General features: G+C 32.2%; 10 protein-coding genes, 1 non-coding gene and 1 pseudogene across 18 annotated transcripts in view; 6 read left to right on the top strand and 6 right to left on the bottom strand.

The window, feature by feature from the left end:
- LOC115720160 (metallothionein-like protein type 2) overlaps nucleotides 1-612 on the top strand; it is a 951-nt gene extending 339 nt beyond the window's left edge. Inside the window, exons 2-3 of the mRNA XM_030649318.2 lie at nucleotides 147-227; nucleotides 312-612. Of these exons, the coding sequence (XP_030505178.1) occupies nucleotides 147-227; nucleotides 312-411 (181 nt within the window). The 3' untranslated portion in view covers nucleotides 412-612. The remainder of the gene's footprint in view (nucleotides 1-146; nucleotides 228-311) is intronic.
- A 45,968-nt stretch (nucleotides 613-46,580) lies between these two features.
- On the top strand, nucleotides 46,581-49,976 carry LOC115720576 (pentatricopeptide repeat-containing protein At1g07590, mitochondrial). 7 transcript variants are annotated; one of them, XM_061110746.1, is made up of 4 exons: nucleotides 46,628-46,755; nucleotides 46,867-47,282; nucleotides 47,432-48,165; nucleotides 48,573-49,976. In XM_061110746.1, the coding sequence occupies exons 3-4, from the start codon at nucleotides 47,833-47,835 to the stop codon at nucleotides 49,821-49,823; spliced, it is 1,584 nt and encodes a 527-aa protein (XP_060966729.1). In that variant the 5' UTR covers nucleotides 46,628-46,755; nucleotides 46,867-47,282; nucleotides 47,432-47,832; the 3' UTR covers nucleotides 49,824-49,976. The 7 variants fall into 7 exon arrangements, with proteins under 7 accessions (XP_030505576.2, XP_060966729.1, XP_060966728.1 ...); XM_061110745.1 differs by having other exon boundaries at nucleotides 46,867-48,165; XM_061110748.1 differs by lacking the exon at nucleotides 46,867-47,282 and having other exon boundaries at nucleotides 46,654-46,866; nucleotides 47,995-48,165.
- Nucleotides 49,977-53,756: 3,780 nt separating this feature from the next.
- LOC115719014 (outer envelope pore protein 16, chloroplastic) lies at nucleotides 53,757-55,651 on the bottom strand. Its single transcript, XM_030647872.2, has 6 exons — nucleotides 55,386-55,651; nucleotides 55,230-55,281; nucleotides 54,981-55,012; nucleotides 54,536-54,569; nucleotides 54,366-54,433; nucleotides 53,757-54,074 (listed from the first exon to the last, which is right to left on the bottom strand). The coding sequence occupies exons 1-6, from the start codon at nucleotides 55,497-55,499 to the stop codon at nucleotides 53,934-53,936; spliced, it is 441 nt and encodes a 146-aa protein (XP_030503732.1). The 5' UTR covers nucleotides 55,500-55,651; the 3' UTR covers nucleotides 53,757-53,933.
- Nucleotides 55,652-55,839: 188 nt separating this feature from the next.
- On the top strand, nucleotides 55,840-61,484 carry LOC115720383 (TATA box-binding protein-associated factor RNA polymerase I subunit B-like). Its single transcript, XM_061110752.1, has 6 exons — nucleotides 55,840-56,015; nucleotides 56,722-56,811; nucleotides 58,594-59,279; nucleotides 59,628-60,455; nucleotides 60,535-60,668; nucleotides 60,741-61,484. Exons 3-6 carry the CDS (start codon nucleotides 58,631-58,633, stop codon nucleotides 61,353-61,355), a joined length of 2,226 nt encoding a protein of 741 aa, XP_060966735.1. The 5' UTR covers nucleotides 55,840-56,015; nucleotides 56,722-56,811; nucleotides 58,594-58,630; the 3' UTR covers nucleotides 61,356-61,484.
- Nucleotides 61,485-64,332: 2,848 nt separating this feature from the next.
- On the bottom strand, nucleotides 64,333-65,107 carry LOC133034017 (protein neprosin-like). Its single transcript, XM_061109047.1, has 3 exons — nucleotides 65,096-65,107; nucleotides 64,873-65,010; nucleotides 64,333-64,730 (listed from the first exon to the last, which is right to left on the bottom strand). The coding sequence occupies exons 2-3, from the start codon at nucleotides 64,945-64,947 to the stop codon at nucleotides 64,365-64,367; spliced, it is 441 nt and encodes a 146-aa protein (XP_060965030.1). The 5' UTR covers nucleotides 64,948-65,010; nucleotides 65,096-65,107; the 3' UTR covers nucleotides 64,333-64,364.
- A 13-nt stretch (nucleotides 65,108-65,120) lies between these two features.
- LOC133034016 (protein neprosin-like) lies at nucleotides 65,121-66,424 on the bottom strand. Of its 2 annotated transcripts, XM_061109045.1 has the most exons (6): nucleotides 66,285-66,424; nucleotides 65,998-66,177; nucleotides 65,830-65,922; nucleotides 65,522-65,731; nucleotides 65,272-65,427; nucleotides 65,121-65,149 (listed from the first exon to the last, which is right to left on the bottom strand). In XM_061109045.1, the coding sequence occupies exons 2-6, from the start codon at nucleotides 66,154-66,156 to the stop codon at nucleotides 65,132-65,134; spliced, it is 636 nt and encodes a 211-aa protein (XP_060965028.1). In that variant the 5' UTR covers nucleotides 66,157-66,177; nucleotides 66,285-66,424; the 3' UTR covers nucleotides 65,121-65,131. The 2 variants fall into 2 exon arrangements, with proteins under 2 accessions (XP_060965028.1, XP_060965029.1); XM_061109046.1 differs by having other exon boundaries at nucleotides 65,998-66,413.
- An 11,416-nt stretch (nucleotides 66,425-77,840) lies between these two features.
- LOC115719482 (outer envelope pore protein 16, chloroplastic-like) lies at nucleotides 77,841-79,750 on the bottom strand. Its single transcript, XM_061110749.1, has 6 exons — nucleotides 79,493-79,750; nucleotides 79,335-79,386; nucleotides 79,089-79,120; nucleotides 78,621-78,654; nucleotides 78,451-78,518; nucleotides 77,841-78,159 (listed from the first exon to the last, which is right to left on the bottom strand). The coding sequence occupies exons 1-6, from the start codon at nucleotides 79,604-79,606 to the stop codon at nucleotides 78,019-78,021; spliced, it is 441 nt and encodes a 146-aa protein (XP_060966732.1). The 5' UTR covers nucleotides 79,607-79,750; the 3' UTR covers nucleotides 77,841-78,018.
- A 192-nt stretch (nucleotides 79,751-79,942) lies between these two features.
- LOC115719483 (mitochondrial import inner membrane translocase subunit Tim9) lies at nucleotides 79,943-81,419 on the top strand. Its single transcript, XM_030648548.2, has 2 exons — nucleotides 79,943-80,119; nucleotides 80,934-81,419. Exons 1-2 carry the CDS (start codon nucleotides 80,022-80,024, stop codon nucleotides 81,118-81,120), a joined length of 285 nt encoding a protein of 94 aa, XP_030504408.1. The 5' UTR covers nucleotides 79,943-80,021; the 3' UTR covers nucleotides 81,121-81,419.
- Nucleotides 81,420-81,450: 31 nt separating this feature from the next.
- On the top strand, nucleotides 81,451-83,015 carry LOC115713285 (multifunctional methyltransferase subunit TRM112 homolog A-like; annotated as a pseudogene).
- A 1,554-nt stretch (nucleotides 83,016-84,569) lies between these two features.
- Nucleotides 84,570-85,085, bottom strand: LOC133034439 (uncharacterized). The gene has a single exon (XM_061109527.1). The coding sequence runs from the start codon at nucleotides 85,083-85,085 to the stop codon at nucleotides 84,570-84,572; it is 516 nt and encodes a 171-aa protein (XP_060965510.1).
- An 11,107-nt stretch (nucleotides 85,086-96,192) lies between these two features.
- LOC115720385 (E3 ubiquitin-protein ligase ATL23) lies at nucleotides 96,193-97,145 on the top strand. The gene has a single exon (XM_030649537.2). The coding sequence runs from the start codon at nucleotides 96,380-96,382 to the stop codon at nucleotides 96,929-96,931; it is 552 nt and encodes a 183-aa protein (XP_030505397.2). The 5' UTR covers nucleotides 96,193-96,379; the 3' UTR covers nucleotides 96,932-97,145.
- Nucleotides 97,146-134,659: 37,514 nt separating this feature from the next.
- On the bottom strand, nucleotides 134,660-134,766 carry LOC115721641 (small nucleolar RNA R71). The gene has a single exon (XR_004012648.1). It is a non-coding gene; the product is annotated as a small nucleolar RNA R71 (small nucleolar RNA).
- Between the last annotated feature and the right edge of the window lie 9,413 nt (nucleotides 134,767-144,179).

Genomic DNA, 144,179 nt, shown 5'->3' with positions numbered 1-144,179 from the left:
TTCTAGCTAGTTCATTAGAATAATTTATCCTCGTCATGATACTCAAAGTTGTCATCATGATATTATATCATAGTAATATATACAAATATATATATTTATATATTAAATGGTTTTGGTAGCTTATTGATGTTAACATGTGTATTCAGATGTGGCAAGTACCCTGATCTTGGAATCTTAGAGACTACCACCTCTGTGTCTCTCATTACTGGAATAGCCCCAGCCAAGGCGTACGTACACACATAAATATTAGATACAAAAGATTAATATAGAAAAGAAAATATAAATTTAATTATATTTGTGTTTAATTGCAGTTACTATGTGGACTCAGAGATGAGCTATGGAGCTGAGAATGATGGCTGCAACTGTGGTTCTAGCTGCAAATGTGGCTCAGACTGCAAGTGCGGTAAATGATCTATCAGTGGATAAAGAGCCCAAACCCCCGGAAAAAAGGCCATATAATTATATATATGAAATAAGAGAATAATAATATAATTAAATATTATATCATAATGATTGGAAAAGTGTGTAGTGAAAATCAAATGTTTGGGTAATGAATGTTTTAGAGTGCTGTACTCCAGAAGTACTGAATAATATTTGAATGGTTTTAATTAATGTGAGTAAAGGCATGTGTCATGCAAAGTTGTACAAGCTTCATTTCCTAGTAAGTTAGGATTTGTGGGTTTGTAAATATATGTATGTATATCATGGCCACTCATTGTTAAACCTTTGATTCATAGCTAACTGATGACATAAACCAGAAAGAGAGAGTTGCAGAATAAAAGCTAAAGAAAGAAAACGAAGAACAGAGAAAAGCCAGAGAAAGAATGGAGAAGAAAAGAAGATCTCATTCAACTGAAAACAGATTACATGTTTATATACAATGCTGAGTAAAAAGCATGAACACTCAGCTGTAACCGAAAGTGTAACAACCAACCAAAACAGAATAACTAACTGTAACAAACAGTAACAGTAGCTAACAACTTGTATAACAGAATTAACTGTCAAAGGCTAACTGTCATGAGCCTTAACACCGCCCCTCAAACTCAGAATTGGATGATCAGTAATTCTGAGGTTGTCCCTGAAAGAAGAGAACCTTTGACTAGAAATAGCTTTAGTGAGACCATCGGCAATCTGATCAAAGGTTGCTACATGTTTGATTTGAACCATCTTGTTCAAAACCTTCTCTCTCACAAAGTAGAGATCCAATTCTATGTGCTTAGTCCGAGCATGTAAAACTGGATTCTGTGTGAGCATGATGGTACTGAGGTTGTCACACCATATTGTAGGAGGTTGAGACATGTGAATGTGAAGCTCCGAGAACAAGTAATGTAACCAGGTCAATTCAGCAGTCACATTTGCAACACTCCTATATTCTGCTTCAGTACTAGAACGTGAAATGGTTTGTTGCTTTTTGCTTTTCCAAGCAATGAGATTCGAACCAAAAAAGATAGCATAACCCGAAGTGGATTTCCTGTCATCAGGATCCGAAGCCCAATCGGCATCACAAAACGCAACTAGATCATGAGATTCAGGCTTGGAAAAGGTGAGACCAAAGTGCATTGTGCCACTGATGTACCTCAATATGCGCTTGACAGCTTGCCAATGAGTCGACAAAGGACGTTGCATAAATTGGCACACTTTGTTGACACTAAAGGATAACTCCGGTCGTGTAATGGTGAGATATTGCAATGCACCAACAATGGATCTATATTGTTGAACATCAGCAAGAGGTTCCCCTTCATGAGCAGACAAACGAAGGCCACTTGTCATTGGAGTTGGTGAAGACTTGGAACCAAACATTTGAGCTCGAACAAGTAAATCCTGAGCATATTTCTTTTGACAAAGATGAATACCCGAATCACTGTACTCAACTTCAAAACCAAGAAAATATCGAAGGCAGCCAAGATCCTTGAGAGAGAATTGTTTGTTGAGATCAGCAACAAGAGTATCAACAACAGTTTGGTCACTTCCTGTTATTAAAATATCATCAACATACACAAGAACAAGTGTTGTTGATGTAGAGGAGTGATTAATAAACAAGGAGTGATCAGACTTTGAGGAAATAAATCCAAATGATGTCAAACTCTGTTGTAACTTGTCAAACCAAGCTCTAGGAGCTTGCTTAAGACCATATATTGCCTTATTAAGTTTGCATACAAGATGTTCTTGGCCAGGGATTTCAAAACCAGGTGGCTGAGTCATGTAAACCTCCTCTTGTAATTCACCATTAAGAAACGCATTGTTGACATCTAGTTGTCTGATTTGCCAACCATTAGACAAGGCTAGAGTCAAAACCACCCGAATAGTGACAGGTTTAACCACAGGACTAAAAGTCTCTGTGAAATCAAAGCCTGCTTGTTGGTGAAAACCTTTAGCAACCAGCCTAGCCTTGTTCTTCAGCACACTCCCATCAGGATTTTCCTTGATTTTATAGACCCATTTACAGCCGATTGCTTGTCGTCCTTCAGGAAGTCGAACAAGAATCCAAGTTTTGTTTCTGGCTAAGGCAAGAATCTCATCACTCATTGCACTGTTCCATTGTTCGTGTTTGAGAGCTTCTTTATAAGAAGTCGGTTCTCGAGAAGCTAAGAACACCTTGGGTTTAAAAATACCCATCTTTGACCTGGTTTGCATTCTGTGCAGATTGTGTTTTCCAGGAGCATTAACACAGCCTGCAATTAAGGGTAAGGCTGCAGGAGATGAGCAAGCAGGTGGTGTCCTGGAATCGGGTGTGAGCTGAAGTCGAGGAGATGTTGCAGATCCTGGTGAAGTTCCTGAAGAGCCACCTGTATCAAGCAATGGAAACTGATCTGGACAAGTAATATCAGTATTAATCTGCTCAACAGAATCATGAGAAGTAGAAGCATTGTCATATAAAGCAAGTTGGTCATTGTGGAGAGTAGAATGGACAATATTTAACTCATCAGCAGCAGCAGGATTAGAAAATGCAGATGCAGAAGCAATTTGGTCTAATGGTTCAGCAGAAGGAGATGCAATGTTAGGTGCTGGTGTGGGAATTGGGACAGTAACAGGTTGGTCAAATAGATCAGTGGCAGAATAGGGAGTTTTTGAATGAGTACACACTGGTATTAATGCTGACACAGATGAGGGAATGATATTCACATCTGTAGGTGCTTGCTGGTTGTGAACTTGCTCATAAGGGAAAGAAAATTCATCAAAAATGACATCTCGAGAGATGTATAACCTTCCCTTAGAGTCAAGACATTTATAGCCTTTGTGATTCAAACTATAACCCAAAAAGGTGCACGGGGCAGACCTGAACTCTATCTTGTGTTTGTTGTAGGGTCTAATATTGGGATAACATTTGCATCCAAAAGTTCTAAAAGTAGTGTAATCAGGTTTTGTGTGAAACAAAGTTTCCAAGGGAGAACATTGGTGCAACAAGGGTGTGGGAAGTCTATTATGTAAATAGACAGCTGTCCTAAAGGCTTCATCCCAAAATTTGAGAGGTAAAGAGGCTTGTGCAAGAAGAGCAAGGCCATTTTCAACAATGTGCCTATGCTTTCTTTCAGCAAGACCATTTTGTTGATGAGTTGTAGGACATGGATGTCTATGATGTATACCACAGTCAGCAAGAAAGGAAGTAAATGACCTGTACTCACCTCCCCAATCAGTTTGGAGAGTTTTAATGGATTTGCCAAGTTGTAACTCAGCTTCAGCTTTGAAGTGTTGGAAAGTTTTAATGGCATCTGACTTATTTTTAAGAAGATAAAGCCATGTAAACCTAGAATAAGCATCTACAAAGTGAATATAATACTTGTAGCCATTAAAGGATGGAACAAATGATGGTCCCCAAAGGTCTGAGACCACAAGCTGAAGTGGTTCAGAAATGATAGTTTGAGATGCTCTAGGAAAAGGGAATTTATGAATTTTACCAAGACAACAAGCTGAGCAAATTGAAAATTCAGAATCTTTATTAACATTGGAAATGTTACAAGATTTGAGTACAGTTTGGACCACTTTTTCAGAGGGATGACCAAGCCTATTATGCCACAAAGTAAAATGGTTTTGTACATTTGTATTACACCTATAACAACTAGACACTGTAACAGTAGAGTCATTGAGTGTGGCAACAAAAGTACACTTAGAATCGGGCTGAAATAGATTGTTGTTTTTGACAGAGGGGCTGCTGGTGTGAGAAAGACTTGGCTGCTGCAATGATTTGAAATTGATTTTGGAGGAGGGGGCTGAGTGTACAGGTCCAAGATGAGTCTTATCAAAAGTATATAGGCCATTCTTGTGGATTCCCATCAGCAAGATAGTATTGCTCACTTTGTCCTTAACATAGCAAAAATCATCATGAAATTCAAAAAACACATTATTGTCTTTAGCAAACTTAGAAACACTAATGAGATTTTTTGTAATTTCAGGGACATGAAGCAAGTTATTAAGAACAAGAGAATGAGATGCATGCTGTGGAGTAAAGAAAGAATGACCAATATGCTTTATAGACAAACCTGTACCATCTCACACATACATTTGATCTTGTCCTTCATAGTCATAGCAAACAGCCAAGTTTTGAGCTTGAGGAGTGCAATGGTTTGTAGCTCCCGAATCTGGATACCAGTTGGAGTCATTGGAGCTGTTATTGGTGGTCAAATTTGCTTGTGGTTTCTGCAATCCATTACTCTGAGCACTTGATCCTGGTTGTGTTGCTGAGAAAGATTTATCAAATCTGTAAAAACAGTCATGTGCCGTGTGTCCAAAGCGCAGGCACAATTGACATTGCACCTTAGTACTCAGATTTGCACCAGATCTGTTTGTTTGGTTGGGAGAGAAATTAGTTTTGACTCCAGAATTATCTCCACGATTGAAACTCCTGAACACAGGTTGATTGAATTGACTTGAATTGTTGTGAAATTGAGGATTTCCTCTCCCGTACTGCTGTCTAAACCTTCTCCAAGCAAGGTTAGCTTCCATTAAAGCATCTGGTTGTAGATCTTGATCACCAGACACCAGATTTGCACTAAAATCAATTTCTTTCCTGCATTTCTCACCGGATTCCGGCGTTAAGCAATGCCTCGATTTCTCCGACAGTATATTGTTCAGTTCTGGTGTTTGTAGAAATGACAAACGTATCGTATTCACTTGGAAGACCTTTGAAGATCGCAGCCACATGGTCACGATCACTCAAAATTTCTCCCACAGATGCAAGGAGATCAACTGTTTGTTTAACTTTCAAGAGATAGTCATTGAGACTTAGAGTTCCTTTCTTCAAATTCTGCAATTTAGTACGAAACTCAAGGATTTTCGAGGAGACTTGTAATGTGAAATGCTTCTCCAGAGTGGACCAAATCTGCTGAGCTGAATCGCATCCCACCATTCGAGTCAAGAGGCTCTCGGTCATCGAAGACAGCAACCATGAGACAAGGAGTTGATCTTGGATCTCCTGGCCGATGTAAGCTTGATTTACTCGTTTTGCACCCGATCCTCTGGAGTTAAGAATTCAGATGGAGGAGGATCTTTGATGAACTTTAGAAGGCGATTTCCTTTGATTGCCGCGTAACCCGTTGCTTCCACAAGAGAAAATTATGATCATTCAACCTAATCGAAATGCTGTGATTAAAGTAAACAGGTTCTTGATGAGTTTGAGTTCGAGGCTGTGTAGCTGGACCACCATTAAAACCAGAAGTGTTGTTCGAATTACCACCACCAGATCCAAGAGTGGCCATGTTAGCATTGAGCGGAGGCCAGCGCTCTGATACCATGTTAAACCTTTGATTCATAGCTAACTGATGACATAAACCAGAAAGAGAGAGTTGCAGAATAAAAGCTAAAGAAAGAAAACGAAGAACAGAGAAAAGCCAGAGAAAGAATGGAGAAGAAAAGAAGATCTCATTCAACTGAAAACAGATTACATGTTTATATACAATGCTGAGTAAAAAGCATGAACACTCAGCTGTAACCGAAAGTGTAACAACCAACCAAAACAGAATAACTAACTGTAACAAACAGTAACAGTAGCTAACAACTTGTATAACAGAATTAACTGTCAAAGGCTAACTGTCATGAGCCTTAACACTCATGTATACCGTGTTACTCTTTTCAAATCTTTATACATGGTTTATGTTCCTTCTATGCTTTATGATATATATATTATTATAAGATAAGTGTCATACGCTACTACTATAAAATTGAAAATAAAAAATTACTTTTTAAAATTTTAAAGTCTTTTACAAAAAGAAAAATTATAGTTGATGGTCTTTACAATTAATTAAAAAAATATATGAATAATAATCATAAGCATAGTTTAATAATTTCACATTTTTTTCTCTCAAATTCCAATCTTTCCTCTCCAATATGAAAATATAGATATGAATAGTCTATAACATTTTTCATTATTATTATTTAGTTTATAAATATTGTTTACAAAATTATAACCCTATGGTTATAAATGTGTAAACTTTTATTAATTAATGAACTCAGTAATTAAAATGGGGTAAGTTGATAATATACATTTTTTTTCATCAATAAACCAAAAATAACCTTATTTTAAAGGAAAATTTTATTTACTGGGATCTCATTTTAATAATTTTAATTTAATATAAAATTTATATCTTTAATTGTACTAAATTTTTTCAACTTTTTTCTTCCAATTCATATTCTTACAAAATATATCTATCAAACAAAATTAAATTATATTTTAAATATTATGACCCAAAAATTAAAATAAAAAATTTTATCAAATTTTCCTAAAAAAAAAATAAAAAATATATATACATGAGTTAGAAAAAATTATGAAAATGAAATCAAAATAAGTATTGAAATTAACATAAAATAATGTGAGGAAAAAATTTAAAAAAAATATCAAGAGTAATTTTTAAAAATTATTTAAGTTTATAATTTTTTTCAATAATGGGATGTATTTATAATTTTATGGGGTGCAAATAAAAGTCACTTATTTTAAATTCAATTTAAATGTACCCGTCCATTACCTGATTATACCCTCACATAAAAGTACTATTAAGGGAAAAGTTTTTTTTCATTCGGGATATAACAAATAAAAGAGGGTATAAATTAAACATATAGAAAAGAAAAGTAAAAATGAAATGGGTTAACAAGAAAAGAGTATAGAGTGCAATTTCCACAATTAAAATTAGGAATAATTACATAAGGCACCATTTTTTTGTAAAATATTTACATTTTTACGTTCAAAGAATGTTTTTTTTACATTTTTACGGTTTTTCAAAAAATAACACAAAAACAACATAAAATTAACGAGAAAACTACATAAAAAGTAATATCAAAATAACAACAAAAAATAACATACAGATAACAAAAAATCAATAACAAATTAACAAGATTACAACATAAAAAGACCGTATTTTCTGTAAATAAAATCAAAAAATCGTAAAAATGTTTAAAATTCCGTGAAACCGTATTTTTATAATTTTTTTGTTGTTTTTAAATTTTTGTGAAATAATCCCTTAAAATTATATCTCCATCCCTATGTATTCTTCTATTTTCTTTTAATGAGATTCTTGATTTTGAGTTTTTGTTTTTTTTTTGTTAAGTATGTTTTATAATTAGGGTTATTTTCAAAAATATGGGAAAAATTATTAAGGTTATGATAAATATGGCATAAAAAGTAAATTCCACTAAATATGGTATTATCTAACCAATCAAACTAAAAATATGGTTTTTTTACCATATAAAACATTAAAAAAAATCTGAATTTCAAATTCATAAAAAATAAAAACTTAATTAAATTACCATAAAAAATATAAAAATTCCTTTCATATTTATTTTTTTAAAAAAATAAAACAAATAAAACAAATAAAACTATAGTGATCGCCGAAGTTGTCACTCGTGCCGGAAAAGTCACCGGAGTTTACTGTCGGCACCGAAAAAGTCGTCGGAGTAGCCGCCGGTGCTGGAAAAGTCGCCGGAGTTTCTGCCGGCGCCGAAAAAGTCGTCAGAATTAGCATCGTCCCTGGAAAAATCACCAAGAAACTGGTTTCTTGATGAAGAAACTGGTTTCTTGGTGATTTTCCTGGTAATTTTACCGGTGACAATGCCAAGTCCGACGACTATTCTAGAATTTGATGTCGGTACCGGAAAAGTAACCGAAGTAGTTGTCGGTGTCGAAAAAATTGCCGGAGTCAAAAAAGTCATCTGAATTGGTATTGTCGCCAGCAAAATCACTAAAAAAATCACCAAATAAGTGGTTTTTTATCAAGAAACCGGTTTCTTCACCAAAAAAAATGGTTTCTTCATCAAGGAACTAATTTTGTTAAACAACAATAATAAAGATTATGAAAACAAAATAAAAATGATATACACTGAAAATAATTGAAACTAGTTTCATCAATCAACCAAATAGAGAAAAAAAAATTACCAAGAAACTGGTTTTTTCATCAAGAAATTGGTTTCTTGATGAAGAAAAAAAACCAGTTTCTTGGTGATTTTTCCAGCGACAATGCCAATTCCGACGAATTTTCCAAAGTTTGTTGTTGGTACTGAAAAATTCACCGGAGTAGCTGTCGGTGTATTAGTCGTCAGAGTTGCTACCAACGCGAGAAAAGTCGTCAGAATTGTCATTGTCGTCAGAGAAATCACTAGAAAAATCACCAAAAAACTGGTTTCTTCATCAAGAAACCAGAAACCGGTTTCTTGGTAATTTTTCTGGCTACTATGCCAATTCTGATGACTTTTCCGAAGTTTGCTGTCGTTGTCGGAAAAGTTGTCGGAGTAGTTGCTAGCGTCAAAAAAGTAGTCAGAATTGGCATTGTCAACGGGAAAATCGCCAAGAAACTGGTTTCTTGGTGATTTTTTCAGTGATTTTTCCGGCGATAATGCCAATTCCGACGAATTTTCCGGCACCGGCAGCAACTCCGGTGACTTTTCTGGCACCGACCGCTACTCCGTCGACTTTTTCGGCACCGGAATATAATGACTCCTTCCGTTCAGATATCTAGCCCTTGATTCCTTTCTGTAGCAGAGCATTATCCATATCTGAACCTGGATCTCTTTCTCTGCTTCCTTTGATGCGGATTCTCCTTCTTGTTGGATGGCTTTCCACAGTCTTACACACTATGATTGAGATACCACTTGATGTGTGTGGGCGTTCACTAATTCACTCAAGGAATTCGAAATTTAGAGAAGAAAAGAGAAGAGGGAAGTGGCGCCTAGAAAAATTTCTGTGAAGGAATGAGATATATCATCTTTTCCTGAAGCCATCACTACCTATTTATAGGTAACCACCTAGGTTTAAGTTAGAATTATTTGGCATTAAAATAATGAAAAAATAAATGATAAAACCCTATAAGTGTGGCCGGCCATGGGCCTTGGATAATGGGCCTCACTTATGCAATTTTGCTGTTTTATCATTTCTGCATCTCATTTTCTCAAAAACGCAAATTTTCAAATTCGGCCATTTAAATGCCAATTCTAATTATTTAATAACTAAAAATTAATTATTAAATAATATTATCATTTAACATATTTATTAATTAGACATATAAAGTCTCTTAATTAATAAATAAACCTAGAATCTCTTTTCTTTACAATTCCGCCCTTGCTTAGTGAAAATTCATAAACTAGACATAGTCTAACTTTAGAATTATAATTGATTAATCAAAATCAATTAAATGAGTCTTACAAGCAGTATGGTCTCAACTAGTATGGAGACCATGGGTCTATATATCCGAGCTTCCAATAAGTAGATCAAGAATTTATATCTTAAATTCACTGACTTATTAATTCTTCGTTGAATCCACGCATAGAACTTAAAATTGCACTCTCAGTATATTCCCTAACTTATTAATTCCTTATTGAATCCACTCTTAGAACTTGGAATTGCACTCTCAGTCATACAGAACGCTCTATATGTTTCACGATATAGATACGTCATTAGTTATCCATTGTTATAATCCTAATTTGATCAAGATCCTCTATATAGATGATTTACACGGTAAAGGGATTAAATTACCGTAACACCCTACAATGTATTTTATCCTTAAAATATTTAGCCCTGTATAAATGATATTTCAGCTAAGTGAAATGAGATCTCCACCATTTATTTTCGTTTGGTTAAGCTCGAAGGAAATCATCCTTTACTTTCTATTCGCCAGATAGAAGCTATAGATTCGATATTTATGTTAGCGCTCCCACTCAATTGCACTACCGTGTTCCCAAAATGTACGTATCACCCTGACCCAAAAGTAGGCTTAACTAACAAATCAAAGAGCACGAATAACACTCTTGAGATTGAACCTAATCATATCAGGATTAAGATCATTTGATCTAGGATCAACAGGTGATATTGAATTGAATAGATATTACGGTAAATTCTAATATATCTAATCAAAGTTCAATATCGGTCCCTCCCGATGTATACTCCATACATCCGATGCTGGTAAACTTTGCCAATGTCCTGGAAATGACATAACACTTATCGAAGGTGTAAGAATACCTATCGCTGATTATACCATGTCAGTCTAAATCCAGTGTTCTGACAAATCATGGAATAAACTTTCGAACATATAATTAAGATTACATTCCAATGTGTTGACAACACTATAATCATTAACAAATTGATATGTTCTGGACTTAAATAGAATTCATACATTATATACATATAATCATAAAATAAATCATGTGAACAATGCAACATTAAATGTTATTTCTGATCTATATTAATAAGTAAATCTGATTATATTGAAATGAGTTTTATTTAGGGCATAAAACCCAACACATATAGGTTTGTTGAAAACTTGACCTTTTCAGCTCAATGTGTGACGATGGCCAGTTTCTTCGAGAACTATATTATAATTAAGGGCTATTTTCAAAAATATGAGAAAAATTATTAAGGTTATGATAAATATGGCATAAAAAGTAAATGTCACTAAATATGACATTATCTTAACAATCAAACTAAAAATATAGTAAAATATTAAAAAGAAATCTGAATTTAAGATTCATAAAAAATAAAAACTTAATTAAATTACCATAAAAATTATTAAAATTCCCTTCATATTTATTTTTTTAGAAAAATAAAACAAATAAAACTATAGTGATCGCGGGAGTTGTACCTCGTGCGGGGAAAGTCACTGGAGTTTGCTGTCGGCACCGGGAAAGTCGTCGGAGTAGCTGTCGGTGCCGGAAAAGTCGCCGGAGTTGCTTCCGGCACCAAAAAAGTCGTCAGAATTAGCATTGTCGCTGGAAAAATCACTAAGAAACCAGTTTCTTGGTGATCTTTCCGGTAATTTTACCGGTGACAATGCCAATTCCGACGACTATTCTGGAGTTTGATGTTGGTGCTGGAAAAGTTGCCGGAGTAGTTGTCGGTGTCAGAAAAATTGTCGGAGACAAAAAAATCGTCAGAATTGGCATTGTCGCCAGCAAAATCACTAGAAAAATCACCAAGAAAGTTGTTTTTTTTATCAAGAAACCGGTTTCTTCACCAAGAAAGTGGTTTCTTCATCAAGGAACTAGTTTTGTTACACAACAATAATAAAGATTATGAAAACAAAACAAAAATGATATACACTGAAAATAATTGAAACCAGTTTCATCAATCAAACAAATAGAGAAAAAAAACACAAAAAAAAAAAATTACCAAGAAATTGGTTTCTTGATGAAGAAAAAAAACCACTTTCTTGGTGATTTTTCCGGTAACTTTTTCGGCGACAATGCCAATTCCGACGAATTTTCCAGAGTTTACTGTCGCTACTGAAAAAGTCACCGGAGTAGCTGTTGGTGTATTAGTCGTCAGAGTTGCTACCAACGCCAGAAAAGTCATCACAATTGTCATTGTCGTCAGAAAAATCACCGAAAAAATCATTAAGAAACTGGTCTCTTTATCAAGAAACTGGTTTCTTCATCAAGAAAACTAGTTTCTACGTAATTTTTCCGGCGACTATGTCAATTCTGATGACTTTTCCGAAGTTTGTTGTCGGTGCCAGAAAAGTCGCCGGAGTAGCTGCTAGCTTCAGAAAAGTCGTCCGAATTGGCATTGTCAATGGAAAAATCACGAAGAAAATGGTTTATTCATCATGAAACCCGTTACTAAGAAACCGGTTTCTTCTTCAAGAAATTGGTTTCTTGGTGATTTTTTCATTGATTTTTCCGGAGACAATGCCAATTCCGACGAATTTTCCGGCGCCGGCAGCAACTCCGACGACTTTTCTGCCACCGACCGCTACTCCGGTGACTTTTCCGACATCAATGACAAATAAAACTTCCTAAACAAATAAAAACATTAAATATGGGATTTGAAAGCCTAATTACATATATATGACATATTAAATACCATAAAAGACCTAAAAATAAAAAAATACCATATAAATTTGTCAAACTTAAATATGTCATATTTATCATAAGAACTTTTAAAATCCCATAGTAAATGTAATTTTCTCTTTAATTATCGTTTTGTCAAAAAAAGAAGAAAAAAATATAGTTTAATATAAATTTATCATACTTTAAATGTTCGGAAATTTTCAAAATTACTTTATTTTCATGTTTTATTTATAATTTTACTAATTAAATTTTTATTTATAAAAATATAGTTTTAAAATTTTAAAATTATAAAATTAACAAAAAAAACTAAAAAATAACCAGAAAATCAACCTTACAATAACTATAAATCAATTACAAATAAATTGTAAAACAAAAAAAAAAAATAACCTTATAACGACTATAATATAACAAAATAAACTAAAAAACAAATAAAAAACGGCTTATTATTTTTACTGAAGAGGTATTTTTGTAAATAAAGAAATTTTAAGTGTAAAAATGAAAATTTTTCTATTTTAAATTATTTTTATAATTTTTTCAAAAGTTAATTTTTATTAAATGTGGTGTTTGATTTAAAATTTGAATTTTGTAATTATATATTTTTTTTAATTATATTTGTATACAAGAAGTTGAACTGTAAACTTAAAATTATATTGATATTTTATTTTTATTTAAAAATTGAATGTTTATATAATAGTTTCATATTAAATTAATTAATTAGTGTTTGTCTTATTTTTAAATTTTAGTATTATTTAGATTATGATACTTTTAAATTTGAAATATATATCTCTTCTTAAAAAAAATTAATACTGAACACTAAAAATTAACTACAATAATATATATATGGATAAATATATCTTAGAACATCTTTAATACTAATAGAGTGCCAAAGAAGTACTATATATATTGCTATATATTAATAATTTTTGTAAACAAAATCAAATGATGTGCTAAAATTTGTAATATATTATTTTAATTACAATATTAACAATATATTTAATTTATCAACTATTATTAATGATAATTACATTTTATGTTAATTTGTATCTTAATTTATTATTATATATTAGAGCATAATTATAAAAGTATGCCAAATATAATATTTACTTATTTCTTGTGAAATTTAACACAATTTTATATGCATTGAAGATGGTGTTACTATTAAAAAAAAACGTAACATAATGGTGTAATATTCTATGACTATTTTACCCTCAATTAAAAATTAAGTTTCCAAATTTATCCTATATTGGCTTATGATGTAAAGGTGGGCCATAAAATTTCTCATTTATACAAGGAAAATTTACAAAAATACTGGAATTTGGGTTAACTTTTACAAAAATACTGTTACATGAATTTTTTTTCAAAAATACTGTGTTTTTATAAAACACCAGTAAAACACAAAGCAGAACAACTCAAAAACAACAGTAGAACACTAGTAAAACACCAGTAGAACACCAGTGAAAACTTGACACAGTTACTGCAGTATGAAACTTATAAAAAAATACAGTAAAAAAGTAAAAAATGGCAAAAGTTAGTATATAATGTAAATTTTCCTTATACAATGCTCTAAACCCTAAACTATAAGGAATTATTTCACAAATACACAAAAACAACAAAAAAGTTACAAAAATACAGTTTCATAAAATTTTAAATATTTTTACAATTTTTTTATTTTATTTACAGAAAATACGGTCTTTTTATGTTGTACTCTTATTAATTTGTTGTTGATTTTTTGTTATTTGTATGTTATTTTTTGTTGTTGTTTTGATGTTATTTAAATGTTACTTTCCTGTTACTTTTATCTAGTTTTCTTGTTGTTTTCGTGTTGTTTCTGTAAGAAACCGTAAAAATGTAAAAAAAATCTTAAAATGTAAAAATATAATTTTTTTTTAAAAAAAATGTATTTTATGTAATTATCCCAAACTATAGAATCAATGAAAACTAAAAAGCAAAGGGAATGTTACAAAATTATCCAATTTTTTTGGTTAATTTTATATTTTCATTATGATACTCTTTTTTTTTTACATTTTTACTTTACTGAGTTTTCAAAAATATTGTGTTAAAGTTTTAAAATTATAAAAATACTGTGTTTCAATGAAAAAAAATATTAAAAATACAACTTCACAAACAATATGAAAATAACTATAAAATAACGAAAAAATAACTACAAAGTGGCGAAAAATAACAAAATAATGACCTAGTTGCAATATGCAAAACAATATCAACTCCTTAACATATTTTTGTATTATAACTTTTTTTACTTAGCTTTGACAACTTGATTTATCTTTTTGTACTACTATATTATTTTTTTCATAAAATTTATTGTTGCAACTTCATACTTTCAACTTTTTTTCTCTTTTCCTTTTTTACTACATTAATAATAGAAATAATAAAATCTTATGATTTTCAAAATGTAATAAATAATATAATGAGTAATATATAATTAATATATCAATATCTACTACTGCACATTGTGTCAATTAAAAAAAAATAAAAAATCGTATCATTGTATTTTAATAAAATGTGTCAAAAATATAAACTAAATATATATATATCTAAACTACAAAACAACACACATACAACCAAAAAAATTATCATGAAGAAACTAAAAATATACACTATAAAAAATACACATGAACAAAAAAATAACTAAAAAATAATTGTTGGACAAAAAAAATATTCTGAAAACCACTAAAAAATAACTGTTGACCTTGCTTTTAGCCAACGACAGTGAGTCAAATTAAAGCGATTGAGAATAATTAAATAATAGAAAGTAAAGCTTATAAGTAAAGAAAACACCAGATTTATAGAGGTTCGGCCCCTTATAGTTGGTAATAATGTACTCCCCTTTTTGCTGTATTAACTTGTGAGCAAGAATAAATTATTCTCTCTCGAAAGGTTTTACAATGATCTCTGAGCAATTCATTCTTAGATCAAGGTTTCACTCTTGAGTATTTTCTCTCTGAATAATTTCCTATAATAGTGAGATGAGATCACTATGTATAGGGATTATGTTATAGGCATTAATTTACCCTCCCCGCGAGAAAGACTTGTCTATAGAGAACTCGTTGTATTGAAGGTGACTCGCAATATTATAGTACTCGCAGTACCGAAAGAAAGGATCTCGCAATATTAACTAAAAGAGATCTCGCTTTATTAAGAAAGGCACACCTCGCATATTTGATGAAGTCGCAGTATCAATAGGGAAAGACGCAAATACATACACCAATCAATGAAAGTCTACAGTCAAACATTCAAGGAGCATTCATGACAAACGTTACACATATTTTATAACCGTTGTAATTAATTTGATTAATAAGCCAATTATTATCATTATCATTATTATTTTGTAACGGTCTCATTATGACCATTATTTGTAACCGATGCCTACTACCTATAAGTAGAGGCTTCCCCCTCCATTCAAAGGGGGCTGATCTGAATAAAGTAACAGAGTCAGAGTACTCTTTTCAACAGTGGATTAGGCAGGCCGAGCCCGAAGCTCCTGCTGAACCACAATACTTTTTTGTGTCTATTTTATACTATTTACAATACTCTCATACATTATACACTATACTGTTCGAGTACTCGCTATTCTAAGTGAGTACTCGCATATCTATTTTTTGGTATTCAAGCAGTCCTTGAATACTGGCACAAAATTGGTGTTGTCAAAATTCCTGTGCCAACATTTGGCGCCGTCTGTGGGAAACGTATTTTATAATATTTTTATGATTTTGGAGGAGAGTCATGACGTGACAAGCCGAGTATACCAAGAAATCAACTCCTGCGTACTCAGAAGATAGCCAAAATCAACCCAAATCTCCGTTAGAGATTGTCAACAACCTTGCCCAGAAGTACACAGTTTTTTCTCAACCCCAACTTGAGATAAATCAGACAAAAGAAGTTACCGAAACTCCAAACAAGTGATTACATATTGCTTTGAGTTGCATAAGATGATCACGTTGAAGAAGAACACCGAGGTTGGAGCGCACGAACTCAGAATATGACAGCAACCGATAAAGGAAAGACCAATCTCCATAGAGCCATAGAGAAGAAAACCCAATAAATTGTCACAAAGGTTCCAACAATCTCAAAACGAATTCCATACTTCACATTCCAGAGCTCAATCACAAATTTGGCCATTGAAAGTGACCACGAAGCTCTAAATAAATGGATTGCAGATCCAGCCACACGAATACAGAAATGCCAATAAGAGGAAAACGAATAATCTGGTACCACCATATATGATAAGTGAGGAGTAAAAAGGAAAAGGAACACAAACCGTTGCTACCCATTTGGCTTTCGCACTCATCACTGGAGGAGAAGACGATCAGAGAATCCATAACGGGCCACCTCTATCTTTTGAATCGAAAAGGTAGCAATGGGGTGCCAACCGTAGAAACAAATTACTCTCGCACTAAAGGAGAACCCAAAAGGTATCCGCTATTCCCGTCATTTAAGGAAAACGCTTATAACAATCTATTGAATAGCTCATCTCATGATTCTTGTCGGTGCTTGTAAATCCGGAGCACACAATTAAAAAGCCTAAGGCCCTACAAGAGAGAATTAAGTTGGGCCCATTATACTAAATAGTCAGAGAAAAAGACAAATCTTATATATCATATATAAAATTTCCTCTATATTATCAAGCGGTCTCCAGAGAAAATACGTAGGCCCAAAAACTTGTGGTCAAGAGGAGAAGACCATACAATTAGAAGTCTTCTCTAGAGTGCGCCAGGTACAAATTTTCTTACATATATATTTGATATATTTTCAATTTATAGTTTATTAAAGTGAATAATTTATGTGGGCATGCAATTAATGCTACCACATATCAAAGTTAAGTTTTATTATAATTGTGAAACTGGCGAGCCCGATCTGTGCTCATTCTCGCATAATTGCTCAACAAAATTATTATTGCGCTTATACATAATTGCAAATAGGCGAGCCTAATATAGTACTCACTTTTGCGTTATTTAGCAAATTCACTATTATATTTTTATTTGCAAATTGGCGAGCCTTACATGTGCTCATTTTTTGCAAAATTATTTAACAAGTTCACAATTATGCTCATGTACTCTCAAAGAGACAAGTTAAAACACTCATTTTTGTATACTAAAATACCAAGTACATGGCAAACTCGCGATAGTGCTTAATTATTTTTACCCATTAACACATCGCAAATATGGCCAATGCCTCGCTTAGGCACCACTCCGATTCAATCGGACAACACAAACCCAAAAGGTTTGCTGGCTAACGTCTCAAAAAAATGAAAGAATCGAACCCTACTGAAAAGGTTCAGGCCATGAATTAATTACCAAAGCCAAAAGACTTTTTTGTCTCATTTTAGGGCCCGATGGCCCACTTGGTAAATACCACCCTCTTATATATCGAATATATAAAAATAAAGAGGCACGAGACATTAGAAAGAGCGGAAAGGAATTAATCAATGCATGGACACGATGTATGCGGATAGCCCAACACCTGCAGACTACCAGGTGTACTTTCCCCTCTATTTTAATCAAGTCCAATACTTTGGTCAAATAATCATTTTATATTTGATAAATTATTGTCCATTAACTTCTAAGGAGAATAGAAATTCATTTGAATGGATGATAAAGCTATATTTTTACATGTGCTCATTTTATTTGCAAAGTAGAGTGAAACATGACATTTATTTCTTGCATAATTATTTATGAGCGTATTGCAATACCCATTTTTTCATAATCGCAAATTGGCGAGCCCAACGTGTGCTCATTTTTGCATGATACTTAGAGCCAACTATAATGCTCATTTTTGCATACGCTCACAAATAATTGGCAAGTCGAAAATAGTGTTCATTTTTGCCCACGATTATGCTTATCTAATCGCAAATTGGCGAGCACTGTCTGTGCTCATTTTTGCATAATTATTTGGGCCAACTATGCTCATTCTTAAGTAATCGCAAATTGGCGAGCTATGTGCGCTCATTTTTTCTTAATTATTTAGTGAGTCTATTGCAATAATTATTTTAATAATCATAAATAGGCGAGTCCAAAGACTCATTTTTGCATGATAAAATAACAAGTTTATTGCAAACCCCTGATGGTGCTCGGTACTTTTAATACTAGCACATCGTATATATGGACAAATCTATGCCTTATTTGGACGATTCATAAAAAAATTGCCTCTCCGTCCTAACGGACAGTACAGACTCCAAAGAGTTCTGCTGACAGGGCATCTTGAAAATATAAATGATGAATATCGATAGTCATTATGAAAACCTCGATAAGGTAAAACTAAAGATCACCTGCAATGTGACAGATCAAATGTCCCTCAAGAAAAGTTCAATGATTAGACAGCAACATGTCATCGCAAGAACTAGGGGCATGATAAGGGAGCAATTCCCACAGTATTTCCTTTCATGATCAAAACTTGCGAGACCGTGCGACCGAGATATGGTATAGTCGCACACTATGCATCGCATAGTAAAAATAATAAAAGCGGGACGTAGAGAGAAGTTAGCACAGTCGCGACATATATCGAGTATATGCGATGACCCGATGTTTCTCCCTCAAGCTTATGTAAAGACTGCATCTTTACCAGCATTTGGTCCGAATGACCAATGTGCACGACAACTTGACCGGAACCCGCGAGTTCTATGTTGTCAGTACATGAATGCCCGATACGCGACCCGTTTAGTCGCAGGCATTCCATGAGTTAAGAACTCCGAGAGGTTCCTACATGTATGCCCGATACGCGACCCGTTTAGTCGCAGGCATTCCATGACTTAAGAACCCCGAGAGGTTCATACATGAATGCCCGATACGCGACCCGTTTAGTCGCAGGCATTCCATGGGTTAAGAACCCCGAGAGGTTCCTACACGAATGCCCAATACGCGACCCGTTTTAGTCGCAGGCATTCCATGAAATAAGAACCCCGAGAGGTTCATACATGAATGCCCGATACGCGACCCGTTTAGTCGCAGGCATTCCATGACTTAAGAACCCCGAGAGGTTCATACATGTATGCCCGATACGCGACCTGTTTAGTCGCAAGCATTCCATGAGTTAAGAACCCTGAGAGGTTCACACAACAAAACAAACCCCGAGAGGTTTGTGCATTCATAAGAACCCCGATAGGTTCATACACCGATGAAAACCCCGCGAGGTCCATGCATCAATATGAACCACGAGCGGTTCACACATCCAAAAGAATCCCGGGAGATTCACATTTTTATTGTGCGATGGTCTTATAAGAAACCTGCGAGTTTAGATAACCAATCGAAAATGTGACGCACAACATGAATAAGGCATCATGATCATCGACAAACGCGGGCTTGGACTATTTTATGTTCTCCAGCACAGAGCAAGCTATACTGAAGAACTAGGGGCATGTGTTATAGGCATAAATTTACCCTCCCCGCGAGAAAGACTTGTCTATAGAGAACTCGTTGTATTGAAGGTGACTCGCAATATTATAGTACTCGCAGTACCGAAAGAAAGGATCTCACAATATTAACTAAAAGAGATCTCGCTATATTAAGAAAGGCACACCTCGCATATTTGATGAAGTCGCAGTATCAATAGGGAAAGACGCAAATACATACACCAATCAACGAAAGTCTACAGACAAACATTCAAGGAGCATTCATGACAAACGTTACACATATTTTATAACCGTTGTAATTAATTTGATTAATAATCGAATTATTATCATTATCATTATTATTTTGTAACGGTCTCATTATGACCATTATTTGCAACCGATGCCTACTACCTATAAGTAGAGGCTTCCCCCTCCATTCAAAGGGGGCTGATCTGAATAAAGTAACAGAGTTAGAGTACTCTTTTCAACAGTGGATTAGGCAGGCCGAGCCCGAAGCTCCTGCTGAACCACAATACTTTTCTGTGTCTATTTTATACTATTTACAATACTCGCATACATTATACACTATACTGTTCGAGTACTCGCTATTCTAAGGGAGTACTCGCATATCTATTTTTTGGTATTCAAGCAGTCCTTGAATACTGGCACAAAATTGGTGTTGTCAAAATTCCTGTGACAACAGATTAAATATATGAAAATAGTTTCCCTTAATCAATAACAAATAAAATATGAGACTACTTTATTTCCATAATTATAATGAAGAAAATGGAAAATTTAGGTTGATTGTCTTTATTCCCTAAAGATACGAATTAATCCGATAAATGTAGGAATTGTATCGTGACTTGCAAGCTTAAAGATATACAAGATATATCTCAGAATTTGCTAACTCACACCCCCTGGTCGGTGCATGCAAGCTACCTGCTTAGTGGAGCTGGTCGGATGTCTATTCATGATCTGTTGGAACATCTTATCATTTATGTGTGACTTTGAGCATCATAACAATCTGTACAGCCTACTAGGAGTAGAATCATCCACCAAGGTTATGAGATATGTTACACGTGTCACCTAGATGGATGCCACGTCATACTGTAGAAATTTAGATAACATTTTCTCTCCAAGTCTGCGCGGGATCTTCTTAGTCGCACGTGGACTTATTAGGAAGTTGTTCGGATGGGAGACACGTCTTTGGTTATCATCCATGATCGACATGACTTGATTGAATGTGTCTTCAGTGTCTGCGACATTCAATACCTCTTGAAAGATGTACCTCGAATGACGCACTGACGGTTGAGTGACACTTCATGTATGACGTCTGTACCATTTGTAATGAGTGTTAACATTCAATTTAGGGGGAAACCCAAAATATTCGAATTTCAAATCAACTAATTACCCCTTTAAGATACCTATAAAAGGGGTTAAAGCTTTTAGGGGATTCTTTTAGCTATTTTTACTCTCAGAGAGCCAAAGTGAAAAAAATTCTTTTTTATTCTCAAATCTTCGAACAAAACTTTGTTGGAAACTCCATTGCTATTATCCTCCGAGCAGATTCATATTGCTTCGAACAGTGAGTAAGTTGTTTTTCCCTTTTCTTTATGCAATATCTGTTAAGTACATGCATTACTCTCTGATTTTTTTGTTGTAAAATTCTTCATTTTTGAATTTTTCTTCTGATCATAGAATAGAAGACATTAGGGCTTTTAACTTTGACTAACATATGATTATACCTCTTGATTCTCTTATTTCATATAACTTTTGGCTTGAAATTGTTCATATTCACCCATTCATGGGTTTCAAAAAATTTCTAAATATTTCTTTGAGGTTTTGAACTTTTGAGTTTAAGAATTCCATTTTAGGATGAAATCCTTTCTTTTTATCTTTAATCGGCCTGGTCGGCATATTACACACGTTTTTCTCCTTTCTTCTATCCAAATCTCATCTCTTGTCTCCCATCTTCTTGTAGATGAACCTTGTGAATTCTGGAAAGGAAACCACCATATTGACTAGGATCTACTTTAGCTCTTATACAAAAGACCATCCTCAGCTCGGGTCAAGTTCATCTTCATCCAGTGACAATCTTTCAAATTCCAGTTTTGAAGATTAGGAAGTGAGTAGTGAGCACACAGAGTCCCTAGAGCCCGTGGTGCAGCACCTTCAATACCCGAACCAGATACGTGGTGAGGGGTACAACCATTTTATTTGGGAGCTAAAGAAAGGCTGGAGGGATTATCTTCTCTCTTCCTGGACGTATAGAGTCCAAACTAGTGTTGTTGATACACTACCTGATGGTCGACCAGTCCTATCTGTTAAGGAAGTTGTTGTAGCTAACCTTGTCGTGACTATTGCAAGGCATACCACTGAATCAAAGCCACCACTCAAACGTAGAATGATAGCACAAACTAAGCAAACCATGAGGAAGGCTTCAATAACTGATCCTTACCTTGCTCGGTTTTTCGCAGCAGCTGGGGTAGAGCAAGCCAGGCCTCCAAGCGAGGAATAAGTAGTTGTTGATGGGGACATTAAAGTTAAAGAGGTTGATGACCAGGGCGAGGTCTGTCCTGCTAGTCCCCCCGAGGCCAAAGGAGAAGAGGAAGGAGAAGAAGAAGAAGAAGAAGAAGAAGAAGAAGAAGAAGAAGAAGATGAGGAAGTATGGGTACTTCCTTTTGGTGGCTACAATGAGGTCGGAGAACTTGTCTCCAAGGAAGGAGATGTCTTGATGGTAGGCGGGGGTTGTGTCGAGGAAGATTATACAGAGGCCTAACCTTTAAACAATCAAGGTCTGAAGGGTGCCCGGTGGGTCTCGCCACCATCCGTGCTAACCTTCAAGAGATTGACTAATCTCCATGAAGAAGGCCTCCTTAGGAAGGTGGAAGTGTTCCTTCCTAGTCCTGGACAACTGGAAACAAATCCTGCAGGTGGATTTTGTGTGGTCGGGGCCACATGTCAAGCAGATGCAATGCTGCCTTTGCATCCTTATTTCAAAGAAATAGCCAACTACTATCACATATGTTTGACCCAACTTACACCCAGACATAAAGTATCTATTCGTACTGTTCGTGTTGTATGCTTCCTGAAAATGGGGTCAGCCATCTGCCCATGACACTAACTGGTTGTTTGACTTGAAGTGCAGCCCCAAGTATAATAGCTCTGGGTATTTTTACTTTTCTCAAAATGAGCGTAAGTGGCTAATCGGTACTACGGACACAGATGTGTCCAAAATTGGCGAATTTGTGTAGGATTACTATTTTGTCAAGGACATCATCAATTTCCATCACATTCCCTCTTATTGTCGTCCTCCTTTTACCCTAGAACTTAGGACAAGAGCCTAGAAAATACTTCAACTCCAGAAGCGAGCTAAAAATATTTCACTATTGGCCATTAAGGCTAATTTCATTAAGTACGGGCTCTACCCATCTAATGAAGTCCAAGAACCCGACCAAGTGATTGAGGAGGTTACAACCGAGCAAGAGGCTCTGAAGAAGAAGAAGAAGAAGAAGAAGCAAGCTCCCTAGGGTGACCAAGTACCAATAGAGCGATCCATAAGGATTAGGGACGATCTTGAGGAGATTGCTCGTCCTTTCGTCCAGGTGGTAGGAAAGGGAAAGGCTATTGTGCTTGAGGAAGAAGAGGAGGAATCTTCTAATGAGGATACCCCTTCACTTCTTGTTTGGGAGGGTGCTCCTTTTCATGTGTAGGGTAGTTTATTTTTCACTTTTAACCCTGTTTGCTCTTGTTTGATTATGTTTTTTAACAAGTATTCTTTCTTTCTATGCATTCATGTCCAAGAGAGTGTTACGTGCCCAAAAGAAGAGATTGGGCAATGTATCTAGTCAGAAATCTCTGACCAAATGTCCAAAGGTTGATGATACTCTCTATTTTAAAGTATTGCTTCGAGCAAAAAGACTCCTCAAGTTAACACTGAGAGGAACTTGGTTGTTAATCCTTCAAATGTCCCTGAGGTTATGGTTTCTAATGCCATCCCTTCGGCCATGAAGAACACCAAGTCTCAAGCTTCCACTACCTCAGTCGAAAATTCTAAGGGGGCCAGCACTGAAGGGCCCAAACTGCCAAGGTCATTGGCTACTCCGCCTGTGCTCTAGCCAGAAATAAAGAAGGGCAAAGAAATGCTCAGTTTTTATCAAGACTGCATGGTGCCCGAGGTAAATGAGCAACTCACGAGGGCAGAGGAGATGCCAATGGAACTGTTGGTCGGCATGTTGGGTTTTATGCCCTAAATAAAACTCCATTTCAATGAAATCCATTTTATTCAACATCAATAAAGAAACAGAAGTATTTTTCATTCATTTGTGTATGTTTTGGTTCATCTTATCAATTGCTTGTCAATTTGATTTATAAATTCATCTGAAACCCTTTTCACATACTTGATCCTGTTTATTGTGCTGTCAACACTTTGGAAAGTAAACATGACTATGTGAATAAAGTTTCCTAGATTTATCAAACACAGGGTTTTACTGATATGATAATCTACATTAGAGTTTACTTGCATTTGGAGAAATGCTATGTTCTTTCCAGAGTATTGGTTATAGTAAAGCTCAGGTTGGATGCATGGAGTATGCATCGGAAGGGACCGATATTGAACCTTGACTTAGATTTATTAAACTTACCGTAATATCTATTCAAGTCAATATCGCCTAGTTGATCCTAGATCAAATGATCTTAATCCTGTTATGATTAGGCTCAATCTCAAGAGGCTATTCGTGTTCTTTGATTTGTTAGTTAAGCCTACTTTTGGGTCAGGGTGATACGTACATTTTAGGAACACGGTAGTGCAATTGAGTGGGAGCGCTAACATAAACATGGAATCTATAGCTTCTATCTGGCGAATAGTAAGTAAAGGATGATCTCCTTTGAGCTTGAGCAAACGAAAATAAATGGTGGAGTACTCATTTCACATAAGCTGAAATATCATTTATACGGGGTTAAGTGTTTTAAGGATAAAATGCATTGTAGGGTGTAACGGTAATCTAATCCCTTTACAGTGTAGATCATTCATATGGAGGATCATTGATCAAATTAGGATTATAACAATGGATAACTAATGATGTGTCTATATGGTGGAACATATAGAGCATTCTATATACTGAGAGTGCAATTCTAAGTTCTATGCGTGGATTCAACGAAGAATTAATAAGTCAGTGAATTTAGGTTATAAATTCTTGACCTGCTTATTGGAAGCTCGGTTATATAGACCCATGGTCCCCCCACTAGTTGAGATAATATTGCTTGTAAGACTCACATAATTGGTTTTGATTAATCAATTATAATTCTCAATTTAGACTATGTCTATTTGTGAATTTTTCACTAAGTAAGGGCGAAATTGTAAAGAAAGAGTTTTAGGGGCATATTTGTTAATTATGATACTTTGTATGGTTCAATCAATAAATATGATAAATGACAATATTATTTAATAATTATTTATAGTTATTAAATAGTTAGAATTGGCATTTAAATGGTTGAATTTGAAAATTGGCGTTTTTGAGAAAATGAGATGCAGAAATGATAAAATTGCAAAATTGCGAAAAGTGAGGCCCAAATCCATATTGTATAGGGCCAGCCACTTTTATAAGGTTTTTCATCTGATCTTTTCATTATTTTAATGCCAAATAATTCAAACTTAACCCTAGTGGAATGCTATAATAGATAGTGAAGGCTTCAGGAAAAATAACACTTTTCATTTCAGAAAAACCTGAGCCTTCTCTCTCTTCTTCCTTAAGATTTCGAAACACTTAGTGATTAGAGTAGTGCCCACACACAGCAAGTGAAACCTCAATCATAGTGAGGAAGATCGTGAAGAAAGACTTTCAGCAAGAAGGAGTTTCAGCACTAAAGAATCAGAGAAAGAGATCCAGGTTCAGATCTTGATAATACTCTGCGACAGAAAGGATACAAGGGTTAGAGATCTAAATGGAAGGAGTCATATTATTCCGCTGCACCCAATGTAAGGTTTACTAAACTTTATATGTGTTTATTTCATCGTTTTAGAAAGTTCATATTTAGGGTGTTAATCAACATACTTGTGAGTAGATCTAGATCCTGGTAAAATATATCCAACAACTGGCCTCAGAGCTATGGTAATTGATTTGCTTGCAAGAAATTTGGACTTAAAACGATTGTTTGATGTTTTGGATGGTATCATGTTGTATTGAGTGTTATTTGATAATTGATTGATGTTTGTAAATTTTCGTGAAAAATAATTGAATTTCTGTTTCTGGAATTATTTTTATTGGATAGTATGGAAAAAATTAAGCAATTTACTTTTTTACAGAACTCAATTTCGATTTAATTTGAATTAGTTATGATTTTTTGAAGTTTCGAAAAATTTCGGAGTCGTGCAACTACACACGCGCGCGCGCACGAGGCTTGTCCCTCGGACAACACGCGCGCAGACAAAGATTTTGTCTGAATTCCTAGCGTCCGCGCGCGGAATAGGCTGCATGCAGCCTCCTGCACCGGCGTCCCTCGCCCATGCACTCTCTAATGCGCTCGCATTTTTTTTCGCTTTTCTTCGATTTTTCATGCTATTTCATGGATTTAAGTTCCGATTTTTTGTGTAGTTTTGTATTTAGATATTTACTATTCCTATTTCAATTCTAAATATCATAATTAAATTAATTAATATTTTTTAATTTAATTCATGATATTAGTGTAATTTGAATTTGAAAATAGTAAATATCTATCTTTTTGCTTAATTATCTATCTTATTTTTAAATTTGATTATATCTTATCTTATTTTTAAATTTAAGGTCAGATTTTAAATTTTTAAATTAAATATTTTTTTAAATAATTTGACCTTATTTAAATTTAAAATAAGATAACTATAATCATGTAATTTTAAATAGAAGTAAGATATTTTGCTAACTTTTAAAATTTTGTTATTTTATTTATTTAAATTAAATCATAAATTCTCAAAAAGATATTTATTTATCTTTTTTATTTTTTATTGAATATTTAATTTATAAAATAACATTAAATTTTTAAAAGTAGTTAGCAAATTTTGAAATGATATTTAGGTTGGTTGAAACCTAATTTTTCAAAATTGTAGGTTTAATTTTAAATAAGTTCGAAATATATATATTTTAATTTTTTTTTCGAAAATTAAATATTTTATTATTTAATTATTTTTTCGAAATTTAATTATTTAAAATTAAATAAATCCTACATCCAACTATCGAGCTAACCTTGTTGCAAGAGTATGTGTTTTAGCTTGTTTGTAAGTTTTTAAAACCTATTATTGCTTGATTGCAAATAGCCATGGTTAACTTGTTGACAGATCCAATGATTTGATTTTAACTCATGGCTCCCTTGGTCAAGTAAATAATTTGTAACAGGTATATTTTCACAATCTTGTTTCATCTGTGTATGACCTAGCAACATAATAGGATCCATCCAAATTGTGTGCCTGTGTGAGCCTATGTGTTTAATTTTATTATAGATGCATATAGGTTGTTGTTGCTAAATAAAATATCATAGTTTTTTGATAGATTTTATTTAGGCCAATTTAGTTTAAGGGCCTATTCAATTAATAACAGTTGTTCATTTTAAGGTTAAATTCCTCTCTTTTGGGCCTTGTGTGAGAGTTGGGAGCCATGGTAGTGGGTACGACATAATGAACTCAGCACCCCCTCACATGAACCACCCCAATTGTGAAGGCCTATTTGCCTGATTTGAATAACTGTACTAGGTTAATTAAATTAGTTTAACCTAATAAAATTGATTAGTAACATAATTAATTTCATTTATTTTGAAATTAATTTAAGAAAACCATAGTTTAAAGAATTTTATTCTAAGCTAAACTATATGTATTTTCTTGTATTTAATTAAATATAGAATTATAACCATCTAGATTCTTTCTGAAGCTTAATTTGAATTTTTCATTAAATATTCCTATTTAAGTTGAAAATTAATTATCACTAACTAATCAACTTAAATTTGAATATCTTTTGAATTTTAAATTTCAAAATTAAGTTGAGGATTTTTAGGAATTGGTTATTTAGATTCTTTAGATATTTTTTAAGTTGATATTTTTTCAAATATTAACTTAAAATGGAATATTTTCAAATTAAGTGGTTACAACTTAATTTTTGATATTTAATTAAATTTAAATTTGAAAAATATTTAAGTTCTAGATTTTTTCTAATACAACTTAAATTAGATATTTTTTCAAATTTTGAGGAAAAGATACTTAGTCAAATAAGATATTTTCTAGATAGTTATTTCTAGACTACTCATTATTTCTAATATTCAATAGGAAAATATTATACATTGTGAAATTAATTATTTAAATAATTAATTTTGGTACAATTTATTTTAAGTATATTTTCCTAGTATTAAACTAGAGATTAATAATTAAGCTTTCTCTACACTTAATTATTTATTTCTTGAATTTAATACATTTAATTAAATTGAAAATTAAATATCTAAGTTGATTTTCATCATGATACTTAAATATTTCTTTTTCATGACACTTAATTAAATAGAAAATTATTTTTAGTTGAAATTTATTTTTTCAACTAAATTTAAATAATTTTCAAAATATATTTTTTTTATTTTATTAATCAATTTTCGAAATTGCATTTCATAATGCAAGATGATTTTGAATTTATCTTGAAAAATAGATTAAGTTGTAAATTAATTATTTATTTTAATTAATTCTTGGACCAACTTAAATCAATGATTTTTGAATTTATTGATTAATTTAAAATAAATGAATTAAAGTATATTATTAGAAATTGAATTAATTAGTCAAAGGAAAATCTAGATAGGTGATATTTTTGCTTGAAGTATTTTTCTAGGTAATTATTATTTAAGTATTTCGAAAAATATAAAGTTTTTATACTTTCTTTTTCAAAATACAATAAATATATTCTCATGAAAATTTATTTTGAGTTGCAAATTAATTTAAATTAATACAACTTAAATAATTTTCTTAATATATATATATCAAAATTACTACTGAGATGGAAATAATTCAACTTATTTCAATCACCATCTAAGTATAATTTTATAAATATTAAATTTAATTCTAATTTAGAATTTTAATTCTAATTTAGAATTTTAATTCTAAATTCGATATTTAATGAATATATTTTATTATAAATAATAATGAAAATACATTTAAAAGAATGAGCTTTATTATAAGATATTCGATCTCCATTGTTGGTTTTACATAGCGTTTGTTTTAGTGAGTAATCCTCCCTAATGGAGGAACGTTCATTAGCAATTTCGCACCGTTTAATCTCGAAAGATAAGTATTTTGTAAGTGTTTTATAAGGTATGGATCACCCTAATGGTGGCGACCATATTTGACTTGCAAAATATGAAACAATGGTAAAAGCTCATAAGATAGAATTGCCTTGACTCTCGCCTAAACGGGACAACGCTGAATTCCAATCTTGATCGAATAAAAGGTTGCTAGAATGATTAACATTTTAGATGAGCTGACAACTCTATTCAATGGATGGTAGCTTTGACTCTCGCCTAAACGGGACACTGATATCAGTTTGTTGAAAACCTTGGAAATTATTTAGGATTGTATGTTTTAGTATTTTCACTTGTCATTCCTACTTGCTATATGTTTAATAATTTCTGAATTGTGTATGAATTTATATTGAACCATGTTATTTTCTGTTATTAAATTGTAGTTTAATTTCAAATCTTCATTGTTGGTCTAACTTGGTTTGTTTATCTTATGAGATAAATCCCTAATAGATTTTTACCATTAGACATACATAATAGTGTTAGATCTCGAAAGATAAATATTGTATATGCAACGTCTAGCTGTTCATCAATTGATGACACCTTAGACTAGTATTTTTACAATATGAAACAAGAAGATTGTATAAATAAGATTACTTTGACTCTCGCTAATCGAAGCATCGTTGGATTCTTATTTATAAACGAAATTATCCTAATTCCTCTTAGCTCATTCATTTCGAATTAGCTCAATAACATATCATTGGATGAATGGTCTATATATCATTTCATGTCATTATATTTTTTTCTCTTCAGAAATTAATGACGCATATGATTATAATCCCAAAATTCTATTCCAAAATGATATAAATCCTTAATCTTAGAAATCTCCTACTTGTATGGGCAAATCTGACTTAGAGTTTAAATTAGTAGTGGTGGTCCAAGAAAGAATTACTCATTATATTTGGTATAAATTTAAGTCTTTGACTTTAATTTTAGAATCCAAACAGAAATTTCTTATATTTCTAATTCCAGAATACAATACAGTTACACTTTCACAAGTGTTTCATAACCATTTTCTATCCATGGATTCAAATTGTATGGAATATGAGTTTAGTATTCTGTGACCAGGATCCACTTGCAATATTCTAAGAACTCTTTGATGTAACTAAATCTAAGTCATCAAAAAGACACAACACATTTTTTTAATCTATGGCATTTGTATCTTGTTCATAGTGGTTTTGACAAGATCAATCTCTGCAAAGAGTTAATATGTCTATATCCACTTAAAGTTGTTCATCTCATTAGTAGATGGATGTACATTCAGGGGTGGATATGAGTTTTTTGTTGTATTCTTAAAACGATAACTCTAGATTATACCTTATGCAAAGAAATTTGAAATGTGTGAAAAATTTCTGAATTTCTAGCAATGGTGATAAACCATTAAGGTAAGTGGTTAAAGATCTTGCGAACTGATAGGGGTGGAGAAATAGTTAGTAGATATGCAGTTCAAAGATCATTAAATTAATTTTTGAATTATATCCAAACTTACCTCCCCAGAAATTTCGATTTGCATATTGATGATTAGTTACTAGTCATTGCCTAAATCCTTCTATGGTAATACAATTTCAGAATGATGCAATGGTTGTATACTTAATGTAAATCATTACTAGATTCATGGATGACCTAATCAAAATCTTAAGAAAAGATAGAACTGTTAACCATGGTTTGTTAGCTATTCTAAGTGATTAGGGGTGGACCATCCCATAGTCAATAGATAAGAAAGTGTTTGTTTAAACAAATACTACTTTTCTAAGAAAATGACTAAGTCTGAAAATCAAGTAGCAAATAAAGGAGATATTTATTTCTTGATTCCAAAAGTGTTCTATCATCTTATTTGACATATGATGATCCCACTGCCTCTGTTGTCTTGTCACAACCGAAGAGGTCAATACCATTTAGTTTTCTTAGACATAATTCACGGTACCTTGTCGTAGTGGGAGAGTTTCTAGGAACTCACCTTCTTATGACTTGGAATACACTAGTGATTAAAATCCATTGTGATTTTAAACAAGTAATGGATTGTCAAGATAAGAAACTAAGAAGAAAAGCCAATAGAACTATGGTTTAATCCATTCACATGGAGTAACCTAAACTTTCTATTACAAAGACATAAAAGGAAATTTCGTGTATAAGTCTATTCAATGGACTTAACAAGACATCCTGTCCCTAGTATTATAGGTTTGAGTTTATCTAAACCTATGGCTTATGGTATACCTGGTAATTACTTACTCTAATGCAAGCAACTTACTTTAGTAAGATGCTGAAGCATTTTCTATCTAATGGCAATCTATAGAAGCTTCTCGACTTCTAGGCATAGATTTTATTTATCTAAGGAAAAGTCTCAACTATTCCAGAAAAGATAAAGCCATGAAAGAATTTCTTATATCAACAGTGAGAGGTCTCAGATATCCTTTAGTATGCCTTAGACCAGACACCTGCTGTTGAGTGGGAGTAGTGAGTAGGTATGAGATTAATCCAGGAGAAGAACATTGGAAGACAATCAAGTAAACCTTAAGATTAAGAAGATGAACTATATGTTAGTCAATAAGGGTGTATTTAAAACTCTTAGACTACACCACATCAGATTTCGAAATTTGCCTTTGTGCTAGAAAATCTTCTGATAAGATGGTGATTACTCTGCGGGTGGAATAGTGATTTTGGAGAAGTGTAAAAACCTATCTGAAGTCTCTAGGTCTACCAGGAAGGGACTGAATGTTAAAGTTGCAGGAAAGGTACTTATTCAGTCTAAGGAAAGTTCTATACATCTTTGGCACCATTCCAAATTGGCTTAACTACTAGTGTTATTTCCTGATTAACCAAAAGTAGTTGCCAAAGGTATAGAATCCAGTATCCCAAAAAGAGTAGACATATAGAGAGGAATTTCACATTATCAATGATTTTGTGATTAAGGAAGAGTAATGGTGGAGAAAAGGTTGTGTTTAATTCAACCTTTCAGATCCTATTACGAGGAGTTTACTACTACTACACTTGATTTGTATATCAAGGTGTTGAGATTATTTGAAATGCACCTTTTGTTTTATATTAGTGCAAGTGGGAGTTTGTTGGGTTTTATGCCCTAAATAAAACTCCATTTCAATGTAATCCATTTTATTCAACATCAATAAAGAAACAGAAGTATTTTTCATTCATTTGTGTATGTTTTGGTTCATCTTATCAATTGCTTGTCAATTTGATTTATAAATTCATCTGAAACCTTTTTCACATACTTGATCCTGTTTATTGTGCTGTCAACACTTTGGAAAGTAAACATGACTATGTGAATAAAGTTTCCTAGATTTATCAGACACAGGGTTTTACTGATATGATAATCTACAACAGAGTTTACTTGCATTTGGAGAAATGCTATGTTCTTTCCAGAGTATTGGTTATAGTAAAGCTCAGGTTGGATGCATGGAGTATGCATCGGAAGGGACCGATATTGAACTTTGACTTAGATTTATTAAACTTACCGTAATATCTATTCAAGTCAATATCGCCTAGTTGATCCGAGATCAAATGATCTTAATCCTGTTATGATTAGGCTAAATCTCAAGAGGCTATTTGTGTTCTTTGATTTGTTAGTTAAGCCTACTTTTGGGTCAGGGTGATACGTACATTTTGGGAACACTGTAGTGCAATTGAGTGGGAGCGCTAACATAAACATTGAATCTATAGCTTCTATCTGGCGAATAGTTTGTAAAGGATGATCTCCTTCGAGCTTGACCAAACGAAAATAAATGGTGGAGTACTCATTTCACATAAGCTGAAATATCATTTATACAGGGTTAAGTATTTTAAGGATAAAATGCATTGTAGGGTGTAACGGTAATCTAATCCCTTTACAGTGTAGATCATTCATATGGAGGATCATTGATCAAATTAGGTTTATAACAATGGATAACTAATGATGTGTCTATATGTTGGAACATATAGAGCATTCTATATACTGAGAGTGCAATTCTAAGTTCTATGCGTGGATTCAACGAAGAATTAATAAGTCAGTGAATTTAGGTTATAAATTCTTGACCTGCTTATTGGAAGCTCGGTTATATAGACCCATGGTCCCCCCACTAGTTGAGATAATATTGCTTGTAAGACTCACATAATTGGTTTTGATTAATCAATTATAATTCTCAATTTAGACTATGTCTATTTGTGAATTTTTCACTAAGTAAGGGCGAAATTGTAAAGAAAGAGTTTTAGGGGCATATTTGTTAATTATGATACTTTGTATGGTTCAATCAATAAATATGATAAATGACAATATTATTTAATAATTATTTATAGTTATTAAATAGTTAGAATTGACATTTAAATGGTTGAATTTAAAAATTGGCGTTTTTGAGAAAATGAGATGTAAAAATGATAAAATTGTAAAATTGCAAAAAGTGAGGCCCAAATCCATATTGTATAAGGCCGGCCACTTTTATAGGGTTTTTCATCTGATATTTTCATTATTTTAATGTCAAATAATTCAAACCTAACCCTAGTGGAATGCTATAAATAGATAGTGAAGGCTTCAGGAAAATAACACTTTTCATTTCAGAAAAACCTGAGCCTTCTCTCTCTACTTGGCCGCCCACTCTCTTTCTCTCTTCATCCTTAAGATTTCGAAACACTTAGTGATTAGAGTAGTGCCCACACACAGCAAGTGATACCTCAATCATAGTGAGGAAGATCGTGAAGAAAGACTTTCAGCAAGAAGGAGTTTCAGCACTAAAGAATCAGAGAAAGAGATCCAGGTTTAGATCTTTATAATACTCTGCGACAGAAAGGATACAAGGGTTAGAGATCTGAACGGAAGGAGTCATATTATTCCGCTGCACCCAATGTAAGGTTTACTAAACTTTATATGTGTTTATTTTATCGTTTTAGATAGTTCATATTTAGGGTGTTAATCAACATACTTGTGAGTAGATCTAGATCCTGGTAAAATATATCCAACACGGCAGAGTTGTGAAAGAGGTCACCTGAGTAAGTGTTTTTCTTTGAGATTATCTTTATACAGACTTTACTCCGTACAGGCTTTAACTCTGTTTAACCATGCAGGCCAATCTGAAGCTGGCATACACCTATTCTTAAGTAAAATCTATTTCTTTGAAGGTCACAACAGCTACCTGTAAACTGAAGAAGGCACTGGAAGATGCCGAAAAGGCGGCCGAGTAAAAGACTTTTAGTTGGGAAAAGTGAATAAGCAGATTGCTACTACAAACAAGCTCATTTGAGACTTAAGAAAAGAGATTAAGGATATGTCATCCACGACCAAGCTTGAGGAGGACATCGATGCACTGTCTAAGGAGGTGAATGCTTTGAAGGATGAAAGGGACAATCTCCATACTCTCCTTAAAAACCAAGAAGCCAAGATCACTAAGCTGATCGGAGAGAAAAACACTTTATAGGAGACCCTTGATGTTGAGTGGGTAACTGTTGGTGTTGAACGGGAAGCACTTCGAAAAGAAGTTGAGAATCTTGAAACAGCTGCCCTGGATGTCTTATATGAGCTTTGGAAGACTAATCCAGAGGCCAATTTTGACTATCTCAAGGAAAACAAGGCTAGCTTTCTTGGCTTTTGTGAGGCACAAGAGAAGCAAAGATGGCTGATAAAGACTCCACTACCGCCCAAGAGCATGAGACGCCTACTGTTGAGGATTCAACTATTGTCGTTGAAGACTCATCCGATCAATACAAAGAGCCTGGGACTCATGTGGTGTAATATTTTTAAACTTTTTCCACCTGTTCATTTTGCTTAAGACAACTGGCTGGCCAGGATGTTTTTAATCCTAGACATGTCTTGCTTTGTTATCTTAATGAATATTTTCCTCGTCTGAAATATATATTTTATTATAGTTTCTCTAAGTGACTGAGAAGACTTTTGATTCTTGGTCACTTGCATTTCATAAGTTTTATTTTGTCTGTCTAATTTTTAGGTTTAGGCAAACCCTTTGTATGCATTTTAGATAATTAAATAACTTGCTATAATTTGTAAAAAAAAATATAAAATTGACACAATTTGAATGATAATTAATATCTTTATTCATTTACTAGTCAGTATGTATTGTTACCGTGGTAACATACATTTATTGAATTATAAAAGCTATTACATGATCTAACTGATCTTTAGCTAATTAAAATATAAAAATATTGAACGATATATTTGTTTGAGGATGAATTTTATACTGACCATTCCCCTTGAGTAATGTCCTAGCAAAACATGCTCGTCTATCGTATGGCCTACATTTGATCATGTGACCTCAGATTGGACAACCCATTACCTTGGGTTCGCTGAGTATTACTGGTCGGACGTTCTTCTAGCCCGTATTGGGATTCTTTAGGGATATATATGTCTATCATATTTGGATCCTAAATAATTAGAGTACATCCCACTGATTATTGTACGATTAGCTGATAAGCTTACCTAATCAGCAAGATTGCCTGCCTAGAGCGATTATTGATTGCTGACTGTTGGGCCCTCATAATCTCAATTTGTTGGTTCATCCACTCCTGGAATTAGAGCTTTTACTGCTCGAATGCAAAATTAATAGTTGCTCGGGTATCTTGCTGATCGTGGTGAAGGGTGTTGGTATGCTTTTGCACCTACCCTATGGTGGCTCACAAATTTTGCAGCTCAGTATCATCTCCAATCACTACTCGAGGATCTCCAACAAATGGATTTTTAGTACTTGGACCGGTCTGCTTGATTTGAGCACTGGTGGTCCCAGTTTCCTGTACGCCCAGAGTGAACCTAGCCAGAGGAGTTGTGAATCTTTATCTTGTTGATTGGGAACCTATTGGAGCCTGAGGAATAGTAGGGTTGGGATCTGTTCTTACTGGATCTCTGTTGGAATTATATTTATCCAGGATCTTAGATCTATTTGCAAGTATGCTGATTTAACAACCTAATATTGAACTTCTAAAACGATGAACTAAACACATAAAAGTTAAGAATAACTTACAGTGATTGCAGCGGAATTTATGTCTCCTTCCACTCAGATCTCTAACCCTTGATTCCTGTCTGTAGCAGAGTATAATCAAGATCTGAGCCCGAAAGTTCTTCAGTTGGATGTGATCCTTCACAGTCTTCCAAACTATGATGAGATACTGAATGATGTGAGTGGGCACTTCTCTCTCACTAGGGAATTTCGAAATCTCTCTTTGTTTTTCTCTCTAAATTTCGTGTGACACACTTTGCAGAGCAAAGTTTCTCAAGCAAAAACATACATACAAAGAGAAGAGAGGGGCTGCTATAAATAGGAAAAGGGAAGATCACAACTTTCCAAATAAACAGTTTCCTCTTTTACTGTGTAATTGAATAACTGCCTTATTTAGTGTGATTCACCACTTTCTTATTTAGGCTAGGCTTTGATTAGCAATTAAATGACAAATTAAATTGAAAAATAATAATTGGGAAAAAGCAATGATGTGGCCGGCCATGGTGTGAATGAGCCTCACATTGATTTTGCAGTTTCCTCAATTTTATTTCTATTTCTCCAAAAATGCCATTTTTCCAATTCTAATCATTTAAATGCCAAAACCAATTATTTAATAACTAAAACAGATTATTAAATAATATTGCCATTTAAAATTAATTATTAATTTAGACATGCAAAGTCTCATAATTAATAATTAAACCTAGAAATCCTCTTATTTACAATTTCATCCCTAAACTGTGAGAATTCACAAATTAGACATAGTCTAACTTTTAGAATTATAATTGATTAATCATAAATCAATTATAGAGTCCTACAAACAGTATAATCTCAACTAGAATGGGGACCATGGATCTATATTCTGAGCTTCCAATAAGTTGAACCGATTTACCAAGTAAATCCCTAACTTATTAATTCCTCGTTGAATCCACTCTTAGAACTTGGAATTGCACTCTCAGACTTATATAGAGCATATCATATGTTTCACGATATCAATATGCTATCTCATTTAACCATTGTTATAATCTTAATGTGATTTAGAGATCCTCTATATAGATGATTTACATCGAGACGGGACTAATTTACCGTTTACACCCCTCAATGTATTTTGCCCATTTGAACACTTAGTTACCTGTAAATGATGTTTTAGTGATCTAATATATAGTCACTGAAACAAGAGCTCATCCATTTACTTCTATTTAACTAAGCTCAAAAGGAATCATCACTTTACTTCTATACACCAGTAGAAGCTATAGATTTCCATATTTATGTTTAGCACTCCCTATTCAGTTATGCTATCATGTTCCCAAAATATATGTATTATCCTGACTCAAAACAGGCTTTAACTAATAAATCAAAGAACAAGAATAGCACTCCTGAGTTTGAGCCTAAGCATATCAGGATTTAGATTCTCTTAATCTAAGATCAACTTCTGACATTGACTTGGAAAGATACAACGGTAAGTTTACAATATCTTTAACCAAGTTCAATATCGGTCCAGTCCAATGCATACTCCATGCATTCGAAACCAAGATACTTTACCAATGTTCGGAAAGAACATAACACTTACTCCAAGTGTAAGTATACTTCATCGCTGATTATCACATCAGTGTAAATCCAAAACACTGATGAACAGGGACCAAATCTTTTGAATCATATAATCACAATCACATTCCACTGTATTGACGATACTGTAATTGTGAATAACTATATGTTCTGGATTTAACTGATTTTGTGCACATATCAAGTATATGTATTAAACCATAAACATGTAACATACATGTAAACATACTTCACTTCTAAATTGATAACTAATCAGATTGTAACGAGTTTTATTTAGGGCATAAAACCCAACAAACTCCCACTTGCACTAACATAAAACAAGTTGTGCATTACAATCAATCTTTTGTCTTGATCCTCTGATCAAGTGTAGTATCTTTGAATCCACCCATATATCTGGAATCAGGTTCATGAGACACATGAAACCTTCCCTAACTTATGCTTTACTCGTCAAGGGATACTGAAATCCTTACTGCCCATTAAGTACATCTGAACAACCAGAAGACATATCTCTCAAATTTTAAAATTTGGAATTGAGATAAAGCAGTGTAGAATTTTCTTCAGTAAAATAACTTTCTGGTAATTTTGAATTTACAAAGTTATATCTTCTCTGATGAAGCTTGAATAATTATAGATGGGTTTTAACACTCTTCTATAATGATTCCTCCACCCCCAGAGTAACCACCATCTCACAATGAGTCGGTGTGCATATCAGGATCACTAATGCATAGTTCCTTAATAACATATACGTCACTTTTGTAAATCTTTCTTGATTGTCCCCTAATGTTCCCCATTTGATTACATCTCAGATGGCTCCCACTCAATAGCAGATGTCTGGTTAGAAACTTTTAACCTTTTACTATCGTTTCTGGGAACATCTCGTTGTGACTTATTATCTTAAGACGAAACTGTAAGTTTCTTTAAGATTAGTTCAACAACATAGCAGTCTAGTATTTGAAGTGAAAAATACTTGCTAGAGATTTAAGCAATCAAATTAAGATACCACAAAATGTTATGAGAAATAGACATCTTGAATCAGTCTTTCGAATAGACTATGCAAGAATTCTTCTATCTTACTCTCATAATTCTGATAAGTTATTTCTATCCATGTGAATGGTTAGACTTGTTTTTATCAGAGGTGTTCTTAAGTTCCTATCACAATTATCAACCAAACGAAGATGGGTAAAGAATTTTAATATTCTCCCACTCAACCAAGGTAATGTGAAACATTATCAAAGAACTTTAATGGTATCAATAACTATTACAACAGTAAATCTAAACTGGAACATATAATCAAGATCAAGGATTTATTCTGATAATAGCTAATTTATTATATTATTTCCATGTTTAAAATTATGTGTCACAAAGGGTACTGTAGAATAAAGTCCACCCCTAAGTTTATAGAGATTATAGTCCACCCCTAAAGGTTGTAAATCTCTAAGTGTGATAGAGAGTCTGTGGAGTTGAATATAATCCAGAGTTCATTAGATATAAAAAATCATTTGAACTGCATATTATTCTTAACTTTTCTCCACCCCTATCAGATCAAAAGATCTTTTTATTAAACAAATTCTCAAATAGTTGTTTTTGAAACCAACAATTATTCATAAACATAGAAATAACTTCAAGTGTTTATGTAGTAATAACTCTGTAAAGAGTTTAAATACTTTTTGAATTTGCATTAATAATAAAAACACATACACATTCAAACATAATAAATATAATAATCGGTAATAGATAAAGAACTGAAGCTCAACTCATAAATTGCAATATAATTGAAAAAGATATTTTATTATAAACCCAAAAATTGTTTGCAATATTTATGAGAACCAAACAGGGAATTAAGATCCCAAACTTGAAATCCAAATTGTTTAAAAAACTAAACAATTAATTCAAATGAAAGAGCTTCTTCTTTATTGTAGACAATCTCCATCCACCATCCAGCTTTCTAATCCAACTCGTTAAGACAGCACCCGAGTTTAAGAAGCTTTAGCTATAAGAAGAATAATAAACAAGGTTAGTAGTCCAGAATTATTAATCCAAAAGGATAATAATTCACTAAAAACACATCAGTTTATAAAGAAAATACCTTGTTTCTTTGCGAGATACTTAGGACATTGGGATTTCCAATGGCCTTTCTCATTGCAGTAGAAACATTTTCCTTTTTGTGTATTGCCAGAAGCTCCAGCATTTTTGTTCCTAGCTGCATTCGCAGCTTGAGCTCGCTTCTTGGCATTTTTCCACTTCTTCTTATGATGGGATTTGGAAGTAGAAGCAGCAAGTGCCTCAGGATTACTTGTCTTATTACCATTTCCAGAATTCTGAGGTTTATTCCCTCTTTTCTTGGGACCTCACCTCCAATCAAATTTTCATATGTCTGAAGGTCATTGACTAAAGTATGAAAGTCTTGTTCCTTCTTATTCGTGACATAATTTGATGTGTAGGGCAGAAAATCTGGAGTCAGGCTATTCAAGATGAGACTCACTTGAGTAGTCTGATCCATTTCAGCACCATGATTCTGGGCTTCCTGGAAATAACTAGCCATCTGGAGAAGGTGATCACGCACATTCTGATGGGGTTCCATCCGTGCGTTGATGAATTTCTTAGTCGCGTCGAAACGAGACTGAATAGATGCCATACCGAATAGCTCAGTTAACTGGGTCATGATTTCTGCAGCCGTGACAGTGTTTGCAAACCTTGTTTTCAAGGTGTCAACCATGCTGGAAAGAATGAAGTAACGAGCTTTATTGTTAGCATTATGCCAACGCTCGAACTTCTCTTTTACAGCTTTGGTTGCATTGTCACTTGGCTGCTCAGGGGACGGCTCAGTCAACACAAACGAGGCACTTTCACCTATGAGAGCAATATGAATGTTCTCTCTCCACTTTGGGAAGTTAGACCCATTTAGCTTATTTTCAGTTAAGAGTGACAACATGGGATTTGACATTTCAATTCAGGATACTACAAGATAATACATAGATATCAGTTATGGTTTATCACAAAATCTCATTTAGAAATTATCAGCATACAGCAATTAGGAATGACTAGAGAAAATACAAAAAAAAAATCCAAACCTAAATAATTTCCAAGGTTTTCAACAAACTGATATCAGTGTCCCGTTTAGGCGAGAGTCAAAGCTATCATTCATTGAATAGAGTTGTCAGATCATCTAGAATAGCAAACCTTCTAGCAACCTTTTATTCGATCGAAAGGAGAATCCGACGTTGTCCCGTTTAGGCGAGAGTCAAAGTCATTCTTATTTCATGAGCTTCTACCATTGTTTCATATGTTTGTAAGTCTTATACAGTACCCACCATTAGGGTGGTTAATACTAATATAAAACACTTACAAACATACTTATCTTTCGAGATTAAACGGCGCTAACTTGCTAATGAACGTTCCTCCATTAGGGAGGATTACTCACTAAAACAATAGCTATGTAAAACCAACAATGGAGATCGAATATCTCAAAATAATAAAGCTCATTGTTTAAATTGTATTTTCTTCTATTATTTATTTATTTTAAATCTATATATATATTTATTAAATTTTAAATTTAGAATAGAATCTAAATAAAATTTAATTTAATATTTGTAAAATTAAACTTAGATGGTTAAGAAAATAAAATGAATTATTTCCATCTTAGTGTTAATTTTCCAACAAATATTAAGAAAATTACTTAATTTAAGTTGTATTAATTTAAATTAATTTGCAACTCAAATTAAAATTTTCTACAAATATATATATTGTATTTCCAAAAATACACAATTTTTGAAATACATTTAAAATAAATCAAACTTTACTTAGAAAAAATACCTCAAGCAAAATATTATCTATCTAGATTTTCTTGACTAATTAATCCAATTTCTAATAATATATTTCAGTTCCTTTATTTTAAATTAATCATTAAATGAAAAAACCATTGATTTAAGTTGATTCAAAATTAATTAAAAATAATTAATTTACAACTTCAATCTATCTTTCAAGATAAATTCAAAATCATCTTGCATAATTAAATGCTATTTTGAAAAATGATTAATAAAATAAATAAAATATATTATGAAAATTATTCAAATTTAAGTTGTTATGGAAATACTCAACTTAAAATAATTTTCTTATTTAATTAAATATCATGAAAATATCAATATCCAAGTGTCATTATGAAAATCAGCTTAGACATTTAATTTTCAATTTAATTAAATGTATTAAATTCAGGAAACAAATAATTAAGTATAGAGAAGGCTTAATCATTAATTTCCAATTTAATACGAGGAAAAATATCCTTAATTGAATTGCACCAAAATTAATTATTAACCAATTAATTTCACAATCAATGATATTTTCTTAGATTAGAAATAATAATTAGTATGGAAATAACTATCTAGAAAATATCTCAATTCCACTAAGTATCTTTTCAAGATTTGGAAAATATCTGATTTAAGTTATTATAGAAAGAATCTATAAATTACAAACTTAAAATTTTCCAAACATCATTTAATTAAATATCAAAATTAGGTGGTGACTACCTAATTTAAAGATATTCCCTTTTTAAGTTTAAAACCAACTTAAAATAATATCTTCTAAGAATCTTCAATAACTAATTCCTAGAATTCCTCAGCTTAATATTATTATCAAAATATATTCAAATTTAAGTTATTATGAAAAATTAGTAATTACTAATTCATAACTTAAATAAGAATATTTAATGAAATAATAAAAATAAGTTTCAGAAAGAATCTAGTTAGTTAAAATTCTTTATTTAATTAAATACAAGAAAAATACAAATAGTTTATCCAGAAATGAAATTCATTAAACTATGTTTTTCTTAAATTAATTTCGAAGAAATTAATTATGTTGCTATTCAATTTTATTAGGTCAAACTAATATAATTAACCTAGCACAGTTATCCAAATCAGGCAAATGGGCCTTCACAATTGGGGTTGTTCATGTGAGGGGGGGCTGGGTCCAGTATGTCGCACCCACTTCTAAGGCTCCCAACTCTCACACAAGGCCCAAAAGAGAGGAATTTAACCTTAAAATGAACAACTGTTATTAATTGAATAGGCCCATTAACTAAATGAGCCTAAATAAAATCTATCAGGTTATGACATTTTATTTAGCAACCACAACCTATATGTATCTATAATAGAAATTAAACATATAGGCTCACACAGGCACACAGATTTGGATGGATCCTATCATGTTACTAGGTCATACACAGATGAAAGAAGTTTGTAAAATTTACCTGTTACAAATTATCTACTTGATCTATCATCAATTGAACCATGGGTTAAAATCAGATCATTTGATCTGTCAACAAGTTAACCCTGGCAATTTAGATCAAGTAATAATAGGTTTTAGAAAAACTTACAAACAATCTAAAACACATACTCCTGCAACAAGGTTAGATCTGGATAGTTGGATGTAGGATTTATTTAATTTTAAATCTATATTTCGAAAAATAATATTAAAATTAAACCTACCATTTTGAAAAATTAGGTTTTGGGTAACCTAAATGTCATTTCAAAATTAATTGCTAACTTTCCTTTTAAATTTCATGTTATTTAATAAATTAAATAATAAAATAGAAAATGGTAAATACATACCCTTTTCTTATTTTACAATTTAAATTAATTGAAAAATAACAAAATTTAAAAGTTAACAAAAATACCTTATTTCCTCTTTTAAAATTATCATGATTATTATGATCTTATTTTAATTAAGGTCAAGTTACCAAAAAAAATAATATCTGACCTTAAAAAAAATAAAATAATCAAATTTTAAAAAGAAATAAGAAAACAGGTAAGCAAAACTTGATTTTTCCCATTTTCAAAATCAAATTTCACTAATATCTAAAATTAATTTTAAAAATTAAAATTAATTTATTTTTGATAATTAGATTTGAAATTTGAAAAACAAAAATCAACATACAAAACTACACAAAAAATCGGAATTTAATTCCATGAAATAGCATGAAAAAACGAAGAAAACGAAGAAAATAGCAGGTGGTACGGACAGCATGCAAAAGCATGCTGTCCGCGCGCGTGGGAGAGGAGCCACAGCCCAGAAATCTGGGCGCAAGCACCCCTGCGCATGATTTCCGCGCGCGTAGGGGAAGTGCTCACCACCTAGGTTTTTCCCGATTTTCAAAAATTCATAACTAATTCAAATTAAATCGAAATCGAGTTCTGTAAAAAAGTAAATTGCTTAGAATTTTCCAAACTATCCAATAAAAATAATTCCAGATACAGACAATCAATTATTTTTTCCAGAATTCACAAACATCAATCAAACATCAATATGACACAACATGAAACCATCCAAATCACAAGCAAATCGTTTTAAGTCCAAATTTCTTGCAAGCAAATCAATTACCATGGCTCTGGTGCCAGTTGTTGGAATTATATTTATCCAGGATCTTAGATCTATTTGCAAGTATGTTGATTTAACAACCTAATATTGAACTTCTAAAACGATGAACTAAACACATAAAAGTTAAGAATAACTTACAGTGATTGCAGCGGAATTTATGTCTCCTTCCACTCAGATCTCTAACCCTTGATTCCTGTCTGTAGCAGAGTATAATCAAGATCTGAGCCCGAAAGTTCTTCAGTTGGATGTGATCCTTCACAGTCTTCCAAACTATGATGAGATACTGAATGATGTGAGTGGGCACTTCTCTCTCACTAGGGAATTTCGAAATCTCTCTTTGTTTTTCTCTCTAAATTTTGTGTGACACACTTTGCAGAGCAAAGTTTCTCAAGCAAAAACATACATACAAAGAGAAGAGAGGGGCTGCTATAAATAGGAAAAGGGAAGATCACAACTTTCCAAATAAACAGTTTCCTCTTTTACTGTGTAATTGAATAACTGCCTTATTTAGTGTGATTCACCACTTTCTTATTTAGGTTAGGCTTTGATTAGCAATTAAATGACAAATTAAATTGAAAAATAATAATTGGGAAAAAGCAATGATGTGGCCGGCCATGGTGTGAATGGGCCTCACATTGATTTCGCAGTTTCCTCAATTTTATTTCTATTTCTCCAAAAATGCTATTTTTCCAATTCTAATCATTTAAATGCCAAAACCAATTATTTAATAACTAAAACAGATTATTAAATAATATTGCCATTTAAAATTAATTATTAATTTAGACATGCAAAGTCTCATAATTAATAATTGAACCTAGAAATCCTCTTATTTACAATTTCATCCCTAAACTATGAGAATTCACAAATTAGACATAGTCTAACTTTTAGAATTATAATTGATTAATCATAAATCAATTATAGAGTCCTACAAACAGTATAATCTCAACTAGAATGGGGACCATGGATCTATATTCTGAGCTTCCAATAAGTTGAACCGATTTACCAAGTAAATCCCTAACTTATTAATTCCTCGTTGAATCCACTCTTGGAACTTGGAATTGCACTCTCAGACTTATATAGAGCATATCATATGTTTCACGATATCAATATGCTATCTCATTTAACCATTGTTATAATCTTAATGTGATTTAGAGATCCTCTATATAGATGATTTACATCGAGACGGGACTAATTTACCGTTTACATCCCTCAATGTATTTTGCCCATTTGAACACTTAGTTACCTGTAAATGATGTTTTAGTGATCTAATATATAGTCACTGAAACAAGAGCTCATCCATTTACTTCTATTTAACTAAGCTCAAAAGGAATCATCACTTTACTTCTATACACCAGTAGAAGCTATAGATTTCCATATTTATGTTTAGCACTCCCTATTCAGTTATGCTATCATGTTCCCAAAATATATGTATTATCCTGACTCAAAACAGGCTTTAACTAATAAATCAAAGAGCAAGAATAGCACTCCTGAGTTTGAGCCTAAGCATATCAGGATTTAGATTCTCTTAATCTAAGATCAACTTCTGACATTGACTTGGAAAGATACAACGGTAAGTTTACAATATCTTTAACCAAGTTCAATATCGGTCCAGTCCAATGCATACTCCATGCATTCGAAACCAGTATACTTTACCAATGTTCTGGAAAGAACATAACACTTACTCCAAGTGTAAGTATACTTCATCGCTGATTATCACATCAGTGTAAATCCAAAACACTGATGAACAGGGACCAAATCTTTTGAATCATATAATCACAATCACATTCCACTGTATTGACGATACTATAATTGTGAATAACTATATGTTCTGGATTTAACTGATTTTGTGCACATATCAAGTATATGTATTAAACCATAAACATGTAACATACATGTAAACATACTTCACTTCTAAATTGATAACTAATCAGATTGTAACGAGTTTTATTTAGGGCATAAAACCCAACAATCTCTTCGATTTGCAGGAATTTTCACATTAGGATCCGTGAGCATCAGATTAGTTGTCTCGTTGAATTACCCCTCCGTGTTTATACATCCATCTTTGTGTGTCCTGAAAGGATTCAAAACAACAATTGTGTTCTTTTGCTCTCAACGAGACCACTAAAATATTGACCTCACTTTTAGCAAATGACCGTGAGTCAATTAAAGCGATTATAAATAATTAATAATAACAATTAAGCAATAAAAATACGAATTTGTTATAGAGGTTCGACCCGTGATAGTGGTAATAGCCTACTCCCCCTTTTCTTGTATTAACTTGTGAGGAAAGAAGCAAGAAGTTCTTGATCTCTCTCGAAAGCTTTTATAGGGAATTTAGCAGCTTGGGTGCTCTATTGAATGAATAATTTCGAATCCTTGAATAGTAAAATGGCTCTACTATTTATAAGGAATAATTATATCGATTTGGTTTCCCAAACAAATAAGAAATAAATAAGGAAGTTCGATTACTTTCCTAAATTGAGAGAAATAAAAGATGAAACTAAGGGATTTTCTCTTTTCCTTGTCGATGCGAATCCATCCCAAAAAATCAAGAATGCGATTGCTTGAACATTTAGGTGAAATATCTCTAAAGATATTCTAGCCACATTTATTCCGGTTGGTGCAAGTGAGCTAACTACGAGGTGGATGCTGGTCGGACGATATAACATACCTTGTTCGGATATTCCAAATTTTTCTTCAAATCAATTATTTACAAGTGACATATTACTTTGGACGGTACGTTATGGAGCGTACAGCGCGTCCAGGTCATGAAATGTTCTCCACGTGTCACTCATATGGATGCCACATCACATTTTACGGAAATCGGTTTAACAAAAACTATTGCAAATATCTACTCAGATTATAGGGACACAAACAAAGTTTATGACATGAAATAATGGCAAATACAACAAAGATGACCAAGATTCCACACAAAATATTGCTACTGTTAATTTTTGGATCTTCAACACTAATGCTGCTACTCCCATTAAAACTCTCCATGTAAGCAATTTTTTCCATATTGTTAAGTAAAGATTGCTCATCAATTTGAACCCCCTTATTCAAGACCTTGGGTATAAAAGACTCCTCATCAAGAATTTTCACATTGTTCAGGTAATAATGCTCATCAATATTTGATGTTAAAATGTCTAAAATCTCTACTTCAAGCCTTCAAATTGTTCGAAGGAGCCCGCGAACCACCACTTAAGGCCTTACACACATAGGTGGGTCGATCCACTTTCATAAATAACATCCTTCAACCAACTGCGAAAAAAATTTCATTGGAGACGAAGAGAGGAGGAGACGAACATAGGAGAAAGGAAAAAACTGGAGAAGAAAAAAAATTAACCAATTGTCTTCTTGGGATCGAATATGTCCACGATGTTTTGATCACAGCATGGTATTGACAAGAGCGATTAGGATTTGAAACCCTTCTCATTTCTTCTTCTCGTCGGTAACAATGGCAGATGGAGTCGAATGGGGGCTACTCGAAGGGCTTCATCTAGTTAGAGAGGGTTTTTACTTTTGGGGTATTGATTTTCTTTTGATTTTACTTTTTAAGTTTTCTTTAATAAAATTGTAGGTTTAATTTATGTTTAGTTTGGTTTTAATTGTGTATTTGGGTGTTTTTAGTTTTTACTTGAATATGAAATGGATTCTCACTGGGATTGCCACATAGGACGGTTGGGCACTTACCAAATAGTGGAGAGCAAAACAAAGGTTAGTTTAGCCGATGATCAGCGCAGCCACCAGCCGCCACCGCTTTTCTCGTTTCCATTTACCTTCCATGGCTAGCTAGCTGCACCCTGCAACCTCCGTCTCCATCTCCATGGTAGTGACCTTCAATCATACCATTATTGTCTCACTTTCTTTTTGTACCTTCACTCATGGCCGACCAAATGGCTACAACCTTCCACTCCCTCTTCTTCTTTTCCTGCTTATTTTGGCCACTGCTGTTGTGTGACTCTATATCCAATTTTAGAACAATCTATAATTTGAATGGAAATCTTTTCAACTTTGAAAGTCTAAAGCCAACGTTTTGAGTTGTTTTGACGACCCATTTCCACAATTTTAATAAGCATGCAAACAATATCACTTATGTTACAGCACAGACTCACTCAGTCAATACGTCGAACAGTTTTCGTGCCATATTCACCTGCCTGCAAACTCCCTTGCATTTTTGCTTTTCTCTGCAGCCAAGCGCCTGTTAACATCCCAGATGAAACTTTTGATTTGAAACAGGAAGAAACCAGACCCTGCTTATCTTATAGAATTGAGAAACTGCCTGGAGGCGAAGGCGTTTTGTCTGCTTTTCAGAGCTGGATGAGAGATGGAAATCCTGTTCACAGGGGTGACGTTTTTCACACCATTAATCGCCTCAGAAAGCTCAAAATGAACAAACGCGCTCTCGAGGTAAGATTCTCAATTTTCTGTTTTTCCCAAATAGTGTAAATATCTCATCTTGTAAAGATAATCACTCTTGCTTAATAATTCTGTCAATATGCATTGCACAACTTTGATTGTTACATTATCAAATGCCGGAATCAATATTTTCGATTCAATTTCTTAAATTGTTGGAACTATTTTGTACTTCTCTTACCGGATTATCATTCTTTTCAAGTTAGTGAAATCCTGAAGTGTGTTAAATTATTGAAAGGGCGAAGTAGCAATTTCTTCTTTTTTTTTTCGTTAATTCATTTGTTTCTTTTTGAAATTGTGAACATCCTTTGTGCATTGTGTGTATGCATATTCATCAGATGGGCTAGCTTGCATTCATGCCACTCTTATGTATATAAAGGCAAACATATGTCTTTTGACAGGTAATGGAATGGGTGATCAGGGAAAGGCCCTACAGGCTAAAGGAATTGGACTATTCTTTTCTGTTGGAATTCACAATTAAGATTCATGGGATTTCACAAGGTGAAAAGCTCTTTTCTTGCCTTCCAGCAGAGTTTCAAAATGAGCTCCTTTATACCAATTTAGTAATCGCATGCTTGGACAAAGGTGCAATAATACTTTCACTAGCTTACATGAAGAAAATGAGGGAATTGAATCATCCCATGTCACACTTGGTTTTCAACCGCCTCATAATTCTCCATTCATCTCCCAGGCGTAGAAAGTTCATCCCGAAAATTCTCTCTCAAATGAGAGCTGATAAAGTGCCCCAACATGTCTCCACATTTAACATTCTTATGAAAATAGAGGCCAATGAGCACAATATTGAAGGGCTCATGAAAGTTTTTAGTGACATGAAGCGAGCAAATGTTGAACCAAATGAAATATCTTACTGCATTGTCGCCACTGCACATGCTGTTGCAAGGCTGTATACTGTTGCGGAAGTCTATGTTGAAGCTATAGAGAAGTCAATGACAGGTAATAATTGGTCAACGTTGGACGTTCTTATAATGTTGTATAGCTTTCTGGGGAAGGAAAAGGAACTAGAGAGAACTTGGCAAGCTGTGCAAGATTTACCTTATGTTCGGTCCAAAAGTTATGTGCTGGCAATTGAAGCTTTCGGTAGAATGGGCAAGCTTGACCAAGCTGAGGAACTTTGGCTCGAGATGAAATCAAGAAAAGGGTTGAATACTACTGAGCAGTTCAATTCTATATTGTCTGTGTATTGCAGGCATGGGCTTATTAAAAAAGCATCAGAAATTTACAGGGAAATCGGAAAACATGACTGTAAACCAAATGCAATAACTTATAGGCACCTTGCTTTGGGTTGCTTGAAAGCAAACTTGGTGGAGGAAGCCGTGAAAACTCTCGAGATGGGGATGGATTTGACGACAAGCAACGTGGTCAGGAATTCAAGCCCATGGTTGGAAACAACTCTACTAATAGTTGAGAGTTTTGCAGACAAGGGTGATGTTGGGAGTGCTGAGAAGTTATTTGAAGAGTTGATAAGAGCAAAGTATAGCAGGCATACTTTTGCTTACAACACTCTAATTAAGGCTTATGTGAAGGCTAAAATTTATAGTCCAAATTTCTTGAAACGAATGATTTTGGGAGGATCTAGGCCAGATGCTGAGACATATAGCCTGGTGAAACTTGCTGAGCAGTATAGAAACTGAGTTTAGTTTTTTGAAATGATCATAAGGAGGTTCATTTTTATTCTTCTTTTATGTACAAAATTCCGTGTTGTTACAAATAGAAGACATGATTGAATAAGCTTAAAAGGGATAAAACAATGGGGAATTTACACAATATTATTTTTTTTAGGTAAATTGCGACAAAACTCTCAAAAATTTTATTTTGCTTTCACTTAACCCCAAAACCCAAATTTGTGCGGGATAGCTACCAAAACCACAATACTGTTAGCAATAACACACCTCTGTCCCCATGATTGTTGAATTTTGTGCCCTAAATAAAATTTATTTCAATATAATCAGATTTACTAATTAATAAAAGATCAGAAATTGTTTTATGGTCCATGGTTCACATGATTTATTTTATGATTATGTTTAATGTATAACTTTTATGAAGTCCTGAACATATACACATATATATATATATTTGTTCATGATTATAGTGTTGTCAGCACAGTGAAATATAATCATAATTATATTTTCAAAAGTTTAATTCTCATGATTTGTCAGTTCACTAGATTTAGACTGACATGATAATCGGTGATAAGGTATACTTACACATTGGATAAGTGTTATGTCCTTTCTAGGGAATTGACAAAGTTTACTAGTATCGGATGTATGAAGTATACATTGGAAGGGACTGATATTGATTTTGGATAAGATATCATTATATCTTTCTAAGTCAATATCAATGGTTGATCTTAGGTCTAGGGATCTTAATCCTGATATGGTTAGGTTCAGCTTAGTTGTATTATTTATGTTCTTCAAGTTGTTCGTGGAAGCTAACGAATAGTTCTGGCGGATATTTATATCTTGGGAACATGGCAGTTTGAGTGGAAGCGCTGATCATAGATATAGAATCTATAGCTTCTATAAGTATTTAGAAGTGAAACGATGATTTTCTTTGAGCTTAATTTGAATAGAAATAAATGATTGAGGCCTCATTTCAGTAATTATATTAGTTTACTGAAGTATCATTTATAGGTAGCTAAGTGTTTTAAGGATAAAATACATTAAAGGGTAGAACGTTAAATTTGTCCCTATTCAGTGTAGATTATATATAAAGGATCTTTGACTATTAGGATTGTAACAATGGATAATCATAACGTATCTATATCGTGGTATATATAGAGCGTTCTATATAATTGAGAGTGTTATTCAATTCTAAATCTATAGTGGCTCAAGGCGAAATTAATAAGTTAGATAATTTATCTACTTATTGAAAGCTCGGCTATATAGGCCCATGGTCCCCTCACTAGTTGAGATAATACTGCTTGCAGACTCAGTTAATTGATTTTAATTAATCAATTATAATTCTAAAATTAAACTATGTCTTATTTATGAATTTTCACTAAGCAAGGGCTTAATTGTGAAGAAAAGAGGTTTTGGAGTCAATTTATTAATTAAGAGACTTTGTATGATTTAATTAATAAATAATATAAATGACAATTTTATTTGATAATTAATTATAATTATTAAATAAATAGTTTTGGCATTTATTGGATTGAATTAAAAAATATAGTATTATTGAAAGAAGAATAAGTGGTTGAAATAAAGTGGCAAAATTGTAACTAGAAAGTGGTCCCTTTAAGTGTACGACCATTAAGTATTTTTTGCCTAATATTTTATTATTTTTTAATCCATATAATTCAGCCCTAAACCCTAGTTGAAACGAACATGATGCTCTCACTCATCCACTTAATGCCTTCAACCAAATCAAACCTAGTTTTCTATGTTAGACAACTAGTAGTGAGAGAGTTCCTTCTATAGTGATTTTACCTCCTTCATTGTTCTTCACAATTCGAAACCTTGAGTGATAAAGTGTCATGCCCACACATAGCAAGTCAAGTACTCAATCATAGTGAGTAAGACGGTGGTAACCATACCCAAAGGAGAGAAAGAGATCCAAGTTCAGATCTTGATAATGCTCTGCTACAGAAAGGAATCAAGGGCTAGAGATCTTGAACGGAAGGAGTCATTATATTCCGCTGCAACCAATGTAAGGTTTTCTAAACTCTTATGTGTTTAATTTCATTGGTTTAGAGATATTCATATTTAAGATGTTAATCAACATACTTGTTAGTAAATCTAGATCTTAGTAAAATATTTCAAACAGCTAGCCTCAGAGCCATGCTAATGATTTACTTTTATGTAATATAGATTTAAAATGATGAATTATGTTTATTGTATTGATTTGGATGTGTTCATATTAATTTATGTGTTATTTGATGATTGTATGTGATTTACGAAATTTTTCCATGAAAATAATTTATTTTTTCGTTCTGAAAATATTTTATTTGGATTCCTTGTGAAAAATTAAGCAATTTTATTTTTTATGGAACTCAATTCCGATGAAAAACGAAGAAGTTATGGTGTTTGGAAAATTCGGGATGCACATGCTCAATCGCACGCACGAGAGCACTCAAACAAGGTGCTCGTGCGCGCGCGAACATGGAGACAAACCCTGTCTGAAGCCGTGTCTCGCCTGGGATTTAGCAATATTTTCAATTTATTCCAGATATTTTTTTTTGTTGTATATATGTGCATTTGTTTTGTTATTTTTTAGTTGTTTTTAAGTAGTTTTCAGAATTTTTTTGGGGAATTATCCCATATACTATTTTTTTAAATTTACGGTTTCGGATTCTAAAGTGGTTGCAGCGCTAGTTGCAATAGGGGTTTCTATACGATTTTTTGTTGCAATTTAAGTTGCAGCGCTAGTTGCAATAAGGGTTTTCATGTAGAATTACGTAAAAATACAAAAAAAACTGTTTTGAAATGTAAAAATGAAAAAGCCCCTATTAATTATATATTAGTCATTATATTATATATCTATTTTGAAATTATAAAATTTTATTATTTCTATTATTAATGTAACTATTTATTTAACTTTACAAAATAAATTATCATTTTAACTGTGACTAGTTCAAAATTAAACAAAAAAACATATTGAAAGTATGAATTTGTAAAAACAAATTTCATGAAAAAAAAATAATATAATAATACAAAAAGATAAATCAAGTTATTAAAATTAAGTAAAAAAATCGTAATACAAAAAAAATTGATATTGTTTTGCATATTGCAATTAGATCAATGTTTTGTTATTTTTCTATTGCTTTTTTGTTATTTTATAGTAATTTTCATGTTTTTGTTAAGTTGTTTTAGAATAATTTGTCTACTTATTTTAAAGATGTGAAAACATGACTATTTATGTAAGATCCCTACAACAATTTCATCAACTTAATAATCGTATGCGAGCATTAAAATATTGTTACTTTCGATCAAATTTTCTCTAAAATACCATGAGAAAGAAAAAAAAAATCCTTTCAAATTCAACCAAATATCAAATTGATTGTCAAGAAAAATCTCGAATATGGATAATGTTATCGATGCATCTACTATATCGGTTGGATTGATAGTGATACAAACAGCAATGAAAAAAAACAAATAAACAGCTATATAAAAAGAAATCTCAGAAATAATAGATGAATATCTTCTTTTAAAAATATTTTTATCATTTATACATATTTTACATATACTGTATTTTACTATTACTACAAAGTTTGGGAAGTAATTTATCATATCTATATCGATAAATACCTAAAAGAACGTAATGAATGCTTTTGTATTTTTTCAGATTTTTTTGTATTTTGGCAAATGTCTGTAGTATAGAAGGATTTTCTAGAAATTTCAGTCGATACAGAATAATAGAAAATTTCTTCAATATATATATAATATCGGAGTACAGATATTTCTTCTTGCATATGATATTTTTTTCTTCTTCTTCTTCTTCTTCTTCTCTGTTCTGTGACTTGAGTTTAATTTCTCTGGTTTGAGTTTTAAATGTTTACCTTGGTGGATAAAATCCTCATTTTATGATCATATATATAACTAGAGATTTTCATACCATAAAAATAGCTGTTTTGCAGGGAAGAATATCTAGATATCAAATTGGGTCAGATACGACAATGTTTACATTCAACATCCAGAATTCAACACACTACTTATTTTTGTTGAACCTGAAAAATTAAACAAAATAACAACATTGTTCTTCAGAATCATAACATAAAGACCGGATAGCGTATGGCTTCCAATATTTCAGGTGAGGTAGTTGATAAATTCTGAAGCAGTTGCTATAGCACCTCCTGTTATGGCATTAATAACAATTTTGTCCTTGTCTTGACTGGTGGCTATGGATACTAAAGCTCCTGTTAGTGCCCCTCCAATCATGGCATTCTTCTGCAATATTCAAAGGAGAAAAAAAAGGGACTGATGAGGACAAAAGTTCATACCCGAAAATTGAAATGACATAATCTGAATGTTGAAGCTCTTATCATTAGCAAAGATTCATATATAAGTAGAATTATGAACTGAAGAGTTTGCAGCCAAGGGCAAAGACTAATGAAATGGAATGGAAATTCCAATAAAATGGCCATTCTACCATTTCAGTGGAATGACTATTCTATTTTAAAATAGAAGAAAAGACTATTCCAAAAATGATAAGAAATAGCTATCCATGAAGATAAGTACCCAGTCTCTAGTGCCACGGACTCTCTCTATACCATAATCCATTCCCACATAAACTCCAGCTACAGTTCCTGTGAGTGGGGTAAAAGAATTTGTCAACTTCTTTAATAGTAGTCGAAAATATTATTTTCTAATGCAAACTATAATTATGTAATTAAACACTTTTGACTTACCCCAGTATGCTCCTTCTTTACACATTTTCTTCAACTGCAACCAAAGTATTAGTAGTATTATTAATTGAAGGAGAGAATATTGTACAAGTATGACTTTGTGTTTTTGACTATTTGACCAATAAAACTACTAGTTTACTAACATGCAAATCGAAATTAATAATCAACATATTAGGAATAATTATTCTTTCTTTAAGTGAAAATTATTTTGGCATTATTGAAAGTGCTCAGTCGAATCTAGACAAGCCGTTATAGGTTTGGATTTTGAAAGAAAAGGATAGAAAGACACCAAACTTGAATGGCTGAAAACAAGTTAAAAAGCTTTATTTGGCAACTAAATTTTAAAAAATAAATGAGAATCCTCGGAAAACCTAGATTTAGAAAGTTACAATTTTTTGACAAAATATATATAATACATGATATGAATTACGGGATAAAAAGTACTTACAGTGTGCTCAACATTTCCCTTGGAAATACTCCCTGCACAAAAAAGCTCGAACTTTTATCATTCATCCCAAAATCAATCAGTACACTAAGCCACTAGTGATGTGAATTTCGAACCCAAAAACACCAGTTCGTTTTCATAATTACTTTTCCAAAGATGTAATTTTGCTCACATTTTATCATGGAAAAACATAAAAAAGAAAAAATGTAAGACAATAAAAATTGAAAAAGATAGCAATAGATAGGGATATACCTTTCTTGACGACATGGAAAACATCCTCAGCTACAGCTCTGGTAGCTGCAATCTAACACACAAAACAAAAAAAAAACACCAATCAAACCCAAACATCAAATAATCCAAAAACATTATTCTCAAAAATTAAAATCAAAATGACATGTATGTGCATACGGCTCCGATCTTCAAAAATCCATCAACGGTGTGATTGAGAAAAGGGTGCCCCATATCGATGGTAACAGACACATCGGGGCTCGAAACAGAACCGGAGAACCTGGTGTTTGGCATCTTCTTAAGCTCTGATAACAATGGCTTAGCTGACACTGTTTTTTTTTCAATTGTGTATGGCTGAGCTTTTACTTCAGTTCTATTCCTTTTTTTCACTAATCTAAAAGCTCTCTTAAATAAAAAAAATAAGTGGGACTCAACTGTACTTTGGCTACTCACTGATATGATGCCGACGGAAACGCCAAAATCTTGAATGTGACTCAACATGGGCCCACCGCTATCGTTTCGTATTGGGCCTAATGGGCTGGGCTGGACTGAACTTAATTGGGCTGACACTCTTGGATCCGGTCCAGCCTCTCTAGGGTTTTAAATTTTTAGCCCTTGCTATATAAACTTGAAGCTTTCGGGTTTTGGAGTTGAATACCTCAATCGGTGATAGTGAGATTGTGAGAAGGTGAGAAAGAAAGTATTATCGATCATGGACAAGAGTATGCTTGGAGGGGATATGCCTCAGCTTTCTGAGGAAGATAATGTCAGGATGTCCACCATGATTGACCAGCTCCAAATCCGTGACAGGTTAGATTTTGATGAATTTTATTGATTTTATTTTACAATTTTCCGTTTGTTCTGTGGGTTTGAAATTGTATATGTTGAATTCGTTTGCCATGGTCAAAACTGTTTACTTATGATGCTTTTATTTTCTAGAATGATTGGTTTTTCCCGTTTAATTTATTGGGAAACAAAGGTACATCCTTTATTTGATTGTTGAAAAATTGAGTTAGGAATTTTTGTCGATTGAACCTTTGATGTTTGATGTAATGCCGCAATGAGTTGAACACATAACTCAGTCTTCAGTTAATGTATAGATACTATCAAGATATATATCGTAGGAATTGCAATTGTGAAGACTTTATATTTTTAGCTCTTTAATGTTCATCCAATTGACTTGAATGTATGGCTTTACTTAATTCTATTAAGCGTCTTAAAATTTTTCTGGGATGAATATATATGTGAATTTGTGAAACCATAGCACTGTTCATTTAAAAACCATACTAACATCTATATGATACGGCTGTTAGTTCATAGTAATTGGTTAGTTATATGTGGGGTTTAGATTAATATTGAAGACTGCTTCCTCTTTACAAATTTTCAAATCGTGCCTTGAAATTTATACATTTATCTCCAAAAACACAATATGAAATTGTGTCTTAATTATATGAGAAGCCCAGCCTGTGTCTACGTTAATCACTTTCTCTCCTCTGTCTCTTTTTTTGATCATCAGCGTTATCAGAAGCCTTAAACCTCGTTCATCGGAGAGGAGGAATTCATAGGCTGTTGGCTTCATTACCACCTGCCAAAGCTTCACTCAAAGGTACGCTCTTTCATCTATTTTTACAGTTGTTTTTTTTTTTGATTTCTCTCTGCATTTGTGTGATCAATGTTAAAGTAATTGAATCAACCTGTGTTTTGTTCTGAAAAATTGCTTAGAAGAAGAGGATAATTAGTTAATGGTTTTGAAATATGATAATCCAAATTGAGTTCTAAATGTAGAGAAATGATTGAAACTTTATCTGTTTTTTGATATTAGGATCATTTTCAATTAAAGAAAATAAAAGAAGTGATATTAGTAATGAATGAATGAATGAATGAATGATTTTTTTGATTACTTAATAGCGATTTTAAATATATTTGTTGAATTTTAGTATAGTGGCCACCAGATGTTTGTAATAATGTTCAAACGAAAACATAATGATGTATTGGCTTCACAAACCAATACATTCATATATCCATACCACATCTTACACACAAGCTCACATAATGACTATTTGAGAAAAATGATGAATTTAGGAAGCTAGCTAAGTAAGCCTTGCTTCTATATTGTAGTGTGTATTATGAATTCTTTTATGAAAAGATTTCGATGGTTATCCAAAAGATATGCTATATATTAGCAAAATGTTGCTGTTGTGGAATTATACATTATGCATATCTGCTATTGCTAAAGATATTACACTTGAAAAATGCATATAATGTTGAAATATTTGATCTTCGTGTACTCAGTAGTAATATTTTATGGTCTATGATAGAAGGCACATGGAGAAGGGTGAAAGAAGAAAATAACAGAAGAATGCGAACATTCTATAATGTAAAATTTGTCAAATCAGTACTTGTCTATGCTTATGGACATAGGGCTTCATTATTTAGTCCCAACATAGTAAAACTACTACTTTTCTGATTTTACTTTGCTAGTTGATCCTATGTACTTATTTAGCTATGATTTATAGAGGAGACATGCAAAGATATATTACCACTGTAATTTTCTCTGTATTTTTACTTAGTGTGACTGTGCATTGAAGCAAAATCAATGCTGATTAATCTTTTACTATGATGATTGATCTTTAAGATTGTTTCTGCTATTACCCGTTGCTTTGCTCTCTTTTATTTTTCTTCTAAGTTGTGTATCGATGTCTGCAGTGTTGTTCCTCTCTCCTCTCACTGTCATACTATGTTCTTCTCTTTTCTTCTTACTATAACCTTGTTTGGTATTGCATGAAATAAACATTCTGTTGTCCCAGAATTCTTACTTGAAATCTCTTTTTATATGTAGTTAGTGTCTACATTTTAAATCATATTTATGTGAGATTTGTTAGTTTTATGTAAATTCAGGTACTTGAAATCTCTTTTTATATGTAATTAGTGTTTATATTTTAGATCATATTAATGTGCGATTTTTGAGATTGGTAGGTTTTATGTAAATTTGGGGCATAAAATTGTGTACTCTTGATTAATTTAGGTTGGTTTGTTAGGGTTGAAATACATTTGTATCTTTGTTTACATGCAACATGATTGTGAGTGGAATATATGTATTTCTTTTAAAAAAAATTACTGTTTTCTGAGATCAGTTTTTATCATCCAAACATGTTTTTTGTTCTCATTGTTGAGAACACATTTTTTTAAAAAAAAAGGAAAAAAAGAAAACAATGCCAAACAGTACACCACCCAAGTGTTCAACTTTTTTTTCTTTATATGAATTAATAATTTAGTTATTATTCTTTCTTAGAACATAAATATATTTGTATAAAATCTGCAATTTACTTGGATTCTGGCTCAATATATGATAATATCTTAATGAAGGTTTGGTGCATTTTCTTTTCAGATAAGGACGAGTCATCTGAATTCGAAACCCCTAAAAAATGGCAGACCCCATGGCCTTGACATGTCAAACTTGCGGCAATGTTGGGATGGCTGATGATGCAGATGGCTTCTTCTACTGTCTTCGGTGTGGTTCTCAGGCAGAGGACATCATTGACACCGGTGTTGGTGATGAGGACTATGTCGATAAGGGCCCTGGTGGTGGTGGTGGTGGTGGTGCTGTCTATGTTGCTAGTCACCGCCGCCAACGCCAACACGTCTCCACTATATCTCAATCACAGTCCCAATTCAACGCCTCAATGCACTCTCAATTTTGGACTTCCCTAACTTTAGAAGACAAAGAAGAGACTCCCATTCAAGTCAAGATCAATAGTCAGGAAGTGGATCACAATTATAGTTGGGATCTTTTTAGTGACAACATTGGACCCACTGGCCCAGAGGATTTTGGGTCTGTCGGGGAGCTCATTCCGAGCTTCGAGGACTACTATAATGAGATAAGGATTCGATACATTATGGGTTTGCAGTTGATGATTGAGTTTCAGTGTGAGGCTTTGGTTAGGGAGTTTAAAGTGAGCCCTTTGATTTGTGGGTTGGCTGGGACCATTTGGTTGCGGTTCGTGGCTGCCACTCGAGTGTTTGATGATGGTTGGGTTGATGAAGCCATTAACGAGTCTGAGAATCAGAATCAAGGTTTGCTCAAACTAAACTCAAACCTTAATGTATCATTTTATTTTTAACTGTCTTAAATTTACGATTCATGTGACAGTATTGATACTTCAGAAAGTTGTTCTATTTGCTCGTAGCTCGCATTTGATACAGATAACGCAAGTCTTGGTTGGAATCATTAAGGCTATTAAGCATATTTTAGCATAAAAGTTGAATTAGATTAGAGTATATATATACATATAAACATATATATACATATTAACTTTTAGCTTATTTTGCCTCTTAGATGCCTTGCCTTACAAGTTACAACAACTAAGCATATTTTAGTTGTCTTAATGAATATTTTAGCATTTGAATGAGTGTTTCTTTCAGGAGAGCTGCCTAATGATGAGCCGCGGTCTAAATATAATTCAGAACCCCAAAATATGTATGGTCAGCGTGCTGTAACGATATGGATCAGATCATTGAAAAGGAAGATACCGTTGTCTTGTACTTTAGCCATTTCTTTTCTAGTTTGTCATCTCGCCAGGGAAGCAGTCTTGACAACCGATATAGTAAAGTGGTCATTAGAAGGGAAACTTCCCTACTTTGCCGCTTTTGTTGAAATCGAAAAACTCATTGGACCACCAACAAAAGCTTGCCCAATAAGTTCAAGTTCCATGTTCAGGCCTCTTGAATCTGTAACAGCACAGAAGATGGAACCACTTTCAGCTTCCATTGCTAAATCCATAGGCTTATGTTTACCTCCTGTGAATTTCTACGCCATCGCTTCACGCTATCTTCAAAAGCTATCACTTCCTTCGGATAAGATTCTTCCTCACGCTTGTCGTATATACGAGTGGTCAATGCCTCCAAATTTATGGTTATCAGCTAGTGAACTAAGGCTTCCTACTCGTGTTTGTGTGATGTCGATACTGATTGTTGCAATAAGAATTCTTTATAATATTAACGGCTTCGGAATATGGGAGAGAAGTTTGTCTAAACACAATGTTTCTTCCACATCTAATGGGGTAGAAGAAGATTCTGATTCTCCTAGTTTGAAAGATTTCAAAGACAAGGATTCTGGTTTTCCTCGTTTCGTTGATGATCCTTATAAGATCCCTGTTATAAACACATTACATCTTCAGGAATCTGAGATGGATGCTGCCGAGCTTCTGAGCAATCTTGAAGCATTGTATCATGGAATACATGAAAACTATGGTAAAAGTTATTTCTTGAGATCTTTCTTTTTTTTCCTCGAAAAGGATAATGATAGTAATGATTTAACTTACATTGACAGAGTATTCTAAAGACTTGCCAACATATCTCCAGCACTGTAAAGATGTAGTTTTTGCGGGGTTAGAACCGTCATTTGAGAATCACGAGGAGCAAAAACTGATAGAAGAGTTATGGGGTTTTTATCAGAACAAAACGGTAAGATTTCGAGTCTTTTGGTGTTTTTTCTCTTAACTTCTGGAACTTATTTATTTTTGTCTTGCAATCTAGGATTCGAAAACAACTGAAGTAGACTGTGATAATTATAGTAGAGCCGATAAGCAAAAAAGATTACGAAAAGATGAAGAGCGTAGTAGAACATTCCCACATAGAGAGAAGAAGTTCAAGGAAAACGAGGGTGTTAGTAATTCATCCGACAGTGAAACTCGAAGTGAAAACCATGACCGGTCCAAGAGTACAACACAAAATGACCAAAACCCGAAAGATGAAACAACTTCAACTACTTCTACTCTTAAAGAAGAATCCATTAAAGAAATGAAACAGAACATGGAGGAAAACAGGTTCTATTACATGCCGCCGAGGAAACAATTGAAAAAATTTGGGTATCTACATTACGCGAGAAAGAGGGACGAAGGCTCGTTGACTTATTCTGTTCATGCAGATTACTACATCTTGCTTCGTGCTTGTGCTAAAGTTGTCCAAATTGAAACTCGGTATATGCATTTCGGGGTGTTGAGTTTCGAGAAACGACTGGTTTGGACTGAGCACAAAATCAACCACTGTTTGCATATGACTCCTCCAAATCTCTCTTGTGAATTTTGTACTAATTCCATAAGTGGAGATGGCTTAGAAGAGTCTCTTGGACTTTCAAATTTGAATATTTAGTTTATTTGTTCATTTTAGGGTGTTTTGTAAATATAATGTTGGACCAAAAGTTACGTTTTAAGTATTATACTTCCAAGTGTAGGAGTGATACTTTTGAAAATACAATGTTCATCTAAGTATGAGGTCAAACCCGAAAGAGAGCTTAGTAACATAAAAAAGAAACTATTTTAATAAACCAAAGTATTAAAATTTTAACCTAACTCCAAGGATTTGATGATATTTGTTTTTAGAAATATAAAAGAAAACACATTAAAGATATTTGCTTCAAAAAGTGGGTAAACTAAAAATAATTTGCTTAAAAAATGTGTAAGGAAAGATTATTAGAATATTATAATCAATAAAATGTAAGTTCAATAATATTTATGAGTATAGTTATTGATGAGTGCACATTTGATACCATTATTATCGTACACCAGAGTTGGAGAAGATAGTAGTAATTTGACACTTTGGGATTTTTTGGGTTGTTTTGGATTGTGTTGAGGTACTGGACACCGCGGAGAGCTTTCCCAATCTAAAAGATGCACTGAAAGCAATCGAAAAAGAGTTTTTTATTTTGTCGGTGTAATGTGTCAAAACTCTAACGAGGCACCACCATTTGGTTTCTATTTTCTTTGCGTGTTTGATCTATTTTAGATGTCATTAGGCCTGTGATGAAGTTTGCGATTTTTCTAGCAATTATTTAAATTATCTGTATTATTTTTTAAATTAATTATAAAAGATACTTAGGTTGGTCAGAAAATTTGAAACTAATTTTATGTGGCTTATAATAGATTCTAAACTGTTCTAATAAACTGATGATTTTATTTTTGATTGTTTTTGTATTTTTCATGAGTTAATGTTTAAATTAATTATATATGAAATACTTATATGATGTTAATACGTAGCTTAATAATATACTATGAGAGAGTTTTCAATGGATGAATTGGATAATTGAGTTTATATAGAGAATGAATTATTATGTAGGTCCATTGAAAATTAATTAAAATGAATAAATATTTAATAATTAATACTAGTTTACGTTATTTAGTCTTTGGTAAAACAAATATTTCCTTTTTTTTCAGTTTAATATATAATGTAGATAACTACAAATTTATTTACATTAATAATGGAGAAATCAAAAAGGTAAAACTATACTTAAAATGGTATGATTGTGATTTTGATATTTACAATCAACAATAAATTATTACAAAAAAAAAATAATATTAATAGTATTTTTTTTTATGTAAGTTCAATTAAGTTAGGCAATTAATTTATTTTAAGCTGTTTATTATATTGTATGTCTTTTACTACATTCTGCCAGTGATAATTTGTCGTTTTAAAGTATATAATATAATGATCATGCTAGAAATATCATTTACAAAGGAGTAGACCTAAAAACGATATCATGTGAATGAAAAAAAAGGTATGTGAAAAAGAATTTGAAGAAAGTAGACAAGGTAAAATAACATTTTGTTGTTATTGTCAATTAATTTATGAAAGACGTGCAACATTATTGGGCCTGAACGTGCAAAAGGACAGCTGAGAACGAGAGAGAAAGGAAAAGAACGTGATATATAGCTAGTAGATTGGATAAATGTGTTTGTGGCAAAGACGTAAGAGATTGTATCAAAGTGGAAAATTCACTTGATGTTAGGTTGGAACAGATTAAAATCCTAATTTTAAAAAACGGGAAATTTTTTTTTTAATAATGAAGGAAGGTAGATCAAGCGGTTCTGCACAAAAAATAATTCAATGTAATTTTTAAGAATTAATTAATTATAGTAATATACTATTTTCTAAGAATATATATCTTTACAATTAATTATTATTTAAGTTATAAAGTAATCTTTAAGTGAAACTTCTTTTTGAACATTTGACTAGTACTTAGCAATTAACTTGTGCATGTATGACATTTGTATTTTTTTTTCCTAAGTTGAGTCACCTTCTTTTTTCTTTTTTGATTATAATCTTTGTTTTCAATTGAACTAATGACACGTTTACTACACATTATTCAAAAAAAAAAAAATTAATAAAAAATGTAACAAAATAAAACTGAAATATTAGAAATTCATTATATTTACTAATAAGCAATGTGAATCAATAATAATTAATTAATGTACCTCTGCCCTTACAGTTTTCTTTTTATTTTAATTTATTAAAATTAAAAAAAGAGAACTTGATTAAAAGAAAGGGAATACTTTCCCCTCTAGTTTTTTAAGAAATATCATTAAAAATAATAGTTTCTATTTATTTTTATTTATTTATTAAAAATTAATTCTATAATGATAATTTTTTCCTTTAATATATGTCTTACAAAATAACTATCATATATAATAGTATAACTCAAAATGATAATTTAGCTAATTTAAGCACTCTAATTACGTTTTCTAATAAAGTAAACAAGATAAATCATTATCATTCTATTTAGTAAACAACATATTACAAATATTAATTCCATTTATTCTTCATTTATTATATTATATTTCTCCATCAATTTATTGTGATTCTCAATACCGTGTGTAAACATGTTATAAAATATTCCACAAAAATAACTCTTTGGCTCTCTATCATGCTGTCATTTTTTGCATTCGCGGAGAATGGAAATTTGTGCGTTTCTTTACCGACTGTCAAGTGCTTGTTGCTGCTATGTTTGTTCGAAAGCTTCGGATCGAAAGTTGATTTCTTTTTTTAAACTTATTTTGTTCTCTCAATTCGTTTGAGTTTTGGAATGTTGTTTGGATTCCTTGTTCCCATAATTAGGTGGCTCATCGGATTGCCTCTTGGGCAGCTGATGGCCATGTTTCCCGCTTTCTTTCCTTGTAGTTCTTTTTTGTGTGTTTAATGAAATTTTTAGTTTAGCAAAAAATAAAAAGTGCTATTCGTCATCTTGCAAGTATAATATTAAAAATGTACTCATTTTTGGGTTCAACATCATATTTATAATCAAGTCTATCAAAAGCACAAATAATAACACATTTATTTTTTTTCTGATGAAGAAGGTAGTTTTGGTGGCAATACAATGTAAATAAATCATCTAGGACCAGGACCACCATATACCATGAGATGTCCAAAGTGACGATGAAATCCCAAATCTTTAACTAAATAAAAGTCAATATCAATGGAAGAAATTTTTGTGTTTTTAGCATCTTCTCGTATGTGCGCCTCATTTATAATTGTTAATGCTCTACAATATGCATCATAACGAGTATTTTGTTTTAAAAGTAAACCAGATCCCATTGGAGGACCAATTTGACCAAGTGGACTGTAAGTTTCTCCTCCCCAATCAATATATGTAGCCAAGTCTTTCAAGCCACCACTAAATATGCTTGATGGCCAATATCCAATATTATCATAATTCTCTCCAAGTTGAAACCACCAATTTCCAGTAGTTGGATCCTATTATATCATGTCAAACAAGTAGAAAATAAATACAACCCAAAATTTCAAATATAAGGCACTTTTTTTTATTTATTAAAAAAATATTCAACAAACATGGTAGGAAAAACAGATTTAAAAGAAATATTTAATTTTTTTTTACCCGATAAATATTGATTGGAAGTTCCCATGTAGGTAAATTACCAGGGTGAGTTTCTCTTAGAGTCATTTCGATCATAGGTTGAGGGTCAACCAAAATGAACCCTGGACACACTGTATTGAAACAAGATAATTCACCAGCCTACAAAAATATTGATACATGAGTTACACATAATTACACAACGAATATGAAAAACCCTTAAATAATAATATAAAATTAGGGTAACCTGAAAATATATGAAGATATGAGTCTTATTATCCCCTTATACACTAGGATTTACCTAATGAATAATATATAGTACAACAAATTAATAAGTGAACAAATATTCTAAAAAATTATAGTATATCAAAAAAGCGTTATTATTTTTAGCTCTAAAGAATATTGAAGAGAAAAAAAACTTACTCCCCAACCAGCTTGAATGATATCAAGTCCATTTTGCAATTTTATTCGACCAAAAGTATATTGTGAGCCAGTGACATTATATAGTGTGTAAAAACTTGCAAATGTTCCACCTCCATTGTATTTCTTGGTTGGATCGGATGTGTAAACAAGTGCATGCTATTATATTCAAATTCAAAATATAATTATATTTCAATTATAGAGTATGCCATTTAATTTGTTAAAACACTATGTAAATCTAAAATATGCTTACATGAAAAGTAGGAGGAGAATTAATTCTTGAAGTATATGACTTTGTAAATAATTTGGCTCTGATAAGATCTTCCTTGGTAATTCTTCTTATTGGAATGAACCCAGTTGGACATTTTTCACCTTTTAACCCATTATTTATCGATACTTGTTTCACATTTTTTGGAGGTTTGTTTTCCCTAACCATCGGATTGGGATGAGAAGAAGGTCCCATCTATACCACAAATACTCATGTTTATTCACTATGGTTTTAGAAAAATAAAAAATAATGAGCTATTAGAGAAGTAATTATTTGAGAAATTAAAAACATACTTGAAAATCATATTTGTGATTCTTCAACAAAGGATGATCAAATGCTGGTTGTTCGTAAAAATCAATACAATCATAAATATCTCCATGTTGTGTCTGTACATGACACAAAACAAGTTAGATAAGTAGGAGATGAAGATTAAATTAATAATAATGAAAGAAAAAAAATACTTTTATAGTTTTGATTGATGATTTGTTCAGTCGCTCAAGTTGATTCTCTATTTCAAGAAGTTCATCTCTTGATAATTTTACTGATTGTTCTTGAGATTTGCAATAACATAAAAGTTTACACAATACAATAGCAACCATAAAAAATCCCTTCATTCTCATATTTATGTTGAAAGATTTTATCTGCAATGCAAATATACATTCAAATTAGCCAAAAAAAAATCAAAGTAATAAATCTACATTCAATAAAATAAATGATATTAATTTGTATCTCATATACAAAACAATACATAATAGCTTCTCCAATGTTGAATCTTGTATGAATCCTATCAACAATAACTATTTTAATTCTCTCTCTACACAAAGTATACTAAAAACTTTTACACAAAAATCCACAAATATATATATATATGTACCTTTTTCTTATACTAAAAAGAAATTATATACCAGCTAAGAGGTAGCTTAATATATTATGAGAGACTTTTCAATACATGAATTGGAGAATGAATTATTATGTAGATGAAATGAAAATTAATTAAAAGGTAAATATTTAGTAATTTACTTATATTTAGTCTTAGGAAATACAAATATTTCCTTCTTTTTTGCTTTTGATAATCACCAATTTATTACATTAAAAATGGTGAAATAGAAAAGGTAAAACAATGCATAAAATGGTATGTTGTGAGAGAGTTTCAATATTGCAATGTTGACTATGATTTTGATATTTTCAATTAAGAATGAAATATTTAAATAAATAAATATTATTAGCTGTATAATTAAATACAATTTTAATTTACAAAACTAGAAATGAACTTACAACTCATTTTTTCTGTATTTTTGTTCTTTTGGACATTACAAGTGAATTAAATATTATTATAGCTTCACAATATTAATACATTTGACTAGTACTTATTGGCAATTAACATATGCATGTGTTGACACTTGTATTTTTTTCCTAAGAATGAATTGCCTTTTTTTTTCTCCTTTTCTGCTTTCTGATAACTTTTTTTATTGAATTAATGACACGTTTCATTATTTAGAATCAAAATAAATTAATAAAAAAAATTGTAACGAAATAAATCAGTATTGCCATTAAAATATTAGAAATTATGTTCACTATATTTAGTAAGGGTATATAGTGGCATAAGTATCTAATGTTTTAAGTTTGTAAGTGGCATAAACTCAATAATTTTTTTTAGCTGCATAAGTACCCAATGTTTAACTGTAATTTTCTTCCAGTTTTATTAGTATAGAGTCTGTTATTGTCTTAAACATGACACATGTAAGACTCAAATTCTAGATTATTTGGTCTGGACGAAAATATGTAGTATCAGTTACTTCCAAATCTTTTTTTAATAAATTTAAAACGGAGCCTGTACTGACGAAAATAGAGAAAAATTACAGTTTTACAAACATTGGGTACTTATGCCACTAAAAAAAATCATTGGGTTTATGCCGCTTACAAACTCAAAACTTTGGGTACTTATGTCGCTATTTACCCATTTACTAATAAGCAATGTAAATCAATGGTAAGATAATCATTAATTCCCTTACATTTTTTGCTTTAATTTATTAAAATTAGGTAAGAGAGAACTTGATTAAAAAAAAGGGAATACTTCTCCAACCAATTTTCTAAGGAATGTCGTTAAAGATAATGTCTTCTATTTACCTTTATTTATTTATTAAAAATAAAATATATAATGACAATTTTATCATTTAATATATGCCTTACAAAATAAATATCATATATTATAGTGTTATGCCCATATTTTGAGTAGCAATATAGTGCTATGTAATATAGCAGGAATATGAACCATCTCGAATCATGGAATAATAAAGACATTCAGACAATTCGCCTCGGGAAGTACAGTTAGTAGAAATATTCGAACTCACCTTCTTGAAGACAATGGCAAGACATGAATAAAAACTACCAATTGATGAGACCAGCGAGACGAACAAAGAAATTCCATCTAGGGATACACAAAATACACAATAGAATTATTTGGAAAGGGTAGATAATTAGTGATCCAAAGAGCTCCTAACTCATTGACCCACATACATGGTTGAAAGACTAAATACAACACCTTCAACATGATTCATCTCGCAATTGTCATGCTGCGATAAGCATCTCGTGTATACTTCACTCAACATTAATAGAAGAATGCGAGGAATACTATAACATATACTTAGATGCTGGCTTACAATAAAGTGTCTATAAGAGTATTGTTGTACTGCGAGAAGGATAAAGCATAGTCAGGTAGTTATGTAAATAAAGTTAAAAGTACAGTTCTGGAAAGTTACTTGTAATTATCTCATGTGCATATAAAATGTGGGGATTCTTTATGTTTCACTTATGGTTACAAGTGATAAAGATCCCAAGAGAATAACTATCATCCTAGACTTCTATAAATAGAGACAAAACTTAGGGAACAAAGGACGACCAATTTGAGAAAGAAAAGAATTCTATCTGTAAAACAATTTATTGTATTTTGTATACAATTTATCAACCTCAGAATAAGATAGACTCGCGGACTATGAAGAATTAACTTCAAAACTACGTTGAAAATCTTCTTACCATTTATTTCTATTATCATTATTATTAGGGTAAATAGTGGTATAAGTCCCTAAAGTTTCAAGTTTGTAAGTGGCATAATCCCAATGTTTATTTTTAGCGGCATAAGTACCCAATGTTTGTATAACTTTAATTTTTCTCTAATTTCGTCAATACAAACTGTGTTATTTTCTTAAATAGGCCACATATAAGGTCCAGACTCTAGGTCATTGGGTTTAGACAAAAATATATAGTATCAATTACTTCTAAAATGTTCCTTTAATAAATTTAAAATGGAGTCTATACTAACAAAATTGGAGGAAAATTAGAGTTTTATAAACATTGGGTACTTGCACCGCTAAAAATAAACATTAGATTTATGTCGCTTATAACAAACTTAAAACTTTGGGTACTTATGCCGCTATTTACCCTTATTATTTTTAATTATAGTCAAATTGATTCCTAAGTATATTAATTACACGAAAAAGCTTGTTTATTAGTTAACAAAAATTACTATTTAATAGTTTGGTGCTTTCATTGAGATCCTTGTAATAAAAACTCAGAAGAACACCCTCGTTGAAGATAAATTCAAATTGTTCATTCATGGCAGACGATACTCCTCAAAATGAAGAAAATCAGCCAGGAGAGACAACTCAACGCCCTAGAAAAGAGCATCAGACTTCTCACTGGACAAATGCCACTGAAACTCCCCATTCTAGAAGAAATGGTGGAGAATTTGAACAAATTGGGGATGAAATCCAAGAGAGACGAAGCAAGGATGCCTATGATATGTTTCATTAGTAGAACTGGAAAATAAGAAATTTTGACAGTAACTGGCTTAGTCAAATCAAAGAATTGTAGAATTAGAGTGCGAGGCAGCAACCGCAAGGGCTGTGCGAGATGATGCCCCTCCAAACCAACCTGAAACATCGACTAGATGACCTCAGGGAAGACCTAAAAGCTCTAGGACCAGAAGACATGAGGATGCCCCTAGGGAGAATAACCCTAGAAATCCCACGAATACTCAGGAGGATCAACCTGAGAACACAAGGGACATCTTAATGGATCAAGAGATCCCCAAAAATCCAAGAAACACTAGAAATGAAGAAACTCGACCCAACAATCTAGGTTCTTCCTATGGATATACAAACTGTGAGAATGAACAACCTAAAAAATATAGAATCATCTTGCATGAATGTGAATGCCAAGTAAGCACAACATGGGAATGAAAGATTCTTTTAACACGATGCGAGAGGAGTAGGCAATCGGCCTGGATTATGCCGACCACCGAGACTCCTGCAAAGGCCAAACCACAATGACAGAGACAGTGAGTACACCTATTTAAGTAAGGTACGTGTGTCAAATTTGTTCCGAAGATGGAGGCCAATGCAAGAAGAACCTCAAGAATAGGGTTGAGTACAGATCCTAGTGGGTCAAGATCAAGGACCCATGGGCAGAGCAGATCAACTAAAACCTATACACGTGACAGGTAAGCATGAGATGGGGATGGTTCACCCTACTATTATCGAGATGATCAAGAGTCAAAGTTATCAATCTAAGAGTTATTCTATAACAAGGTTAGTAAGAAATTACGAACAAAGAAACAAGAGGCGACGCGACCCTGATCTACGAGAGCATCTAAACCGTAGACAACCAGACCTGCATGATCACTTGAATCAAAATGTTCTAGATCTTCGTGATTGATTAAACCAGAATGTAGGTCACCAACAATAAGGCGAGCAACAGCCCATGAATCTGATTTAGTTAAGGGTAATACAGTTAGAGGATAAGTTCAGGCAATACCAATACAGGGAATATGGGAAATTATCAAGATATGATTTAAATGAAGAGGGAGAGAGAGAGAGAGAGAGAGCCTTTTCATCCTGATATATTGAATTTTCAATTATCTTAGGGATTCAACAACCCGCACGTTGCATAGTATGACGACACAACCGATCCTGTGGCATATCTGAACCATTTTAACACAATAATGCGAGCAAGTAATGTTTCAAACAACTTGTGTTGCATTTTATTTCCAACTTCTCTAATGGGAGCAGCAAGCAGTTGGTTCGATGAATTCATCAATTATTCCATAACCTCCAGGGAATAACTATCCAAGAATTTCAAGAAACAGTTTCAGGTCGCGAGGGATAGGAGGCCTGAGGCCGCTGACTAATATCAAGCAACAACCAGGAGAATCTCTAAAGGCTTACATGAGTCTCTTTAGTGCAATAGTAACCAAAGTAAGAAATCTAAATGATAGCATTCAGTTGATAGCTTTTCAAGCTAGAATAACAACTGTTTATTAACCGCGGGAGGAGAATTATGTGATGATCTGCAGGTTCACCCTATTAGAAACATTAATGAATTTAATGAAAGAGCACAAATTTTCGTGTAGAAGGAAGAAGCACGAAGCGAGAAGAAAATACTCAAATCTGGCTTGGGACACAAACCCAGCACAAGTACTGCACTGCAACAACGAGTACTGTAACAACCAAAGCAGGAAATTCAAACCATAATGGGTCGAATGGAAAATGGAAAGATGAGTCAAGAGATTCATCATAAGACAAGAAAAAGTAAAATAAGTACGAGAAGTATATTCTGAAATACTCAGTATGTACAAAATTCAGTAAAACTCGTGAAAATATCTATCTCGTAAATGAAAACTGGGTCGCATTTTGAAGACCTGGACCTATGAGACTTGCTAGGAATAAGCGATATCCCAACAAGTATTTTAGTTTTCATCAAGATATTGGACATACCACTGAGGAATGCCACCAATTAAAAGATGAAATTGAAGGGCTTATTTCTCGTGGATATTTGAGGCAGTATGTGAGAAATCAAGGAAATGAACAAACTTTACCCAATAACCAAAATAATAACTATGGAATATAACCTCCCCCGGTTGAGGGCAAGGACATCTTGGTTATTTCTAGAGGGCCACACCTCATAGGAAACAACAATAGTGCTCAAAAGAGATATATAAATGAAGTTAAGAATCAAGAATCTGCCTTTGCACCCAAACCCTTGAAGGGAGCCAAGCCTGAAGAACCACCTATTATCTTTACTGATGAAGATGCTTCACATGTCTGGTTTCCACATATGGTTCCCCTAGTGATTACGATTCAGCTCATAAATAAGAGAGTAAAAAGTGTCCTTGTTGATAACGAGAGTTCTGTTAATATTCTCTACAAAGAAACATTAAAAAATATGGGTTTGAAACCATACATGGTGAAACTATGTGGATTCATGGGTGATAGTGTTGCAAATTTAGGCATGATCAAACTTCCATTCACTATGGGAGAGCCACAACTATCGGCAACCCAGATTCATTAGATCGTTATCAAAAATACAAAGTAATTGACTTATGCATAAATAGACTCCCTCTTATTGTATGCCGCAAGCTTGATGTATTCAACCTACTAACCGAATCTTGATAAAACTCCAAGAGCTCGAACTCCCTTCGATCACCTTGAAGAGTGCTTGAATCCTCCCGATTCAAGGCTTAAAGGCTATCTCCCGAAAGCCTATACAACCATCTCCCGAAGGTTGTGTTCTTGTATCATCCCGATGCAAGACTTCAAAAGCAATCTCCCGAAAGCTTGTAAAACCCTTCTCCCGAAGGTGTGCTTGTATCCTCCCGATGCAAGACTTCAAAAGCAATCTCCCGAAAGCTTGTAAATACCCTTCTCCCGAAGGTGCACCGATGTTCTTCTTCGTTGTAGACTTGAATACAGACTCAAGACAATACAAACAACAAATAAACAGAGTAAGAGTAGAGCAACTCTTCTCTACAAAACAAAGACACTCTTTTCTTAAGATATGAAAGTGAATAAAAGATTTTAACAAAACAAAGACACTCTTTCCTTAAGATATGAATACAATTCTAAGTGTGTGAAAGAGATATCAAACCTAGCTGCTATAAGATGTATTTATAATGAATATACATCTTATTGACAAATTTTTACATTCATTCGAACAAGACCTCAACCCACTAGAAACTTCCCTAAAATAATTCTTCAATCGGTCCAGAATTTCCGTTTCGTACCTACGTAATCGTGCGTAACTACAACTTTCCTTTTATAGAAAATAAAAGTTTAGCTCCGGTTTTCTCTTCAAGAAACCTGATCTAAGAAAATGGGAAACTCAACACAAGATCAGATTAACAGCTGGTTAGAAAAGAATAAATGTGTAATCAAAACTTACCATATTTACCTTAATTTCCATAAATAGGAAAGCTAGACAACTTTCCTTCCAAGTTTAGATATACACAAATATGAAAACCATATTAAACACTTCAGCCGAAATTAATAGGAAATAATAAAATATTTTTGTCAATTAAATATGCCAAAAATGGAATTAACAACATTTAAAAATTTAAATCATCTTATTGCCAACTTAAAATGATTAAATACTAAAGATCATGAGCCCACCAGCTTTCATCTTCTACTAAACTTCTTTTTAATTATCTGTAAATGAAAATAATGACAATTAGTTAAAATATTGAGCAATTCACTACAAAAAATCTTACTTTTAGTCACAACAAAACTTGTGACTAAAAGTAAAAAAGTTTTGACTAATTATAAAAAACAACATTCTTATGTTGTGACTAAAAAGTCCGTGGTTAAAAGTATTAATCACAAAAATTACAATCTGTTGTGACTAAATATGTTTGGGACCCATATATTTTTAGTCACAATACTTGTTATGACTAAAACTAAATTATTGACAACTTGTAGCTAAATGCTATATTTTAGTCACAAGTAATATTTTGTTGTGACTAAAAGTCACATTTAATCACAAAAAATTTATGTTGTAACTAAAAAGTTGTCACTAAAATTAACTATTTTTTGTAGTTATAGAATTCATTTTCTAAATTCTACAATATAAAAAATAATAGCAATGATTTCATATGTAGAACCCTGTAAAATAACACACTTCAAACCTTTTGTACAAGATAAGTAGTATAATTATAATTTTCATTGATGTATGCGGTTGCTACAAAATAATATAATTTATGGGTCAAATAGATTCATATTGTTACTAGGAATGTCAATCTGGGCCATTTTCGCGGGCCGGGCCGGGCCCCCGGCCCGACGGGCCGACTGTGGCCCGCATTATTCGGGCTTTTATCGGGCTTCGGGCTTGGCCCGGGCCGGCCCGGTATATATTATTTCGGGTCGGGCCCGGCCCGGTCCGGTTTTAAATATTAAAAAAAAACTAAATCCCTAAAAAAAATCCCAAATATTACAGTAAAGGGTGACGAATTTCGGAGACCCAAGAGCCCCAATGTCTTTGACGAACGCCTCTATACCGCTGTTGAGGTCTAGCCATGGAGGTTTAATAATGTCGAAACGTTTTTTGGTCAGATCGGAGTGATTGAAATGAAGGTGTTTGATTTATTGCCTGAGAGAGATTTTGAACACTTTGGTTTTGTATAGCCAAAGAAGTGACTGTAGTATGTAGTGGAGAGGGGAAGAGAAAATGGGCAATGGGGATTTATATAACCGCTTCTTCCAGCCATTATGAGGGGACCCATTGGGTTTTTTTTAAAAAAAAAAATGATTTATTATTAAATATTAAATTGTCGACAGATGAGGAAAAAATAATGTAAAATAAAAAATGTTTCTTTTCTAAGAGAAAATAAAAGAAAATGGTATGTAGTAGTAAGAAATAGTATGTATTAATGATTATACAGGCAGTCCTAAACAGGGGTCCAAAACAAAAAGCACACGGTTTCTATATGCAAAATCTATTCATATACTAATACAAAAAGCACACGGTTTCTATATGCAAAATCTATTCATATACTAATACAAGTTTTTTTAGGAAAAAAAAAAAAAAAAAAAAACGGGTCGGGCCTAACCCGGCCCAATTATCTCGGGCCGGGCTTGACCCGCTAGGCCAAAAGAAGGAGCCGGGCCGGGCCGGGCCAAAGTAATGTCGGGCCGGGCCGGGTTTGTGGCGGGCCGGGCCGGGCCCGGCCGGGCAATGGGGATGTATGAAGTATACATTGGAAGGGACTGATATTGATTTTGGATAAGATATCATTATATCTTTCTAAGTCAATATCAATGGTTGATCTTAGGTCTAGGGATCTTAATCCTGATATGGTTAGGTTCAGCTTAGTTGTATTATTTATGTTCTTCAAGTTGTTCGTGGAAGCTAACGAATAGTTCTGGCGGATATTTATATCTTGGGAACATGGCAGTTTGAGTGGAAGCGCTGATCATAGATATAGAATCTATAGCTTCTATAAGTATTTAGAAGTGAAACGATGATTTTCTTTGAGCTTGGCTGAATAGAAATAAATGATTGAGGCCTCATTTCAGTAATTATATTAGTTTACTGAAGTATCATTTATAGGTAGCTAAGTGTTTTAAGGATAAAATACATTAAAGGGTAGAACGTTAAATTTGTCCCTATTCAGTGTAGATTATATATAAAGGATCTTTGACTATTAGGATTGTAACAATGGATAATCATAACGTATCTATATCGTGGTATATATAGAGCGTTCTATATAATTGAGAGTGTTATTCAATTCTAAATCTATAGTGGCTCAAGGCGAAATTAATAAGTTAGATAATTTATCTACTTATTGAAAGCTCGGCTATATAGGCCCATGGTCCCCTCACTAGTTGAGATAATACTGCTTGCAGACTCAGTTAATTGATTTTAATTAATCAATTATAATTCTAAAATTAAACTATGTCTTATTTATGAATTTTCACTAAGCAAGGGCTTAATTGTGAAGAAAAGAGGTTTTGGAGTCAATTAATTAAGAGACTTTGTATGGTTTAATTAATAAATAATATAAATGACAATTTTATTTGATAATTAATTATAATTATTAAATAAATAGTTTTGGCATTTATTGGATTGAATTAAAAAATATAGTATTATTGAAAGAAGAATAAGTGGTTGAAATAAAGTGGCAAAATTGTAACTAGAAAGTGGTCCCTTTAAGTGTACGACCATTAAGTATTTTTTGCCTAATATTTTATTATTTTTTAATCCATATAATTCAGCCCTAAACCCTAGTTGAAACGAACATGATGCTCTCACTCATCCACTTAATGCCTTCAACCAAATCAAACCTAGTTTTCTATGTTAGACAACTAGTAGTGAGAGAGTTCCTTCTATAGTGATTTTACCTCCTTCATTGTTCTTCACAATTCGAAACCTTGAGTGATAAAGTGTCATGCCCACACATAGCAAGTCAAGTACTCAATCATAGTGAGTAAGACGGTGGTAACCATACCCAAAGGAGAGAAAGAGATCCAAGTTCAGATCTTGATAATGCTCTGCTACAGAAAGGAATCAAGGGCTAGAGATCTTGAACGGAAGGAGTCATTATATTCCGCTGCAACCAATGTAAGGTTTTCTAAACTCTTATGTGTTTAATTTCATTGGTTTAGAGATATTCATATTTAAGATGTTAATCAACATACTTGTTAGTAAATCTAGATCTTAGTAAAATATTTCAAACAGCTAGCCTCAGAGCCATGCTAATGATTTACTTTTATGTAATATAGATTTAAAATGATGAATTATGTTTATTGTATTGATTTGGATGTGTTCATATTAATTTATGTGTTATTTGATGATTGTATGTGATTTACGAAATTTTTCCATGAAAATAATTTATTTTTTCGTTCTGAAAATATTTTATTTGGATTCCTTGTGAAAAATTAAGCAATTTTATTTTTTATGGAACTCAATTCCGATGAAAAACGAAGAAGTTATGGTGTTTGGAAAATTCGGGATGCACATGCTCAATCGCACGCACGAGAGCACTCAAACAAGGTGCTCGTGCGCGCGCGAACATGGAGACAAACCCTGTCTGAAGCCGTGTCTCGCCTGGGATTTAGCAATATTTTCAATTTATTCCAGATATTTTTTTTTGTTGTATATATGTGCATTTGTTTTGTTATTTTTTAGTTGTTTTTAAGTAGTTTTCAGAATTTTTTTGGGGAATTATCCCATATACTATTTTTTTAAATTTACGGTTTCGGATTCTAAAGTGGTTGGTTAGCGCTAGTTGCAATAGGGGTTTCTATACGATTTTTTGTTGCAATTTAAGTTGCAGCGCTAGTTGCAATAAGGATTTTCATGTAGAATTACGTAAAAATACAAAAAAAACTGTTTTGAAATGTAAAAATGAAAAAGCCCCTATTAATTATATATTAGTCATTATATTATATATCTATTTTGAAATTATAAAATTTTATTATTTCTATTATTAATGTAACTATTTATTTAACTTTACAAAATAAATTATCATTTTAACTGTGACTAGTTCAAAATTAAACAAAAAAACATATTGAAAGTATGAATTTGTAAAAACAAATTTCATGAAAAAAAAATAATATAATAATACAAAAAGATAAATCAAGTTATTAAAATTAAGTAAAAAAATCGCAATACAAAAAAAATTGATATTGTTTTGCATATTGCAATTAGATCAATGTTTTGTTATTTTTCTATTGCTTTTTTGTTATTTTATAGTAATTTTCATGTTTTTGTTAAGTTGTTTTAGAATAATTTGTCTACTTATTTTAAAGATGTGAAAACATGACTATTTATGTAAGATCCCTACAACAATTTCATCAACTTAATAATCGTATGCGAGCATTAAAATATTGTTACTTTCGATCAAATTTTCTCTAAAATACCATGAGAAAGAAAAAAAAAATCCTTTCAAATTCAACCAAATATCAAATTGATTGTCAAGAAAAATCTCGAATATGGATAATGTTATCGATGCATCTACTATATCGGTTGGATTGATAGTGATACAAACAGCAATGAAAAAAAACAAATAAACAGCTATATAAAAAGAAATCTCAGAAATAATAGATGAATATCTTCTTTTAAAAATATTTTTATCATTTATACATATTTTACATATACTGTATTTTACTATTACTACAAAGTTTGGGAAGTAATTTATCATATCTATATCGATAAATACCTAAAAGAACGTAATGAATGCTTTTGTATTTTTTCAGATTTTTTTGTATTTTGGCAAATGTCTGTAGTATAGAAGGATTTTCTAGAAATTTCAGTCGATACAGAATAATAGAAAATTTCTTCAATATATCCATAATATCGGAGTACAGATATTTCTTCTTGCATATGATATTTTCTTCTTCTTCTTCTTCTTCTTCTCTGTTCTGTGACTTGAGTTTAATTTCTCTGGTTTGAGTTTTAAATGTTTACCTTGGTGGATAAAATCCTCATTTTATGATCATATATATAACTAGAGATTTTCATACCATAAAAATAGCTGTTTTGCAGGGAAGAATATCTAGATATCAAATTGGGTCAGATACGACAATGTTTACATTCAACATCCAGAATTCAACACACTACTTATTTTTGGTTGAACCTGAAAAATTAAACAAAATAACAACATTGTTCTTCAGAATCATAACATAAAGACCGGATAGCGTATGGCTTCCAATATTTCAGGTGAGGTAGTTGATAAATTCTGAAGCAGTTGCTATAGCACCTCCTGTTATGGCATTAATAACAATTTTGTCCTTGTCTTGACTGGTGGCTATGGATACTAAAGCTCCTGTTAGTGCCCCTCCAATCATGGCATTCTTCTGCAATATTCAAAGGAGAAAAAAAAGGGACTGATGAGGACAAAAGTTCATACCCGAAAATTGAAATGACATAATCTGAATGTTGAAGCTCTTATCATTAGCAAACATTCATATATGAGTAGAATTATGAACTGAAGAGTTTGCAGCCAAGGGCAAAGACTAATGAAATGGAATGGAAATTCCAATAAAATGGCCATTCTACCATTTTAGTGGAATGACTATTCTATTTTAAAATGGAGGAAAAGACTATTCCAAAAATGATAAGAAATAGCTATCCATGAAGATAAGTACCCAGTCTCTAGTGCCACGGACTCTCTCTATACCATAATCCATTCCCACATAAACTCCAGCTACAGTTCCTGTGAGTGGGGTGAAAGAATTTGTCAACTTCTTTAATAGTAGTCGAAAATATTATTTTCTAATGCAAACTATAATTATGTAATTAAACACTTTTGACTTACCCCAGTATGCTCCTTCTTTACACATTTTCTTCAACTGCAACCAAAGTATTAGTAGTATTATTAATTGAAGGAGAGAATATTGTACAAGTATGACTTTGTGTTTTTGACTATTTGACCAATAAAACTACTAGTTTACTAACATGCAAATCGAAATTAATAATCAACATATTAGGAATAATTATTCTTTCTTTAAGTGAAAATTATTTTGGCATTATTGAAAGTGCTCAGTCGAATCTAGACAAGCCGTTATAGGTTTGGATTTTGAAAGAAAAGGATAGAAAGACACCAAACTTGAATGGCTGAAAACAAGTTATTATCTCACAAGTCTAATCCAAAAAAGCTTTATTTGGCAACTAAATTTTAAAAAATAAATGAAAATCCTCGGAAAACCTAGATTTAGAAAGTTACAATTTTTTGACACAAATATATATAATACATGATATGAATTACGGGATAAAAAGTACTTACAGTGTGCTCAACATTTCCCTTGGAAATACTCCCTGCACAAAAAAGCTCGAACTTTTATCATTCATCCCAAAATCAATCAGCACACTAAGCCACTAGTGATGTGAATTTCGAACCCAAAAACACCAGTTCGTTTTCATAATTACTTTTCCTAAGATGTAATTTTGCTCACATTTTATCATGGAAAAGCATAAAAAAAAAATGTAAGACAATAAAAATTGAAAAGGATAGCATTAGATAGGGATATACCTTTCTTGACGACATGGAAAACATCCTCAGCTACAGCTCTGGTAGCTGCAATCTAACACACAAAACAAAAAAAAAAAACACCAATCAAAACCAAACATCAAATAATCCAAAAACATTATTCTCAAAAATTAAAATCAAAATGACAAGTATGTACATACGGCTCCGATCTTCAAAAATCCATCAACGGTGTGATTGAGAAAAGGGTGACCCATATCGATGGTAACAGACACATCGGGGCTCGAAACAGAACCGGAGAACCTGGTGTTTGGCATCTTCTTAAGCTCTGATAACAATGGCTTAGCTGACACTGTTTTTTTTCAATTGTGTATGGCTGAGCTTTTACTTCAGTTCTATTCCTTTCTTCAATAATCTAAAAGCTCTCTTAAATAAAAAAATAAGTGGGACTCAACTGTACTTTGGCTACTCACTGATATGATGCCGAGGGAAACGCCAAAATCTTGAATGTGACTCAACATGGGCCCACCGCTATCGTTTCGTATTGGGCCTAATGGGCTGGGCTGGACTGAACTTAATTGGGCTGACTCTCTTGGATCCGGTCCAGCCTCTCTAGGGTTTTAAATTTTTAGCCCTTGCTATATAAACGTGAAGCTTTCGGGTTTTGGAGTTGAATACCTCAATCGGTGATAGTGAGATTGTGAGAAGGTGAGAAAGAAAGTATTATCGATCATGGACAAGAGTATGCTTGGAGGGGATATGCCTCAGCTTTCTGAGGAAGATAATGTCAGGATGTCCACCATGATTGACCAGCTCCAAATCCGTGACAGGTTAGATTTTGATGAATTTTATTGATTTTATTTTACAATTTTCCGTTTGTTCTGTGGGTTTGAAATTGTATATGTTGAATTCGTTTGCCATGGTCAAAACTGTTTACTTATGATGCTTTTATTTTCTAGAATGATTGGTTTTTCCCGTTTAATTTATTGGGAAACAAAGGTACATCCTTTATTTGATTGTTGAAAAATTGAGTTAGGAATTTTTGTCGATTGAACCTTTGATGTTTGATGTAATGCCGCAATGAGTTGAACACATAACTCAGTCTTCAGTTAATGTATAGATACTATCAAGATATATATCGTAGGAATTGCAATTGTGAAGACTTTATATTTTTAGCTCTTTAATGTTCATCCAATTGACTTGAATGTATGGCTTTACTTAATTCTATTAAGCGTCTTAAAATTTTTCTGGGATGAATATATATGTGAATTTGTGAAACCATAGCACTGTTCATTTAAAAACCATACTAACATCTATATGATACGGCTGTTAGTTCATAGTAATTGGTTAGTTATATGTGGGGTTTAGATTAATATTGAAGACTGCTTACTCTTTACAAATTTTCAAATCGTGCCTTGAAAAGTTAATCGTAGTGGCTAACGCCATCTCGTGTAGCTTCACTTTTGACATAGTTTACTGTAAAACAGTAAAGAATTTTTTTTTGCATAAATGCCGAATTTGTGCTGCATTTAGAACCTTGTTATTGGTTTGGGTTTCTGTAGAATGATCTTTACACAAATCTATTTATTGAACAAATATACCTACTGTAAATCTTCTGATGATGTTACCCTTTTTACTTTACAGTTTGAGGATGTATAATTCACTTGTTGAGAGATGTTTTACTGACTGTGTCGACACCTTCAAGCACAAGTCCCTGCAGAAGCAAGAGGAAAGCTGTGTCCGGCGATGTGCTGAGAAGTTTCTTAAGCATTCGATGAGAGTTGGCATGAGATTTGCAGAGCTGAACCAAGGTGCAGCCACACAAGATTAAACAAATTATCCTCAATAAAAATGCGGAGGAACCAATTTTAATTTGTTCTTAATTGCCATATAACATACTTCATATCATTTTTGATGCCTTGTTGAAGGCTAAATAACATGCATGTTTTAGTTTGTAGATACATGGCAGTTGCTTTTTTCATCACTTAGATTGATTGTGTTCTTCAAATTTTAATCAATTTTTATACCTATATTATTATGTACTGTCATGAAATATTTGGTTTGAATTTGCTTCAAGTTATACGTGGGACGTCTTTCAGGACTGTAATCTCATTTTTTGTTTTTGCAAAATTTACCCTATTCGTTACTTTATTTGACGTTATTATTTTGTCCAGGTTTCCAATACCAGTGAAACATTTTTATCATTTGTTTGTCATCTTGTTTTCTGAAATATAATATTTAAATGGGATATTGGCGGTTAAACTACCTGAATTTTACGATTTGTATTGTAACACTTAACCACAAAAATCGAACACTTGTACACGTAGCAAATTTTTAGTGGTCCACATAATATTAGTTTTAAAAAATAATTATAAATATTTTTTAAAAAAATAAAGAAATTATAATTTTTTTTTATATTTTTTTCTTTTTTACTTTTTTTAATTTAAAAAATTTAAAAATTACTTTTTTTTTTTTTTACTTTTTTTCTTCTTCTTCTTTCCAGCCCAATAAACATTATCACTTCACTCCACAGTACCTTCTTCTTCATCGTCTTCCAACTTCAAATCCACAATCACTCAGCTCTCACACCCCACAACACATTTTCTCCTCCTAAGAACCCCTCATCCTCTTTCCTCTTTTCTTAATATCACCTCATCCAAGCCTCTCTGCACCTACGCCGTCCCCAATGCCAAAAGCCACAGAGTCTCTCGTCGCTACGGCGGACCCTTCAAGCGTGAAGGCCCAAGGTATCCGAACAAGCTCCAACCTTCAGAGAGGCGCAAGAAGAGCCAGCCGATGTGGGATACTCTTATTTTAAACCACGTTATAATTAGAATTAGGGCTTTATTTGCTGTGTTGAAATCAGTCTCTGAAGCTTGGAAGAGAGAATGAGACTCCTTACTCATAACATGCTGTCCTCTAACATCAAGGGGGTCACCAATGGCTTCCCTCTCCGGATCGAAGTGGTGAAGGTAGTCGAGAAGAGGTTGAACTAAACCCTGATTTTCTCAAATCCATGTTCTCCAAAATTGACTGGAACGCCCTAGTCAAGGCCGCTCGCTCAATCGGCTACACTGAGCTCCCCGACGAGGTTGATCCTTCTATGCTCGACTCCGACGACTTCCTTCGCCGTTTTCACCACGCCCTCCTCCAACTTCACCTCGAAGAAGGCGTCCGTATCTGCCCCGAGACTGGTCGCCGGTTCCCTGTCACCAAGGGAATCCCTAATATGCAGAAAAAGAAGAAGAAAGAAAAAGAAAAAGAAAAGTAATTTTTTAATTTTTTTTAAATTAAAAAAAGTAAAAAAAAAATAATAAAAATAAAAAAATTTCTGATTTTTATTTTTTAAAATATTTATAATTATTTTTTAAAATTAATATTACGTGGACCACTAAAAATTTGCCACGTGTACAAGTGTGTACACGTGGACAGTCTAGTGTGGCACTTAACTGTAATTTTTGGACGGAGGGGTGCAGAGCAAAACAGAACCAGAGTTTAGGTAGTTTAGCCGCTAAAAATTCTGTTTTTGTGGTTAAGTGTTACAAACCGTAAAGTTCAGGTGGTTTTGTCGTCAATATCCCTATTTAAATAATGTAAAGAGAAAATAAGAGAAGTGTGATAAAGTTTAAGAGTTTGATGTAAAATAAAAAAAAAAATATAAGAGATTTTGCTAGCGTTATTTTGGAATGCTATATCAACTCGAATGTGCAAGTTTTGTATAATATATTATTTTATTGTCAAAATTATTGTATTTTTTTTTTTGAAATCAAAGTTCATTAGTTAGAAAGAAGATTACAAAGGATTTGGCGAGTCCGTTGAATAGCATGACTCACACAAGGGGGTTAAAACTTGATTAGCTAATACATGTGCTACCCTACTAGCTTTTCTAAAAATAAAAGAAATTCAAACAACATTTATATTTAATAATAAACTCTTAATATGCACAAGTATATTATCGACATTCCTATAGCTGTGTTTTTTTTTTTTGAATCAATTGGACAACTTTTAGGCACTCAGATTCTATGCTAAACCTTTGTAAACGTATCTGAATACCAAACTGCAACCCAATCTAAACAGCCATAAGTTCCTACTATAATGGGTTGTAGTCTTGTTGGAGAGCAGTGGTTACCGCAAACACCACATGGCCATCTTAATTTCTAGCCACACAATTGATTCCCGAGCATCTCCTTCCCTACCGCACACTCGCATCAATATTCAGCTTCAACATTCCTTCAACAGGTGGATCCCAGCGAGCATCTTGTCTTTGATTTCCTTTTTGTTTCATCCCTGTGGATTCTTGATATTCCATGAGAAATTGGTAACACCATTCAACAATCTCAGTCGGCTTTGGAATTCTCCCTTCATGCTTTGTATTATTCCTAATGTACCATAAATCCCATGACAGTACAATAAAGAATTTAAATTCATCTTGCTGCCATGTCCTTGATAATCTCATTAAGAATTCTAATACATCTTTACCACCACGCCTTTTCACTTGTTGCGGTCAGTTACATAACTTCCATACCAATTTGGTTGAGTTGCACTCCCATAAAGCATGAAAAATTGTCTCCTTAGCACCTGTAGAGCATCTACTGCATGTTGTATCCACTTGAAGTTTTCTAGAGGCTAAGACTGATTGACCTAGCAAAATGTTTTACTTTCGAAGGAATTTTAAGCTTCCATAATTTTCTCCATCATGCCACCAATTGATTATCATCTGATTGGTGTTTCTCTCACCTTAGCTCAGCTGCCATTTGATACCCACTTTTCACTTAATAGTCTCCATTTTTGTTGTAGTGCCAAAGAATTTTATCTTCTAACTCCCACCCCCACATGGTATCTTGAGAATCATATCAACGTCATCATCATTAAAATTAGCACGTATAAAATCTTCATCCCACATTCCATTTCGTAACTTAAGATCAACCACAAAAAGCTCCCCCAATAAATTTGGCCTATCGAAAATCTTAAAAGTAATAGGTCGAGGAAGCCATGGATATTGAAGAATCTTCACACTATTGCCATTCTCTATTCGCCATCTATAACCGTTTAAAATGACTTTCTTTCCCCAAACTAAGCTTCTCCAAACAAAAGAAGCATGATTTCCACATTTAGCATGCAATACACTCCCATCGCAAAATAACTTACTTGCAACACTTTAGTACTCAACGAAGAAGGGTGTCTAATACATCGCCAGCTTTGTTTTGCTAAGAGCGCCTGATTAAAGGAGGTTAAATATTCTCGAAAGCCCAACCCACCTTTTTGCACCAGTGTATCTTATCATTTTTCTTTGAAGAGCCCACCAAAACCTTGTTCCCATTTTAGACTACTAATAGTACTCTTTGACATACGAAAACAACTCATCGTATATGTGGGAATTGCTTGAATGATAGCCTTTATAAGAATCTCTTTCCCAACCACAGAAAACAGGGAGTTTTTCCATCCTCGTAGTTTTGCCCATACCTTATTTTTAATGACATCAAAAAGTTTCATTTTATTTCTACCAACAAAGGAGGGCAGGCCAAGGTACTTACCATGGTTTGCAACAAGTTGAACACATATCAAGTCAACCAACTTTTGTTTGGTATCATCTTCTATCAAACTTGCGAAGCAAATCTCAAATTTATGAAAATATATAATTTGATCCGAAGCAACTGTATATTTTCTCAAAAGTTCCTGAAATCGGTGGCAGTCCTCTCTAGTAGCATCAAAGAAAATCAAACTATCATTTGCAAATGAAAGGTGAGACACATTAACACCTCGCCTACCAAACCGAATACCCCAGAGAGTTCCCATAACTTCTTAATTCTGAATCAAACTAGAGAAAGCTTTCGCACAAAATAGAAATAGGAAAGGGGATAGGGGATAGGGGATCCCCTTGCCTCAAACCCCGCTGTGGAACAACTACCCCTTGAACTTCCCCATTAATCATAAATGAAAAACCATCAGATGTGACACATCTCATGATTTTGTCCACCCATTCAACCTGATATCTCAGCCGCAACATCATAGCCTCAATGAAGCACCACTCCACTATTGGAATATATTTGACCAGGATGTAGATTTACTAACAAGTATGTTTTTAACTTCCTAATATGAATTTGTAAAACGATGAAAATAAACACATAAAAGGTATGAGAAACCTTACAGTGGTTGTAGCAGAATGAAATGACTCCTTCCGCTCAGATCTCTAACCCTTGTATCCTTTTTGTAGTAGAGTATCACCAAGATCTGAGCCAAATTCTCTTTCTTGTTGTTTGGATTCTTCACAGTCTAACATACTATGATTGAGGATTCACTTGTTATGTGTGGGCATGCACTCAATCACTAATGGCTGAATTTTATTTTTGTGAAGAAAAGCTATGGTGTTTTTGAATTAGAGGAAGAAGAAGGAAGTGCTCTCATAAACCTAGAGGGAAAACTAGGTTTATAGCTTTGGAGGCATTAGTTGGATAATGAGACCATAGCCTTCCTTTTATACTAATTTCCACTAGGGTTAGGGTTGAATTATTTAGAATAAATAGAGCAAAATTAGAACATAGTGGCCGACCACTTAATGGGCCCAACACTAGTTTGCTTTTTTCCTTTTTTCTCAACTATTTTATCTATTTTTCTCAAATACCACTTTTTGCAATTTCAGCCCTATAAATGCCAAAACTATTTATTTAATAATTAAAATAATTAACAAATAAAATTTTCATTTATAATATTTATTAAATAGATTCCACAAAGTCTCATAATTAATAAATTAGCCCTAAAATACCATTTCTTCACAATCAAGCTATAACATAGTGAAAATTTATAAACTAGACATAGTCTAATTTTAGAATTAAAATTGATTAACTAAAATCAATTAACTGAGTTTTACAAGCAGTTTGTCTCAACTAGTATGGGGACCATGGACCTATATAACCGAGCTTCCAATAAGTAAATCTAGAATTTACCAAGTAAATTCTCTAACTTATTAATTCCTCGTTGAACCAGTATAGAACTTAGAATTGCACTCTCACTTACATAGAACGCTCTATATGTTCCATGATATAGATACGCTATTAATTATCCATTGTTATAATCCCAATAATCAATAATCCTCTATAGATGATTTACATTGCATAGGGACAAAATTACCGTTACACCCTTTTAATGTATTTTATCCTTAAAACACTTAGCCACCTATAACTGATATTTTAGTGAACTAATGTAATCACTAAAATGAGCGCTCTATCATTTATCTATATTTAGCCAAGCTCGAAGGAAATTATCGTTTCACTTCTATGTCTGGATAGAAGCTATAGATTCCATATCTATGATTAGTGCTCCCACTCAATTGTACTACCGTGTTCCCAAAATGTACGTATCACTCAGACCAAAAGGTAGGCTTAACTAACAAATCAAAGAACACAAACAATACTCTTGAGATCGAACCTAACCATGTCAGGATTAAGATCATTTGATCTAGGATCAACTAGGTGATATTGAATTGAATAGATATTACGGTAAATTTATCATATCTAATCCAAATTTAATATCGGTCCCTTCCGATGCATACTCCATACAACTCAAGCTTACTTTAACCAATGCCCTGGAAATGACATAGCACTTATCCAAGGTGCAAGTAATCTACGTTGTAGATTATCATATCAGTTAAACCCTGTGTACTGATAAATCTAGGAATACATTTAATCACTCAATCTTGTTCACTTTCCACTGTGTTGACAACACAATAAACAAGAATATCAGTGTGATAAGGGTTTGGATGAATTTATTAATCAAATAAGTAAATAGATGATCACATGAACCAAATAACACATTAAACAAGTAATGAAATTAAATATGTTTCTTTATTGATAATTGAATAGAAAAGATTACATTAAAATAGAGTTTTATTTAGGGCACAAAGCCCAACATCCACTCTGTCATATGCCTTAGCCATATCTAATTTCAAGGCGAGTTTTGTGCCATTTTGGAACCTATTTTTTCTCATACAATGCAATCCCTCATATCCAACAATAGCATTATCATGGATTAATCTTCCTTTCACAAAAGCCTTTTGAGATTCAGAGTTAACCATACCCAAGGATGCCCTTAACCTATTAGCCAAGCACTTCGAAATAATTTTTAGATAACGTTACAAAGACTAATTGGTCAGAACTCTTCTATCCATTTTGGTTTCTCCGTTTTTGAAATTAAAGCAATGACATTCTTATTTAAACAACTAAGATCAACTTCATGATTGAGAATATTTAGACATACCTCTACCACATTCGGTCTGAGTTCCCCCCAAAATTTTTGATAGAACAAAGCTGGTCGCCCATCTAAACCAGGGGCTTTTGTGGGGTTCATTTCTTTAACTACTCGAATTACATCCTCTTTTATGCAATCCAGCATCGAATTGTCATTCATGGCATCAGTAACTTTTGGCCTTACCACTTCCAAAACCTCATGAACAACTTCCCATTGCACCTCTGAAGCCGTGTACAAAGTGCCGAAAAATCTTCTATAGTGCGCTGCATAAGAATCTTGTCATCTTGCCAAAAACCTAAGGAGTCCACCAACCCTTTAATATTATTTGTTTTCCGTCTTGCTAAGGCTTTATGATAGAAATACCTAGTGTTTTGATCCCCTATTTTAACCAAAGAGCCCTACTTTTTCGTCTCCAATACATTTCATCCTTTTCAAGAAGAACATTTAACTTTGCTGCTTTTTTCACTTTTGTCCAGGTACCAGGTTGTTGTAGCAAGGCAAGCTCATGAAGCATTTTTTTCATTTTTGCAATTTCACCATTCAACAACTTCTTTTTTTTTGCTCCAACCTTGTAAAAATTTTCCCACCCTTACAATTTTCCTTTTAAAAGCACCAATTGAACAGACTTCACTCTCCCCACTCCAAATAGTTTTAACAATTTCCTTACACTCCTCTTTCTCACATGCTTCCTCAAAGTGAAAACAACTCTTTCTTTTTACTTGGCCGCATCTATCCCCATCAAATCTCACAGGCACCTCAATAATCATTGCTCGGTGATCAGATTCTCACCAATCAAGTAGTTGTATATCAGCACCATCAAACTGTTGTAGCCATTCTAAATTACACAAACCACGGTCCAGACACTCCATAACTTGATCTCTTTTATTCTCATTGCATCGGGTTAGCTCTATTTTGACAGAGCTAAAATTAACAAGTTGTCAATCATCCAGAACTTCCTTGAAAGCCTCCATGCCAGCTGAGCCTCTTAATAGACCTCTAAATTTCTTCGCTAAACTCACTATCTCATATAAATCCCCCACAGATAACCATGGCCCACGAACTTCATTTTTAATATTTCTAAGCAATTCCCACAAAAATTTACGCTATCTAGCATCAGGATGACCATAAAAAAAGTTAAAGTCTAGGGCCTAAAATCCTCACCTGCCACACCTGCTACAATATGGCCTGGAGAGCTCAAATCAATATGGCCTACAATTTCTTGCTTTGTTTTTTTTATGGAAATTTTCTTCATTTGTCCCATAATCGTTGAGTTTGTCTGCTCCCCATGAGTCGAGATCCCCAAAACAAAATTACCCACCATCGCAATCTCAAATTCATTAGTAGATTGCACTTGTTTCCTTTTTTGAAAAAATCGTCTCTTCATAGTTTGCACTGTTGTTCGTCCCTTCCTTTTTCCTTTTTTTTCAAATTATTTTTAGCTCCAACTGAGCTATTCGCATCATGAGTAACTTCAATATTATCATCGGTTAAGGTTTCCTTAAATGAATTGGGCTATAAGTGTTATTCAAGCAGACCCATTTCAGTGCAACCTATTGTGCTTGGCCCATTGCCACTATCATTCCTAAGAAGGCCCATATTTGTTATATTAACTTTTTGAATAGCTAGCATTTGGTAGTCCCCCTTTCTTTGACTTTGTAAACTGTTCCCCCCATATTCCTAGTTCCCACGTTGTTATCTATCTCAACCGTCTCAACCATTGTAGCAGTTACTTCTGCAGCCATCGAGCACCACCGTGCATCTTTCACACCACCATCAACGTCCCTAGCTCATCTTTCTTCCTACTCGGGCCACCCATAAATTCAGCTTCCTTTCTACCTTCATCGCCTCCCAATATCTCAATCCCCTATTTCTCTGCATCCTCAATTTCTCAAAGGCATATTTGATCTTGCTGATGAGCCATAAAACAATTTGATATTGGATCTTCTTCCTTAAGCCATAATCAATTTTTAGGTACATTTTGACCATCTAAGCTTTTTTGCAAAACCATTTCACTATGACAATCTTTTTGTTCATGCTCCTAAAACCCACATCTTTTTTTCACTATGACCATCTATTGTCTTGATATCCAGATCAAGTGTAGTGTATTTTACTAAACCCAAATTACATGAACTGTAAGTCTGTGGTAAGCAACTGATTTCTCCACCATTACTTCCTTTGTTTTCATAAAATATTATGCAACATCACTTTCTATATGCATTACTCATATAGGGATGCTGAATTCTCTACTACCTATTAAGTGCATCTGAATATACAGAAGACGTGTCTCTAATTCTATCCAAAAATGGAATAGAGATAAAACAGTTAAAAACTTTCTTCAGCTGAACAACTTTTCATTATTTTCGAAACAACAAAGTAATTTAGCTTCACTGATGGAGCTTAAATTATTATTAGATGGGTTTTTACATCCTTCTAGAATAATTCCTCCACCCCCAGAGTAACTACCATCTCGAATAGGTTATGAGTTGGTGTAGATATAAGGATTCTAATGTACACCCTTATCATCTAACATATATGTCACTTTTAGAGATTCTTTCTCGATGGTCTCCTAATGTTCCTTGTTTGATTACATCTTAGATGACTCCCACTCAACAGTAGGAGTCTCTCAGGGGTATCTTGTTGTGACATATTATCTTAGTCTGAAACTATAAGTTCCTTCTAGACTAAGTCATCAACATAACATTCTAGTATAACATTAATGTACAATACTTGCTTAAGATTAAGAAATCATAAAAGATACCATAAAATATTTCATGAGGACTAGGGAATTTGCCTAAGTCATTCGAATAGACTTTGCAAAATTCTCCTATCTTATCCTTAGAATTCTGATAAGTTATTTCTATCCATATGAATGGTTAGATTTACTTTCTTAGTTATATTCTAAAGTTCCTATCATGATCATAACAAAGTAAACCATCACTAGTGTCTTCCAAATAAAGATGGGCTGGAATTTTAAAATTCTCCCACTCAGATAAGGCACTGTGATGCTATGTCCAAGAACTTCATTGGTATCTATTTCTATTACTACAGTAACATATTAATTGGAACAAAATACAGGTTCAAGAATAAGTTCTAATAATTTGCTAATTTTTTTATTATATTACATCCATATCTAATAAAAATATGTGTGTCATAGAGATACTGTGGTGTATTGAGTATAGTCTAGAGTTCAAAATAAACTACATACGTCAATAGCTTCTTCCACCCCTAAGTGTTATAGAGATCCTGTGGAGTTATGAATATAATCTAGAGTTCAAAAGGTATAAAAGATCGTTGAACTGCATATATTACTTCTTAAGTTCTTCCACCCCTATCAGATCAAAAGATCATTTTATTAAACAAAATATTAATAATTGCATAAGATTTAACAATTATTCATAAACATCGAATTTAAATTCTAAATGTTTATGTGGTATTATCTCTTTGTAGAGAATAATATACCATAGATTTTGTATCAATAATAAAACACAAAACACATACAAACATGATAAATATCTAAATATAATACAGTATTGGCATACAAGTTAAAGAAAAATGAAGCTCAATTTCATAAAAGCAATTCACAATGAAAACCTCTTAAAGAGAGAATTTTATTAATAATCTCAAAAAAAAAGTCACAATGAATTGTCTGCATAAATATGAAATAGGGAATAAAATCTCAAACTAATAATTGAAACTAAATTGTTCATAGACTAAAACAATTAATTCAAAAATAAAGAAGATTCGAGCTTCATCTTCACTTGGACAATCTCCACCCTTCTGTCCAACCATCTGACTCAACTCACTAGGATAGCAATCCAAGTTTAAGCAGCTGGAGCTGAAATAAGAAGAAAACAAACATGGTTAGTAGATCCAGAATAAATAACCTAAGGGGATAATAAATCTCTAAAACACATGAGTTTATAGCAAGGATAGAAATACCTTGTTTCTTTGCCATAAACTTAGGACACTAAGGTTTCTAGTGACCCTTTTCGTTGCAATAGAAGCACTTTCCTTTTTCCTTTGCATTGGGATTAGCAGACTTTTTCTTATTAGCTGTGTTAACAGCATTAAGAGGCTTCTTGCTATTCTTCCACTTCTTCTTTTTGGGTTTCGAAGCAGAGGCAAATTTTGCCTCAGCCTTAGCCGTACCATTAGCAGTGCCAGAACTAGGAGCTTTAGTTCCTCCTTTCTATGGTCCTCCAATCAAATTTTCAAATGTCTGAAGGTTGTTGATTAACTCGTGGAAGTCAAAAGTCAACTTGTTCATGACATAATTTAATGTAAAGGGCAGAAAAGCTGGAGTCAAACTATTCAAGATCAAACTCACTTGAGTTGTCTGATCTATAATAGCTCCATGATTCTCAGCCTCCTGGAAGTAACTAGTCATCTTGAGTAGATGATAACGCACGTTCTGATGAGGTTTCATCCATGCATTGATGAAATTCTTGGTCACCTCAAACCGGCTTGATCTGACGCCATCCCAAACATTTCAGTTAACTGGTTCATGATATCTGCAGCTGTGAGAGTATTGGCAAACCTTGTTTTCAAGGTGTCGACCATGCTAGACAGCATAAAATATCGAGCTTTGTTGTTAGCATTCTGCCAACGCTAGAACTTTTCTTTAAATGCCTTGGTCACATTCTCACCTGGTTGTTCAGGAGCCTCTTCAGTCAACACAAACAGGGCATTTTCACCTATGAGAGCAATATTAATGTTCTCTTTCCATTTGACAAAGTTAGCTCCAGAGAGTGACACCATTGGGTTGTTCATAGTCATATTGGGTACTACAAATATCAATAAATAGAAATCAACTAAGGTTTAATATAAAATCATACACATTCAGAAATTATTAGCACTTAGGAAGTAGGAATGACAAGAGAAAATACAAAAACATACAATCCTAAATAATTTTCAAGGTTTCTAACAAACTGATACAGTGTCCCGTTTAGGCAAGAGTCAAAGATATCATTTATTGAATAGAGCAGTTAGCTCGTATAAAATGGACACAATTCTAGCAACCTTTTATTCGATCAAGATGAGAATCCGACGTTGTCCCGTTTAGGCGAGAGTCAAGACCATTCTCTCTTATGAGCTTCCACCATTGTTTCATACTTTGTAAGCCTTACTCTCAGTAGCCACTATTAGATTTAGAATTGCACTCTCAATTATATAGAACGCTCTATAGTTCCACGGTATAGATACGCTATGAAATTATCCATCGTTCTAATTCCAATAATCAAAGATCCTCTATAAATGATTTACATTACATAGGGATAAATTTACCGTTCCACCCCTCAATGTATTTTATCCTTAAAGCACTTAGTTTCCTATAAATGATATTTCAGTAAACTAATATAATTACTAAAATAAGAGCTCTTCCATTTATCTCTATTAAGCTTAGCTCGTAGAAAATTATCATTTTACTTCTATGTCCAGATAGAAGCTATAGATTCTATATCTATGAGTAGCGCTCCCACTCAATTGTACTATCATGTTTCCAAGATATATGTGTTCACCCGCACGAGCTTCAAAGAACATAAATAAGACACTTGAGATCAAACTTAACCATATCAAGATTAAGATCTTTTGATCTAAGATCAACCAGTGAAATTGACTTAGAAAGATACAACAATAAGTTTATAATATCTTTACCAAGATCAATATCGATCCAAGTGCAATGTATACTCCATACATCCGATACTAGCATACTTTGCCAATGTTCTGGAAAGAACATAATACTTATCCAAGGTGTAAGTAAACTTTATCGCTGACTATCACATTAGTGTAAATCCAGTACACTGATGAATCATGGGACATTAACTTTTGAAGCATATAATCACAATTACCTTCCAATCTGTTGACATCACTGTAATTGTGAATAACTATATGTTTTAGATTTAACAAAAATTGTATATTACATCTTAAATATAAAAACTTCATGTAAACATAAATGACTTCTAATATTCTATTGATAACAAATAAGATTATATTAAAATGGGTTTTATTTAGGGCATATAATCCCAATATTTTTGTGGTATGGTCATTGGACAAAAGAAGTGATCCATTTTGTGATCCATTTTGATGTAGATTGTTTTATGTTATATTTCGATTGTTTTTCCATCGTTCTTTCTCATTTATTTAATTTTCATTAAATTTTATTGTAATATAGTTTTATTTATTGTTATTTAATTTTTGCTTGGTTTTGGGGAGGACCTACGATTATTAAGACTTTGCTAATAAGTTTAATTTTAATATAATCAAAATCACATGTGTTTTGCTGAGTGTTCTTAGTTTCTTGCTTTTAGCCAAAGGGTTATATTTTTGGCTGGTTCTCTGTAGGTTTTTGTCGGGATTTCGTTCTCTTTTTGTGGTTGATTTTTAATTTTTCAGTTAGGTATTTAAATTTGAATTTAGTCTATTAAGTTTAATTCAAGGATTTTCTTTTCTAATACCTGTTGTTTCTTGGTATTGTTAATTTTTTCAGGTAGTATTTCTGTATTATAAGTCAAAACTTTGGCTCCCTGGTAACAACCAACAAAGGAAGGGTATTTTTTAATGAGTTGGGGGTGTTGTTTGAGGATGTTATATGTAGTTTTATTGTCTAAATTTTTTGAGACAGTTTTGTCCCATGTGGCTCGCTATAAGAATTTTATAGCGCATGGTTTGACAAAACATGCCCTTCGGTTAGACAATGAGCTATTTTAGTTCAAGAAAGTGCTGTCGCCGATTGTGGATCGATGTATCGTTAATCATGTGCGATTTTGATTACCATATTTTAAAAAATAAAAAACACAACTGCGTACAAAATACAAATTATTTACTAATTATATAAAAATATGACATATAATATTTATGACATAAAATAATACAATGTTTATTGTCTTATTTGTGGCTTTAGCAATGAGTCTAATGGGCATGCTGTCTTTTGGTGCCGGGGTTTTAGAAAGGTTTGGAAGCTACTTAATTTTAGTTTCCTAAAAAATTTCTCTTTGGAAACTTCCTTTCAACAAACTATTCTTTTGGCGTCTGAAGTGCTATCTCAGGTTGAATTTGAATTATTTTTAGTTGCCTCTTGGTATGTTTGGAGTGAGCGTACACAGATTGTTCATGGCCGGGAGCAATTTTCACCTACAGTTGTTGTCTCACGAATTCATAAGCTTCATGCTGAATTTAGTGCAAGTCGGAAAAATATTAACATTCAACGAAGGAATACGTGCACTTCTACCTCGAGTTGGGTTACTCCTCCTATGGGACAATTTAAACTCAATGTTGATGCATCAATTGATAAGCATACTAATTCTATAGGTATTGGTGCTATTATACGCAATAACACAGGTGGAGTGGTGGCTTGTCTTTTAAAGTCTTTATTCGGTCAGTATTTCTTACTTTTGGAATTAATTGTGCTGCTAAACTTTTATATGTAATCTTATTACTTTTTTATCACTTTCATTGAATAAGTCATTTAAGGTTCAGTATGTTCAAGCATCAATAATTTAGTAGTTGTTGAGGTATGAGTGTAAAAGGTTATTTTAAACAGAGATCATTTCCTCAGCTTTAGGGGCTAAGTAAATGATAGTATCAATAGGATTCTCTCAACCTTATTCTATCACCCTATATAATTTATGACCAATAATATTATGATAGTTTTAGTATTAATAGGTTATTTTATTATTATTAACTTATTTTAAAGGAATAATTCTTTTAGTATAATGTCCTTATTAGCTGTTTTTTATGGTTTTGTAGGGACTTTTGCAGCCATGGAAGCAGAAGCTGTAGCTTTAATGGTGGCTTTGGATTGGACTCTTACTATTGGGTTACCTATTAGTTCGTTTGAAACTGATTGCTTAGCTTTGATTTCAGCTTTTTCTAGAAGATCTTCCTTCTGTAATGAATTTGGCTCTATTTTAGATGATATTGCTAGTTTACTATCTAATTTTCCTGAGGCATCTCTAATTCATGTTCGTCCTTCGGCTAATATGGCTGCACATGAGTTATCAGTTCGTGCACTCAGCCACTCAGGGTGGATGGCGAATTAGTTTGGATGGATGATTTTCCTCCATCTCTCTATGATGTACTAAACTCTGATTATATTCAATGAAAGTTCATTGTCAAAAATAAAATAAAAAATAAATAAATAAATAATACAGTTTACCAAATAAGTAATGAATGTTTTTAGCAATTTTTTTATATAGTAATTTATTAAAAAAAAGTAACGGCAACTTATTAGAAACTTATTAGAAACTACAACTTCGTGTTCCAGTGCAATCTTTATGGAGTAACACAATATTTTTTTAAGTACTCCATACAAATTAGAAAAATCTTAAATAATAATTAACGCAAAACTATCGGAGTTAAACGCATAATTCAGTATCAATATTTTGCAAGCAAACCCTTCAACCATGTAAAGAGGATAACATCTTTTTTTTTTAAGAAAAAAATAGAATAAATAACATCCTTTCAAAATTAATAATTAATAACATCCTTTCAAAATAAAAATAAAATGAAAAGATAACATCCTTTCAAAATAAATAAATAAAAATAAGATAACATAATTTCCCAGTATCTTTCCCTGGATTTTAGCTTCACTTCTTTTATTTTAAAGGATTAATATATATTAGTCTCATACTTAACTCTTAAAGTGTCAATCGAATAATTATTATCAGATTTATTAGTTAGTTAATATCAATCATAATTAAATATTATTTTTTATTCATTAATTAAATAGCAAAAACTAAACACATACTTAATTACACGTAGGCATAACACACATATATAAATAGAGATACACTGATTATAATTAAACTATTTATTCAGCTGAAAAACGAAAAGAGTTGCAATAGAAAAGAATGGATGAATCGATGGAGTACTACTCTCCTTCTCCTTCGCCGTTTCCGTTTCCAATTCCGTCGTTCGATTCGGATTCGGATTACGACCTCCAACGAATGGTGACCAGATGGTTTCTACTGGCTCTTTTCGTCGCAGTACTGGTCTTGGCGGTTTTCGCCAGCACAGTTAATTGTAGTCGGCCTAGGAGGGTGTGTAGGGCAAGCAGAAGTAGTCATCCCCGGCCTCCGCCATTAGAGATGGCACATATTTTTCCTCCGCCTGAACTGCCTCCGGTGAATGACACTGATATTGTGGTAGCGATTACTTGCACGTATAGAATTGAGAAACCAAAATCCCCAATTAGTAGTGATGAGAAGAATAATGATGGTGGGTTCGACTGCGCTATTTGCTTCGAGAATTTCGAATATGGGGTTGAATGTAAGATGTTTGTGGAGTGTAACCATGGATTTCATAAGGCTTGCATTGATGAGTGGCTCTCCTGTCATAATCATTGTCCGCTTTGTCGTGGTACAGTTAGACCTGGCCACACCACAAATCTTGATCGGGTTTAATTATCTAATTAAATTAGAATTGATCAGTAGAGATTAGCATTAGTAATATGTATATATGACTCAGTCAATTTAACAATTTTGTTTCTTAATCTTTTGATGGTTTTTTTGGGTATTTTTTTTTTTACTTTTTCTTTTTTAGTTATTGTGGAAGTAACCCTAATTTGAGATTCATTAGAATTATTATTAGAGCACTCCCAACAACTTTTCTACTCTATTTTTTAAAATACTTCACTAAAATTCTACTTTTTCTATTTTACCTCACACGTTTACATTACATCATACATCAACTTCTCTATATTTCTTCAACATCATTTAAATAATATATTTTGAAACATTTTTATTAATTAAAAAATAATAAAAAATTAATAACTTTTAGAAAAAAAAAGAGAGAAAACAAATAAATAAATATAAAAAAAATAGTTAAATAGTGTTTAGCTCAGAACACTCACAACAAGTGAACTATAATAGCTAAAAACTAAAAAAAAAAAGCTAAGAGCTTAAAATTAAGCTCCAACAAATGCTTTAGCTATTATAACTCATCCCAAACTTCAAGAAATTTTTCTCTACATTTAGCTCATAAATAGTGAAGAGGTAAAACATATTTTATACTTTTTCTTTCTCTCTTTCATTAAATTAATTAATTTTTTATTATTCTTTTTACTCATTTTCATATTTTAATTAATAAAATATGTGTAAAAATATAATATTTAAATGATATAGAGAAAATTATAGAGAAGGTATGGTGTAATGTAAATGTGTGAGGTAAAATAAAGAAAATAGAGTTTTGATGAGTTATTTTAAAGAATAGAGTAAAGAAGCTCTTGGGAGTGCTCTCACTCTCTCTCTTCTTAGCTAGATGTAGCTACAATTTTTTTTGAACCAAGAGCTTAGCTATTATAGCTAAATTATACATCATCTATTGGAGTCCCATTTATACACTTTAGCTAAAAAAAATTCATTTTTATTATACATCATCTATTGGAGTCCCATAATCAGGGGCGTATGTACACTCAAGCCTATAGTGGCCATGGCCCCCCAAAGAAAATATATATGTACATATTTTTTAAAATTTATATTATGCAAACTTTTGTTTTTCGTATTTATCATATGGTGTACCTCATTCACAAAGAAGTCAAACTAAAATTTTAAACTGTTAATTTTTTTATCATCAAAATATTGAATGCTAAACTAAATACAATTTCTTTCCTTTTTTTCTATAAAAAATATATATGTTTCCTTTTAAAAAAATATTTACTTTTTTCATTAATACTATTAGCTTGCTTTCCTAGTCTAGTCATCATCGTCACTTAGTTAAAAACTAATTAAAATGGAATGTTCATCTATTCAATTATGAATATAGTGAAAACTACACTTTGTAAAAAAAAAAAAAGATGCATTTTTAAATGAATGTTTACTAGTATATATTGAAAAAAAAAAAGAATAATTTGTGCCATAAATATCTAAGTTTAAGGTATTTAGCCGTTAAGTGTCGAGTCAACTACCACATGACAATTCTTATTAGTCCAACCCAATAAATTTTTATTTTTATTTAAAAAATAATTTAAATATACCAATAAGAAAATAACACGTAGATAATGACTTAACACTTAACGATCAGGTACCTACGAAAGTTCTAGAAATATAATTTATGTATTATTACTGTCAAAAATTAAACTTAAATATTAATCTGCAACTGAGAATTAAATTTAAGTATTTATGCAGCAAATTATTTAAAAAAAAATTACTTAAAATTTTAGTGTAAATTCACTTATAGATAACTTACGTAATATGCAAGAGAGACATTTTATATTTTTATTTTAATCATAAATTTAATAATATATTTTGAAATATTTATCACTTATATATGATACAATTCGGCCCCCTTAATTTTTTCTCATGGCTCCGCCCCTGTATATAATTACTTGTATAAACTTTAATTTGTTGTGAAAGAATCTATATATCTATATATCTATATCTATACTAGCAAAAAACTACGCGCGAGGCACGTATACTAAATTAATTATGCTAGTTTTTTTTTTTATGTTATTTGAAAGTGATACAATTAAAAATTAAAGAAAAATATTATTAATTATTAGGTGAGATTATTATTATGTGTATCTAAATATTATATTTTATAATGTTGTCAATTAAAAGTGAATACCGAATGCAATATATTAGTGTTTAAGAAAGTTTGATGATTTAAATATGTTCTTAAGTTAATCAAAAAATAAATTAAAAATTGATGTTCCAATACTTAAAGAAACATTACTTAAATGGGTGTAAGATAAAAAGAAAATTAAAAATCAATCTCTAAATTATTGATAATTGAAGATAGCATTTGTCTAAAAGTTGTAGATAAGAAAACTAATGATAGTCATTGGTGGATTTCAATCTTATTTGCTTCGATAGAGACAATAGTGTAATTTTGGTATTTTGCACTTTTCATTCTAGCCGGGTCCGCATATATCTAGATTGTCCATTTTTTCGTTGATAAATTGAATATGGTAGTGTCGACAAAAAGTGAAAACCATGTTTAACAAAAAGTGATAGTATTCTATAACAAAATACTATTAAATTATTTTAAAATACTATATTTTATTAAATTAAAACTTTATGCGATTAAAATTTTATATTTATCTTTACTCAAAAAGAAAAAAAAAATTGATAAAAAAAAAAATGAAAAGTTTCTATTATTATCTCCACTGCCTTTCTAGATGTGAATAATAGTCTCTTCTTTCTTTCATATCCTTCTTTATTTTTTGTATATTGTGTTTGCAACATATATGTAAATTATTACGTAACTTTAAAAAATTTTGCTCCTGGAAACTAATGCATATGCCGAGCACTTAGAATCATTTATTAGTTGTCAACTTTGTTGGGTTTTTTTCGCCATTGATGCTTGGTTTTGTGAACTTTGATAAAAGTCACGCTTCTTTTTTATTATTATTATTACTTATATATTTTGTTATTAAGTTGTGAAGAAGAAAAAAGAGAAGTGCGGATTGGAATATTATGTGTGATCCCATGGGAATGTCCAAATTGTAATAGGAAAAGGAATACAATAAATAATTAAAGAAAACCTAATCGTAGATGTACAACAGCAAAAACCCAATCGTATTTTTTTTGGATTTAATGAGATTTATTTTATTTATTTTATTATATATAAATGAAAAGTGACCCATGAATTTCTCATAAACCATTTTATTTTTAATAATACACCATTTTATTTTTAATATAAATAAAAAGTAAATACCGAATGTAGTATATTAGTGTTTAAAAAAGCTTGATAATTTAAATATGTTCTTAAGTTAATCCAAAAATAAACTAAAAATTGATGTTCAAATACTTAAGGAAACACAATGTGTGTAAGATAAAAAGAAAATGAAAAATTAATCTCTAAATTGTTGATAATTGAAGATAACACCTCACACGAAAATATTTTTTCCTGTGAAAAAAGAAATAATTAGAAAATTAATTTTCTTTTTTCTTAAGATAAAACGAAATTAGGGTAAGTAATTTTTTTTTTTTGTTTTGATATTATTTTTATAATATTTTTTAAGATCATCAAAAAAATTTAAGAATATATCAGTGTATATTTTTGTAAAGGATAATTTTATGATTTTTTTGACTCATGTGGACCCAACGCGCATGGATAATTCAGTTTTTTTTTTTTTTTGTTATTTCATATTAGAGAGAGTGAAAAAAAGCTATATATTATTTCAAAAAAAAAACTATATATTATATTTATTAACTATCCTTTCGAAGATAGAAAAGAAAAAGAAGGACTGTATATGAATATACTGTTAGGTTTTATGCCCTAAATAAAACTTCATTTCAATGTAATCTATTTTATTCAACATCAATAAAGAAACAGAAGTATTTTTCATTCATTTGTGTATGTTTTGGTTCAATTTATCAATTGCTTGTCTATTTGATTTGTAAATTCATCTTAAACCCTTTTCACATACTTGATCATGTTTATTGTGCTGTCATCACATTGGAAAGTAAACATGACTATGTGAATAAAATTTCCTAGATTTATCGTACACGTGGTTTTACCGATCGATATGATAATCTACAACAAGAGTTTACTTGTATTTGGAGAAATACTATGTTCTTTCCAGAACATTGGTTAAAGTAAAGCTCAGGTTGGATGCATGGAGTATGCATCGGAAGGGACCGATATTGAACTTTGACTTAGAATTAATTAAACTTACCGTAAAATCTATTCAAGTCAATATCGCCAAGTTGATCCTAGATCAAATGTTCTTAATCCTGTTATGATTAGGCTCAATCTTGAAAGGCTATTCGTGTTCTTTGATTTGTTAGTTAAGCCTACTTTTAGGTCAGGGTGATACGTACATTTTGGGAACACGGTAGTGCAATTGAGTGGGAGCGCTAGCATAAACATGGAATCTATAGCTTCTATCTGGCGAATAGTAAGCGAAGGATGATCTCCTTCGAGCTTGACCAAACGAACATAAATGGTGGACATAAGCTGAAATATCATTTATACGGGGTCAAGTGTTTTAAGGATAAAATACAGAGTAGGGTGTTACGGTAATCTAATCCCTTTACAGTGTAGATCATTCATATAAAGGATCATTGATCACATTAGTATTATAACAATGGATAACTAATGATGCGTCTATATGGTGGAACATATAGAGCATTCTATATACTGAGAGTGCAATTCTAAGTTCTATGCGTGGATTCAACGAAGAATTAATAAGTTAGTGAATTTTAGTGCTGAATTCTTGATCTACTTATTGGAAGCTCGGTTATATAGACCCATGGTCCCCGCACTAGTTGAGATAATATTGTTTGTAAGACTCATGTAATTGGTTTTGATTAATCAATTATAATTCACAAATTAGACTATGTCTATTTGTGAAATTTTCACTAAGTAAAGGCGAAATTGTAAAGAAAGAGTTAATAGGGGCATATTTGTTAATTATGATACTTTGTATGGTTCAATTAATAAATATAATAAATGACAATATTATTTAATAATTATTTATAGTTATTAAATAGTTAGAATTGGCATTTAAATGGTTGAATTAGGAAATTGGCATTTTTGAGAAAATCAGATACAAAAGTGCTAAAATTGTAAAATTGCAAAAAGCAAGGCCCAATCTACTAAGCCATGGCCGGCCACCTTTGTAGGCTTTTTAAGCTGATATTTTCATTATTTTAATGCCAAATAATTCAAACCTAACCCTAGTGGAATGCTATAAATAGATAGTGAAGGCTTCAGGAAAATTACACTTTCTGAATCAGAAAAACCTGAGCCTTCTCTCTCTTCCTTGGCCGCCACCCTCTCTCTCTCTTCTTCCTTAGAATTTCGAAATTACCTTAGTGATTAGAGTAGTACCCACACACAGCAAGCAATACCTCAATCATAGTGAGGAAGATCGTGAAGAAAGATCATCAGCAAAGGAGATTCAGCATCAAGGATTCAGAGAAAGAGATCCAGGTTCAGATCTTGATAATACTCTGCTACAGAAACGATACAAGGGTTAGAGATCTGATCGGAAGGAGTCATTTAATTCCGCTGCACCCAATGTAAGGTTTCTTAAACTTTATATGTGTTTAATTTATCGTTTTAGAAAGTTCTTATTTAGGATGTTAATAAACATACTTGTGAGTAGATCTAAGATCCTGGTAAAATAAATTCCAAAAACTAGCCTCAGAGCCATGGTAATTGATTTACTTGCAAGAAATTTGGACTTTGAAACGATTGTTTGTTTGTTTTTGGATGGTATCATGTTGTATTGAGTGTTATTTGATGATTGATTGGTGTTTGTGAATTTTCGTTAAAAATAATTGAATATCTATTTCTTGAATTATTTTCGTTGGATAGTATGGAAAAAATTAAGCAAGTTACTTTTTTACAGAACTCAATTTTGATTTAGTTTGAATTAGTTATGATTTTTTGAAGATTCGAAAAAATCGGAGTTGTGCTGAAATTTTCCTGCGATCGCGAAAACTGTCTGTACAGCTCACAATTTTTTCGTTTTTCTTCGATATTTCATGCTTTTTCACGGAATTAACTTCCGATTTTTTGTGTAGTTCTATATTTATACCATTACTATTCCTAATTCAATTCTAATTATCATTATGAATTAATTTAATATTTTTTAAATTTAATTCAAGATATTAGTGTAATTTGAATTTGAAAATAGTTAGTATCTATCTTTTTTGCTTAATAATCTATCTTATTTTAAAATTTGATTATATCATATCTTATTTTTAAATTTAAGGTCAGATTTAAAATATTTTAAATTATTTTTTTTTTAATAATTTGACCTTATTTAAATTTAAAATAAGATAACTATAATCATATAATTTTTAAATGATATAAGATTTTTTTGCTAATTTTTTAAATTTTGTTATTTTATTTATTTAAATTACATTTAAAATTTGGAAAAGATATTCATTTATCTTTTCTAATTTTTTATTTAATTTTTATTTATAAAATAACATTTAAATTTTAAAAGTAGTTAGCAAATTTTTGAAATGATATTTAGGTTGGTTGAAACCTAATTTTTCAAAATTGTAGGTTTAATTTTAAATTTAAATATTTAATTGAATTTCGATTTTTTTTTTATTTTTCAATTTTTTTTTAAAATTTTCGAAATTTTTTTTATTTAATTAATTATTTCGAAATTAATTATTTAATTTAAAATTAAATAAATCCTACATCCAACTATCCAACTAACCTTGTTCCAGGAGTATGTGTTTTAGCTTGTGTGTAAGTTTTCAAAACCTATTATTACTTGATTGCAAATAGCCATGGTTACTTTTTGCCAGATCTAATGATCTGATGGCTCTCTTGGTCAAGTTAATAATTTGTTACATGTATATTTACAATCTTCTTTCATCTGTGTATGACCTAGCAACATGATAGGACCCATCCAAAGTGTGCCTGTGTGAGCCTATGTGTTTAATTTTATTATAGATGCATATAGGTTGTTGTTGCTAAAATAAATTATCATAGTTCTTGATAGAATTTATTTAGGCCCATTTAGTTTTTGGGCTTATTCAATTAATAACAGTTGTTCTTATTAAGGTTAAATTCCTCTCTTTTGGGCCTTGTGTGAGAGTTGGGAGCCATAGAAGTGGGTACGACATAGTGAACCCAGCACCCCCTCACATGAACCACCCCAATTGTGAAGGCCCATTTGCCTGGTTTGAATGACTGTACTAGGTTAATTACACTAGTTTAACCTAATTAAAATTGATTAGCAACATAATTAATTTCATTTATTTTGAAATTAATTTAAGAAAACCATAGTTTAAAGAATTTTATATTCTAAGCTAAACTATATGTATTTTCTTGTATTTAATTAAATATAGAATTATAACCATCTAGATTCTTTCTAAAGCTTAATTTAAATTTTTCATTAAATATTCCTATTTAAGTTGATATTTAGTTATCTACAACTAACCAACTTAAATCTGAATATCTTTTGGATTTAAAATTTCAAAATTAAGTTGAGGAATTTTAGGCATTGGTTATTAAGATTCTTTAAGATATTTTTTAAGTTAATATCTTTTCGAATATTAACTAAAAATTGAATATTTTAGATATTTTTTAGGTTAATATCTTTTCGAATATTAACTTAAAATAGAATATCTTCAAAATTAAGTGGTTACAACTTAATTTTAATTTAATTAAATCTGATTTGAAATATATTTAAGTTGATTTTTTAGATTCTTCTAAAACAACTTAAACAAGATATTTTCAAATTTGTTCCACTTAATATTCAAATTTATTTTTTGAATTTAATTAATAATTGAAAATTAATTAAAGTTGATTTTTTATTTAAATCAACTTTGATTTGTAATTTTTCATTATTATATTATAGAACTTGTTCGATATTTATTTGAATTTATTTTTCAAATTTAAATAATAATTGAAAATTAATTAAAGTTGATTTTTTATTTAAACCAACTTTAATTTGTAATTTTTCATTATTATAATATCGAATTAAAATGATTATACAAAATACATATAATATTTTTAAATAATGAGCTTTTAATCAAGAGACATTCGATCTCCATTGTGGGTTTTACACCGCGTTTGTTTTAGTGAGTAATCCTCCCTAATGGAGGAACGTTCATTAGCAATTTCGCACCGTTTAACCTCGCATGATAAGTAGTTTGTAAGTGTTTTGTATGGTATGGATCACCCTAATGGTGGCGACCATACTTGACTTGCAAGTTATGAAACAATGGTGGAAGCTCATAAGATAGAATTGCCTTGACTCTCGCCTAAACGGGACAACGCTGAATTCCAATCTTGATCGAATAAAAGGTTGCTAGAATGGTTATCATTTTAGATGAGCTGACAACTCTATTCAATGGATGATGCTTTGACTCTCGCCTAAACGGACACCGTATCGCTTGTTGAAATACCTTGGAAAATAAACTATGTTAGATTTAGTATTTCTATAACATATGTCATTACTTGTTATTTTCTAAACTGTGTATGAATTTATGAGCCAAAACCTTACTTCTGTTTTATTGATGTGTTGTAGTGTCATTATGAATAACCCTCACCCCGATCCTCTCCTAGTTACTATCTTAGCAAAAGAACTCTATAGTGTGAAAATGCATCCTGGTAGTTGCATTAACTCGCACCTGTTGATGATGAATCTGAAGTTCCAAAAGGCAAATCTACTAGGAATTGATTTATCAAGAGAACAATGGGTCCAACTCATCCTTAATAGTCTTCCTCCGGAGTATAATGAATTTGTTATCTCTTACATGATCAACAATTCTAACTCCTCCGACATGGACAAGCTCGAAGCAGAATTACGAGCCCATGAATGGAACTTGACTGCAATGGGTCCCCCTGGGTTTGCAATCTATAATCGAAGGAAAAGGACTAGGTATGAAGGATCTAGCAAAGCTACTTCTTCAAGTACAATTATCAGACATGATCTTCTATGTTTGAATTGTAATGAAAAGGGACATCATGAAGAACAATGTCCCAGGCTTCTAAACAATTCAAAGGAAGGTAATGCTTTTGTCTTTGAATCATGTGTTTTAGAGAAAGACAAATCCATCTGGATTGTTGATTCTTGGTCTACTAACCATGTATGTTCTTCACTGCAGCTGCTTGAAACTTGGGAAAATTTGCTTCCAGAAGAGTTACAGCTTAAAGTTGGCAATGGCGAATTAGTATCGGTCAAAGCTAGAGGAAAAGCCCGCATCAAGTTTCAACAAAGATTTTTAATTTTAGAAAATGTTTTATTTATTCCAAACTTTAGTAGAAACTTGATTAGTGTTCATGTTTGCATACACAATCTTATATATTGAATTTTTCGAGTACAAATTGTTCAATTTCTCGTAATGGATTTCAAATATGTGTTGCTATAATGGAACAAGGGCTTTATATTTTAAGACCGAGTACTCAAATCTCACTAAATAGTGAACTTTTCAGTGTAGCTAGACCTAGAAACCTCAAAAGAAAAGAGATTGATAATGATGATCAAACTTATCTATGGCATTTACGTTTAGGTCATATAGGCTTTGATAGACTCAATAGGCTCACCAAAGACGGTCCATTGAAAAATGTCGTCTTAGGTGAGCTGCCAGTATGCGAGTCCTGCCTAGAAGGAAAAATGACTAAACGTTCTTTCTCTGCAAAGGGAGAGCGTGCCAAAATCCCTCTAGGGTTAGTGCATTCCGATGTCTGCGGACCTTTGAATGTCAAAGCCCGAGGTGGTTATGAGTATTTTGTCACTTTCATTGACGATTTCTCTAGATATAGTTTTCTTTACCTAATGCAAAAGAAATCTGAAACGTTTGAAAAGTTTCAGGAGTTTCATGCTTTGGCCCAAAACAAATTAGGTAAATCATTAAAGATCTTGCGAACTGATAGGGGTGGAGAATATATGGATATGCAGTTCAAAGATCATTTAATTGAACTTGGAATTGAATCCCAATACACTGCCCCAAGCACTCCACAACAAAATGGAGTTGCAAAAAGAAGAAATCGCACTCTTTTGGAAATGGTTAGGTCTATGCTGAGTTATTCAACTCTGTCTACGTCCTTCTTGGGATATGCTATACAGATGGAAAATGACATTCTAAATGTTGTTCCATCTAAAGCAGTCCCTAAGACACCCGTCGAACTTTGGAATGGTGGAACACCTAGTTTACGCCATTATAGAATTTGGGGGTGCCCTGCTCATGTCTTAAGAAAGAAAGAAGGCAAACTTGAATCACGTACCGAAGTATGCATGTTTGTCGGAAATTCTAAAGAGACTAGGGGTGGACTATTTTATAGTCACAAGGATAACAAAGTGTTTGTTTCTACAAATGCTACTTTCCTTGAAGAGAACTATATTAAAGACTACAAACAAAAAAGTAAAGTTGTTCTAGAGGAATTGCTATCAGATATAAGTCCTTCCAATGTTCCATCCTCTTCCACTCGTGAAGAAGACAAATTGAACAAATTGAGAAATCTACTACTAAAGTTTCTGTTTAGAAGACAACCGTACCTCGTCGTAGTGGGAGGGTTTCAACAAAACCTGCTCGTTATGGCTTGGATGGTGAAATCAATATGGTCGTAGGTGACGGTATTGATGACGATCCATTAACCTATAAACAGGCAATGGCTAGTCCGCAACGGAAACGATGGTCAACCGGCATGGATTCAGAAATGGATTCCATGAAAAAGAACAAAGTCTAGGAATATGTAGACGCACCTGACGACTATCATCCGATAGGATGCAAGTGGGTTTACAAGAAGAAAAGAGGAGCTAGAGGCGAAGTCGAAACTTTTAAAGCTAGACTTGTAGCCAAGGGTTATACCCAAAGAGAAGGCGTGGACTATGAGGAAACTTTTAGTCCTGTTGCCATGCTCAAATCCATCCGAATTCTTCTCTCCATAGCTGCTGCTTTCGATTATGAAATCTGGCAAATGGATGTCAAGACTGCCTTCCTTAATGGGGTACTTGAAGAAACCATCTATATGGAGCGACCAGAAGGTTATGTTCTTCCTGGGCAGGAAAAGAAAGTTTGCAAGTTAAATAGGTCTATCTATGGACTTAAGCAAGCTTCTCGCTCATGGAACAAAAGGTTTGATGAAATCATCAAGACCTACGACTTTCTTCAGAATGAAGATGAACCTTGTGTTTACCAACTCAAGGAAGACCAAGTAGTAGTATTCGTGGTCCTTTATGTTGATGAGATTTTGATCATTGGAAACAATGTCAAGAAAATAGCTCACATCAAGGAATGGCTTAACACTCAATTCGATATGAAAGATTTGGGTGAAGCAGCCTATGTTCTTGGTATTCAGATCATCAGAAACCGGAAGAACAGATCTCTTGCTCTCTCTCAAACAACCTACATAGACAAAGTCTTAGAGAGATTCTCCATGAATAACACCAATGGGGCAAACATGCCTTCTAGATATGGTATTCGTCTATCTAAGGAACAGTCTCCGACTGATCCTCAAGAAATAGAGGACATGGCGAAAATTCCCTATGCCTCTACAGTTGGAAGTCTAATGTATGCAATGTTATGCACTAGACCTGACATCTGTTATGCTGTTGGGATCGTGAGCAGGTATCAGTCTAATCTAGGACATGAACATTAGAATGCAGTTAAGTATATTCTGAAATACTTAAAGAGTATAAGGAATCTTGTGTTAGTCTACAAGGGTGGTGCTTTAAATCCCATAGTCTACACTGATTCAGATTTCCAGGCAAGTCTCGAAGACAAGAAATCTACATCTGGGATGGTGTTTACTCTTGGGGGTGGAGCAGTGGTTTGGAGAAGTGCTAAACAAACTGCGATATCAGACTCAACTATGGAAGCTGAATACATAGCAGCAGCCGAAGCTGCTAAAGAACTTGTCTGGCTAACAAAGTTCTTCACCAGTATAGGTGTTGTTCCTGGAATGGAAAAGCCTCTGGTACTACTCTGTGATAACAATGGAGCAATAGCAAACAGTAAAGAACCTCGAAGCCACAAGAGAAGCAAACACATTGAAAGGAAGTATCACATTATCAGAGAATACGTGGCAAGAGGATGTACTAGTTGAGAAAGTTGACACAGAGGAAAACCTAGCTGATCCATTCACCAAAGTCCTGGCCGTGACAGCCTTTGAAAAGCACCGTCAGAATTTAGGATTAATTGATATGTACTAATTAGTTTTATATTAGTGCAAGTGGGAGTTTGTTAGGTTTTATGCCCTAAATAAAACTCCATTTCAATGTAATCTATTTTATTCAACATCAATAAAGAAACAGAAGTATTTTTCATTCATTTGTGTATGTTTTGGTTCAATTTATCAATTGCTTGTCTATTTGATTTGTAAATTCATCTTAAACCCTTTTCACATACTTGATCATGTTTATTGTTCTGTCATCACATTGGAAAGTAAACATGACTATGTGAATAAAGTTTCCTAGATTTATCAGACACAGGGTTTTACTGATATGATAATCTATAACAAGAGTTTACTTGTATTTGGAGAAATACTATGTTCTTTCCAGAACATTGGTTAAAGTAAAGCTCAGGTTGGATGCATGGAGTATGCATCGGAAGGGACCGATATTGAACTTTGACTTAGATTTAATTAAACTTACCGTAAAATCTATTCGAGTCAATATCGCTAAGTTGATCCTAGATCAAATGTTCTTAATCCTGTTATGATTAGGCTCAATCTTAAAAGGCTATTCGTGTTCTTTGATTTGTTAGTTAAGCCTACTTTTAGGTGAGGGTGATACGTACATTTTGGGAACACGGTAGTGCAATTGAGTGGGAGCGCTAGCATAAACATGGAATCTATAGCTTCTAACTGGCGAATAGTAAGCAAAGGATGATCTCCTTCGAGCTTGACCAAACGAACATAAATGGTGGAGTACTCATTTCACATAAGCTGAAATATCATTTATACGGGGTCAAGTGTTTTAAGGGTAAAATACATAGTAGGGTGTTACGGTAATCTAATCCCTTTACAGTGTAGATCATTCATATAGAGGATCATTGATCACATTAGGATTATAACAATGGATAACTAATGATGCGTCTTTATGGTGGAACATATAGAGCATTCTATATACTGAGAGTGCAATTCTAAGTTCTATGCGTGGATTCAACGAAGAATTAATAAGTTAGTGAATTTTAGTGCTAAATTCTTGATCTACTTATTGGAAGCTCGGTTATATAGACCCATGGTCCCTGCACTAGTTGAGATAATATTGTTTGTAAGACTCATGTAATTGGTTTTGATTAATCAATTACAATTCACAAATTAGACTATGTGTATTTGTGAAATTTTCACTAAGTAAGGGCGAAATTGTAAAGAAAGAGTTAATAGGGGCATATTTGTTAATTATGATACTTTGTATGGTTCAATTAATAAATATGATAAATGACGATATTATTTAATAATTATTTATAGTTATTAAATAGTTAGAATTGGCATTTAAATGGTTGAATTAGAAAATTGGCATTTTTGAGAAAATTAGATACAAAAGTGTTAAAATTGCAAAATTGCAAAAAGCAAGGCCCAATCCACTAAGCCATGGCCGGCCACCTTTGTAGGCTTTTTAAGCTGATATTTTCGTTATTTTAATGCCAAATAATTCAAACCTAACCCTAGTGGAATGCTATAAATAGATAGTGAAGGCTTCAAGAAAATTACACTTTCTGAATCAGAAAAACCTGAGCCTTCTCTCTCTTCCTTTGCTGCCACCCTCTCTCTCTCTTCTTCCTTAGAATTTCGAAATTACCTTAGTGATTAGAGTAGTGCCCACACACAGCAGGCAATACCTCAATCATAGTGAGGAAGATCGTGAAGAAAGATCATCAGCAAAGGAGATTCAACATCAAGGATTCAGAGAAAGAGATCCAGGTTCAGATCTTGATAATACTCTACTACAGAAAGGATACAAGGGTTAGAGATCTGAACGGAAGGAGTCATTTAATTTCGCTGCACCCAATGTAAGGTTTCTTAAACTTTATATGTGTTTAATTTATCGTTTTAGAAAGTTCTTATTTAGGATGTTAATAAACATACTTGTGAGTAGATCTAAGATCCTGGTAAAATAAATTCCAACATATACTGCATAGTAAAACACATTAAGCTAATTAAACGTATTCTTCATAAGATCAAATTTTTAACATAATCCAAATATAGAATATAACAACATGTTTTTTGATGTGAAGGTTAAACATAACAAATGGCATAGTTTAGTCTCCGTATAACACAACAACGATGTGAGCTCGTTAATTTTGATAGAAACAATGCAGATTTGAAAAGATTCAATAAGGAGACAAAAATCCCAAAATGTTAGAAAATGAAAAATTAATCTTAAAAATTGGGGGATGATTTACGAATAAAAAGAAGACCCAATTGGATCAAAACCTGAAATTGAGGGACGATTTTTTTGAATTTCTCACAGCGAATTTGCGTGAAATCCTCCATTTTTCGCAAATTCACTCATCCATCTAGACGACAATAAGAATTTGCTTGCTCTGTTCATTGAATAGTGGGAGTGGACTGCCAATACAATACAATACAATTATTTTTCCACGTTCTTACGCTCCCTTTTGCTTTTGAGAGTCTTTTTTCTTCACTATCAAGTCAATCCTGGATTTGAGTACATTCAAATTTTATCTTCATTGCATGTATGCTGTTTCTGAATCTGCTTTGAAAGGGAATTGCAGAGCATACATTTTAGTCTTGTTGCTATTTGTCAACTCTATAGCTCAAGAAATATTAGGCATATTTGTTTTTCTGGTTGTTGGAGAGGTTGGATTCAAGAATAAAAGACTTGAGATTCCAAGAAATGTACATCCCCAAGTAGCTGCCTTGATTGAGATTTGTTGGGCCAAGTAAGATGATTGAAGCAATTCTTTCACTATCTAGACATAAAAGTAGCCTATCTTTTTCTCTATTGATTATACTGATGTTGGTTTAATGCAGCGAGTTGTGTCAACGACCTTCATTCTCGTATATCATGGAAGCTTTACAGCATCTGATAATCATTTTTTCACGGTGATCAGATGACATAAAAGTTTCACGAATTACCTATTGTACTTTACCAGTAAGAGTTAGGTTTTTTTTCTTCTTTACTAATATATAATTCCATATATAATTCGTTTTTTTCCTGATCTCTCTTAACAAACTAATTGTATATGCGGTTTAAGGTTCAATTTATTATATATATATATACATATTTTTAATTTCTAGAGTTATAGTTATGATTATATATAGAGTTGAAATAGGCTAAATATCAGTTCAAATATTAATATGATTTGTTTTATTATTGTTTTATTATATATAAATAATATTTTATTATTTTATTAAATAAAAATAAAAAGTCACCCATGAATTTCTCATAAACCAAGAATTTCAGTTATATAGGCACACTTTATATAGAATAGATAAAGGAGAAGTATGAGACGGTGATGTGGCGATTTAAAAATGCTTTTAAGTACTCATTCTTTTTTCTCTATTTTTTCTATTTTTTTATTAAGTACTTATTCTTTTTTCTATTTTTTATTATTAATTATCTATATTTATATATATAAAAGATAAGTATGGGGCGGTGACGTGACACTCTAAAATCTCTCTAATTAGTATTTTTTGTTCTCTTCTTAATTCTCTCATTTTTTTATTTTTTATTAGCTTGATAAATCTTAACTAATATAAAATATATATCTAATTTTATTTTCTTTTTAATTTTTTTTTATATTTTTTATATATATATTTTTTTTTAAATAATAACTCTAATTAATTGTCATCACGTTTTTGGCTTTAAATTTTTAATTTTTTGAAATAAAAATATATTATATGTAGGCTCTAAAAAATGTAATATATATTTTTTTAATAACCTCAAATTGATATTAAGTTTTTACCTTTGTATTTTTAGTATTTTGAAATAAAAATCTATCTATGTAAATAAAGGAGAGATTTGAAGCAGTCAAATGTCATTCTAAAATTATTCCAAATAGCATTATCTTTTCTTTCCTTAATTATCTTATTTTTTCTAACTTTTTAATAAATTCATAAACATTTATCTATTTACTTATATTTTTTTCTCTAATTTTTTAAAAAATTATTAATCTATAATAATTTTTTTAAAAAAAATCTACATAAGCTCATGGATACACGTTTATGTGGCTACCATTCAAAAATAATAATATTTTTTTAAGCTCATATATAGATGTTTATGTGGCTACCATAAAAGTATGAGCGGTGACGTGACGGTCTAAAATCTCTCTAAAAATAATTTTTTTTTTCTTAATTCTCTCAATTTTTTAAAATTTTATTAAATCATAAATTTATAAATTAATATTTTACTATTATTTTAATAAATTTTTCATAAAAAATATCGATCTTAAATTAATTATCTTTTAAAAAACACATAATAATCTATATAAATTAAATTAAATAATTATTCAATTATTTACATATATATTCATAACTATATATTTGTGAATATTTTTAATTTGTAGAATATAAGAAAAGTATTTTTTATAGAAAAAATTTATTATGAATTGAACAAAAAAAAGCAGATGTGAGATTATGTAGAATCTATATCTATTTTATATAAAATGTAGCTATATAACAGAATTCTTGGTTTATGAGAAATTATTGGGTGACTTTATTCAAATTACTATTTAACAATTTTGAATGTCTAAGCTAACGTAACGTCTGTTAAGTTTTTAATTTTTTCTTAAAATAAATATAAATAAAATATAAAAGTACAAATTAAACTATGAAATCAAAATGATCTCCCGTGGAAATCGAAACTGAAACCCAATTTATTAGCAAAAATAAACTAAAATCCCAATATCTACTTCTGATTTTCAAATCTAGTTTAGTTTAGTAGAAAGATGGGGCTTTATTTAGACGGAATCAAACCCTAATTCCTTTTCTTCATACAAATCTAATTTAGTTTAGTGGAAAGATTAGGGCTTTATGTAGAATTATATTTTCTGATTTTTTTTAAAGACGATGATCAGGACTCTCTTCTCTGAATTGCTCATTCTTAGACATTAGTCGAATCTATAACGTTTTCTTTAAAGCATTCTTGATCTGTAAACTTTTTAATTTTTGGTATGAATATGTATTTATTTGTATTATTTTTTTATTTAATTATTTTTAGCTATTTTTTTCCCTGTTCTTGGTGAAATCCCAACTATTTCTTCTTCCTTTTCCTTTTTGTTAGATCATTTATTCACTAAGCTTTTGAAGTAGCAAAAACGTTCAGAGATCTACACATACGACTCCAATGGCGATATCTGCTCCGTTCTGCCTCTCTCATTCTAACACCCATACCCTCCGACCAAACAATCTTCATTCCAGACAAGGAGTGCCAAAAACCCGTCTCCGAGCCACATCAAGCGATTTTCTCAGAGTATGGCGAATCTCCGATCAAGATTTAGGCGTCAAATTCTAATCTCTTCTCAATGGAAACAAAAACAGAGAACTAATCAAAACGAAAGAAATTAATTATGTGGTTCATTTACCTCTTTCGATTGGAACAAAGCCGAGCTCAAACAAATCAGATTTTCAAGTATCAATACAACTTGTACAACGCATTTGTTTTTTTTTTTTGTTAAGGTACACTTGTTTTATTTGAGATATCACCCTATATATGTTTCTTAATTTAATGGAATATCTATAAACTCTATGTGTATATATAATTTATTGCTACATGTTTAGTGCGGATTATCTTCGTTTCTATTGATATTGCATCAAAGGGAGTTGCAAGCTCAAGTAGATCGATATCGAGTTCTAAGATACCAAAACATGAGAAACAAGCTTCAATGCTCCTTGATAATTATCCAAATTATAATTAGATGGTTGAATTACATTGAACAAATTCATTTGAAATAGTTAAAAAAATAGACGAATCATTTAAAATATTTTTTTTGGCTTTATTTTTCATTCATTCATTATTTTATCATATTTCTAATTTATTTTTTGATTTTGAAATTCATTCAGTGATTTGGATTGGAGTTGATGTTTGCCATCTCAATCTTCAATTCATAAAATATTTTGTATTCCACATGGAGGAGGTGGTCCTATTGGTGTGAAGAAACACTTAGGCACCATATTTTCCTTCTCATCCAGTGGTAATTATAATATTTTTCCATTGAGAATATTTTGTTTTCTCCTGGTCACATTTTTAACGAGCTTAGTTTTTATAATAAAGGTACCCACCGGTGGCATTTCATTTAAAATATTCAGTTTTACCTCTCAGAACTATTTCTGCTACACCTTGGGGTTATGACTTTAGGAGTTGTATATTTATTTATACTCTTAATATTCATTTTGCAAATTCTGAACACTGCTAGAATCGAGCCTGAAGATGTTGCCAAGCATTCAATGGACTACGTATTCCACGCACCATATCTAAATTATAAAGTATATTATTTAGATACATGTAATAATAATCTCACCTAATAACTAATAATATTTTTTCTTTAATTTTTAATTGTATCACTTTTAAATAATATAGAAAAAAAAACTAACATAAAATTTAGTATACGTACCTCGCACGTACTTTTTGCTAGTATCTATATATATAAAAGAGAAGTATGAGGCGGTAACGTGGAGATCTAAAATCTCTCTAAAATTAATTTTCTTTTTTCTCCTTAATTCTCTCAATTTTTAATATTTTATTAAATCATAAATTTACAAATTAATATTTTACTATTATTTTAATAAATTTTCTCTATATATATATAAAAGAGAAGTATGAGGCGGTAACGTGGCGATCTAAAATCTCTCTAAAATTATTTTTCTTTTTTCTCCTTAATTCTCTCAATTTTTAATATTTTATTAAATCATAAATTTACAAATTAATATTTTACTATTATTTTAATAAATTTTCTATAAAAATATCTATCTTAAATTAATTATTTTTTAAAAAACACATAATAATAAATATAAATTAAATTAGTAATATTAAATTAAATAATTATTTATATATATATTCATAACTGTGAATTTTTTTATAAGAAAAATGTTTTTTTATAGAAAAAAAATTATTATGAATTGAACAGAAAAAAGCAAGTGTGAGATTATGTAGAAGAAGAAACAACATCAAATTTCAAACTTTAATTATTATGAATTGAACAGAAAAAAATTATTATGAATTGGAACGAAAAGGCAAGCTTTAATTCACGTATGAAAAATTAAACTTTCAATCTTAATAATCAATAGAAACAACATCAAATTTCAAGTTCTCAAAATCCATAAAAATAAATAAAAATAAATTTCATAAACACAAACTCAAACACTAGAACCTCACTAAAACACTAAAACTCAAACATTAAAAAATACACACAATAAAATTCGAACCAAAAAACTTAACACATATCAGAATAAAAAGTAAGCCATAGATAAGGATTTATGTTACTATTTTTCAAATTTTGGTATTTATTAGCAACAAATTTATTATTTAAGTATTTATGTCACAAATTTTTTAATAGTAAAGTTAAAATTTTAATATAATTTTATTAAGTAATTATTATTAATTAAAATACATAATTTATTTTTTTATATATAATTTAAAATATTTTTTTATCTAAGTAGTATGATTAGCCACTACCAATAAAACAGTGAATTAATAATAAAAATAATAGTAGTTATTAGTGGATATTTAGATTATCATCATATTTTTAAATAAAAGATTCCACCTATTTCAAAAATAAATAAATAAATTCAAGTAGTATAACCACGTGAAAATTTTATAATAGAGACAGTGTTCTCTTGGTAACATTTGGGTCGGGTTTCTGTACAACCTGATTATTGGACAAAAACAAAAATACGTATAGAATGGGCGGGTTGAGTAAACACTATTAAAAAAAAAAAAATAATTTCACAAATGCACAAAAACAACAAAAATACGGTTTTACGGAATTTTAAATATTTTTACGATTTTTTTGATTTTATTTACATAAAATACGGTCTTTTTATGTTGAAATTTTGTTCATTTGTTGTTAATTTTATTGTTATCTGTATGTTATTTTTTATTGTTTTTTTGTTGTTATTTTGTTGTTATTTTCATGTTACTTTTATGTTGTTTTCGTGTTATTTTCTGGAAAACCATAAAAATGTAAAAAAAAACATTCTTTGAACGTAAAAATGTAAATATTTTACAAAAAATTGTGCCTTATGTAATTATTCCTAAAAAAATGATTGTAATGTTTCTAGCGTGCTTTGTCCTCACTCGCTCTTATAACATTCTATCTTCTAGATGCTCATATGCTGCCTATAACAAAAAGCAGTAAACATTTAATCACAGAAGCAATTAAACATTTACTCTCAATACTTACTGCATCACGAGTCGAGCTTATCTTTGACAATGATTGTACATGTTCAGCCGGTCTACAGGAAGTTAAAAAAACTTGGCGCTCTAATACAAAATTATAACGCCCTAAAAATAAAGAACGCCACTGAGACTAAACATATACTAATAAAATAATAACTTGTAATTATTACACTATAAAATACATCTAAAAAGAGTACATTTTATTTCAAGATCCCGTATATATTTTTAAAATTCTACAAGTCATTAGTACACGCCGACCTATGCAGCAAAAGTAGAGTTTGGGGTTTTATTGTTTTGAGCTATTTGTAGAGCTCAAATTCTTACCATTGTTAGATTAGTTTAGTGATGAGTAAATCTTAATTTGTGCATGATTATTGGAAGTATTTTGGTGTATGAAATACTTCGAAAATCATTAATAAAAATCACTTGCTTTCAAGTTGATTTAAAATTAATTAACAAATTAATTTTAAACTTTAATCTAATTTTTAAAATTGAAAAATTTCAAAATATGTACACTAAAATCAATGTAATTTGAAATTTATGTGCGAAATAATTATTAAAATAAAATAAAATATATTCTAAAAATTATTTTAATTTAAGTTGATATGAAATTGATAAATTTTCAATTTAAATATAATTTTCTATTTAATTAAATTTATTAAAATAGAAATAAATAATTAAGTATCTTGAATCAAATCTTTTTTCTTTCTCTGGTTTGAAAACCCAATTGTCCATTCATCTGCGAGAAAACTACGATAAATTTCATTTTTATACCCATTTTTATCTCAAGACTTAAAGATAAACTTAGTATCATGTGTTGGATATATTTTATCAGGATCTAGATTTACTAACAAATATGTTTTATTAACATCCTAATATGAATTCTAAAACAATGAAATAAACACATATAAAGTTTAGGAAACCTTACATTGGGTGCAGCGGAATATAATGACTCCTCCCGTTCAAATATCTAGCCCTTGATTCCTTTCTGTAGCAGAGCATTATCAATAACCTGGATCTCTTTCTCTTCTTCCTTTGATGCTGAATCTCCTTCTTATTGGTTGTTTTTCCACAGTCTTACACACTATGATTGAGATACCACTTGATGTGTGTGGGCAGTACTCTATCACTCAAGGATTTCGAAATTATTGAAGAAGAAAAGAGAAGAAGAGGTTTCGGCTATAGAGGTTTCGGCTATAGAGAATAGAAAGAGGCTCAAATTTCATCTGACAAAATTCAAGTGTGAATGAGAGCCATCACTATCTATTTATAGGTAACCACCTAGGTTTAAGTTAGAATTATTTGGCATTTAAATAATGAAAAAATAAATGATAAAAGCCTATAAGTGTGGCCGACCATGGGCCTTGGATAATGGGCCTCACTTATGCAATTTTGCTGTTTTATCATTTTTGCATCTCATTTTCTCAAAAACGCCAATTTTCAAATTCAACCATTTAAATGCCAATTCTAATTATTTAATAACTAAAAATTAATTATTAAATAATATTGTCATTTAATATATTTATTAATTAGACATATAAAGTCTCTTAATTAATAAATAAACCTAGAATCTCTTTTCTTTACAATTTCGCCCTTGTTTAATGAAAATTCATAAAGTAGACATAGTCTAACTTTAGAATTAAAATTGATTAATTAAAATCAATTAACTGAGTCTTACAAGCAGTATGGGGTCAACTAGTATGGGACCATGGGTCTATATATCCGAGCTTCCAATAAGCAGATCAAGAATTTATATCTTAAATTCACTGACTTATTAATTCTTCGTTGAATCCACGCATAGAACTTAGAATTGCACTCTCAGTATATAGAACGCTCTATATTCCACGATATAGACACGTCATTAGTTATCCATTGTTATAATCCTAATGTGATCAATGATCCTCTATATAGATGATTTACACTGTAAAGGGATTAAATTACCGTAACACCCTACAATGTATTTTATCCTTAAAACACTTAACCCTGTATAAATGATATTTCAGCTAAGTGAAATGAGATCTCCACCATTTCTTTCGTTTGGTTAAGCTTAAAGGAAATCATCATTTACTTTCTATTCGCCAGATAGAAGCTATAGATTCAATATTTATGTTAGCGCTCCCACTCAATTGTTGGAAATTATTTTACCAGGATCTTAGATCTACTCACAAGTATGTTTATTAACACCCTAAATATGAACTTTCTAAAACGATGAAATAAACACGTATAAAGTTTAAGAAACCTTACATTGGGTGCAGCGGAATTAAATGACTCCTTCCACTCAGATCTCTAACTCTTGTATCCTTTCTGTAGCAGAGTATTATCAAGATCTGAACCTGGATCTCTTTCTCTGAATCTTTGATGCTGAAACTCCTTTGCTGATGATCTTTCTTCACGATCTTCCTCAATATGATTGAGGTATTACTTGCTGTGTGTGGGCACTACTCTAATCACTAAGGGTTTCGAAATTATCAAGGAAGAAGAGAGAGAGAGGGTGGCGGCCAAGGTAGAGAGAGAAAGGCTTAGGTTTTCTGATTTAGAAGTGTAATTTTTCTGTAGCCTTCACTACCTATTTATAGCATTCCACTAGGGTTAGGTTTGAATTATTTGGCATTAAAATAATGAAAATATCAGTTTAAAATGCCTACAAAAGTGGCCGGCCATGGCTTATTGGGTTTGGGCATTGCTTTTTGCAATTTTGCAATTTGAACACTTTTGTATCTGATTTTCTCAAAAATGCCAATTTTCTAATTCAACCATTTAAATGTCAATTCTAACTATTTAATAACTATAAATAATTATTAAATAATATTGTCATTTATCATATTTATTAATTGAACCATACAAAGTATCATAATTAACAAATATGCCCCTAACAACTCTTTCTTTACAATTTCGCCCTTACTTAGTGAAAATTTCACAAATAGACATAGTCAAATTTGAGAATTATAATTGATTAATCAAAACCAATTACATGAGTCTTACAAACAATATTATCTCAACTAGTGTGGGGACCATGGGTCTATATAACCGAGCTTCCAATAAGTAGATCAAGAATTTAGCACTAAAATTCACTAACTTATTAATTCTTCGTTGAACCCACGCATAGAACTTAGAATTGCACTCTCAGTATATAGAATGCTCTATATGTTCCACCATATAGACGCATCATTGGTTATCCATTGTTATAATCCTAATGCGATCAATGATCCTCTATATGAATGATCTACACTGTAAAGGGATTAGATTACCGTAACACCCTACTATGTATTTTATCCTTAAAACACTTGACCCCGTATAAATGATATTTCAGCTTATGTGAAATGAGTACTCCACCATTTATGTTCGTTTGGTCAAGCTCGAAGGAGATCATCCTTTGCTTACTATTCGCCAGATAGAAGCTATAGATTCCATGTTTATGCTAGCGCTCCCACTCAATTGCACTACCGTGTTCCCAAAATGTACGTATCACCCTGACCTAAAAGTAGGCTTAACTAACAAATCAAAGAACACGAATAGCCTTTCAAGATTGCGCCTAATCATAACAGGATTAAGAACATTTGATCTAGGATCAACTTGGCGATATTGACTTGAATAGATTTTACGGTAAGTTTAATTAAATCTAAGTCAAAGTTCAATATCGGTCCCTTCCGATGCATACTCCATGCATCCAACCTGAGCTTTACTTTAACCAATGTTCTGGAAAGAACATAGCATTTCTCCAAATGCAAGTAAACTCTTGTTGTAGATTATCATACCAGTAAAACCCTGTGTCTGATAAATCTAGGAAACTTTATTCACATAGTCATGTTTACTTTCTAATGTGATGACAACACAATAAACAGGATTAAGTATGTGAAAAGGGTTTAAGATTAATTTATAAATCAAATAGACAAGCAATTGATAAAGTGAACCAAAACATACACAAATGAATGAAAAATACTTATGTTTCTTTATTGATGTTGAATAAAATAGATTACTTTGAAATGGAGTTTTATTTAGGGCATAAAAACTAACAAACTCCCACTTGCACTAATATAAAACTTATTAGTACATATCAATTAATCCTAAATTCTGATGGTGCTTTTCAAAGGCTGTCACGGCCAGGACTTTGGTAAATGGATCAGCTAGGTTGTCCTCTGTGTCAACTTTCTCAACTAGTACATCTCCTCTTGCCACGTATTCTCTGATAATGTGATACTTCCTTTCAATGTGTTTGCTTCTCTTGTGGCTTCGAGGTTCTTTACTGTTTGTTATTGCTCCATTGTTATCACAAAGTAAGACCAGAGGCTTTTCCATTCCAGGAACGACACCTATACTGGTGAAGAACTTTCTTAGCCAGACAAGTTCTTTAGCAGCTTCGGCTGCAGCTATGTATTCAGCTTCCATAGTTGAGTCCGATATCGCGGTTTGTTTTGCACTTCTCCAAACCACTACTCCACCCCCAAGAGTAAACACCATCCTAGATGTAGATTTCTTGTCTTCAAGACTTGCCTGGAAATCTGAATCAGTGTAGCCTATGGGATTTAAAGCACCACCCTTGTAGACTAACACAAGATTCCTTGTACTCTTTAAGTATTTCAGAATATACTTAACTGCATTCCAATGTTGTTGTCCTGGATTCGACTGATACCTGCTCACGATTCCAACTGCATAGCAGATGTCAGGTCTAGTGCATAACATTGCATACATTAGACTTCCAACTGCAGAAGCATAGGGAATTTTCGCCATGTCCTCTATCTCTTGAGGATCAGTCGGAGACTGTTCCTTAAATAGACGAATACCATATCTAGAAGGCATGTTTGCCCCATTGGTGTTATTCATGGAGAATCTCTCTAAAACTTTGTCAATGTAGGTTGTTTGAGAGAGAGCAAGAGATCTGTTCTTCAGTTTCTAATAATCTGAATACCAAGAACATAGGCTGCTTCACCCAAATCTTTCATATCGAATTGAGTGTTAAGCCATTCCTTGATGTGAGTCAAGTTCTTGACATTGTTTTCAATAATCAAAATGTCATCAACATAAAGGACCATGAATACTACTATTTGGTCTTGCTTGAGTTGGTAAACACAAGGTTCATCTTCATTCTGAAGAAAGCCGTAGGTCTTGATGATTTCATCAAACCTTTTGTTCCATGAGCGAGAAGCTTGCTTAAGTCCATAGACAGACCTGTTTAATTTGTAAACCTTCTTTTCCTGCCCAGGAAGCACATAACCTTCTGGTTGCTCCATATAGATGGTTTCTTCAAGTACCCCATTAAGGAAGGCAGTCTTGACATCCATTTGCCAGATTTCATAATCGTAAGCAGCAGCTATGGAGAGAAGAATTCTGATGGATTTGAGCATGGCAACAGGACTAAAAGTTTCCTCATAGTCCACGCCTTCTCTTTGGGTATAACCCTTAGCTACAAGTCTAGCTTTAAAAGTTTAGACTTCGCCTCCAGCTCCTCTTTTCTTCTTGTAAACCCACTTGCATCCTATCAGATGATAGTCGTCAGGTGCGTCTACATATTCCCAGACTTTGTTCTTTTTTATGGAATCCATTTCTGAATACATGCCGGTCGACCATCGTTTCCGTTGCGGACTAGCCATTGCCTGTTTATAGGTTAATGGATCGTCATCAATACCGTCACCTACGACCATATTGATTTCACCATCCAAGCCATAACGAGCTTGTTTTGTTGAAACCCTCCCACTACGACGAGGTGCGGTGATCTTCTGAACAGAAACTTCAGTAGTAGATTTCTCAGTTGGTTCAACTGAGGGAGTGGGATTGTCCTCTTCACGTGTGGAAGAGAACGGAACATCGGAAGGACTTATATATGAAAGCATTTCCTCCAACACTACTTTACTTTGTGATTTGAAATTCTTAATATAGTCATCTTCAAAGAAAGTTGCGTTTCTAGAAACAAACACTTTATCATCCTTGCGACTATAAAATAGTCCACCCCTAGTCTCTTTAGAATTACCGACAAACATGCAAACTTCAGTTCGTGACTCAAGTTTGCCGTCTTTCTTTCTTAAGACATGAGCAGGGCACCCCCAGATTCTGTAATGGCGTAAACTAGGTGTACGACCAATCCATAGTTCTAAGGGTGTCTTAGGGATTGATTTAGATGGAACAACATTTAAAATGTCGGTTGCCATCTGAATTGCATATCCACAGAAGGACGTAGGTAGAGTTGAAAAACTAAGCATGGACCTAACCATTTCCAAAAGCGCGCGATTTCGTCTTTCTGCAACTCCATTTTGCTGTGGAGTGCTAGGGGCGGTTAATTGGGATTCAATTCCAAGTTCAATTAAATGATCTTTGAACTGCATGTCCATATATTCTCCACCCCTATCAGTTCGCAAGATCTTCAATGTTTTACCTTATTGGTTTTGAGCCAATGCGTGAAATTCCTGAAACTTTGCGAATGTTTCAGATTTCTTATGCATAAGGTAAAGATGTCCATATCTAGAGTAATCGTCAATGAAAGTGACAAAGTACTCATAACCACCTCGGGCCTTGACATTCAAAGGTCCGCAGACATTGGAATGTACTAACCCTAGGGGTTGTTTGGCACGCTCTCCCTTTGCAGAGAAAGAACGTTTAGTCATTTTTCCTTCCAGGCAGGACTCGCATACTGGCAATTCACCTAAGACGACATTTTTCAATGGACCGTCTTTGGTTAGCTTATTGAGTCTATCAAAGCCTATATGACCTAAACGTAAATTCCATAGATATGTTTCATTATCATCAACGATCTTTTGCTTTTTGTGGTTTCTAGGTTTAGCTACTTTAAAAAGTTCGTTATGTAAGGCAAATGGTGTTTCTGGTCTAAGAACATAAAGCCCCTGTTCCATGGATGCAACACAAATCTGAATGTCATTTCGAGAAATGGTAGAACCAGAACTCGAAAAATCTAATTTGTATTGTTGCAATTGTAAGCATGAAACAGAAACCAAGTTTCTACTGAAATTTGGAATGTATAAGACACTGTCTAATTCCAAAATTCTGTTTTGAAACTTGAGTTTGGCTTTTCCTCTAGCTCTAACCGAAACCATTTCGCCATTACCAACTTTAAGTTTAAACTCTCCGGATTTCAAATAATTCCAATTCTCAAGCAATTGCAATGAACAACTTACATGGTTTGTAGACCCAGAATCAAGAATCCAAATGGATTTATCATTCTCTAACACACATGATTCGAAGACTAAAGGATTACTGCTTAGTCGTTTGTTAATTGTTGTTCTTGCTGGTTCATTTTGTTGTGAAGTATAACTTGAGGAAGTGGAATCACTTTCTCTTATCTTCTCAACTAAGCTTGAAGTAGTAGGATTTATGGAGTTATGAACTATTTGCTCTTCAGAGTGAACAATTCCCAGCTTACCTGCTTTCTGGAATTTAAATTCCATCATGAGCATATGTGAAGTATTACTCTGACAAGGAGTTTATAACTTCAAGTTCAATTGCTAAGATATTAACTAGGAGTGGAATGGGAAGAGGATTATAGACACTACAACACATCAATAAAACAGAAGTAAGGTTTTGGTTCAAAATTCATACACAAGTTCAGAAAATAACAAATAATCACATATGTTATAAAAATACTAAATCTAACACAGTTTATTTTCTAAGGTTTCCAACATAATGAAATACAGTGTCCTGGTAGGAGAGACTCAAAGATAACATTAGTTGAATAGAGTTGTCAGCTCATCTAAAATAAAACCATTTTAGCAACCTTTTATTCGATCAAAATGAGAATCCAACGTTGTCCCGGTAGGCGAGAGTCAAGGTTATTCTCATTTTATGAGCTTCCACCATTGTTTCATGTTTTATGATATTATCTCTAAGTAGTCACCGTAGGGGAGAGTCTAATAGAGACGAAAACTCACAAAACACTTATCAAATGAAATCTTACGGTGTTAAAAGTGTTCAACAAATAACCATCCATAGGGGGACGAAGTCTAGCGTCTCGAGGTTATATTGAAAAAATTTAACTATTGTAAGACCAACAATGGAGATCGAATATCTTTTGATTAAAAGCTCATTATTTAAAAAAATATGTATTTTGTATAATCATATTATTCGATATTATAATAATAAAAAATTACAAATTAAAGTTGGTTTAAATAAAAAATCAACTTTAATTAATTTTCAATTATTATTTAATTTGAAAAATAAATTCAAATAAATATCGAACAAGTTCCATAATATAATAATGAAAAATTACAAATCAAAGTTGGTTTAAATAAAAAATCAACTTTAATTAATTTTTAATTATTAATTAAATTCGAAAAATAAATTCGAATAATAAATGGAACAAATTTGAAAATATCTTGTTTAAGTTGTTTTAGAAGAATATAAAAAATCAACTTAAATATCTTTCAAATCAGATTTAATTAAATTAAAATTAAGTTGTAACCACTTAATTTGAAGATATTCCATTTTAAGTTAATATTCGAAAAGATATTAATCTAAAAAATATCTAAAATATTTCATTTTAAGTTAATATTCGAAAAGATATTAACTTAAAAAATATCTAAAGAATCTTAATAACCAATGCCTAAAATTCCTCAACTTAATTTTGAAATTTTAAATCCAAAAGATATTCAGATTTAAGTTGGTTAGTTGTAGATAACTAAATATCAACTTAAATAGGAATATTTAATGAAAAATTTAAATTAAGCTTCACAAAGAATCTAGATGGTTATAATTCTATATTTAATTAAATACAAGAAAATACATATAGTGTTGGAAATTATTTTACCAGGATCTTAGATCTACTCACAAGTATGTTTATTAACATCCTAAATAAGAACTTTCTAAAACGATGAAATAAACACATATAAAGTTTAGGAAACCTTACATTGGGTGCAGCGAAATAATATGACTCCTTCCGTTCAGATATCTAGCCCTTGATTCCTTTCTGTAGCAGAGCATTATCAATATCTGAACCTGAATCTCTTTCTCTGAATCTTTGATGATGAAACTCCTTTGCTGATGATCTTTCTTCACGATCTTCCTCACTATGATTGAGGTATCACTTGATGTGTGTGGGCACTACTCATACACTAAGGTAGTTCGAAATTCAAAGGAAGAGAAAGAAGAAGTGGCAGCTAAAGATAGGGAGAGAGAAGGCTCAGTTTTTTCTGATTCAGAAGTCTATTTTTCCTGAAGCCTTCACTATCTATTTATAGCATTCCACTAGGGTTAGATTTGAATTATATGGCATTAAAATAATGAAAAAATCAACTTAAAAACCTACAATAGGTGGCCGGCCATACACTTAGTGGATTGGGCCTTGCTTTTTGCAATTTTACAATTTTAACACCTTTTGTATCTGATTTTCTCAAAAATGCCAATTTCCTAATTCAACCATTTAAATGCCAATTCTAACTATTTAATAACTATAAATAATTATTAAATAATATTGTCATTTATCATATTTATTAATTGAACCATACAAAGTATCATAATTAACAAATATGCCCCTATAAACTCTTTCTTTACAATTTCGCCCTTACTTAGTGAAAAATTCACAAATAGACATAGTCTAATTTGAGAATTATAATTGATTAATCAAAACCAATTACATGAGTCTTACAAGCAATATTATCTCAACTAGTGGGGGGACCATGGGTCTATATGACCGAGCTTCCAATAAGTAGATCAAGAATTTAGCACTAAAATTCACTAACTTATTAATTCTTCGTTGAATCCACGCATAGAACTTAGAATTGCACTCTCAGTATATAGAATGCTCTATATGTTCCACCATATAGACACATCATTAGTTATCCATTGTTATAATCCTAATGTGATCAATTATCCTCTATATGAATGATCTACACAGTAAAGGGATTAAATTACCGTAACACCCTACTATGTATTTTATCCTTAAAACACTTGACCCCGTATAAATGATATTTCAGCTTATGTGAAATGAGATCTCCACCATTTATTTTCGTTTGGTCAAGCTCGAAGGAGATCATCCTTTGCTTCCTATTCGCCAGATAGAAGCTATAGATTCCATGTTTATGATAGCGTTCCCACTCAATTGCACTACCGTGTTCCCAAAATGTACGTATCACCCTGACCTAAAAGTAGGCTTAACTAACAAATCAAAGAACACGAATAGCCTTTCAAGATTGAGCCTAATCATAACAGGATTAAGATCATTTGATCTAGGATCAACTAGGCGATATTGACTTGAATAGATTTTACGGTAAGTTTAATTAAATCTAAGTCAAAGTTCAATATCGGTCCCTTCCGATGCATACTCCATGCATCCAACCTGAGCTTTACTTTAACCAATGTTCTGGAAAGAACATAGTATTTCTCCAAATACAAGTAAACTCTTGTTGTAGATTATCATATCAGTAAAACCCTGTGTCTGATAAATCTAGGAAACTTTATTCACATAGTCATGTTTACTTTCCAATGTGTTGACGGCACAATAAACAGGATCAAGTATGTGAAAAGGGTTTCAGATGAATTTATACATTATGTACATATAATCATGAAATAAATCATGTGAACCATGCAACATTAAATGTTATTTCTGATCTATATTAATAAGTAAATCTGATTATATTGAAATGAGTTTTATTTAGGGCATAAAACCCAACATATAGTTTAGCTTAGAATATAAAATTCTTTAAACTATGGTTTTCTTAAATTAATTTCAAAATAAATGAAATTAATTATGTTGCTAATCAATTTTATTAGGTTAAACTAGTGTAATTAACCTAGTACAGTTATTCAAATCAGGCAAATGGGCTTTCACAATTGGGGTGGTTTATGTGAGTGGGTACCGGGTTCAGTATGTCGTACCCACTACTATGGCTCCCAACTCTCACACAAGGCCCAAAAGAGAGGAATTTAACCTTAAAATGAACAACTGTTATTAATTGAATAAGCCCAAAAACTAAATGGGCCTAAATAAAATCTATCAAGAACTATGATATTTTATTTAGTAACATTAACCTATATGCATCTATAATGAAATTAAACACATAGGCTCACACAGGCACACTTTAGAAGGGTCCTATCATGTTGCTAGGTCATATACATATGAAAGAAGATTGTAAATATACCTGTTACAAATTATTATCTTGACCAAGGGAGCCATGAGTTAAAATCAGATCATTGGATCTGTCAACAAGTTAACCATGGCTATTTGCAATCAAGCAATAATAGGTTTTGAAAACTTACACATAAGCTAAAACACATACTCCTGCAACAAGGTTAGCTGGATAGTTGGATGTAGGCTTTATTTAATTTTAAATTAAATAATTAATTTCGAAATAAATACTTAATTAAAAAAAATATTTTCGAAATTTTATAAAATTTGAAAAAAAAATTTCGAAATTTAAAAAAAAAATTAAATTTAAAATTAAACCTACAATTTTGAAAAATTAGGTTTCAACCAACCTAAATATCATTTCAAAATTTGCTAACTACTTTTAAAAATTAAATGTTATTTTATAAATAAAAATTAAAAAAGATAAATGAATATCTTTTTTCAGATTTTAAATGTAATTTAAATAAATAAAATAACAAAATTTAAAAGTTAGCAAAATATCTTACATCTTTTTAAAATTACATGATTATAGTTATCTTATTTTAAATTTAAATAAGGTCAAATTATTTAAAAAAAAATTAATTTAAAATATTTAAAATCTCACCTTAAATGTAAAAATAAGATAAGATATAATCAAATTTAAAAATAAGATAGATTATTAAGCAAAAAAAAGATAGATACTAACTATTTTTAAATTCAAATTACACTAATATCATCAATTAAATTTGAAAAATATTAAATTAATTCATTATGATAATTAGAGTTGAATTAGGAATAGTAATAGTATAAATACAGAACCACACAAAAAATCGGAAGTTAATTCCATGAAAAAGCACGACAAAACGAAGAAAAACGAAAAAAATTGCAAGCTGTACGGACGGGATGCAGTGCATACCCGTCCGCGCGCGTATGCTAGGTGCTGGGCCGAGTTTGCTCGGCGGAATCATGTCGTGCATCATTTCTGCGCGCGCAGGTGGGTTTCAGCACAACCTCAATTTTTTCGAATCTTCAACAAATCATAACTAATTCAAATTAAATCGAAATTGAGTTCTGTAAAAAAGTAACTTGCTTAATTTTTTCCTTACTATCCAATAAAAATAATTCCAGAAACAGATATTCAATTATTTTTCACGAAAATTCACAAACATCAATCAATCATCAAATAACACTCAATACAACATGATACCATCCAAAAACATCAAACAATCGTTTTAAAGTCCAAATTTCTTGCAAGTAAATCAATTACCATGGCTCTGAGGCCAGTTGTTGGAAATTATTTTACCAGGATCTTAGATCTACTCACAAGCATGTTTATTAACACCCTAAATATGAACTTTCTAAAACGATGAAATAAACACGTATAAAGTTTAAGAAACCTTACATTGGGTGCAGCGGAATTAAATGACTCCTTTCGTTCAGATCTCTAACCCTTGTATCCTTTCTGTAGTAGAGTATTATCAAGATCTGAACCTAGATCTCTTTCTCTGAAACTTTGATGCTGAAACTCCTTTGCTGATTATCATTCTTCACGAGCTTCCTCACTATGATTGAGGTATTGCTTGCTGTGTGCGGGCACTACTCTAATCACTAAGAGTTTCAAAATTATCAAGGAAGAAGAGAGAGAGAGAGAGAGAGAGAGAGAGAGAGAGAGAGAGAGAGAGAGAGAGAGAGAGAGAGAGAGAGAGAGAGAGAGAGAGAGAGAGAGAGAGAGAGAGGGTGGCGGCCAAGGTAGAGAGAGAAAGGCTCAGGTTTGTTTTCTCATTCAGAAGTGTAATTTTTCTGAAGCCTTCACTACCTATTTATAGTATTCCACTAGGGTTAGGTTTGAATTATTTGGCATTAAAATAATGAAAATATCAGTTTAAAATGCATACAAAAGTGGCCGGCCATGGCTTATTGGGTTTGGGCCTTGCTTTTTGCAATTTTGTAATTTGAACACTTTTGTATCTGATTTTCTCAAAAATGCCAATTTTCTAATTCAACCATTTAAATGCCAATTCTAACTATTTAATAACTATAAATAATTATTAAATAATATTGTCATTTATCATATTTATTAATTGAACCATACAAAGTATCATATTTAACAAATATGCCCCTAACAACTCTTTCTTCACAATTTCGCCCTTACTTAGTGAAAATTTCACAAATAGACATAGTCTAATTTGAGAATTATAATTGCTTAATCAAAACCAATTACATGAGTCTTACAAACAATATTATCTCAACTAGTGCGGGGACCATGGGTCTATATAACCGAGCTTCCAATAAGTAGATCAAGAATTTAGCACTAAAATTCACTAACTTATTAATTCTTCGTTGAATCCACGCATAGAACTTAGAATTGCACTCTCATTATATAAAATGCTCTATATGTTCCACCATATAGACACATCATTAGTTATCCATTGTTATAATCCTTATGTGATCAATGATCCTCTGTATGAATGATCTACACTGTAAAGGGATTAGATTACCGTAACACCCTACTATGTATTTTATCCTTAAAACACTTGACCCCGTATAAATGATATTTCAGCTTATGTGAAATGAGTACTCCACCATTTATGTTCGTTTGTTCAAGCTCGAAGGAGATCATCCTTTGCTTGCTATTCGCTAGATAGAAGCTATATATTCCATTTTTATGCTAGCGCTCCCACTCAATTGCACTATCGTGTTCCCAAAATGTACGTATCACCCTGACCTAAAAGTAGGCTTAACTAACAAATCAAAGAACACGAATAGCCTTTCAAGATTGAGCCTAATCATAACAAGATTAAGAACATTTGATCTAGGATCAACTTGGCCATATTGACTTGAATAGATTTTACGGTAAGTTTAATTAAATCTAAGTCAAAGTTCAATATCGGTCCCTTCCGATGCATACTCCATGCATCCAACTTGAGCTTTACTTTAACCAATGTTCTGGAAAGAACATAGCATTTCTCCAAATGAAAGTAAAATCTTGTTGTAGATTATCATACCAGTAAAACCCTGTGTCTGATAAATCTAGGAAACTTTATTCACATAGTCATGTTTACTTTCTAATGTGATGACAACACAATAAACAGGATCAAGTATGTGAAAAGGGTTTAAGATGAATTTATAAATCAAATAAACAAGCAATTGATAAAGTGAACCAAAACATACACAAATGAATGAAAAATACTTATGTTTCTTTATTGATGTTGAATAAAATAGATTACATTGAAATGGAGTTTTATTTAGGGCATAAAAACTAACATCAATTGCACTACCGTGTTCCCAAAATGTACGTATCACCCTGACACAAAAGTAGGCTTAACTAACAAATCAAAGAACACGAATAACACTCTTGAGATTGAACCTAATCATATCAGGATTAAGATAATTTGATCTAGGATCAACAGGTGATATTGAATTGAATAGATATTACGGTGAGTTTTAATATATCTAATCAAAGTACAATATCGGTCCCTTCCGATGTATACTCCATACATCCGATGCTGGTAAACTTTGCTAATGTCCTGGAAAGGACATAACACTTATCCAAGGTGTAAGAATACCTATCGCTGATTATCATGTTAGTCTAAATCCAGTGTACTAACAAATCAGGGAATAGACTTTCGAACATATAATTAAGATTATATTCCACTGTATTGACAACACTATAATCATTAACAAATTGATATGTTCTGGGCTTAAATAGAATTCATACATTATGTAAATAATCATGAAATAAATCATGTGAACCATGCAACATTAAATGTTATTTATGATCTTTATTAATAAGTAAATCTGATTATATGAAGTGAGTTTTATTTAGGGCATAAAACCCAACATCATGACCTAGTACAGTTAACTTTGTAACTTCATGAAGTTTAACCGTCTCCTTAATATTCATTTCAACATTTTATCTTGTTTTACATGTTGTCTATATTAATAGTTGATCTAGTGCCTCTTATCCACTATTATCCCAGTGGGGTCATACAATTCGGTAGTCCTCAGTAATTTTACTTTAAGACCCATAGTTATGTTTTCCTATTCTAGTTGGGAGTCTTCTTAGACTAATATAACCTTGCTGGCCACCAACACTCTAATTTCACTTACTAATAACTAAACATTCTGATACATTTCCAATCATACCATTCTTCACTATAGACTACTAATACATTCTCAAACTGATATCGTGTGCCATACACTATTCTTAATTGATTCTTGGATCGACATTAGTCCTGCAATGTAGCATGTGTCTTTCCAGCGTGCTTTATCCTCACTCACACGTTTGTTAGGCTATTTTTGGCCTATGTTTTGGGTCACTTTTTATAGTTGTTTTACTTCTTTATAATTATAGTTGGAATAGAATTATGCTTGTTTTCTTTGGTTTCAGGTTTCACACTTGGAATGTATAAATTGATCAAATTTCGAAAAATAACAATCTATAGAATAGAGAAAATTCTGCAAAAAAATAAAGCTCAAACTTCAAGCTTAAATTTGACTATGTTCTGATCAGATTTTGGAAAAAGTCAAAGCATAAAAATTTTAGATTTCTTTTTCTTCTTTCCAACGCATCTTGAATAAACTCATTTGGAGTTTGTATGTGAAAGTTATGCACATTTTACTGAAAGATGCTGAAGTTGTCAAATTTTTCTTCAGTAGTCGCGACCACCACTTCCCATGGTCGCGACCCTTTTTCATGGTCGCGACTAAGAGCCAGGCAGCGAGCATATTTTTTTGTATTTTGCCTATGGTCGCGACTAGGGGCAAAAAATGAGATTTTTGGGCAATTTTTGACTTTTTCAAAGGTAGCAACCCTAATTTTTATTTAAGGGGCTCGTGTTTTAGAAGAAAGGGACGCAGAAATTGGATCCAAAAGTGAAAGAAGGAGGCAGAGGAAGCAGTGGTGGCGATCCGGAATGCAATCACCAACTAGTTCTTTCTTAAACTCTTGATTTCTATGTTAATTTCTGTTTTAGATTTGATTATGGATGTTATTATGGATTTTATGAACTAAACTCCTATTTAGGGAGATGATGAATGTTGATTGAAATTACTTTTGGTTAATGATAATTGCTATTTCTCCTTTCTTGATTGTGAATTTATGTATATTTGTGTTTAATTACATGTTTAAGATTGATCACCTTCTACATGTTCTATGATCCCAACTCAAAATCTGAAAAGTGAGAATTGAGAATGCTAAAATTGGATAAACTAGGTTTTGATGTGAAACGAAAGTATTTACATAGCCTTTGTGACATTTAGATTATTGCCTATTGCTGATTATATGTTAATCTATCTCAGAGATGATTAGATAACATGTGATTTAGGACCTAAAAGATCTGAAAAGAGTTAGGTTAATTTTTATAATCGGTCATTCACATTAAGAAAGAGAATAGTAATTACCATTAACAATTGGGTAATTAAATCAACAGGATTCTTTTCCCTAATTTCTCATCCTTGATTAAACACCTTTATTGCTTTCTTTAATTTTCTTATTTTTCTTTATATCAAAATCTATCAAAATTATTTATCTACCAAATAGAATCATAAGTCTAATTTAGTAGTATTCAGTTCAATTCCCTGTGGTTTGACCTCACCTGCGTGAGTTTACTACTTGATTACGTGCACTTGCGTATTGTTCATAATTTTCTTAACAGGTTTTTGGCGCCGTTGCCGGGGAATTGTTTAAAAATTGATATTACAAAAATTAGATTAAATTCTACTTTGGTTAATTCTTTCTGCTTATTGCTAATCTGTTTCTTTTAGATTGTATATTTCAGGAATTAAAGGTGTATGCGACGTCAAGGACAAGGTGTCATATTGCCGGTTGATCTTGAAATTGAGAAGACCTGTAGAAGAAACAGAAGAAAAAAGAGGCAAGAAAGAGTTTCAGCAACTGCTGAAATAGAAGAAATCATGGCTGATAATGCCAATGGTAGTAACAATGGAGGCAACAACGGTAATAATGGTGGTGCCATTGAAGATCCAGCAAATGGTCGTAGTCTGAAGGACTACATTCTTCCAACTTTGACGGGGGTTCAGTCTTGTATAAGACCACCCGCCGTAGATGCCAATAACTTTGAAATAAAGTCTGCCATACTCCAAATGGTGCAATCTTCAGTTCAGTTCGGTGGACTCCCCTCTGACGACCCCAATCTGCACTTGTTAAACATCATGGAGTTATGTTAGACTTTCAAAGTCAATGGAGTCAGTGATGATGCAATCCGCTTGAGACTTTTCCCATTCTCCCTGAGAGAGCGAGCTAAGAGTTGGCTGATCTCCTTGCCACCGAACTCTATTGCAACACGGACTGATTTGGCGACAAAGTTCTTGTCCAAGTTTTTTCCTCCAGCAAAAGCTGCCAAGCTGCGAGGTGAAATTAATAATTTTTGTCAACTGGACAATGAATCTCTCTATGAGGCTTGGGAGAGGTTCAAGGATCTCATCAGAAAATGTCCACATCATGGGATTGAAAAGTGGATGTTGGTTCATAATTTCTACAATGGGCAGATTGGTAATACCAGAACAATTATAGACGCCGCAGCTGGTGGGGCATTTATGAGAAAATGTGTAAACGAGGCTTATGATTTGCTCGAAGAAATGGCCATGAATAACCAACAATGGCCAACTGAAAGAAGCCAAATGAAGAAAGTTGCTGGTATGCACGAGGTAGACGCCATCACCAAGTTGATAGCCCAAGTGGAGGCCCTAACGAAGTTGATGACTGCCCAGGTGAAACAGGCTCAAGTTACTTGTGAGCTATGTGGGGGTCCTCACACATATGACACATGCCCGGTGGATGTGAATAGTTTACCATTGGATCAAGCATAAGCCATAGGGAACTATTCTCAAAACAATAATTATGGGCACAACCAACAGGGGTTCTACCAGTAGAGAAATCAGCCCCAACAAAACCAACAACAACTGCAACAACAAAGTCCTAGTGGAGGCTTAAATATCCAAGCTGACTTATTGCTCCAATTCATGATGGAGACTAAAGCCTCTATTAAAACTCTAGAAACTCAGATGGAACAATTGGCTACTCAAGTGGCAAAACAAGCTCAAGGAAATTCACCTAGCACTAGTGAGGCAAAAGGAAAAGAGCAATGTAAAGCAATTTCCTTGAGGAGTGGAAAGAGTTATAAGGGACCTAGTGGCAAGCAACCAGTTGAAGATGGGGTTCAGGATCAACAGGCACAGACACAGGCACCAAAGGAAAAGAACACTACTGAGGGTCTTGCACCGAAAGAAGCTTCACCTCCAATCAGCATAGATCACCATATTAAAATTCCTTACCCTCAAAGACTCCGCAAGAACAACCTCGACAAGCAGTTTTCAAAATTTCTTGAAATATTCAGGAAACTGCACATTAACATTCCATTTGCGGAGGCCTTGGAGCAAATGCCAACTTACCTGAAGTTCATGAAAGAAATTTTAGCTAAGAAAAGGAAGTTGGAAGAATTCGAGACAGTGGCACTCACTGAGGAGTGCAGTGCAATTTTGCAGAAGAAACTACCGCCCAAGCTTAAAGATCCGGGTAGTTTCAATATTCCATGCTCTATAGGGGGTTCGGTGGAAACTAAAGCTCTATGTGATCTGGGAGCAAGCATTAATCTAATGCCCTTGTCTGTCTTCAAAAGGCTAGGATTGGGAAAAGCAAAGCCCACAACAGTGACTTTACAACTGGCGGATCGTTCTTTGACTCATCCTCGTGGGATAATTGAAGATGTACTGGTGAAGGTTGGTAAGTTTATCTTCCCTGCTGATTTCCTAATTCTTGATATGGAGGAAGATTCAACTATTCCTATTATTTTGGGAAGACCATTCTTAGCCACGGGGCGAGCATTAATAGATGTTCAAAAGGGGGAGTTAAAGTTGCGAGTGCAAGATGAAGAGGTCAATTTTAATGTTTTTGCTCCAACCGACATTCCTACCTGTTGCAAGATTGAGATGGTGAAGGGTTCTTTTGTTAAAGCTGATAAGAAGAGAGTAAAGCCTAAAGAGTGACTTCGAACAATTAGGCGTCGTTGGAAAAGATTGATGTGTGGTAGTTCTGAAGGTGAACTTACTCTTGTGCAAAACTCTGAAATTAACAATATTGGAGGTCAATTTTCTTCATTCGGTACGAGGGCTCTTTTGGATGCAAGGGGTGGACTTGATCCAATTTGAAGCAGTATTGAGGTTCAACCCCTTCTAATAGGGGTGCAGGTAAGTCTCCATTTCCTTGTTTTGCATGACACATTAGGGACAATGTATATTCTAAGTTTGGGGGAGGGGACTTATAATTTTTTTTTAATTGTTTTAGTTATTCTGTTCTTTTTTTAGTTATTTTGCTTTAGTTTAGTCTTTTTATTTGGTTGTTAGTCGATTAAATGAACTGAAGATAGTTGTGTGCTGCTGTTAATTGTGATATGTCCTGAAATTTTGAAACTGTGTGCTTAATTCTTTTAACTCCTTGGATTAGTTTGGATGCTTGTGAAACCTGTGTATGAATGCAATTTGACGATCTGTGAAATATGTTATAATTGTTTTACTGTGGTTTGTGGTAAGATTGATTGAATAGCTTAGAACTTGCATGTCTTATTCTCTTGAGGCGAAATCCTTGACAGCATTTAATAGGAACATGATTTAGGCAGTTTGTTTGGATAGTTTGAGCCTTTCAAGCCTACCATAAAATGAATATCCTTAGTGAACCCTTTTGAGCCTAAACCTGTTTCGTTTCTTCACCCATTGAACTAAAAGATGTATCCACACTGTTGTTTTTGTCCTCATTACATTTTGAATGGTATCATAAGCCGTACAATAAGTTTGGGGGAGTGAAAGATAGAGTGTGTGGAAGTGTTGAAGAAAAGGAAACAAAAATCTTGCGTGATTGAGAAACATGTGAAAAAAAAGAAAGAATTGTAACTCGGCATCACTTGAAAAAAAAAATGAAAAAAGTCAGAAATAAAAGAAAATTTCAGTGATGTCTTGTGATTGAAAAAAAAAAGTAGAAAAATCTCAATCATGGTTAGTTGTGGGAACACTTTGGGAAATTTTAAAATTATGAGAAGCTTGTGGGTTCTTTTGTGCTTATGATATCTTTAGCCAAAATTGTCTTTCATTTTCCAAATATCTAAGCCATAAATTCTTACCTAAAAAGTCCTTTTGATTCCGAAAAGAATGTTGTCAGCATTAGTGGAGAGAGTTACGCATGCAAGCATATTGGCTATTAGTTTGTGGACTGATTTGATGGAGTGAAACAATTATGACATTATTTCAATATTGAAGTTAGTTTGTATCTATACATTGTGTGATAAGATGAGCATCCTAATTAATTGTTAGAGTTTTTATAATTAAAAATCTAGTTTAGTTAATGGAAGGAAATTTCACATGAGCCAGCAGTAATATAATTATCTGATAGCTTAGTTAATCGAGTTTTTAGTATTAGTCTTAGTCTTAATCGAGGGCGAGTAAGAATCTAGTTTGGGGGAATTTGTTAGGCTATTTTTAGCCTATGTTTTGGGTCACTTTTTATAGTTATTTTCCTTCTTTATAATTATATTTGGAATATAATTATTCTTGTTTTCTTTGGTTTCAGGTTTCACACTTGGAATGTATAAATTGATCAAATTTCGGAAAATAACAATCTATAGAATAGAGAAAATTCTGCAAAAAAATAAAGCTGAAACTTCAAGCTTAAATTTGACTATGTTCTTTTCAGATTTTGGAAAAAGTCAAAACATAAAAGTTTTAGATTTCTTTTTCTTCTTTCCAACGCATCTTGAATAAACTCATTTGGAGTTTGTATGTGAAAGTTATGCATATTTTACTGAAAGATGCTGAAGCTGTCAAATTTTTCTTCAGTAGTCGCGACCACCACTTCCCATGGTCGCGACCCTTTTTTATGGTCGCGACCATGGTCGCGACTAAGAGCCAGGCAGCGAGCATATTTTTTCGTATTTTGCCTATGGTCGCGACTAGACTTTATGTAGTCGCGACTAGGGGTAAAAAACGAGATTTTTGGGCAGTTTTTGACTTTTTCAAAAGTAGCAACCCTAATTTTTATTTAAGGGGCTCGTGTTTTAGAAGAAAGGGACGCAGAAATTGGATCCAAAAGTGAAAGAAGGAGGCAGAGGAAGCAGTGGTGGCGATCCGGAATGCAATCACTAACTAGTTCTTTCTTAAACTCTTGATTTCTATGTTAATTTCTGTTTTAGATTTGATTATGGATGTTATTATGGATTTTATGAACTAAACTCCTATTTAGGGAGATGATGAATGTTGATTGAAATTACTTTTGGTTAATGATAATTGCTATTTCTCCTTTCTTGATTGTGAATTTATCCATATTTGTGTTTAATTACATGTTTAAGATTGATCACCTTCTACATGTTCTATGATCCCAACTCAAAATCTGAAAAGTGAGAATTGAGAATGCTAAAATTAGATAAACTAGGTTTTGATGTGAAACGAAAGTATTTACATAGCCTTTGTGACATTTAGATTATTGCTTATTGCTGATTATATGTTAATCTATCTCAGAGATGATTAGATAACATGTGATTTAGGACCTAAAAGATCTGAAAAGAGTTAGGTTAATTTTTGTAAGGGAAATTTTCATTTATATACCTAAAATACAATCTATTATTAATATTACCGTTAATTAATTTAATAGCTTTTTATTAACGTTCCACGTCATCATCCCTACCGAGAATTAAAAAAAAACAATACCAGAATTGCAAACATTTGTTGGGTTTTATGGCCTAAATAAAACTCATTTCAATATAATCAGATTTACTTATTAGTATAGATCAGAAATAACATTTAATGTTCCTTGGTTCACATGATTTATTTCATGATTATATGTACATAATGTATGAATTCATCTGAAACCCTTTTCACATACTTGATCCTGTTTATTGTGTTGTCAACATATTGGAAAGTAAACATGACTATGTGAATAAAGTTTCCTAGATTTATCAGACACAGGGTTTTACTGATATGATAATCTACAACAGAGTTTACTTGCATTTGGAGAAATGCTATGTTCTTTCCAGAGCATTGGTTAAAGTAAAGCTCAGGTTGGATGCATGGAGTATGCATCAGAAGGGACCGATATTGAACTTTGACCTAGATTTATTAAACTTACCGTAATATCTATTCAAGTCAATATCGCCTAGTTGATCCTAGATCAAATGATCTTAATCCTATTATGATTAGGCTGAATCTCAAGAGGCTATTCGTGTTCTTTGATTTGTTAGTTAAGCCTACTTTTAGGTCAGGGTGATACGTACATTTTGGGAACACGGTAGTACAATTGAGTGGGAGCGCTAACATAAATGGTGGAGATCTCATTTCACATAAGCTGGAATATCATTTATATGGGGTTAAGTGTTTTAAGGATTAAATACATTGTAGGGTGTAACGGTAATCTAATCCCTTTACAGTGTAGATCATTCATATAGAGGATCATTGATCAAATTAGGATTATAACAATGGATAACTAATGATGTGTCTATATGGTGGAACATATAGAGCATTCTATATACTGAGAGTGCAATTGTAAGTTCTATGCGTGGATTCAACGAAGAATTAATAAGTTAGTGAATTTAGGTTATAAATTCTTGATCTGCTTATTGGAAGCTCGGTTATATAGACCGATGGTCCCCCCACTAGTTGAGATAATATTGCTTGTAAGACTCATGTAATTGGTGTTGATTAATCAATTATAATTCTCAAATTAGACTATGTCTATTTGTGAATTTTTCACTAAGTAAGGGCGAAATTGTAAAGAAATAGTTTTAGGGGCATATTTGTTAATTATGATACTTTGTATGGTTCAATTAATAAATATGATAAATGACAATATTATTTAATAATTATTTATAGTTATTAAATGGTTAGAATTGGCATTGAAATGGTTGAATTAGAAAATTGGCATTTTTGAGAAAATCAGATGCAGAATTGATAAAACTGCAAAATTGCAAAAAGTGAGGCCCAAATCCACATTGCGTGGCCGGCCACTTTTGTAGGGTTTTACCTCTGATATTTTCATTATTTTAATGCAAAATAATTCAAACCTAACCCTAGTGGAATGCTATAAATAGGTAGTGAAGGCTTCAGGAAAATTACACTTTTTATTTAGAAAAAACTGAGCCTCTCTCTCTCTCTACCTTGGCCGACCTCTCTCTCTCTCTCTTCTTCCTTAAGATTTCGAAATTTCTTAGTGATAGAGTAGTGCCCACACACAGAAAGTGATACCTCAATCATAGTGAGGAAGATCGTGAAGAAAGACTTTCAGCAAGAAGGAGTTTCAGCACTAAAGAATCAGAGAAAGAGATCCAGGTTCAGATATTGATAATGCTCTGCTACAGAAAGGAATCAAGGGCTAGATATCTGAATGGAAGGAGTCATTATATTCCGCTGCACCCAATGTAAGGTTTACTAAACTTTATATGTGTTTATTTCATCGTTTTAGAAAGTTCATATTTAGGGTGTTAATCAACATACTTGTCAGTAGATCTAAGATCCTGGTAAAATAATTTCCAACAACATGAAACTTGCAAAACCATCCCATCACGCGCCGTGCTCCTCTATTATCCATGGAATTGCATCATTTTCAATCCAGTGTGTGTAATCGACTAAGAAGGAAACCTATAAAACTAACTCAAAGGATTTTTACCATTCAAACCATTCTCAGGAAAAAAAAAACCATTGATGAACAAAAAAGCTCGATTACCGACTCATCAACCATTCAACCTCGAACTCCCTCCTCAAAACTACAATCATATCAACGAAATCGTTCACTGCGATTGTAAATAAATTCAAAATCTCACACATCGAAATCTTCTTAAGAACAAAAAAAAAAACTCCATTATTGAACAAAAAAAAAAAACTTCAGTCCCATACATCACAACTTTGGTCATTCAATTTTCAGAACCACCAAGCAATCACTCATTCTACCATTCGACATATCAACCAAACAGTCAACACAACAATGCGATCAACAATCAGAAATTCGTCAAAATTTACCTTTCGCACCATACTCAACAAAACATACATCAAATATTGAAGAATCTGTATATGCATGTAGCGCTCAAAAAAGTAAGAGAGTTAGCAACTTTATTAGAATGTCTTCAATCTTTGGTACAAAAATGGTATTGGGACAACAAAAATAGAGCATTATCTACATTCACATACTTGACAACGATCCAAAAAAAAAATACTGTGTAAAAATAAAGATATGAGCTTGAAGTACAAGTAACAATTTTGTTTATTTTGTCTTACATTGTACAAAATAAACCTACTAGTTTATTACTATATGTAGAAAATGATACACCTTATAAAAAACTCTGCATATATGTTTACAAGGTAGTTTATAAAAAACACCAATGCATATATTCTTGAACTAAAGTATATATGCACATAATCATTTACTTTATAACCATTTGTGCAACATAATCTATAAATGAACCTACTAGTTTATTAGTGTATGCAAATCATAATAAACCTTATAAAATATAAAATGCACGCATTCTTAAAATAATAATATAGTATATTAATATTTTATTGTTTTATAAACTACCTTGTAAACATATATGCATATATTTCATTTAATCAATTTATTGGTTTATTACAAATAATACATTAATGCATGCAAGTATACATGTTAATCTAATCTCATAAACAATTAAACAAAAACATTGCTCATTTATAACTTCAACTAAAATATTTATTTTTATAGGTAGAAACATCAAACCTGCTTGTATACAAAGTACATGATTGTACCGACTCATACATAGTAAACCTAGATAACAAAAATTACAGCTGTCAGAAATTTGAATATGATGAAATACCTTGGTCACATGCAATGCTTGTATAAATCTCAACACACATCTTCTTCCCAGTAAACTCTGAACCAGACTCATATCCATTAAACTCCTTCCTCATACCATGCACAAAAAGCTCAACACACATCTTCTTCCGAACAATATTCATATTCAAAGATTTGGGGACATGATTGATCATTTCATGTATAAATTATTTAGCATACTTTATAACGAATACACCACAATCACTACTAAAAATATAAAAACAACACACATTTCATATCATTGTAAACTATATAATTAATAAATATATATATAAAAAGTAAACAACATTGTTACCACTGATCTTGTTGTGACAGTTTAATTTATCTACAAACACAACTTCCAAAAAATCTATCTCACTTACTTCCTAAAAATACTTTGTGTTATTCTTGTCAATATCCGAATTCCGACCATAGAAGTTCACATGAGATAGCAAAATGGACAGAAGAACAGCAAAAACTTTCACAAAACTAGTGTTCCTACTCCAGCAAAAATATTGTTATTAGGGAAGAAAATCATCTTACCCTAAACACGATTATCAGATTTATTAGCATATTTCTATCACTCATGTAAAAACATTAAAAACAACATAAAAATATAAAATATTATAAACTATCTTGTATACATATTCAAAAAATTACATTACTATACCTCAATTTATCTAAGTATACATCGTAAATTGAATTATACAATATACATTATTTAATACGATTTACACAAAAAAATTAAATCGGTATAGACAATATACTTTATAGTATACTATATATATACACAAATTTCGAGTAAGTTTCATAATGCAACAAATACTCAAAAAACTAACCTAATAAATAACAAATCAAATGACACTTGCAATATACATATATTCTAAACTATTACGTATACAATTTAACAAACATACATTCCTACACCTAATCTAAGTATACATCCCAAATCAGAGAACATAATATACATGAATTTATACAATATACACACATTTAGTATACAAAAATATGCACAATATACACTAATTTATACAACACACATATAAACATAAATCCTTCTAGACAACAGACCATATTGTATACTATATACACACGAAATGCGAAACGATTATATACTTTAAACCAAAACACAAAAACTTAAACTTGTAAACCACAAATCAAATAATAACTATTATGTATATATTTTAACAATAATACATTACAACAACTACATATAACTATACATCAATATATACAATAAACGTTAACTTATAAAATCTGTATGTAAACTAAAATATTATATACAATACACTTTACCGTATGTTATGTATACATAATGCACAAATCAAATACATAACTAACCCCTAAAGTCACGAACATAAACTAAAAAACAAAGGATGCATATTAATAATAAATAACGTTTGATCAAATAAATTTCTAAATTATATATATATATAAAAGATTAATCTCCAAATATATGATCAATAAACAAAATTAGATGCAACAAAAGTATAGTATACAGTATACAACCTATAATGTACAAAAAAAATACAATAATATAAAACTTATGGTATACAATATCAAAAACACATTCAAACAAACATCAATAAAATTGTAAAAAGAATGAAAAAAAAAGCCCTAAATTATACAACATTAAAATAACATTTAAATAAATTGCAATAAAATTCTAAAAAAATAAATAAATAAATAACCATTAAGTATACAGAAACAAAATCACATTCAACAAACAAAGCAATAAAATCCTAAAATAAATACAAATACAAAAATATTCTCCAACAAAATATTATCTAAACAACAAACTTAAAAAATGAAAATATATCCTAATCATATGAAAAATACACATATATAACAATCGTATAATATACAAACACATTTTTTAAAAATAAAAAATTAAAAAAAATCTAAAGTATGTAGTATCAAAACAAAAAAAAATTTACAAAAATCACATGATATACACAAGCATGCATATTAATGATAAACAAAAGTATATTAACCACCAGATAATGATCAATAAACTAAATCAGATGCAAGAAAGTATAAAATAGAGTA

The sequence above is a fragment of the Cannabis sativa genome, chromosome 2, assembly GCF_029168945.1.
Source record: "Cannabis sativa cultivar Pink pepper isolate KNU-18-1 chromosome 2, ASM2916894v1, whole genome shotgun sequence".
Lineage (NCBI taxonomy): Eukaryota > Viridiplantae > Streptophyta > Magnoliopsida > Rosales > Cannabaceae > Cannabis > Cannabis sativa.
The sequence above is the reverse complement of the archived record's forward strand: the minus strand, read 5'-3'. Positions and strand labels throughout refer to the sequence as shown.

Coding starts and splice junctions, on each gene's coding strand:
- LOC115720576 (XM_030649716.2), top strand. CDS start 47,833: ATGCAAACAATATCACTTATGTTACAGCACAGACTCACTCAGTCAATA. Junction 48,166..48,572: donor TGAACAAACGCGCTCTCGAG/GTAAGATTCTCA, acceptor GTCTTTTGACAG/GTAATGGAATGGGTGATCAG.
- LOC115719014 (XM_030647872.2), bottom strand. CDS start 55,499: ATGCCAAACACCAGGTTCTCCGGTTCTGTTTCGAGCCCCGATGTGTCT. Junction 55,013..55,229: donor TTTCCATGTCGTCAAGAAAG/GTATATCCCTAT, acceptor TTTTTTGTGCAG/GGAGTATTTCCAAGGGAAAT. Junction 54,075..54,365: donor TCCGTGGCACTAGAGACTGG/GTACTTATCTTC, acceptor TGAATATTGCAG/AAGAATGCCATGATTGGAGG.
- LOC115720383 (XM_061110752.1), top strand. CDS start 58,631: ATGGCAGACCCCATGGCCTTGACATGTCAAACTTGCGGCAATGTTGGG. Junction 59,280..59,627: donor GTCTGAGAATCAGAATCAAG/GTTTGCTCAAAC, acceptor TGTTTCTTTCAG/GAGAGCTGCCTAATGATGAG. Junction 60,669..60,740: donor GTTTTTATCAGAACAAAACG/GTAAGATTTCGA, acceptor CTTGCAATCTAG/GATTCGAAAACAACTGAAGT.
- LOC133034017 (XM_061109047.1), bottom strand. CDS start 64,947: ATGATCGAAATGACTCTAAGAGAAACTCACCCTGGTAATTTACCTACA. Junction 64,731..64,872: donor TTCCAATCAATATTTATCGG/GTAAAAAAAAAT, acceptor ATGATATAATAG/GATCCAACTACTGGAAATTG.
- LOC133034016 (XM_061109045.1), bottom strand. CDS start 66,156: ATGAGAATGAAGGGATTTTTTATGGTTGCTATTGTATTGTGTAAACTT. Junction 65,923..65,997: donor CATCAATCAAAACTATAAAA/GTATTTTTTTTC, acceptor TGTCATGTACAG/ACACAACATGGAGATATTTA. Junction 65,732..65,829: donor ATCACAAATATGATTTTCAA/GTATGTTTTTAA, acceptor TTTGTGGTATAG/ATGGGACCTTCTTCTCATCC.
- LOC115719482 (XM_061110749.1), bottom strand. CDS start 79,606: ATGCCAAACACCAGGTTCTCCGGTTCTGTTTCGAGCCCCGATGTGTCT. Junction 78,655..79,088: donor AGGGAAATGTTGAGCACACT/GTAAGTACTTTT, acceptor CTTTGGTTGCAG/TTGAAGAAAATGTGTAAAGA. Junction 78,160..78,450: donor TCCGTGGCACTAGAGACTGG/GTACTTATCTTC, acceptor TGAATATTGCAG/AAGAATGCCATGATTGGAGG.
- LOC115719483 (XM_030648548.2), top strand. CDS start 80,022: ATGGACAAGAGTATGCTTGGAGGGGATATGCCTCAGCTTTCTGAGGAA. Junction 80,120..80,933: donor CAGCTCCAAATCCGTGACAG/GTTAGATTTTGA, acceptor TTTACTTTACAG/TTTGAGGATGTATAATTCAC.
- LOC133034439 (XM_061109527.1), bottom strand. CDS start 85,085: ATGGGAACTCTCTGGGGTATTCGGTTTGGTAGGCGAGGTGTTAATGTG.
- LOC115720385 (XM_030649537.2), top strand. CDS start 96,380: ATGGATGAATCGATGGAGTACTACTCTCCTTCTCCTTCGCCGTTTCCG.